Here is a 144,179-nt window from a genome sequence, read left to right as displayed (position 1 = left end):
AATTGCCAACATTAGGACACAGCCCATGCAAAACAATTCTTGAAATATGTTTCCTAGTGCGCCCGACGTCCAAATCAAGTTTGCAAGTGTGACTAGCATTATTGTGGAAGAGATATTCAACGTGATCAAACAAAATGTAGTCAGGGAAGTCTAAACTAGATAATGGGATTCCCATAAAAGATTACAAGATTAAAAAGCAGAGAGTATTTGAGGGTGCTGAACACGTGGGTGGCATTCGTTAAAAATACAACATTGCTATGATTTCATTAATTTCAAAACTGGGCAAAGACCCACTACATTGCAGACCAATATCATTGATTAACACAGATATGAAAATCCTGACAATAGTCCTGGTCACAAGTCTTTAAATTGTAATTTCAACACTGCTCTCAAGTGAAATTTGTCCGTAATAGCCACTCGCTGCATCGCCTCCATGACTAGTCAGAAATGATGCTGACAAAAAGATTGTAACTTCTCCAGATGCAGGGAAAGCCTTTGAATGTGTAGACTGTCCTCATTTTATAAGGACCCTGGGTTTGCATTAGCACAGGTGAGAAGCTGGTATGGATATACTCTGACTAGAAAGAACATTTAAACTGTGATTTTATTTGTCAGATTCAATAAAGATTAAGAGAGAATCTAGACAGGAGCACCCTCTAGCTACCTTGTTGCCTTGCTAGCATTGGAAGGATTGACTGAGGCTATTCATCAGTCAGAATAACTCCAGGAGTTATTCTTTTTGGACTGCAGAGACGACAGAAAGACCAGACCGCCAAATCATAAGAATACACAAGATTTCCAACCTTGAAAAAGCCCTAGGCCTGTGAGCCATCGAGCGAAACACGTGTCAGCTGTTTTTCTTTTTGAATTACTCTTCTGGATTAAGAATTAAAACGGCGCAACATGCCCTGAAAAGAAGTCTGGTTTTTTAGAATTATTTTCCGGAATATTATTGATCCTAAGCTTCAGCTCTCCTCAAATTTAGTGGCTCGTGGGTGTAGCCGTTTGGGAAGCATGTGGTAACCGCACAAATCGGGTCCTGACTCCTTGGTGTGAACTGTAGCACTGCTAAATCAACCTATTGTCTACATAGTCTGTACATCACAAAAGGCACCATAAATGTAGACTGGAATTTATAAGATTTTTTCCAAATGCAAATTCTCTGTAAGCACCCACACTTTCTCACCTAGAACACACCAAGTTGCTGGATGTGGTTATGATCAGTATAAAACTTAAATATCTGTTTAGATTTTTCCAAGGGTTCTAGTGCAGACGTCTGCTATCAAGTAACTTGGTTAAATGTTCTTACACAGAGTGAATTGATGATGACAGAGACTGATCCAAAGGAAATATGTGAGGATGAGTATGAAATAAAGGTGGCTTCCCAATTAACAAGTGTTTTGTGTTATTGTATGCCAACTTTGCCAACCACAATGTCTACCTTCAATCATGCTCTTGTTCTAAGGCTTGCTATCTTAGAAACACTTTTGTTCAGTTATTCAGTCTGTCACTAATTAACACCAGTGTAGAACCTTGCAAACATGCAATATGTTGTGAAGAAACTGAACTAATACTTTAGATGTGGTCAGAGCAGATAGAGATATAAAATGACTCATCTTAGTCAAATGGTCCACGACTACTGAAATCATTGTACTGTTTAACTCTTGGGAAATTCTACAATAAAAATGTGAATACCTTATGCAAACGTCTAGGTGGAACAGTCACAGGTGTCAACAACCCCACTGGTTTAAATGTAAATTGATACTTGTATTGCGCACTACTCACCCGCAAGGGTCTCAAGGCGCTTGTACGAATACCGCTGTGGAACCCATCCTGGCTTTCCCTGTGAGGCGTCCACTCCTGGGCACCACCAAGGTGGAGGCCAGGCATCCTTAGCGTTGTGGGGGCCGTTGTGGAGATTAAGCAAGCTATTGCCCAGAGTTGCAGAGTGGGACTCCATGATTGGGATAGGCACCGAGGCGAGAATGATCAGGTCTGTAGAATTTTGAGCCTAAGACCCGCCAAGGTGGGGAATTTAACCCTGGTCCCGGGCTAGACCTCTGCATCAGGGTCTGCCGCTCTAACCATTGAGCCACACTTCTCCTCACATCTCTTTATTTAGGCACCAGTTGAACATGTTGGGATACAGGTTTTAACATCAGGATATAGACCTGGCCCCTAAGAACTATCCTACTGGTGAAATGGGAATAGCATGATTCAGAGACTTTTGTTTTAATTGATCAGATGCTTCAACAGCTTTTTGATGATTCCTCAATCCATTATGTCTATGTCTAGTTACTTGTTTTTTAACCAAACTCCTTTATCTATGGATTGACTTTCTCTACACACCTTTGTGAAACCTGAATCTACATTGATTAATGCAACATCACGTTTGCTCAACCCTTTTGGAGATACAATTAATGGTGGATTGTCAGTTACTTGATTTTCAACCAGCAACCGATCTGAAATTAATAAAATGCCAGCCTTCCCATTCTTAGTACTTGCTACATAGTTTATCACAAAATGATGGAGAAAACACAAAGTCCATCTGTGTTGTCTAGGGGAAGTGCCCAAGCTGGGTTCAAAAAATGCAAATTTCTGTGATATGTATCTACTTCTGTAGTGTATCCCGCTCCTAATGGGTAGTATTTCCATTTTTCAAAAGATCTTGTAATGGATAAACGTCCCTGTCAGCAATTGTATAATATATCTCCACAAGTGCAAATTGATTTGAAAACTAAGCTACAGTAGGAACCTCGCCTGTGCTTGGATCTCTGTGAGATAAAAAAGTTTCCTATTAACCCCTCCCATGCCCATGACGGAGCCGCTCCGTCATGAGCATCGGCTGAGCTGTGCTCATGACGGAGCGTTTCCGTCATGGCCCTGGCGCCGCGCCTGCGCGGCGCGTTCTATTGAGCGGGCGGGGCCATGACGGAACCGCTCCGTCACGAGCACAGCTCAACAGCGGCTCGTGACGGAGCGGCTCCGTCACGAGCATGCGAGCGCCGCTCGGCCCCCCCGCCCCCCTAGCTCTGCGGTGGAATTGCTGCCGCAGCAAAGGGGTTAAATGATCATACGCACCTGTCTCAACAAGAAGGGGCATTCTAAATTAGGGAATACAAAACTGGAAAGCTAGAAAAACATTCTTTCGAAACCAGAATGCCTGTTCTACTTCAGTTAGCTAAACTAAAGCTACTCCTTTCCGCAGTAACTTAGTGAAGAGCCTTACAGTTTCATAACATTCACTGAGTAAACCTCATTCCAGACTGGTAAAGCCCTAAAAACTCTGAATTTTATAAACTCAAGTGGGTGTAGGCCATCATGCTATTGCTGCTACTTTCTTTTCATCCACCTTAATGTCCTCTGCTGTAATGATGTCCCCCTAAAACTCTGCTCTAATGGTTTTTAAAAAAAAGGCACTTATCCATTTTAGCAAAAAAGGTGATGTTCCTTTAAATGTAGCAACATTCTCGTAACATGCGTAATGGGAGTTTCCAATGTTTTAATGTAGATGAAAATATTATCTAGATAGACAATACAAAACACATCCAACAAGCCCTCAATACCTCATCAATAAAATACTGAAATGCTGCCGGAGCATTGTAGAATTCAAAAGACAAGATCCGATATTCTAACATTGCGAACTTAGTGCAAGCAGCCATCTGCCACTCATCACCCTCTAGGGCCCTGCCTAGATATTAGGGTCCTCTTAAATCCAACTTAGTAAATATTTTTTGATCCTATGTAACAGATATTGAAGTCAACATGTAAGGATTCTTCACAGATATTCTACTAGGAGCTCTGCAATTTATACATAGTAGCCTGAACTCTCCCCCTTTCCCAGATATATTAATGGTGAAAAAGATGGTAACTTTGAACACCTAATAAAACTTTTAGCAACATTTTTAACAAGATACTTTCCGAGATATTATTTTTCTGCCTCAGCATGCTATGCACTTGACTACAAGGAATTTGTACACCTGAATCTAAATTTGTCTTACAACCATCATTTTTGTGCGAATGTAAAATGTTTGCCTTTTTCTTGTCGAAACGTCACTAAATTCTTGGCAGTAAGGAAGTAAAGAAATGGTACGCCCCACAACTGGGTAAATGCCCACTCCTGCAAGGACCATGGAGGCACAATTCTCTTTTGATGGACTTTAACTCATACAGTTTATCGGACAATATTTTCAATTTAACTGCACTATCCTGGTAGCCCAGTTGTTACAAAATGATTATGTAGGGTTAACAAAGTCATACTCAGAATCACCCTAAAGTTGAACTAGTCTCATCTATAGGATCAAAATATTTTTTTCTTGAGCATTCCCAAAACAACCCATAAAAATCATACAAACATGAAACCTCATTAAACCTGAGGGTAATTTAAAAGTAACCAATGCCTTAATATCCTCAAGAATTTTTTTCTTTATGACTGGAATTTATAAAGAGTGAGCAAACCTAATCTCCATTAAGATCACAGATGCTGCAGAATCTAAACGTCCTTACATTACCTTTTGCTGACCTTCTGACAAAATCATCTTGATAAAAATTATTATGTGCGCCACATCTGACTGCAAAGTATTTACAACTCACCGTGGAACTTAGCTATGATCTGTATTCAAAAAGGCAGCTCTTTTCATTGTTGAGGATTCTAGTTTTTCACCTGCTTTTACTCTTAAAGCGGTAGCAACATCACATACATTTTGGATCTACTTATGAAGTTTTTACTCTCTTCTTTTGATGTAGATCATTTAATACCAACTAACGACATTGGCTCAGTAGTTTCCAATAGTATGGTCTCTTCTATTTTATGCCAAACTACCAGTACTTTTGCCTTTTCTGATTTATGTTCCAATAAATGATGACCCAACTGTACATCTAATGCTATTAGATCCAAAATTTCAGATGTTTCTCCAGACATGCAAGAGTTTTTGGCCTACTGTGAAACATAGTTCAATGCAGGTGCTCCGCCATGCACTGTGTGTGATCTTTGCGCACTTGCAGTCTGATCCCAGTCAGCCCCAACATTCTGTAATGACCACCATCCTTTCATTTTCTAAAAGGCAGTCAGTGTGGATGGCTTCAAGGTACTGTTTCCTCCCTCTCAGACCAGAATTAACATTAAGGTGCCCTACTTCCTGGCAGTTTTGACCTTATCAGGATATAAGGTGAACTGGGGGAAAGTTCAACTCTCCCCACAATCAAATATACAATGTTCTGCTGCTGTGGTGGTTACCCATTCACTGGGGTGAACATTAACCGCAAACCTTAAGTACATAGGGGTCTTGATTATTTTGGGACTGAATAACATGGTGAGAGATACCATCGAACCGCTCTTTGACAACACTATTTGCAATTTTGCACATTGGTCCAAGTTGATTCCCTCCTTGTGGGGAAATGTGCAAACTGTAAAGAATTCACTGCCTTTCGGAATGCTTTCTCTATTAGTTCACAGGATAATACTGCAACAGATAACTACTTTACACAAGAACTTTATCTGGAATAGTGAAAACTCAAGTTCTTAGCATCCAAACTACACATCTCATCTCATCTTGCGCCTTCCTCACAGGAAAATGTCCTACTCGGCCCACCGGATATCTTTTGTATACCTATGTACATGAGACTAAAGTCACACGAAATTGTTTGCAAATTGAGTAATTTATGCTGGCTACCCTACTTAACTGCATGCAGCGGGTCTGTTCCTCATCACAGTTATGAAAATGTCCTCACCAGAATTAAGGAATGTCCATATCCTCTGGTCTTGTTTGTGTCTTCAATTATTGTTGGAACAGATAACGGGCAAAATGTGGATCTCCTGTGGTTTTTTTGAGATGTCATCAGAGCTAGCACTACTGTATCATGCATCAAAGATTCTGAACATGCTTGAACACCAGAGGAGATGGTTCAGGACTGCCCTGGAGCTGGAAAAAAATATTAGCAAGTTGAGAAAATAGATCTCAAGACACCCTCTAACACATGACACTTTATCTGAAGGACTGCCTAGTTATGGCCTCCCATGAAAGTTTAAAACGCAGGTTGAACGACTAAATGCCTACCTCTATCCATATTGTGGACCATTTTGTTGTCGGAACCAAACTTGAGGAGTCCCAACTTGCAGTACCCCTGCCATTAGATTGCGTTTTCTTTATTTGTTATTGTCTCGTTGAAGACAACATCGGGCCCGATTCACAGAATGAACTTAAGACTCAATCCTAAACTTACTGCTGTTTTGGTATTCACAGATTGCACTTACTACTTTTGGTATTCACAGAATGAAATTACTACTTTTGGCATTCACAGAATGCACTTACTACTTTTGGTATACACAGAATGCACTTACTAATTTTGGTATTCACAGAATGAACTTACTCATTTCGGTATTCACAGAAGTTAGGACTCCTAACTTTAGGACTCCTAAATGCCTTCTGTGAATACCGAAAGTCTTGAAATTAGGATTTTTCTCAATTTAGTAGTAGTAAAGTCTAACTTTACTACTACTAAATTGAGAAAAATCCTAATTTTAAGACTTTTGGTATTCACAGAAGGCATTTAGGAGTCCTAAAGTTAGGAGTCCTAACTTCTGTGAATACCGAAATGAGTAAGTTCATTCTGTGAATACCAAAAGTAGTAAGTGCATTCTGTGAATGCCAAAAGTAGTAAATGCAATCTGTGAATACCAAAACAGTAGTAAGTTTAGGATTGAGTCTTAAGTTCATTCTGTGAATCGGGCCCATTGATCCTACTTAACTTGCACAATTCTTATTGTTTTTAGAAGTGATACAGCCTTATCAAAGCAAGGAACAAATGGTGCGGTGATTACCCTTCTCACAGACTAAACATTTGAAGCGATGGTAAAGCAGAGAATAAGTGACACCCAGATGCTGCATGTGATGGAGATTCCAGTTGAGACATGGCTAAGCAGGTAGGAAGACATGGCTATGCAGATAAAATCTAAGCTGGTAGGAAAATCAAAGGAAAAAATACCACCAAGAACAGTATGGCATTGTGGCATTTACTTGTGAAGTTTTAGGATGCTGGTATTGTGTATAAGGTGCTTTGGTCAGTGTCACTACCTGGGATATATACACTAACCTACTCTCTCCCGCACCCTTTACCTTGCCACATTGGAGTTCTACTTCTTAAAATCTATGAGATCTTTATTGACCACAAATTGAATAATACAGTTATAGGAAAGTTTGAAAGTATTCTGGTTAATATTTCCATGTTAGAATTTTGGAATATAATTTGGATTTAAATTCTGTTGGCTGAAGATCTTTGAGATTGAAGACATTATTGGAGGTTTTACTCCTTATTTTATATACTATAAAGATGCCATATGTACATAAATTTCCCCAGAAAAAAAAAATTAAGGAACCTAAACCCATTTCAAATAGTGGCAATTTAATTCCTGCTAGATACTGAGGAAAACTATTTGCAAAAAAACTGTTAATTACACTTGAAGCATGGGCTAATTAAATAATCTGGCAGAACTATCGTAAACAGGATTTAGAAGATGTGTTCCATAAATGACAATGTCATGTCTGTAGTAATATTTGTAAAAAACCAGATATAGTCACTGTTGGACCATTATCCAATTACTGTTCTACAGACGATGTATGAATGTGCAATGATTACCCCTTTTGGGATAATGTTGGGGAGGAAATCTCAAAAACGTTTGATCAGGCTACAGTAATATGCCCTGCCTGGTCATGTCTAGACACCTAAGTGGCAAGCCCACAACCTACATGTAAGAAACATCTACCTCTCTTGAACTTTCCATTGGTATTGGGTGTGAAATCCATTTTGTGTATTTGGAAGAATGTAGTGGATATCAACCACCTCTCCTGGTGGTTTTGGTTGCGTTATGCTAAAAATATGTGATGCGCTCTGGAAAAACACCCTCTCTTTAAGAACTTACATCACCTCAAATTATGATGGAGACTAGATTTATAACACCAATAAACAAAAGCATAAAATAAATATGGTATCAGTTCTCCCCAGGATTACTTCTCCAATGCTCCTTCAGGCTCCCCTCTTGTATGAAAGTCTTCTCCAGTGGGTGAAGTGCATAAGAAGAGTATGGGAACTGTGAATCTGAGTGCAAAGGAGGCAGGGTGGGTGAGTGCGAGGGTAGGGCTAAAGAGCTGCTAAACACAACAAAATAGTTTGCAGTTATTTGGTTGGCCTTTCACCTTCAGGTGAATACATATAATGCAGATACTCTAAATGAAAACGAAATGCAAGTTAAAGTAATCATAGGGAAATACACATATGTTATGAAAGCTTATTTGGTTTATGTGATCAATGCAGATGTCAGTATTTAACCAGAAAGTCTCAGAACTGATTCCTGATTGTCACAGTGGGGAACAGTAATGGGTACTTGTAGTGCTATGAGGTTCAAGCCTACGACTGAAAGCACTGTGAATATCCCAAACAAGTGCTTTCAAATATATATTTTTACTAATACGCTATCAGACTGTACCTAATGCAAGCCTTTTTAAAGTTTCCTTTAGAATGAAGCACACTAGATCTCAGCTGGTAACACCCTTACATTACCTCTCAAAAAGAACAAGTCTTTGTCAGCATGAAGCCTTGAATGACTCAATCACTTAAAACCATGTACTGGCTCCCACACATCCTTTAGATTTTTTTTTAATCAGTTGCATTTCTTTCAGGTAGCAGGCGCCCTGGCAAGAAGGCTTGTTTCTTCTTTCACTGCCTGCCTGCACCTTGGTTTCAAAACACAGTAGACCCCCTCATTTCCCTTCCAGAGAGAGGCACCTAAAGGTCGGTATTAACCATCCAGGAACAGGTGTTGTTTAACAAAAAGGGAGTGAAGTGCTTTTGATAAATTAACAGAGATCGGTACCATCCTTTCCAATAGATCCCAGCCTCTTTAACCCCGGTTCTTCTCATGCAATAAGTATTTCAGTTGCAAGGTGTAATTGTTCCTCTTCACTTCTTACACCTCTTCTCCTCTTGCTTCCTATTTTTCGTTACTCTCCTGTCGGTTTATAGGTTATGTATCAGAATGTTGGTACATACTTCTATGTAATCAGGCCTACGCTTGAGATGAGTACATGGTCCATGGATTTTATGTTCCTAGTGATGTTTTACTAACCTCTAAGTCTATGTCGTTATAGTGCGTTTGATACTTTTATCCTTAAGGCTGGATTTATGTTTTTTGTTTTGCATGAAATAAAACTGATTTGAACTAAAAAGAAATGCAGACATAGGAGGGGAAGGTCTAACTTCTACATCTGTTTCATCACTTACAGCTCCTTCTTCAAACATATTGGTTTGGAACGATTGTAGTCAAAGCTTCAGGTTTGAGGCATCGAGAAAGGTCTATTGATTCCTGCCATGGAATTGCACTAGGTTAAGGTAAATCTTTTTAACGGCCTGGCTTTGACTCCTAAAATACAAACTCAAAATGGATAGAAGCAAGGCTGTGTACTAGGCATATTGCTATTCAGTATATAGGGGGAGGAGCACCGAGTGCTGGAGAGTATTTGACACAGGTGGGAGCTTATGGGTGAAGGACATCGTTCAGTGTTGGGCGCTGAAGAAGGCTAACTGTGCCGAAATGCATTCGCCGCCACTGCAACAGATGAAATAAAGCGAGCTGCATTCCAGAAAACCCCTTTGGCCTCTGAGTCCTTCTTGTTTGGAGTGGCTGTTTTCCGCGATATATAGATATAGATATATATATATATATATAAAAGATATATATATATATATAGATAGATATATAGATATATAGATATATAATATATATATTGTATCTATATATCTATCTATCTATCTATCTATCTATCTATCTATCTATCTATCTATCTATCTATCTATCTATCTATCTATCTATCTATCTATATATATATATATATATATATATATATATTACCTACTGGCGGTCGCCAGTAGGTATATATAGTTAGGACCTAGTTACCATAGGAAATTCCGAACATTCTATTGGGAATAACTTTGGCGCCGATTGAGGGATCTGCCTGTAATTTTCCTTAAATTTGCCTCGCTGGGCTCCGCTCCTTCCCTGAAAGTTTCGGGAGGATTCGTCAAGCGGGGGCCGAGAAAAAAGGGGGGTCCCAAAACGTGTTTTCCCCATGTTAATTTCCATAGGGACATTCTGACAAGGCTACAGCTCGAATGGCTAAATGGAATTATACCAGATTTGGCAAAATGGTAGGGACTGGTATACAGCAGTGCCTTTTGTATGTTTGGTGTAAATCCCTCCAGTAGTTCTTGAGAAATTTGAATTTGAAATTTTTCAAATGGCATTTTCTATGGGACCTTTAGACACGGCTACAGCCCCAACGGCTGAAGGGAATTACACCAAACTTGGCAAAATGGTAGGGACAGGTATGCAGTAGTGTCTTTTCTATATTTGGTGAAAATCCCTCCAGTAGTTGTTGAGAAAATTAATTTGAGCAAATTATATATCTATATGCGCTGAACATTCTATTGGGAATAACTTTGGCGCCGATTGAGGAATCTGTGTGTAAGTTTCCAGAATTTTGTCCAGCTCTGCTCCGCTCCTTCCCTGAAAGCTTCGGGGGGATTCGTCAAGCGGGGGCCGAAATGGGGGGTCCCAAAATCTGTTTTCCCCATGTTAATTTCCATAGGGACCTTTAGACACGGCTACAGCCCGAACGGCTGAATGGAATTACACCAATCTTGGCAAAAGGGTAGGGCCTGGTATGCAGATGTGCCTTTCCTATGTTTGGTGAAAATCCCTCCAGTAGTTCTTGAGAAAATTGAATTTGAAATTTTTCAAATTGGCATTTCTATGGGACCTTTAGACACGGCTACAGCCCGAATGGCTGAACGGAATTACACTAAACTTGGCAAAATGGTAGGGACAGGTATGCAGTAGTGCTTTTTCTATAATTGGTAAAAATCCCTCCAGTAGTTGTTGAGAAAATTGAATTGGATCAAATTATATATCTATATGCGCTCACCGTACGCGTACGGAATGCGTACCGTACGCGTACGTGCGCGTACCCTTATGTGCGCGAGCGAGTTTCTGATTGGCTGGTAGTCGACTGTCAACATTCCAAACTGTCCAAACCAGGAAGTGTTGGTCACCATCTTGTTTTTCAGGAGAACTGAGGCACAAGAGAGCCCAAAACAAGAGTGGAAAACACGAAAAGGGGGCAGGGTAGAGACCCCTCAACCCTCTAGCCCTTCTCAGGGGGTCCCAAAAGGACCCCCAAGGGCAAAAAAAATATATATATATATCGCGGGGTACGCGCACTGTACACGTAGGGTACGCGTACCCGTGCGCATACCCCGCAATTTAAAAAAAAAAAAAAATCTTGCACTTGGTGGGCCTTCTGGGACCCCCTGAGAAGGGCTAGGGAGTCAGGGGGTCTCAACCCTGCCCCCTTTTCGCGTTTTCCACTCTTGTTTTGTGCTCTCTTGTGCCTCACTTCTCCTGAAAAACAAGATGGCTGCTCAGGTGGTCCCAGAAGGATAACAACATATATAAACGTTATCCGCTAATAGAATTAGCATTTACAAAACCTTTGAAATTTATTGAAAAAAAATATAGGTTTCACCCCTGATATAGTTAGGAATTAGCATTTAAAAAACCTTGCAAATTCACTGAAAAAACCATAGGTTTCAAGCCTTATATAGTTAGGAATTAGCATTTAAAAAACCTTGCAAATTCACTTAAAAAACCATAGGTTTCAGGACTTATATAGTTAGGAATTAGCATTTAAAAAACATTGCAAATTCACTTAAAAAACCATAGGTTTCAGGCCTCATATAGTTAGAAATTAGAATTTTAAAAGCCTTGCAAATTCACTTAAAAAACCATAGGTTTCAGGCCTGATATAGTTAGGAATTAGCATTTAAAAAACTATTGAAATTGCTCCTATATAGTTAGTTGTACTAACTATATTTCGCGCACCCGCAATCCACTGCTGATGATGTCACATATTTCATCATTCATGACATGGTCAGTGACATCACTGATGACATCTTAAATGACATCACTGATGACATCTCATTTGACATCACTGATCACATCACTGATGATATCATTCATGTGATAATATGATGCACCTCCTCACACTCTAATATAACCTTTGATACACCCAGTGTTAAATACAGACTACCATTCTTGAAACCATTGACACACCAATACCAGTTACTACATACGCACTCACTGATTCCTAGGTCTACACACACATTCACTCATTCACCCATAGAATCACTCATACATACAGTCACTCATCAATACAACACTATCATATGCACTCATACACCTATACAGACACTCACACACTGCCACTCATCCATGGAGTTACTCACACACCTAGTCAGTCATGCAAAGAATCAATCACACTTCCATTTCCTCAACTATACAGTTATACACACAACACCTTACTTATTCAAACATATACTAACACATACTTACTCTCTTATACAATCACTGAAACAAGTACACAATGATCCATATAGCCACTCGCACATTCACTGGCTCTCATGTATAGTCATTTATATATACCAACTCTCACATGCACTGTGTTTTACATATGTAATTACTTGCACATTGTGATCTCGCCCCGAGGGACCTCCGATCACGAGACGGCCCCTCACCTCTGTTGCCCATCGCACCGCACCATGTCCAAGTAGACGCGTAGAAACCCCAACAACAGCGTCCATGACGACCGGAGTCCCGCTCCTCTCTCCTTTGCAGGGTCCAATCAGAGGTTACGGAGGACCGGAAGGACTACCCAACGAACCCGGAAGTCCCGCCTCTCTACCGACGGCCGGAGACAGAAAAGCCGGAAGAGAAGAGACAGACGGTGTCGAAGGATTGTGGCAGGAGCTTTCGGCTAGATCGGTGACGGACGGAGAAGACGGGAACGGAGACAGTGAGGAGTGGTTCGAAGAGTGGTGGAGTCCCACGGAGGTGGCTGGAGAGCGGCCGTAACTCGGAGGAGAGTTACGGCGGAGCGCGTGAGTACCAGTTACTCTCTTGAGCACATTAGGTGCACTGTGTACATAGTTAGAAACCCCTCCCAGTGTAAATTGTTCCCGCTATCCTAGGCACGTCACCAGTAGGCACTAGGTAGATTGTAAATACGCACTAAGCACTGTATAAAGAGCACCCCTCTCCCCACCGCCCTGTACACTTTCTTTCCTTTCCCTTCCTTGACTCGTGTCCGTACCTTCCCCCACCCGTACCTCCCTCACTTCCTCTTCACTTCCTCACACTACCGGTTAACGGTGACGGGATCGGATTTCGAGTCCAAGCACAGCTAATGGCTCCCTCTTTCTCTTGTTTGCCCTCCGAGGTGTTCTCCGACCACATCGAGGCAGCTACACCCCAGACCTGAACGCCCCTTGGACCCTCGTCGGACCCGGACGAACAGAGAAGAAGACGTGTACCTTTCCCTGGTTGTTGGACCGGAACTCTCCTACTGTCCCCGTAAAACCTTGTATAAAGTCAAATAAATCACTATCGCTCACTATAGCCGGCCTCCTCGCCTGCTTTACCAGTCCGCCGACCGCCCACGATCACATCTGGTGTCAGAAGTGGGATTAACTGGAGGAATGGAGGCCGTGATGAAGAAGATGGCGGAATCCCAGGAGCAACTGGGAAAGCTAATGGAGCAGTTCCTAAAAACTGCTGAGGACGACCGTGGACAACTCCATGATGTATTAAAGGGACAGGGAACCTCCCATGACCAGGCTATGGGGAAACTGACCGATGTCCTGGGTCAACCGAGGCCGATGTCCTCTCTCCCTTCGGTGGTTCTGCAAAAATATGTGCCGGGGGAGGACCCTGATTTCTTTTTTACCAACTTTGAACGGCTAGCACAGGCTGCCACCTGGCCTTTGGACCGGTGGGCTCATTATCTAGGACCCCTGCTAACGGGGGACCTACAGGCAGCCTACCAGCAAGCGAACATTCAGGGCAACACTCCATATGCAGACGTAAAAAAATGCATCCTTGAAAGACTGGGCATTGATGAGGAAACCTACCGAGTGCGACTACGCCAAGTAAAAGAAGGACCCCAGGAAACCCCCAGGGCCCTCTCCTTCCGGATCAAAGACCTAGCCAATCGCTGGCTGAAACCCGACACCTCTACTAAAGAGAACATTCTAGAAAAAATCTACTTGGAACAATTCCTGTCGTCTTTGCTCCCAGGTACGCAAAGATGGGTGCGCCAACATGCCCACCTGACCCTGGACACGGCCATAGAAATTGCAAGCGCCTATAGCAGGGCCCAGGAAGCCCAGAGAGGAAAAGAGGATCACCCCCACAAACCTCACCCTCCAACAGGCCTACGACCTCAACGACCCCCTGTTCCAAGAAGACCACACCCTCCTCTTTTGTTCCCCAACCCGGTGATACAACGTCCTGTTAATCCCGGACCACAATGCTACAGCTTTGGCGGATTCGGTCACATCGCCCGAATATGTCCGCACAAAGACGAGCCGATGGAAGTGGGTCTGGCATGTAACTATGTGTGTTCCGTACCTGGGGCCCCCCCACCCCCTTTTCGATGTCCAGTGAATTTTGATGGACAAACCCTCATGGCCCTAACTGACACTGGGTGTCGACAGAGCGTCCTCAGACCTCAGGACTTATCGCACCCTGTGAAACCCTCGTCCGACATTGTCGCCATTCAGTGTGTTCATGGGGATACAAAGAGATACCCCACCACCCAAGTAATGGTCCAACATGCCAAGGACCCCGGAACCGCTCTCACTGTGGGACTGATCCCCGCCCTCCCGGAGCAGGCGATACTAGGGAGCGATTACCCCGGATTACCCGGATTGTTACGTGACACCACTGAATCCCTGACACACTGGTGGGAGGAAGCACCCTTCCCAAAAGGATTGTCCTCCCCCTTGCAGGCACGTAAACCACCCAAATCCAAAGCACAGAAGAAAAAGGAAAGAAGAGAATATACCAGCGCCTACCCAGTGATCCCGGATGAACACCCCTGGCAAACGGATCGTGAATTCAGGGCAGCACAACAGGAAGACCCTCTATTGCAGGAAGCCTGGGGAAGGGCCGTGGACCAAGAGGATCCCCTTACCGTAGGTCCATACTTCTTCAAGAAAAACGGCCTTTTGTATCGCAAGGGGGGGAACCAACAGAAGCCCCAACTCCTGGTCCCCGGTCCCTTTCAGGAGAAGGTGCTCTTCCTAGCCCATAGTCACCTTCTGGGAGGTCATTTTGTAGAAGAAAAGACCAGTCAAACAATCCTGGACAAGTTCTATTGGCCTGGGATTTACCAACACGTCAAAAAGTTTTGTAAAGAATGCCCGGTATGCCAAAGACATAGTAGATATCGACCCCCTAGGGCACCGCAGCAGCGGTGCGTCCATTGGGGCGTATGGGCGTAGCCCCCCCACTAAGCCTGGACGCACCTGCGGCTGCGACATCTGAGTCAGAGAGGGAGCATCTAAATGAAGCGCAGCACAGCGCTTCGGAATCGGGATAGACACGATCTTACCGGGAGTGCGCAGGGGGTGGGGCCGGCCTGGTAACCTGGGTAACACACAGTGAGTCATCAATCAACACATTCAAATTGCGCGCATGAGGCATCAGGGCGGAAACTTGCCCGCGCATGCGCATTACCGTCAGTTGGATTCACCAGCACAGAACGAAGGGGCCAGGGGGGGGGGGCTCGTCTAACCTGTTGATTGAGAAGGCGCCGCGCCAGGGCGAGGAATCTCTGTGACCCGCTAGCCAATCCTGGCGCATATGCAGCTCCAGGATTGGCTGGTTTACCGCGCTGAAGGACAGGCAATCCACTATTGGATGCCGCGCGTCGTGGGTGGTGGAGTGATTGGCCATGGACTGGAGACGGGGACGTGCGCGGTGCACGCCGTGACGTTTGCACTTTTCTGAATTGTACTTAAGTGCAAGTGTGGGGGCGGGGGCTCTCTCTGTTTCATCGCGATTCAGTGAGCAGCGAGCGACACGTAGATAGAGAGAGACCAACGGTCCGGAGAGAATCGTCATCATCGATCGAATCATCGTCATCACATCATTCTTCAATTATCAAGTAGGTGACGTGACTCTCTCTCTCGCGCCATGCAGACCGCTGTAGTATCCTTTGTGGGCTGTGGCACTTGACTTTAATTTACAAAACCTTTAAGAAGAGGGTTTATTTTGACCACCTCGACATTGCAGCACTTCCACAGGCCTTTGATTTGTTCATCTACTCTCGCAATCAAACTTTGAAACGGCCGGGCTTGTATTTGTAATAACCTGAATAAGCCCGAATGCTGCCTCGAATACCGCAAAACAAGTGAGCCAGCCAGCCCAGCTCTTGAAGGCCAACGCGGCCGCGTCCACGACTGACTGTCTGTCTGAATCCCACATACGCGACCCTCGTCGATTGCGGTGGTTAATAGCTTAGCTTCAGAAGCAAATTGCTTCTGAAGCTAAGCTATTAACCACCGCAATCGACGAGGGTCGCGTTCAAGCAAAGCACGGTGTGGTTCTTCAAAGAGCCCCCTCGTCACCCGAGAGGACATAAAGAGAGCAAAAGTTATTCACGAAATAAAAGTGCGTGTGCTGTAGATTTAGCAGCAAACTGTTAAATGCCAGTATGTTGTGCTGTGGCTTCCTTTTGCTCTTCACCTGTGCCTTAAATAAATGTGCTAATGAGCATTAGTCTAAGTGCTACATGCGCTGCGCGCGGAAGGGCAGGTTAGACCAAGGGTGGTTTTCATTATCATATTTACTTTTACCTCTGCTTGAACAGCTTACTACTTTTTGCAATAATTGTGTCCGATGGGAGATATCAGTGACGCCCCTCTTGGTTGGTGCACGTCGTTGGCTAATCTAGTGCACCTTCGTGACCTGCCACATCGCCGGGGTACAGCATCCCTTTCTGCTGCCCAATCAGATGAAGCTGCCTGATCAAAAGTCCCTTTAACTACATATTGTCAAACAATAGTATGACGAGACCGCTAAAGCTGTCTCAAAGAAAGCTCATACCCAAAGGCTACAGCTAAGCGATGCGGGACAGAACTGAGATGGAAGGGTACGGATGTAGGGCCTTTGTATGCGGGCGCTATGGTGACCGCAGGATGTACGGATCTGGCACTTGCACAGACCCCCTTGTTGCAGGCACTGGTTTCCCTGGAACGGTACAGAAGCACTGCCTGCAGCGACTGCCTGTGGCTGGGATGGCCACTTCCTGTGTGGGTGTGCTGTTGCTGCTCTGCTTGCATTGCATGAGAGCTGTTTACCTTTTATTGTATGAGGGGTCTGCCCATGTACTGTGTGAGGATTGTCACCCCTTAAGTGTGTAGATGGTTGTCTCACTGCCGTAACTGATCAAATATTCTCTCACTCCCTGGGGTTAGTGAGATCTGCCTTGGGGAGGGCTGGGTCGTTGGCTAATCTAGTGCACCTGCTGCGTGACCTGCCACATCGCCGGGGTACAGCACCCCTTTCTGCTGCCTGCCTCGTTCTCCCCCCCCCTCCGCCCCCCACACACACACACCGTCCTCCATTCTACCCGCCCACCCCGCGCGTTAGGGACACTGCTGCCAAGAAGACTGGTGGTTCAGGGTCGGGGACCAGCCACCCAAAACATGCATCGGGTGAACACGATATCCACCATGACAGAAAGTAATTGTCCCACGCGTGGCAGCCGCCTCATGACGTGGCAGCCTCCGCCATGCTGATTGTGCTCACTGACAACTTAAGGTCGCATTCCTGGGTTACTTATCTCTGCTTGAACCCAGGGATGCACGCCACACACAACCCATGGGAAGGTGTAAGTGGGGCAACTCTCCTCGTGTTCCCCTCGTGAATAAGGTGAGGCATCGCCATCAACACCGCATTAAAGGTGTACAATCCTGATAACTGATAAGGCAGCTGAGTTAAGCACTGGATGCGGAAATATGCGTGTAAAGTGCAGGAAGGACACAGCTCCAAAATCTTGTGAAGGCGACTCGCTCTTTCAACCTTCAGAGGGTAATAAAAAGAGTTCTTGTGTAATAAATTGAGGCGCTTGTTTTTTTTTGTTTTACAGTTCTGTGAAACGGTGGGACTACGCGCCTACAAGCAGTGTATGCATTTTTGTTGTTCATAATAGCGCGAGCTTGGCCCAAAGGCTTTTTACCAGCACCAAATTACATTACACAAAGTCAGATTTTACTGATATTATTTCAGGCACGGGGAGATTAAATGTTTGGCCAAGGAATCACAGCATGGGTTGAGTCGACGCCAGGAAAAAACTGTATGTAAAGCCTATGTAAATACTTAAAGTGAACAAGTTGCAATCTGTAATTAGCTGAGAACACACGTGATTGAGCGCAGCAATATTTCCATTGCCCATCGTACAACAAGGGGGAATCTAGATCGCAATCCCATGCTCTGTGGCGAGTGGTTCAGAACGTGATGCCAGACTGGCTTTTTTCTGAAAGTGGAAGTACTGAGCCTATATGACTTGTGTTGTGTGTGCGAGCTTTTGTGAGTATGCTGATGGATGAATGTTAGACTTGATTGTCGGGAAAGTGAATGAGTGTTTGAGTGCATAGATAGATGAATACATCTGTTAGTGAGTGCAGGGATAGATGGGTGCACAGATTGATGAATGAGCTCCTGATTGCGTGAAAAGTTACGTTGGTTAGTGAGAACACGAATGGATAGACAAACACAGCTTGTCCTATACACAAAACTCTGAGATGTCTTGCCATTAACAGTAAAATGTAAGGGGGGATCTGCTCCTCAAACCACAGTATTGCTTCAACGCGCCATCAACAGCTTTAATTGTAGGTTTTAGATAATGCATGCAAATAGATGGCCAAATATTGACACAGTGATGCCAGGACAAGCAATTTTTCCTAACGTTTAGTCCATCTCACCAGGGATGGCAAATCCAATTTTACCCTTTGGGTGAGCACCATCATGCCAGGAACGGCAAAATGTTGCCAGGAATGCACACTATAATGCAAGGGGAGCATTAAGCAAAAGGCTGGTATCACCATGACTTGGAGACTGACAGTATGCTTAGAATTGCCAGTATTACGTGGGTGCTATCATGAGTTCGGTATTCACAGTATATAAAGAGCCATCGCTGCTATATGAGGGTCAGTGTGATGGGATGGATGGGAATTATTGTGCCACTGGTGGCTTATCTCAATAAACATAATTGTTTAACAGACATCGCCATTATGCCTTAGGTGGCCTAACATAATCAAAGATGTACCCAGTATGGAGCAACTCAGCAACATATGCACTTGCTCATAATATCGGTTGTGGAGCACATAATGTTTTAAGGTGCTCAAGGAACAGAGTCAGGATTGTCAGCACCACAGGTACATTTAGTCTCCAAACCTCAACTAAAAGCCATATTTGTCCTTTGCAACCACCTCCTGCTAAAGAAGATATCTTTCCACCCCATAGGAATGTGCTAGCCAAAGCAACCTCATGTGAGCGACCCATGGATCAAACTTGCATCTCATTTATTTGTTTGGGTGGATTAAAGGGTGCACAATATGACTTCAGAGCGCAAAGCTTCGATGTGGGTGGTTTAACATATGGGATATTTGGTTTTAAGGGTGAATTGCTCTTTGATTCATGTTTCCAGGTCTCTTGCTGGAAGATGGATGTTCTGAGAGAGGGGTAGGAAATGCATATCCTTCTCCAATGTGCAAGGCACAAATACTACTCAGTTCTCCTTTAACAAATACTGACAGCGCTTAGGAATAGCCAATACAAGTATTAGGAACAATAAGAAACTAGACATTCTCTTAGATTGATCAGATAAACACATGTATCATGCCTTATTTTGCAGGTGAAAAAGAAACTCTACTAGGTCACACATACCCAGCTCCCATTCCTAGCCCCCAAAATCCAAGAACTGCCATGTGTTGTTGTGTAGAGTTTCACTCGAGGCAATGAGGAATGCTTCTAAATGTGCATGACATCTGTGTGTGCGCTTTTGGGGACAAAGCCAAGAGCCTTAGAACAGCATGTAGTTTGGAATACTGTTGGGAAATTAAGGGGAAGCCTGGGGCTATCTCAGCGCGGAGTTAAAATGTCATGATTGGTCTTTGCGCTATTCAACCTTCCTATATTTGTGAAAAATATGGTGTTGTATTGGAGTGAACGTACAAAGCAACAAAAAGAAAGCCAGTGCAATGGTGGTGTACAGAGCCTGGTTCATGGTGTGATGGGCAGGGTAGGGCCTTAGCAGTAGGATTTTTTAACAAGTAGGATGCTCTGGCAAGAGCGAAGCGGAGGAAAGTAACTTATACAATAGAATATTGTTGGTAAATGTGAAACGCATTTTGAGGATAACAGATACTTTAAGAGGATCGAGTATTAAAGGCCACAGCTCTTTGGAACTTATTATATACATTTTTTAAAGTTTTAGTGCAAAACAAGCGGTTTGCATACATACATGAGCTGAATACATTGACATTGTAAGCAGTACGATTGTATGATGTTTACACACGGCCCAGGTAGTACAAAGACTGGTATACATTTTGCAAAGAGCCCTAGAAGGTTTAATATCTACGTTGCTTACTCTCGTGGTGGGAAGGTAAAAGAGAATTAAACAAGCATTTACAATGCAATGGTCTCGGCAATATTATAGGTAGAGCTATTGGCATTGCTTATTATTTTTTATCCCTAAGTAAATGTTATTGTCATTTCTATTGTGAATAGCTTAAGTGTTTGCATATGTGTTGCATATTGCATTAGACATATTGCATTAGCAGAGAGAGAGTGAGGTAGCGAGATAGAGAGGTATTGAAATAGAGAGTGAGTGTAGTGAGAGAGTGAGGTAGATAGAGAGTGAGGTAGTGATGTTGTGAGGTAGTGAGATAGAGAAAGATTGATGTATTGTAAGAGAGAGTGAAGTAGTGAGTGTTAGTGATGTTGTGAGGTATTAAGATAGAAACAGAGTGATATAGTGAGATAGTGAGGTAGTGAAAGAGAGAGTGTAAGTGACTTAGTGTATTTGAGAGTGAGGTTGTGAGAGTGAATTAGTAATTTCATTCTATCCTGCTTTGTATCATCCACAGTTCCATGCCATACCGCCCTCTCTTTACCCAGGTAAGTACTTGCTTGTGCAGCTGAGCTGCCCCTATTCAAATCAAACACTCTATGCATCACTGACTCCATACTTTTTCAACCTACCCCTCCCTCAAACCTCACGCCCTACACCAACTTCTTCCCACATGGAACAAACTACAATAAACACTAACAACTATGCACCAGAAGGGTGCCTAAGAAACCCATGCAAGAAGAGATTGTCAGGTGCATTAAGGGCTGCAAAGATTCTGCATATAGCGTGGCTACTTAAGTGACAATCCAGAAAGCTCTTTGGGGTCTCACAAGGGACCAGATAGGACTATATAAATACCAATACAATACAAGCCTGTAAAGAGGTATCACCTGCGCAACACAGCACGACCTAGATAGCTGCTTTCAAATGAACAAGCAAATAAGTGTGTGATCAGAGGCAGAATTTTCTTGTATGCCCTGTTTGTAGGATGTAAGACTCAAGTAAAACTCTGATGGTTAATGTAATTGCTATGTACTAAACCTGGAGGTTATAGGTTTTAAACCACAGTACGCTTACTCAGTCTCCCTGGTCACGTGCGGTTCCCCTTGCCATGTCTCCGATTGGCCAGTGTACGACTGTATTTTAGCAGTCATTTTGTGGGAAGGGGAGCTGTTGGAGATGTATTTGTATTTGTACTGAAATTTCATATTATTGCACTGCACCTTATACGTTGTACTTTGATTATTGACAGGTTTATCAGCAGACAACAAGAGGACCCCAACCTCCTTTGCTGCTCTCTTACCTGACCCCGGCTACAACCCAGCAAACGCCAGTGACCAGTGTTAAAGGTAAGGAAACTGATGATGCTATATATTTTTTTTTACATGGGAGTTAGGGCTATGTATCTGGTCACTGTCCAGGCCCTGAAGCAGTGTCTCTTTCAGTGCCTCCAGCAACCACTATGGCACAGAGAGGCAGGAGCGAGTGCGGCTCTATTTTAGCAGTCATTTTGTGGGAAGGGGAGCTGTTGGAGATGTATTTGTAATTGTAGTGAAATTTCATATTATTGCACTCCACCTTATACGTTGTGCTTTGATTATTGACAGGTTTATCAGCAAAAAACAAGAGGACCCCAACTTCCTTTGCTGCTCTCTCACCTGACCCCAGCTACAACCCAGCAAACACCAGTGACCAGTGTTAAAGGTAAGGAAACTGATGCTAAATATTTTTTTTACATGGGAGTTAGGGCTATGTATCGGGTCACTCTCCAGGCCCTGAAGCAGTGTCCCTTTCAGTGCCTCCAGCAACCACTATGGCACAGAGAGGCAGGAGCGAGTACGGCTCTATTTTTAGCAGTCATTTGAGATGTATTAGGATAATCCACAAGATATATGTATAATGTATTTATACTGAAATTTGATATTATTGCACTGCACCTTATACGTTGTACTTTGATTATTGACAGGTTTCTTTAATATATATATTGGTAAGGCCAGCAACACACCATCATGAATACAGTACAAGAGCTGATTACAAAGTCATTCCAGTCACGGCCACTTGAACAAAAACTACAGATAAAACAATTAGGACCTCACCAGCCTGAAATAAACCTACAGCAAACTACCCAGGACAGAGGAAAAATGTCAAAACGTACATTCTCAAATGCCTGGTACAAAAAAGCTGATTGGCTTACAGGGTGCCCTATAAGAAATTCTCTGTTCTGCTTCCCCTGCTTGCTGTTTGGCAGTGACTTTTCTTGGACACGGCAAGGAATTGTCGACCTGAAGCACATCGCTGAAAAAATAAAGAAGCATGCGCTCACAGGAAATCATCTGGAAAACCTGACAAGACTGGGAATGTTGGGGGAAGACGCACCAATTGAGCAGCAGATAAATGATGCGTATCGCAAATCCATTCAAAAACACAATGCAGCTGTTGATAAGAACAGACAAAATCTATCCAGGATCATTGATTGCATTCGTTTCTGTGGTGCTTTCGAACTGGCATTGCGAGGCCATGACGAATCAGAAACTTCCTCAAAACCTGGGATCTTCCGAGGCCTAGTGGATTTAATGTCAACCATAGACCAGGATTTGGAAAGACATTTAGCACGTGCTACAGTCTTTAAGGGCACCTCTAATACAATACCAAATGAACTCCTTGACTGTATGCTCGAAGTTATAAGAAGCCATATTGTGCAAGAGTTGCAAAACACAGACTTTGTGGCTATTCAGGCTGATGACACCACTGATGTGTCCACTCAAACACAGTCCGTGTTAGTGTTTCGGTACCTTGACAGTGACAGAAACGTTGTGGAAAGATTTTATGGCTTCACACATTTAAGTGACTCTAGTGCAGCAACCATCACTAAAGCAATACTGGATCAACTGGACTTAATTTTCCCGGACCTGCCTCAAAAACAAAAACTTATCGCACAAAGCTATGATGGTGCGTCCGTAATGAGTGGAAGCCTTAGTGGAGTACAGAAACGAATTCGAGATGTGTACCCTAATGCTCATTTTGTGCACTGTTACGCCCACCAACTCAATCTTATTATGCAACAGGCGGTATCAAAGATCAGAGAAACACGAGTTTTTTTCCAGGATATCGGAGGCATAGCAGCATTCTTCACACGTTCCCCAAAAAGAACAGAAGCCCTTCATGAGATTGTGGACAAAAGCGTACCAAGGGGATCCTCAACTCGTTGGAACTTTCACACTCGTACAGTCAACTTAATCTTTGAACAGATGGAGGGCCTTCATAAATGTTTTGTCGCCATATCATCCAGAGCAGACTTTGATCACACAACTCAGGGTGAAGCCCATGGCTTTATTAGAACACTAGAAGACAAAGAGTTTCAGTTCTTACTGTTTTTATTTCATTACATAATGACTCCTGTTGAAGTGTTATACGATCAGTTGCAAAAAAAAGACCTGGATACTGTCTCTGTGAAAGCCAATACATCTGCATTTGTACAAGAGATTATGAAAGTGAGAGATGGGGTTGACGATTTAGAGAGCAAACTGCCGAAGGATTCTATTTTTGCAAACCGCAGACAAAACATCACCTCTATGGTTCGAATTGGAAAGGAGGTATGTGACATTGTAATTGTGCAGGCAAAAGAACGTTTTTCATTCACAAAACATTTGGTGAGTGCAACTTTATTGCAAAGTAAAGAGTTTGCACAATATGAGGAATCCTTCCCTGAGCGTGCTCTGAATCAGGCAGTGGAAGCATATCCTATGCTCATAAAAGAGCAGCTGAGAACTGAGCTATCTGTACTCTACAGAATGCCTGTGTACCGGAAGGCCAAAAGCGCCTTGACTTTGCTGAGTTTAATTCATAAACTGCATATGGAAAACTCACTTACAGAGATAGTGACTTTACTAAAAATTGTGATTACGACTCCAATGACAACAGTAGAAGCTGAACGATGTTTTTCAGCCTTAAAGCGCATAAAGACATTCCTCAGGAACACCATGCTAGAGGAAAGACTAAATGCTTTGGCGATGCTATCTGTAGAGAGCAAGCTAGTCCAAAAGATACCGGACTTCAACATGAAAGTAATTGACAAGTTTGCTACACTGAAAGAAAGACGTGCGGATTTCATTTACAAAAAGTGAATGAATTCTGATTGAGGTAAGAAATGCATTGTTATCTCTGTTTTTAAAAGTTTTGTAGTGTTTGTTCTATTTGGAGACTACACAGATTTGCTCACCTTTGTTCACTGGCCGGACCTGTCTCCCGCAGGGTGAAAGATTCGTTGCTTGTGTTGCCTATCAAAACTTTCCCCTTGGCAAATTACGAAAACCTTTATACCATTTATATTTGGGGTACTTGTGTGGACCTATGTGAAGTGTGTGTACAAAGCTCAGCTCAACCAGAATCACGGTAACAGCGCATTGCGCTGCCTCTTTTATATTCAGTATATTGTAAGACTGTTTTTCTTCCCCCGCCTTTCCTTGTTTTGTTTCCCTGTTTTCCCCTTGCTTGCCATTCGTTACTCTAGAGTCTAATTAGTATGTTGCAAGACTGTTTTTCTTCCCCGCCTTTCCTTGTTTTGTTTCCCTGTTTTCCCCTTGCGTGCCATTCGTTACTCTAGAGTCTAATAGAGTCGGAAGGCCGTAGGAGAAGACTGTGGACTTTTCTTCAAGTTCCTGACGCTCCTGCGGAACGAGCCTGGCAACCATTACACTGCTGTGCAACTTCTTCTACTCTTAGAGCTGAGATTTCCATGAAAGTCTTATAGTCTGAATCAGCACCTGAGCATAATAGGACAGAATGTATGAAGCTCTGTGGTAATACTGAAGAAGCAGCTACTTATGTTATGCCATCTATTAATGTAATAACTGCACTTTCACAATTGCTTTATTGACCTTCCTGCTTTATCAAATTTGCTTGAAAATGCACGATTTTTCTTCTTTTTTTTCAAAATTTTCTTGGGGGGGGTAATCCCCCCAAACACCTCTTTTGGGGTTCGGGCTCGCTCGCTCGCTACGGTGATGTATGCTAATTAGTTTGCGCCCCACCACTTCAAAATCTCACCCACCGCTACTGGGGCACCGCTGCAACCCCTTCCCATCATTGACGTCCCATTCAGCAGGGTGGGAATGGACATAATCGGACCCCTGTTGCCGTCCCGTAGCGGGTGTCGGTACGCCCTGGTTATTGTAGATTATGCCACCCGCTTCCCTGAAGCCCTACCTTTAAGACAGCCCACCACCCAGAACATTGCGAAGGCCCTCATTTCAGTATTCACTCGGGTGGGTTTTCCTAGAGAAATTTTAACAGATCAGGGTACTCCTTTTGTCTCCTCTCTGATGAAACAGGTATGCTCCCACCTGGGAATCAAACAGCTTCGGCCTTCGGCATACCACCCCCAGACCGACGGGTTGGTCGAGAGGTACAACGCCACCCTGAAACAGACCCTTAAGAAACTGCTAGGTTTGGAAGCCAAAAGGTGGGAGGATATGCTACCCCTTGCCTTGTTTGCCATCCGTTGCGCCACCCAGAGTAGCACCGGGTACTCGCCCTACGAGTTGTTATATGGGCGACCCCCTCGTCCCCTGCTAGATATGGCCCAAGAAGCCTGGGAAGCAGAACCAGACCGTACTCGACCCCTTCCCGAATACATGGAGAACCTGAAAACCCACCTAGCCATCATGAGAGATATAGTGAGTCAGAACCTCGAAAGTGCTCAGAATAGGCAAAAAGGACAGTATGATAAAGGCACCAAACCCCGAACTTTCTTAGCAGGTGATCTTGTGTTACTGATGTTACCCTCCTCCGATCAAAAACTCCTGGGACAGTGGCAGGGTCCTTATGTCATCCTACGGCAGGTGACCCTGGTCACGTACGAGCTAGACATGGACCCCACCGTGGAGTAACCCAAATCTACCATGTCAACCTTCTCAAAAAGTGGGAAGGCCCTCGTCCGGTTTTAACCGGATCGCTTAACCCGGGTCCCCTCTCTTTCACCCCCTGTATTGATCCAGATATCACGCTACAACAGAGACAGGAACTCGAGACAGTCCTTTTTCCATTGCGACCGGTCTTTTCCTCTTCCCCGGGACACACCACCATCACTGAGCACACGATACAGACCATTCCTGGGAAGGTAATACGACAAAGGCCATATAGAGTCCCCGAGGCCCGCAGGGAGGTAATACGGAACGAGACTGAACAAATGCTGAAGATGGGTATCATCGAACCCTCGGTAAGCAAGTGGAACTCCCCGATTGTACTCGTGCCCAAACCGGACGGGTCTGTCCGGTTCTGTATTGATTTCCGGGGGGTAAACAAAATATCCTCCTTTGACACATATCCCTTACCCCGCGTTGACGAAATGGTCGAACGCATAGGGAAGGCCCAGTATATTTCCACGCTAGACCTCTGTAAGGGGTATTGGCAAATCCCTCTCCGAGAAGAAGATCGAAAAAAGACGGCCTTCTCGACCCCTGATGGGTTATACCAATTCCTAGTCCTTCCTTTTGGGCTTCATGGCGCCCCAGCCACATTCCAGCGGGCCATGAATAAAGTCTTACAACCTCACTCACGATATGCTGGCGCGTATCTTGACGATATCGTCATTTATAGTGACGACTGGACACAGCATTTAGAACACCTACACCAGGTCATCACCTCCCTGGGGACTTACGGTTTTACCATAAATCCCTCCAAAACCACCCTAGCAGCACAGACCGTGAAATATCTAGGCTACCTCCTGGGGGAAGGCTTGATAAGACCTCAGGAAAGCAAAATCGAAGCCATACACTCCCTCCCTTTCCCTCAGAGCAAAAGAGACCTTTGTGCTTTCCTGGGCCTCTTGGGATACTACAGGCGGTTCGTACCTAACTTTTCCCAAAGAGCTGCCCCCCTCACAGACCTCTTAAAGAAATCTGTGAAAACAGACACCCTCCTTAGATCTCCCACGGCGGAGTTGGTGCAGGCGTTCTCCGACCTGAAGAACGCTCTGACCTCCCATCCCGTGTTAGTAAGTCCTGATTATGCTCGGCCCTTTATATTGCAGACAGACGCCTCGGAACAGGGACTCGGGGCAGTCCTATCCCAAAAAGACTCCCAGGGAGACGAGAAACCTATTCTCTTCCTTAGCAGGAAACTGTTCCCACGAGAAAAGAACTATGCCGTGGTAGAAAAGGAAGCCCTGGCCATCAAGTGGGCGGTGGAAAGTCTCCGTTACTATTTGGAGGGGAGACAATTCACCATCTACACCGACCATGCTCCCTTAGAGTGGATGGCTCGGAATAAAGGTCACAACGATCGAGTCCTCCGCTGGTTCCTGTCCCTCCAACCATACCACTTCACTACCATACACAGGAAAGGCTTAGATCAAGGTAACGCCGATTATCTATCTCGGTACCCTGTGTCCACACCGGGTACAAGAAAGACAGCTAGGGAAAGGGAATGTGATCACGCCCCGAGGGACCTCCGATCACGAGACGGCCCCTCACCTCTGTTGCCCCATCGCACCGCACCATGTCCAAGTAGACGCGTAGAAACCCCAACAACAGCGTCCATGACGACCGGAGTCCCGCCCCTCTCTCCTTTGCAGGGTCCAATCAGAGGTTACGGAGGACCGGAAGGACTACCCCACGAACCCGGAAGTCCCGCCTCTCTACCGACGGCCGGAGACAGAAAAGCCGGAAGAGAAGAGACAGACGGCGTCGAAGGATTGTGGCAGGAGCTTTCGGCTAGATCGGTGACGGACGGAGAAGACGGGAACGGAGACAGTGAGGAGTGGTCCAAAGAGTGGTGGAGTCCCACGGAGGTGGCTGGAGAGCGGCCGTAACTCGGAGGAGAGTTACGGCGGAGCGCGTGAGTACCAGTTACTCTCTTGAGCACATTAGGTGCACTGTGTACATAGTTAGAAACCCCTCCCAGTGTAAATTGTTCCCGCTATCCTAGGCACGTCACCAGTAGGCACTAGGTAGATTGTAAATACGCACTAAGCACTGTATAAAGAGCACCCCTCTCCCCAACGCCCTGTACACTTTCTTTCCTTTCCCTTCCTTGACTCGTGTCCGTACCTTCCCCCACCCGTACCTCCCTCACTTCCTCTTCACTTCCTCACACTACCGGTTAACGGTGACGGGATCGGATTTCGAGTCCAAGCACAGCTAACGGCTCCCTCTTTCTCTTGTTTGCCCTCCGAGGTGTTCTCCGACCACATCGAGGCAACTACACCCCAGACCTGGACGCCCCTTGGACCCTCGTCGGACCCGGTCGAACAGAGAAGAAGACGTGTACCTTTCCCTGGTTGTTGGACCGGAACTCTCCTACTGTCCCCGTAAAACCTTGTATAAAGTCAAATAAATCACTATCGCTCACTATATCCGGCCTCCTCGCCTGCTTTACCAGTCCGCCGACCGCCCACGATCACACACAGGTAGCAGTGAGATATCCATTCACTCACCAACACACCCATTCAAACAGTCAACCGCCCATATAGCTGTTTCCACATGCACTCTTGAACTCATATACCTAGTGAATCAACTGCACATACATCTATGCACAGAGTCACACACCTCCCAGCCACCCACACACACTCTCAGTCTCCCATTCAAATACTTGGGCAACCAATCAATAACCCATATAGCCACTCATATAGCTACTGATCAACACATGCAGCAGCTTACACAACAACAGACATACTGATGAACACATTCAGACAGTTTAGTCACTAACCCATGCATTTAGTAAGACACATTTAATCACTCACTCATACAGTCAGTCACGCACCTACTAAATCCTTCATCCAGACACTTATACATCCACTCATTCTTCAATATGTAAAACATATTTAAACTTTACAGAAACACACAGTCACTGGATGATGTCATCAGTGATGTCATCAGTGATGTCAAATGAGATGTCATCAGTGGTGTCATCAGTGATGTCATTTGAGATGTCATCAGTGATGTCATCAGTGATGTCACTGACCATGTCATGAATGATGTAATATGTGACATCATCAGCAGTGGATTGCGGGTGCGCGACATATAGTTAGTACAACTAACTATATAGGAGCAATTTCAATAGTTTTTTAAATGCTAATTCCTAACTATATAAGGCCTGAAACCTATGGTTTTTTAAGTGAATATATATATATGTATATATATATCAACTCTGAAAACGGAATTAGAATATATTGTGAATTGTCTATTAAAACAAGTTCATCTGTTTTCGAAAGATCTAGTTGTTGAACAGTCTTTTTGGGCTAAACAAAGGAAACATGAAATTCATATTTGAGTTCTACAGAAAAGGTAGAGAGAGAGAGAGATTGTTTCTAATTTAACTGCGGGAACTGAAAATAACTTTTTGGGGCTTTAATTGTTAAATCGTCCCACTATTCATTTCGAAAGAGCATGGTAGAGGAGGCTGGTTATCCTTAAAAGTGGTGGGCATAACACATGCCCTGAATTCCGCAGAGCACGTGAAGCAAGCGCACCTGAATTACTCTTTGGGTTTGGACGAGTAACTCCATCCCAGATAAAATCCTAAAATAAAGAGACCAAACAGGGCATTTTAAAGCACCATGTTCACACAAATTTGCTAAGAAATCATTGCTGTGTCAAGCCAATGAAGGCTGAGTCTTTGCCTGATGCAAGAAAATGTGTTACAACATGAGTAATTATAATTATCAATCAATCAATCTATCTATCAATCAATCAGGTAAAACTAGTCATGTCATAAAATTCTTGGGATTTTTAGGTACTGAACGAGCCACAGTAAATCAAGACAAGGTTTTTCAACTTAATAGGAGAGCACTACTCATATCATTTAGATGTTGGTGGGCGGAGGATTATCCGTCGGCATGGCAGATATTGTAAGACCACCAAGCCAAGGGTACTCCGCCCATTATGTCCATTGAGACAAAGGACATATCTAGCTTTTCCATGAATTGCTGTGCCAGCGGTTCCTGGAAATATCTTGAAAGTTTCATGGATGACTCCCTCAATATTCAGGAACTGAACATCATACTTTAAAGGTTTTTTTTATTTAAAAAAATGGGAGTTTGTTTTTGAAAATATAGCAGGATTTTGCTTTTGAAAATAAAAACGAAGCCTTTCTTTGCCATGGAAGTTATCTGTCATGGCAAGGGGAGAAGATTGAAGTTTTCACTGCCCCTTACTTTACTGCCAAAGTTTTCCTGGCGGTGACAGGCAGTGAAAACTGACCTCTATGTTTACCCATCTAATTAGGTGGGTGAACATACAGGTCAACCTCCAATGGCCGTCACTCCATCGAGCCGTCGGAGGTGTCTAACTACAAGGGAGGCAGTGTTGTTTCTGCCGTGGTTATACAAAAGGTCTGCCCACATTTAAATCTGGCGGGCAGACCATTATGTTGGTGGAAAGAGTACTTACTCTGTCACTGCTGTGGGTCAATGAGTTAAAAGTCTGACTGACAGCTGCGTCTCACATGATTTTGCCATCAAATTTTTAACAGAGAATGTTTCTTCAAAAAATAACCCAAAGAGGGATTTTGTTTTTGATAAAACAAAAACTAATGACGTCACACAATGTGAACTGTTTGCAATCAAATTCTCTGATAGGATGTGTACATGCTTACTACAATCCATGATGAAAGCACTTCCCGGTCACGATCGCGGGTCAGATGGTCGAAATTTATAAAACACACGTGTATACTTGATAACAAGTACATGGGCAGAGTTGATAAGAATGACCAGGAACTTCAGCCATTCAACACGAGTCGTAAAACTCGCATATGCTCTAAGAAGCTGTTTACCCACCTGATCTGGTTGGCAACATACAATATGTATGTTGTTTACCGTCAGACCACCACAGGAAGACCAGTGTCTTTCCTTGACTTTCAGGTGACCGCAGCTGAAAGTCTTAATGCCGAAGAAGCAGTATCCTCCACTTCATCTGCTGTGAAGCACGTGCAAAGACTGCAGGATCAGCACTTTGCCAACTGCATTCCTGCAACAGCAAGAAAAACTCCACCACGTTGTTTTAGAATCTGCTTTAAGTAAGGAAAAAGGCAGAAGACTTGTGTGTTACTACCCCATCTCATCCATGCCTATGCTTTCCAACTTGCTTTACGTTGTATCATACAAAACTGAAGAAAAGGGAAACTGACTGGGGTGAAGTTGTCCTATTATATACGTTTCAATGACTGTGCATGGATACATACCTTCCATGTTCCACTACTTAGCTAGATAGGTAGCCTTTGTTTCCGCTAGTTGGGAAAATATTTGACTTGCTTATGACCTGCTTGACATCTTTATCCACCGTTAGAATGAAGTAGATGTTCTGTTGTGGGTGTTTTCCTACCCACAATGCCCTGCAAACTTCAAACTTTGCTTAAAATCACACATTTTCCTTTCATTTCTGTGATAGAAAATCCTGAATCTGCAGGAATCCACAAACTTCCTACCATTCAGCACTGCTCCTAGTGCCTGTGACAGGAACAGATCAAGCTAAAGTCAATTGGAGTCCCCTGGGAGGATTTCTTGAGGTTTGCAAGGGCTTCTGGATAAGAGAACCTGGTGAGAGTCATGTAAGTCACACTACCCTGAACTCTCCCGGGTGTCTAGTTTCCAGAAAGGTGCAGGTATGGTATGTTTATCTAAGTGCAGGCTGAGCTAGGCCTCAAAATACACAGCTGACAAAATTGCAGAAAATTGGTTGGATTTCAGTGGAAAAGGTTGATGTGTCCATGTTTCGTTTGGAACTCTTTCCTGTTGCAGTGGGTAGGCCCAGCCACACAAGTGAGGTACCTTTTTGATCAGGAGACTTGGAGTGTAGAGTTTTCAGAAATGTGCAAGTTTGGTAGGTTTCCCATGTGCCAGGCGGAGGTAGGAACCAAAATCCACAGCTACCCAAATTGCAAAAAAAGGTGGCGTTTCAATGAAAAAAGGTGACTTGTCCATGTTGCGGTTTCAGCCCATTCCTATTGCGGGGGCTAGGCCTACTCACACCAGTAAGGAATCATTAGTATTGGGAGACTTTGGGGAATGCTGGGTGGTAGGAAATGTGCTGATCCCTGCAGTGTCCAGAACTTTTTGTCACAAATATGAGGACAATGTGTGTTTTTAGCTAAAGTTTGAGGTTTGAAAGGGCTTCTGGGTAAAATTACCTGGGGAAAGCCATGCAGGTCATGCCACCATCGAATTTCCCAGATGTCTAGTTTTCAGAAATGTGAGGGTTTGGTAGGTTTCCCTAGGTGTTTGCTGAGTTACTGCCTAAAATCCCAAATTGCAAAAAGGGGTCAGTTTTCAGTGGAAAAAGGTCACGTGTTCATGTTGCGTTTTGGGCCCTTTTCTGTTGCCGGGGCTAGCTCTACCCACACAAGTGTGGTGCCATTTTTATCGGGAGCCCTAGGATAACTCTGGGTGGTATAAAATATGTGACCCCCACAGATTCCAGAACTTTCTATCTCAGAAATATGAGAAAAAAAATATTTTTAGACACAGTTTGAGGTTTTCAATGGCTTCTGGGTAAAATGACCTGGTGAGAGCCATGCAAGTCATGCCACCCTGGACTCTCCTGGGTGTCTAGTTTTCAGAAATATCTGGGTTTGGTAGTTTTTCCTGAGCAGCGGCTGAGCTAGAGCCCAAAATCTCCAGCAACCCATGTTGTAAAAAAAAAGGATGCCAAAATATGATGTGTCCTGGCCACGTTTTAGGGTGTATTGTGTCACAGGTGCTAGGCCCAGCCATACAATTTGAGTACTATTTTTATCGGGAGACGTTTGCCACTATAGAATAGTAGAATATTTGTAATGATCCATACAATTTCTTTCCATTTGTGTCTTCTAAATAAATGCCAGTGTGTAAGAAAGAAGACATTTAGCAAAATGCCATCTGAATCACATGCTAGTACGGGTATCAACAAATTTAGTGATGTACAAATAACCACTGCTCCTCAAATCAGCATCTAGTATACATTTCAGAAATACATAGGTTTCCATCATACCCATTGTCACTCTTTATATTTTACCATGTGAATCGCTCTATTCTCGATACACAATGAAAAACCATTGTAAGGTACAGCTCATTTGTTGTCACAAACCCAAAATACTGGCGCACCCAGAAGCGTCTAGCGGATGTATCTGTGTATTGCTTTTTTTAATTGGCTATTGTGACAAGAAGTTACAGATCGAAACGTTATCACAAATAGCTTTTTTTCCTACCTCTTTTTTCCTATTTTTTTTTATTTAAAATTTACTTTCTTTGAGTAAACCTGAAGGGATTTACACAAATGATCCCTTACTGAATTCAGAATTGTATGTACTTTTCAAAAATGTATAGCTTTCATCGATTTACACCACAATTTGGAAGCAGATTGAAATGACAATTTTTTTTTAAAATTAGCTGCCTCTTACGAAAATGCAAAAACTGCAGTAAAATATTTTTTTCCATATAGCACGGAATGTTCCTAAAAGCTGGGAAGATGGTGATTGCCGCTGAGCAAACCTTTCATTGATGCAATTTTTAGGAAACAACCCAGACACTTTTTTCCCATCTTTTCCCAAAATACTGAAAATGTTGCTATTATTTTGGCTAGTTTCCTGGTCTCCTTCAGGGGAATACGGTCTTCAATTACGCAGACGATCTCCAGCTTGTATTCTCGCTGGAGTCTCCTAGTGCTGCGGCCGAATTCCAATCTACAATGTGCCACATCAAGCACTGGATGGATGCGAATCAATTGAAGCTCAAACCCGGTAAGACAGAGTTGGGGCTACCTGGGAAGAGTCCCACTCACTGGGGATCCCATTTCTGTCCGGCCGATTTAGATCCCTCCCCAGCTCTTTTGCCTTCAGCGAAGAGTCTTGGGGTAACTATAGACTCCGATCTCACTCTGAGAGGACAGGGTGGCAGCGTGGTCTCCACCAGCCTTTTTCAACTACGAAAAAACAGAAAAATGTCACCCTTATTATCCTATCCAGCCCTGGTCCAGGTGATCATTGCCCTGGTACTGCCACGCCTGGACTTTCCTAACTCACTGTACACTGGCCTCCCCCAGGGCCTGCTCAACCGCCTCCAAATGGTCCAAAACCAGGCAGCAAGACTGCTTTTCAAACAGCCGAAATGGCAATCGGCCAGGTCTCTACCGATCAAACTACATTGGTTGCCCATAGTACATCGTGCAACTTTTAAGACAGAATGTATAATCTTCAAAACACTGCACTGCACGAGTCCAACATTTTTGAAAAATCGGATTATCAAATATGCCCCCACACGTAACCTCCGATCTGCTCATCACCACCTCCTTACCATACCCACCATCAAATTAAAAAGGCAGGGTGGACGCAGGTTCTCCTACTTGGCACCCAGACTCTGGAATTCACTCCCACCCCCAATTAGGAACTGTAACAACTTGCTAAGCTTCAGAAAGGCCTTGAAGACATGGCTCTTTGTGCAACCTTACTAATCTGTGCCCGCCACTTCAACATTCATCTGATCAGCGCCATGAAACCTTTGGTGTCCGCGCGCTTTACAAATTCTTCCTAACATAACATAACATAACAATACACAAACCTTTAGAATCCCCATGTTATTTGGAAAAAAGGGGGCAAATTTAGCGTGAATACTTTATGTGTAAAAATTAAAGTGATGGCGGCCTACCTCAAACAAAACAAAAGTCAAAACAAAAGGGCTTAGCACTGAGGTGAAAAAGCGTCAGCAGTTAAGGGGTCAATGGCAGAGTCACTGGGCTTCTGGGCAGAGCTTCGGGCACCGGCACCTATTCTATTACAAATTAAGCACCAAATGTGCCCACTTGGCGTGGCAGCGTCCGAGATTAAAGTAAGGTGGTGCAGACACGCACCTTCGCCTGTTATCGAACCTTACAGGGGCCTGTGCCCATTGACATACGATGCTCTGTAGTGAACCGGATCTCTGCCTCCACCAACTCCAGCCACCTGCTCATCGGATAGCCCTTACCCCATGCTGAGCCCCTTCCGGTATTAATCCTGAGTGTGGATTCTCAGAAGCTGGTGAGGCAGAATGATAAATAGGTTTTTGTAAGTCATTTCTCTGTACGTGTGAAAACTGTCATTCTCGAGAAAGGCATCTGAAAATAGGACTGTCAGTGAGGTGAGGAAACTCGAACAAAAGTTAAAATATCACAGCCTGTTCCCTGCGTCAGAAGGCCTTCGTTTTTCGGAATGGCTGCTATATGATGCGGTCTTCGCAAAACAACTGCCAACTACTGAATGTCCCCTATTTCTAACAATACGTACAGCCTGTTAAAGAGCAGCGAAAGCCCTGTCCTGATCACGCCATTTCATTTCCTGTCTGCGCATCAATGCAATGTTGAAGACGTGTTGAAACTATAGAGGGCGCCATCTGCTGACGTGGCTGGAGTACTGAGCTCCCATGGGTGCCATTTTTGCCACCCACACTACATTCACCAGGAATCTTTCGAGCACTTGGCATGTGCCAATGGCGCGCACTTACCTGGGCGTTTAACTGATGAACCACAATGTTCTGCGACAGGTTCACTGCCAATGACGTTTCTGTTAATTAAACCGTGCTAAATGTCCCGCGCCTATCCTATTTTAGTACATATGATGAATGCATGAATAGTTTGTGGGTGAAGGCAATCTCCCTATAATATACCTGCCCTGGCGACCCCTGGGAACTCAGGCAGAGCCATAGAATGAGCTATGCACCCAAAGCATCTACAAATGCTAGAGTTAAACTCCTGCCATTTCATATCATACCCAGAACTTACCTCGCTGCCAAGAGCATTAGCAAAATTTGTCCACAGACAGTCACCTTGTCCCGGATGGTGGGCTACAGAGACTGATTTTAATTACTATCATTTAGTCTGGACACGTCTGGTAATAGTGCCATAGCGAGCAAAGCTCACGCATGACATTGTGAAGCTAATCATTCCCACTGGGCATGTGATCTGAAGTGGTTGGAAAGAGGATTCTGTGTGTAGGGTGCAATTATTGTCATCTGCCCTGGGGTAGTTGAAATGTGCCACAAACCTTTCCTTTGTTACCCTTCAGGGATCAGACTGCGCGTCTGCTGAGGTTGGCCAAGGCACTGGCCCAATCACACCAACTCTGTGGGGTCAATCTATTAGTGGAGAAGTGTGGCTCAATGGTTAGAGTGGCAGATTCTGATGCAGAAGTCTGGCCCGGGACCAGGGTTCAATTCCCGCCTTGGCGGCTCTTGGGCTCAATTTCCCCGGACCTGATAATTCTCGCCTCGGTGCCTATTCTAATCATGGGTCCCACTCTGCAACTCTGGACAATAGCTTGCTTAATCTCCAGAACGGCCCCCACAACACTAGGATGCCTGGCTTCACCTTTGGGTTGCCCAGGAGTGGGCACTTCACAGGGAAAGGCTAGGAAGGGTTTCTTTGCGGTATTCGTACAAGTGCCGAGATACCTCCGGGTAGCACTATACAAATACGTAACTATCATTATTACCCTTTCTTGACATGTTAGATTGGGCCTGCAGCCATCCTGGCTTTACCGGCTCATGCATCTGCACCTGTATTTCCCTACTTCACCAGTAAATGTAGGTGGCATTTTTTCTAAATATCTACCATTAGATGTGAGGGGCCGTAGCTGCTCTTCAACATTACCTTCTCAACTGCACAGACTTGCTGCTGGAATGCATTCTCCTATTGTAGCTTTATAACACGGGGAGTGGTCCTTCCTGCATAATGCATTGACTGAATCAGACAGAAAGTGGATTGCTGTCAAGCCACCTCCTTTTTCAGGTCTTGTATTTCAAGAACCTGGGCTTGTTGCTGGTGGAGTGAGGTTTCCCAACTGCAGAGGAGACTTCATCCATGGTCTCATCCTCAGGCACACATTCAAACAGTAGTGACTGAAAGTCTTGTTTACATGACACACAAAGCTGTTATTGCACCTTAAGAGCTTGATGTCATTCGTATTTACTCCCAAGCTTTCAGGTTTATGCAATCCAAAGATGTATTTTGGACTTTAAGTACCAGAATGCATAGCTCTGATGCCATTGCATGGTGGATCCAGAACCTGATTTAAGCCATGCATGCACTCATGTGTTCATGAAATGTACTATACAACCGAAAATAATTGGTCTCATATACATCCAAAGGTATATGTTTTCCTGACAATCATAGATGACTTACAGTTCCTTTTTCATGTGTTTCTTCGAAGACTTCCAAGGAGCTGAATGTAATTGCCCAGTTTTTGCTTCTTAAATCATTTCCTGACTCCAAACTATTTCAGTTTGGTTACTAATCTTTTGACTCTTGACTCCAGCCATAGCATATCTGAAAAGGTACCGGGTCAACTTCAAGAGTTGCTCAGAATCACACTGCATGTCTGTGTGCCAGGCATCTGAGATGGTTGTAAATTCTCTTCCCCTGTAACCAGCTAGGCACGTAATTTAAGATTTGTTCCAGCGAGGTTCCACAGCTGAAAACAAGGGTGAAAATGTAGTACTGCAATGTGCCTACAAAGTAAATAGAGTTCTCTGCTAATATGCAAACAACTTTCTTATTCTTGGTTCAATGCCTCATGAGCCTCCAAACGTTGGGGGTTACTATGGCCTAATTGCTCGAGTTAAAGCAGTAGGAATTTCCTTGCTCCCCCAAACGCGGCTCACTTTTGTAAATACACTTTTTACTTAGGAAAACATGAGTAAGGTGGGGTGTGGTGCACCCCGTCCTGAAGAAGGAGTTGATCTCCGAAACATGTTGATGCACCCAAGAGGTGATGTGCTTAATATCACATAATCACCTCAACCTGCACACTTTTAACAGTACCAGCCGGGGGCTCAAAAAAATGTATTTGACTTACCCCACAAGCCAGGCACTTTTTAACCATTCACTCACTTAAATTGCTCCACCACATACTCACACACAACCCTCACACACACCACGCATAGTTTTTGTGATCAGTGCTCCCGCGTAGTCGGTCGTAGCACGCCGCATCCCGTAGAGGGGTGCGAAGACCCCGATGATGAAGCATGACACCAAGGGTCCTTTTGGTGTGTGAGGGGTAAATTAAAAATACTATGTACTCCCCACCACAGTGTAATGTTGGAGTGCAGTCTAGTAGCTGGGTGTGGGCGGAGCTAGGGGGCTAGAGGAAGAGGAGGAGTGGACACAGGAAGAGGACAGTTAGAGTAGGTACCCTGACGAAGCAAGACGTGAATAATAAAGCACCACCATATATCATCTGTAGTGTCTGTCTGATTGATTGCCAGGACACTACAACTGGCGACGAGGGTGGGATTAGCAGCCTGCTATCTTGAAACCCAGAAAGGAACATTGTCTGGTCCTTGGGCGTCGCGTCGAAGAGGTCGCCGAAGCGACACGTGAGCCCCAGCATGATCAGAAGATCAGCGATCGAAATGTGTGCTCCGCGATCAGTGAATTGTGTGGAGTTCCCCTGGTGCAGCTGAGGTAATTGCTGCCAGGGTGTCGGAGCAAATTTTGAACCGAGCGCTGTTCGCGCCAAAAGAAACTGAAAGTGCCCGAGTGAGGTGAGGGCTGAAACGGACTGAGCGAGGGATAGGGAGCCCAACCCCGACGTGCTGCCTGAGTGTGAGGATGCAGAGCGGAGACTGTGAGAGCGCTGTGAGAGGAAGCGCTGCCCCGCCGAAAGAAATTGTGCTGCCCCGATGGAAAACCTCACCCCCGATGCGTGAGAAATGGCATGCCGGTAACGAAGAATAATCAGGAGTTTGCCCCGATCCTACCTGGATGTGCTGGAGGCCCAGGAGTGTGTAAGGCTCAAGAAGAGTTGCTGCCTAGAAGGGGACCGGCTGCCGGTGAGTGCCGGGGAGATTCCTGTGAGTGGCAGACTGAATGAAAGCAAGTCTCTTGAGGAGTGAGATTTCAGGTGAGCGGCCATCTTTGAGTCAGGCAGGTTTTAACCCCTTCGATGCTGATGACGAGCTCAGCTCGTCATCACCCACGGGTGGCGTGTGCTGATGACGAGCTGAGCTCGTCATGTATCGCGGTAATTTAAAAATTGCCGCACAGCGCGAAAATCGCCGCAGCAGCGATGCGGTTAAGGACATACCCTGTGTGATCCATGAGCGGCCATCTTGGAGTCAGGCTGTTAGAGACATCCCCTTGTGAGGTGGGAAGGCGGCCATCTCGAGGTCAGGCAACGTCAAGAAATCATCAAGCATTGGCAAAAGTGAACAAACAAGCACTAGCAAGAACAAAGGAACAAGCATTGGCAAAATAAAGTCAACAAGCATTGATAACTGTAAGGAAACAAACAAACAAGCATTGGAGAAGACCAAACAAACATTGGCAAAAGCAAGCAAGCATTGGTACATGCAAATAAACAAACATTGGTATATGCAAATGAACAAGCATTGGCGAAGACCAAACAAACATTGGCAAAGACAAGCAAGCAAGCATTGGTACATGCAAATAAACAAGCATTGGTGCATGCAAATAAACAAGCATTGGTGCAAGCAAGTCAACAAGCCTTGATATGTGCAAATAAACAAGCACTGGTAAATGCAAAGAAATAGGCATGGATAAGGCAAATAAATAAGCGTGGATAACGGCGCGTGAACAACAATGAACAAGTCTTGGCAACCAAAACAGAATAAGCACATGCAAACATGAGAGTGAATCAACTAACAAGCATGAGCAACCACAAGAGTGACTTAACAAACAAGCATTGACAAAAAAAAATGTCAGTACGGGTGGAAACGCGAACATTGCGAACAGTGAGAAACGCAAGCAAATGCGCAGTGGCGAATGTAATGAAGTAACACGTGTCTAGTAAAATAAAAGAAGCACAAGCGAACACAAGGACCAAGCAAAGACAACAGCACAATGGAACAAGCATAAGCAAATTCAAAAGACAGAAAAAGACGACGCTGAGCACAAACCAAAGAGCGCCGAAGGGAGAAGAGCTGCTAGGCAGAACCGCAGAAGTCCCAGAAGAGGGCAGTCCTACAGAGGACCCCGGAGAGAGTAGAACCATCCAAGTTCATTCACCGGTGCATACTGTGATGGTTACAAAGACTATCAATTTCCAAGCAAACGACCAGACCAAAGACCTTGACCAGAATCTCCCTCTCTCATGGCGGGAGGAAACGTAGCACAGCGGTTCACTCCATCCATTGAAGTAACACCCCCAGCGGTGCAGACTGATGATTGGATCTCAGATCTCAAATGACATTGGTGGCTGGAAGCATTGGAGGATTTCCTAAAAGCCAATGGTGAGCAAAGAGAAAGAAAATGTCTGGTGCTACTCCTACGTCTGGTGGGTCCTGGGGGCGATGCCCAATCAGAACATTTTCCAAAGAAGACGCGGAAATCTATGAAAGACTCCAAGAGGAGCTCTGTGCCCACCTCAATGCACAGGCAGATGTGGATCATGATCGCATGGTTTTCAACACAGCTCAGCAGGAACCAGGCGAACCGTTGCCAAATTTCATCACTCGGTTGCAAAGCCTGGTACTAGGCTGCCATTTCAACACTTTTACAAATGAGGATGCGGTTCGACTCCGGATAATTGAAGGCTGCGCAAACCCTGACACAAAGCGTAAGATCCTGCAAGGGCATTGGTCGTTAAAGGAGATCATCAAGAAGGCTGAAATTGGAATGCAAATCAAAGCAAGAGACAGATCGAAGGATGTGCACATGATAGCAAACCATCAAGACACCTGGGAAGCTAGAACTCTGAAAACAAACATAACTGAACGGAGAGAGAGGAAAGACAGACCAGCAAAAAGACAATGGGAAAGACACAGTTACAAGGAAAGTGACAAGGAGTACTCAGAGTCAGATTACTCAGCGTCCGACTACTCAGAATCAACCAAAGATCACCCAGAGTCAACCATCCAAAAAACAACTCCCAGGAGTTATTCATCCCCCAGGAGTCTCTCAAGGAGTCATTAAAAGTATGACACACGCTACTCTGACGAGGAGGGAGCGTCCAGTGGGACAGATTGCACTCCTGGACAAGATGGCATTCTGCACAACAAGTGGGGGAGAAAGACAAACCATAGAAGAAGGGGTCGCAATGGTCAACACCGGAAATCGACGCCGGAACATCAGTCGCCAAGGAGTGAAGACGAGTCCGAGGAAATATCTGGCAGGAGAACACACCACCCTCAGATCAGAGATATTAGAGCACCAAACAATCGGGAAGGAGAACCAGATCGCACAAGACGGACTGGTCCTCCACAACAACAACAAGCAAGAAAAGATCCATGCATCCATGGGCCCCGCGACAACGAAGAAACAGAGCGGAGATGGTTAACCTCAGGCGAGAAGGACGAAGAGGCAAAAGCTTGGGATCAAGCACAAGGAACAAGCATGGAATCATCAAACAACCTCCCAAATGAGACAACATTGAAGATGTTCCAACAAAGACACACGGAGAAGCATTTCAAAGACAATTCCGAAGTGAAAAGCAGCTCGTCACGGACTACCCGGTTCCGAAGACCACCTGTTAAGACATTCTCAAAGGAACACTCACAGAGGGAACTGACGGAGAACCCCTCTGATTCAGAAAGCACGTCGGTCCGATCCTTTGAGTTGGCAGAGTCGTGGTCCCGACAACGGCCACGCGCAACATTCTCAAAGGAACATTCTCAGAGGGAAGTGACAGAGAACCCCTCTGATTCAGATAGCATTTCGGTCCGATCCTTTGAGTCGACGGAGTCGTGGTCCCGACAACGGCCATGGTGCCAAGCACCCGAACACATCAGAGGACCAAGGGACACTCTTCCCGTCAAGAGCGACACGTCTCACACCAACGTCAATGCACACTCGATCACTCCACCAGACAACCTGTCATATCAATCACAGGTGCATCGCGACACAAATACTACACCGTTACCCCGGATAGGGGCAGCGAGGTTGACTCGAAGGTCCTATAAAAGGAAAACAGACATCGTGGCCTTTAGCACCCAAATAAAAACGGACCAACCAGTCGATCTGCAAAGGAAGCCGGACATGTCAGGAGAGACAAGTCATCATCGGATGAGAACGAAACACACAAATACCCAGCCGTTTCCAGGGCTTACCTGTTCTAGGCGCGAGCAGGAGTGGGAGAGACAACCAGAGACAGCAAATCAATCTCCAAGCCATACCAAGATGATCTCCACAGTTCATACCCCACCGGCTGGCATCCCAGACTCGAAACAGGAAGACAGTGTTGTTCTTGACCTGACAAGGCAAAAGGAAGTAAAAATACATGCAGACACTCGGAAGGGAACCAGAACAACATCCCCTCGGAAAAGAGGCCGAGCGTCACGTGAGCTAGAGTCACAAAGGAGGACAGACTGCCAATATCAAACTGAGCTCTCCCTAGGCACCTCAGACACTGAAGGTGAGTGGATCACTCAGAAGTTGAGAAACAAACATCATGAATCTGAACATATGCACATCACACGAGAAGTCGCGCAAGTGCAAAGATGTACTCTCGTAATAAAAGATGCTCTCGTCGAGGAGGCAGAAGGCCACACAACATAAACTGAGATACGTCCATATATCTCAAGCGAACAGCCCGCGGACTTGTATGGCTGACCCAGGAACTCTAAATATGTTAGACGCTAAGTTCATTTCGTTAACAAGGGGGGAGATGTAATGTTGGAGTGCAGTCTAGTAGCTGGGTGTGGGCGGAGCTAGGGGGCTAGAGGAAGAGGAGGAGTGGACACAGGAAGAGGACAGTTAGAGTAGGGACCCTGACGAAGCAAGACGTGAATAATAAAGCACCACCATATATCATCTGTAGTGTCTGTCTGATTGATTGCCAGGACACTACACACAGTAGGAAACACATCACCCTAACAGGTGGATTCTTGTTGTTTATTTAAAGCGTCAGGGAGAACGAATCCACTCTTTTTCTCTCTCTCCCCTCTTTGTTATTTACAGTTAATAGATGCCCACCTTTGCTTCCTGGCTTAGGACCACCTTAAGACTTCTGCAACTGATCTGTAATAGCGTTCCCTTACTTAAGACAGCCATAAGGCTGTCTTTAAAGATAATGTACAAAATATTTCTTAATCATGACCAAACCCTTTCATAAATCAGGTCTATATTCGGTCTGGGTCTTCCCATTGTAAATCAGCCCCAAAGTTATCAGACTCTGTATATGTGATGAGTGTGAGACTGATTCCTTTCCTTCATGTGTCCTGGGAGTCAGTGTTTCGTCACGCCACTGCTGAGAGTCACTCTATATAAATGCCCGTATAATTTTACAATCCCATTAGGTTTCAGAAGTTCAGGCTTTTGGTAGAGAACATCTACCTGCCCCTATTCCCCTTTCTATTTCAAGCAAGATAAGCCGCTCCATTCTGTTCTTAACAACATTAGGTGTGTGTTGGTCACCTAAACTCTGTAGGTATTCTGTTTTGCACAAGGGCAGGCGGCACAGGGGGGCTTACCTCATAGTCTTCAGTGCCATCGATGTCCCCCTGCTGCTGAAATAATGTATTTTCTGTCAAGTCGCATGCAGGTGCTCTGCACTCAACCAAAGCCTCCTTGTGGGTGAAAATTGACTCTTTGAAGATGAATTTGAATCAGACGGAGTTTGTGATTATTGGGTCCAAGATCAGGCTGGTTCGATACACTGATGCCCTTTCAAATGTGGCTGAAATCTACCTTAGGACTCTGTATGGGATGCTGAGAGTGGCCTATTCAGTCACAATTATACGAATGCCTACACAAGCCTCTGGTGTGTGAGTGAATCCCTAATTCAGTGATAAGGCCAACGAAAGCGGTAAAAAAGACATTAAGGGTAGAAATTGTTCACTGCTCATCATTTTGGGGATTAGAAGGATATGTTGCTTTTAGCCTTATTGCTAAATTGCTGTCGGGCATTAACAACCATTAATTGCCATGCTTAGGCCCTTCTTTGCAAGGCAGGCAATTAGGCATCAACATGTTATAGTCCTCACCTGAGGGCAACCACTCTTAAGTAACAGTATGCAAAAATGGAGCTAAGGAATAGGAAAAATGTATCACTAGTTTATTTTAGTAGAAAACACAACCCTTTATTCGTTGAGTGGCACAGTTGCTTGAGCACAGTCGTAGTTTTTCATTGAGTGTCTTTCTTAAAATATTAACTATTACCCTTCCTTTGTTTTGGACAATGAATTCATGCAGTGAAACAACAGCTCAATTGCCTCTGAACTCGAGGGGGACTCAGTGATTGTATTGTAGTTGTTGCATATATACAGCACTTGCTATGGCTGACAAGGTGCTAGAGTACTTTACAGCAAGTAGCACACTGCACCGGGACCCAAGGTAAGTGGTTATTGTTGGTTATTGGAATTAGTCATATGCTATCAAGATAGAAACATCCCTTGCTTTAAATATGCCCTTACAGCTCTTGGAAATTGATATAAATGAAAATATTCCAGCTATTCAAGTTTTCCTTGACAAGGCAACAAATCATCCTTTGAAATTGCTGGAAAAGTTCAAATGAGGGCATATTGTCCCTGATTGATAAATAATGTCATGGTTTGGAGATACCTGAGAATGAGCTGTCTCAGTAGAAAATAATAGAACTGTATTTCACGTTCATTTGCATGGAATGTAGAACAGTTTAGGAGAAAAGGATGAAAAAATTGTAATAATATCATCAATTATATTTAAACAAGAGCAGACTTAGATACTTAGGGCATCATTAGGACTGCCCGCCATCCTTTCATAGAAAGGGACCACCGGCCATTGGTGCGGGGGTCCCGTGGGTGACATTAGGATGTGCCCGCCACACTGGCGGGTGAATCCTGCATTCTTGACATGTTGTGCAGTTCCATGCAGAACGTGGCAGGCACCGCGCTGTGCCTGCCATGTTGTGCATGGAACTGCAGGGGGGTACCATATGTACCCCCCATGTGCACCCCCCACGCGCAAGAACACCCTGGGGTCCACAACGGGCCTCCAGAGACAAAACCGCATGCCTTTCCAAGGCGGAGTCACCGCCGTGGAAAGGCATTCCACCGCCATGATGCTAATATGGATGGTTGTGCCTGCAAGACACCGCCACCATATTCCTGGCCTTTTCCGCCCAGTAGGCAATCAGGAGGATAGCCTACCGGCGGAAAACCGGCAGAAAACCGGCGGACGGTGTTCCCGTGTGCCGGGGTCCCCCGCCATCGTAATGTGGCAGGGGGGAAAAGTCATGCGGGCGGAGCATTTTGGTAGTGGCGATCCGCCCGCTATCATAATGACCCACTAAATAAGGAGAGCTGAAATCCACGAGCTATCCTTCTACACTGCAGTCTTACACAAATTAATTTTCAAGATTCGCAATTTCAGCCTAGTTTCCTGAGGAATTTCCAGCACTCTAAAGAAACTCCACACACCACGCCCAGGAAAGGATGAAACCCGATGCAGCAGGAAGCGGAAGTGTGTCCTTTCTCACAGGAAGAGAGAGGCAGCTGAAGTGATTCCCAACGATCTGAGGAAAGTCCGAAGTCTGATAAGCAAGACCACAGCTTAACACTGCACTGGGAAGAGGATGTTCTCTCATTTACTACCCTGAGCTGTTGCAGCTGCGGTTGAGCCGCCTCGGAAATCAGAATAAATCAACATAGGGGCATTCCTCAATGTGCGCACAAATAGAATTCAGAAGAAAGAAAGTATAATTATCTATGTGTTTTTAGCTGCATTTTTTTGGCAGTTTCATTCAATTCTGCTCTGAGTCAGAAGTGCTGGGTGTTTCCCTGCAGAGGGGATTGGCAATTTTCCCAAAATCATGTTAGCATTAAAAGTGAAAACAAGAAGGGCTGGATTATTTCTCCATGTATCTGTAGGTCCAGGAATTGCAAGAGGGCTAACAAGTGAGCTAAAATGATGCCAGTGAAACCTTTCACACTGAAGGTCTGTTTGGGGGGGGGGGGGGGGGGCGGGGGGGGGGGGGGGCAGGTAGGTTTTTGGTATTAATCACATCTGATAAAAGCCAACTGCCTGTAGTTCAAAATGTATCAGGTGTGAGACATAGTACATATTCAGAGTTGTTCCTCATAATGGGGAACACATACAGATGTTGATGCTTTCTGCACCAAAATATGCATGTTCTGATAATTACTGGGCTTGTACCTTCTCTTTTAATTCCTCCCAGTTGTTCTGCTTGTATTGAAACGGACCGGCTGCACATTTTTACTTCGTAAATCTGAGGACATCAACCAGACATGCGGAAAAAGCTTGCATCTTGTGTCCTGGAGCAAAGGGGTTGTTATGTTATAGTATGTTATGCCTATTTGAATATTGCACCAATCACCTGTAAGGGTATCCAAACGCTTAGCAGGAGGGTAGGAGGACTCCCTGGAGGTTATTCAAAAAGCCCGGTCTTCAGCTTCTTGCGTCAGTCATTAAGTGAGGAGGAGGCTCTGATGTCCTGTGGGAGGTGTTTCTGTGCTTTGGAGGAGATGCAAGAAATGGCTCAAACTGCTGATCTGCTAGTGTGTATGCTAGGTACATGTGCAAGTAAGAGTCCGGCCGAGCGGATTCATCTGGAGGGTTGGTGGAAATGTATGCAGCTGTTGAGGTATGCGGGCCTACGTTGTGTGCATTAGAAGTTTGAATTGGTTGCATTTGGATATGGGGAGCCAGTGGAGTTCTCTGAGGTGAGGTGAGGTGAGAGCTGGGAGTGGCGAGGTAGGTTGAGGATGAGTTTTGCTCCTGCATTCTGAATGGTTTGGAGTCTGTTCAGGAGCTGTTTGGTGATTACAGCATAGAGTTTGTTTCCATAGCCAAGTCTGCAGATTATGAGTCCCTCTGTCACTGTTTTCCTGGTGTTCTCTGGGAGCCACCTGAAGATTTTTCGCAGCATCAGTAGGATGTTGAAGCAGGTGGAGATCACTGAGTTGACATGGGCAGTCATATCAAGTTTGATGTCTAAGATGATTCTTATGTTTCTGTCATGGGCGGTGGTGGTGGGTGGGAGTTCGAGGTCTGCTGGCCACCAGCAGAAATCTAATGTAGGGTTTTGTTTGTGAAAATCACAATTTAAGTATTCTTAGAGTTGAGCATGTGGCAGTTGGATGTCATCCAGGTGGCTACTTAGTTAATGCAGGTGGCGAAGCTGATTCTTGTCATTGGTGTCTTGTCCATAAAGCAGAGTATTAGTAGTGTGTTGCCTGCATAGGCGAGAATGTTGGTGCCATGCGACCTGACGATATTGGCTAGTGGAGTCAGGTAGGTGATGAATAGGGCAGGGCTGGGAGATATTCCTTGGGGGGGCTCCATATATGAGGTTCCTGTCTTTAGAAGTGTAGGGTGGCATAATGACTTTCTGCGTTCTTCCACTGAGAAAGGAGCATATCCAGTTGAGAGCAGGTCCTTGGAGGTCTGACTTGTGAAGCCTTCTGATTAGGGTGGAGTGGGAGACCGCGTCAAAGGCCACTGAGCGGTCGAGCAGGACGATGGCCGCTGTTTCTCCTAGGTCGAGGACCATCCCGATGTTGTTGGTTGCTGTGATGAGGCCTATCTTGGTGCTGTGCTTGGGTCTAAAACCTGATTGAGTGGTGTCCAGAACCTGGTGTTGGTTGAGGTGGTCTGTGAGTTCCTTTTTGATTGCTTTTTCCATGTCTTTGGCTGGATGTGGTGGTAGGGAGATAGGTGGTAGTTTGTTAGCTGGGTGGGGTCTGTCAAATGTTTCTTTAGTAGTGCGTTGACTGCTGCCTGTTTCTAGGCTTCCAGGAAGGTGGTGTCGGTGATTGGGGTGTTTAGGATGCGGCTGAGTGCTTCGCTGATAGGGGAGGCCCCCAACTTGTGAATGTGGTAGGGGCAAGGGTCCACCAAGGGTTTCGGAGTGGATGGGTCTCATGATGTTAATTGTTTCTTCAGCTGTGATTGATTTAAATTCATTTATGGAATTTCCTGAGCTTTTTGTGGGTGTGCGGGAGGCCAGCCTGCTGGGGTTCACTTGTGGGTTGAAGTTGTTGTAGATAGTTGTGATTTTGTTGCTGAAGAATTCCGATAGGTTGTTACAAATGACTTGAGCGGGGGTGATGCTGTTGGTGGTGTATGCTTGTGTAGTGAAGTCCTTGTCGATTGCAAAGATCTCTTTGCTGCTGTTATAGCTTCGGTCTATGAGCGATCTTGTCGGTTGGACTTTTGACTGGTTCTTCATTTCCGTTTCAATTCTTCACAGAAGCTCTTTGTTGATTGGAGTTTGTTTGTGTACCAGATGACCTGATTTCGGTTTTTTTTCTGGTGGGTCTATTTGTGGGGTGCCAGGAATTCAGCGCAGTCTGTGATCTGCTTGTTGAATTGGATGATGTCACTGGTCAAGTTTCTGGTGTGGTTGGGCCATTTCTAGCATAGAATGCGGGACCTATTTGACTCTTTGATGCTGTTCTAGCTGCGACTGGACAGACCTGTAGTGGTGTTTTTTGTGGCAAGGAATGTTGATCTGGAAGTGGACTATGGTGTGTTTGATACAGGTGAAAGGCGTGGTTGTGGTGACCATGATACCGGTGACCAATACGGGATTGAAGGTGCGCCCTGCGGTGTGAGTGGATCCGGTGATGTGTTGTGTCAGTTTGAAGTTTCCTAGGCTTTTGAGTAGTGTGGCTGAGTTGGGGTTGGTCCAGTCTTCCAGGTGGAAATTGAGGTACCCTAGGAGGATGTATGCTTTGGAGTCGATGAAATCTGGGGGGTTGATGAAATCTGTGATGTTGTTGGTGAAGGTCGCTTGAGTTCTGGGTGGTACATTGATTAGGGTTCAGTTTAGGATGAAATCTGCCGAGATTCGTAGCATGAAGCGCAGGTACTCCATCAAGGTGGCCATGTTCTTTGTGGTTGTGGCTTCAAGGAAACTGATGGTTTCTTTGAAGACTAAAGATTCCTCCTACGGGTTTGTGTTGGCAGTCTTGTCATCTGATCTTGTGTCCTGCTGGGAGAGCTATGGCAATGTCAGGTGCTGTTGAGGGTCAGTCATTTCTCCATTAGGAAGTAGAAGTCATGGGTGTCATTTTCCAGTAGGTCCCACATTTCCGTGGCTTGCTGCTGAACAAGCAGGTATTGAGCGGCATGCATAATAACTTGTCTTGGGGTGTGTGTATGCTGGTGGGAGTGGGTGGTGCAGTAGGTGTATGTGGTGCTTGTGTAGTGGGTGAATTATTGCACGCGAAACAGCAGTGGGTGCAGGAGAATGTTCCTTCTATGTTGTTCTGCACGCCGGCAGTCTGGAGATTAGTGTCTTTCATTAAGAGACCAGAGGAACTCTGCTGACTACCACTGGGAAGAGGTTGGACCAGGGTCAGTGCTGCTGGGTGGAGTACAGCAACAGACTGATGAAGAGAGCCTTGCCTTTGGCGCGCATTTGGCTGCCATTTACTTGGTCCAGGAAAGTAGAAGCGCAGTGGGATGTGGGCAAGGCTTAGTAGAAAGAAGCAGTTGAGGACGGGGAAGGAGGGAGTGGGACGCAGGAGGTATGAAAGGGGTGCAGAAAGGGCACATGAAGAAAAAGAGGATAGAGGCACACAAACTAACCAAGACTGCACAAAAGGTAACAAGAGGCGAAACAGGAAAGAGGCACAAAGAGATGGCACAAGAGGACACAAGGGGCAGTAAAAGGCACTGACGGTGCAAAGTGTGACAGAGTGATGCCCCTAGATGTGCGAGAAAGGGGCAGTAAAGGTTCATTTGGCACAAATAAAGCTGAAGAGAAGGCATAAAAAGGAAAACAAGAGGCAGCAAGTGGCGCTAAACGTGCAAGTGCTGAGAGAGAGATGGCACTGGAGGTGCAAGAAAGAGGCAGAACGAGATACACAGGAACAGAGCTGGAGTGTGAGCAAGAAAGTGGGGGAGCGAGTGAGAGATGGAGCAAGAGCAAGAGGACGAAGCAGATGCCTCGAGGCACAGGAGCCGCAAGGGCCTTGACTGGTCAGAGGACTGGTCCCAAGTAAATCCAGGGGGACTGGGCCTCGGCACCTGCTCCATGGCTGGTCGGCGCTATGTCCACCATTATGGGTGGGGGTGGGGCGGTAGGAGTGCAGGCGGCTGTGGAGGGGCTTAGCGGAAGTGCAGAAGTATCAGGTACAGAGCAGGGGTGGAGGGTGGTGGTGCAGAAGGTGCAGGAGAAGGGAAAGGAATGCAGGATGAGCATAAGCAGGAAAAGAGGAAAGAGGCCCGAAGAGATGCACAAAAACTAACCAAGATGGTACAAAAGGTAACAAGAGGAAAAACAGGAAAGAAGCACAAAGATATGGCACAATTGGAAACTGGAGGCAGTAAGAGGTTCTAACAGTGCGAGGAGTGACAGTGAGTTGGCACTAGAGGTACAAGAAGGAGGCAGTAAAGGTACAGATGGCAAAAATAATCCTGACAAAAGTGTACAAAAAGGGAAACAAGAGGCAGTTTGAGGCACTAACGGGGAGAGAGCAGAAGAGTGAGAGAGAGAGGGTGAGAGAGTGAGAGGTCAAGTGAGAGAAGGAGACAGGTGTGCTAGAGCACTGGACCGGCCTTACCATTTATCCTGCGATTAATCTTTTGTAGTTGCCTGAGAGGAAAAGGGTATTTTTTTTTATTTTTCAAAAAGCTTTATTAAACAAAAAGGCACATGGTACAATACAGCTTGACATCACAGCATTGATGCAGTAATTTCTACATTTCCAGTTGTGTCACATGTTGCAGAGAAATGAAGGCAAAAAAATACACAGCTACAATCCATCAGCAAATGAATAGTAATCCATGCACAGCAGAAGAGGCACAATCCATCCGGCCAGGGGGGGAGAGAGATGGGATCATCATCCTCAAACTGGGCAGTTCACGCGGCAGCATTGGGGGAGGTTGTTGCTGGGCTGCCGGGGCGGCCAAGCATTTGAGATAGGAAACGAGAGGGGCCCAAATAACTCGGGGTCTGATGGGCTCAGGCATCAAATCCCAAAACTCGCCACGGAGTGTTTGGCAGTGGGTTGGGTCATCTAGTGTACGACCCCAGTGCATGGCCACCCTTCTCTTAGCAAGCACCAACAGCATTGCGATCAGCTTGCAGCTGATAGGAGACACATGCTTAACGTAACCCAGGAGCCACAGCAGCGGGTCTGGGGTGATACGCTCAAGTGTGATGTCGCAAATAGCAGTGCACACCCCCTGCCTGAACAGTGCCACCCTTGGACACACTCAAGCCAGGTGTGCGAAATCCGCTCCTGGAGCCGCGCAGCGCACACATCTGTCATTTTCAATGAAGCCCATTTTGTGTAAGGATACAAGGGTGCGGTGGAGCTTATGCAAATACTTAAAATGAATGCAGCAATAAAGCCACTGCTCAGGAGAAAGGTCCCTTCTCAAGTCCTCACTCCATGCAGTGAGGGCGTGCTCGGTGTTGATGGAGGAGGCGGCCAAGGTGAGAGTGTATAATCTAGTGACCAACTTCTGCAGGGAGCTGGATGAGTCTACAAACTCAAGGGCGGCATTATCTTAGAGGACCTGCGGGGTCGCGGGATAGCTTCCCTACACGTCGCCCTAATCTGATAGGACAGCAGCTTGTTGAGGGGGGTCGCGCTGTCAGGTAGAGAGAAGAATGTGATATCTGGATAAATGTCTGCTGCAGTGTTGAGGCCCAGTTGAGCAGCACGGCGAGCCATGCCTGCTGTCTGCAATGGGGAAACGCACGATTGCCAGCGAGTCTCAGGGAAGGTGCGTGCAATATGACGGCACCGGTGTATTTGAACAGCCCGACCCCGGCCCATATTAAGCATTCAACCGTATCTATCTCATCTCAGGGGGATTTGGGAGGAAGCAATAGTGCAGTTTGAAGTGGCCATGGGGCAGCAAGGTCAGTCTCGACTGCAGTGTGAGGCTGAAATGGTGTGGGTTGCAGCCAGAAGTGGAGAAAGCTGGCTAACGCAGAGCGCTTAAAATCTGGAGCTCCCATATCGCCACGGCTAAGGGTAGAGTAAGTATATCATAAGCAATTCTGCGTTGATGTCCAGCCCATATCAGAGCAATAATGCTGGAACGGAGCTTGCGAAAAAAGTGCGATGTGAGGGAGATAGGGATATTTAAAAAGAGATATACAAATTTTGGAAGTACTAGAATCTTAGCAATGGCAATGCGCCCCGCTAACGATAGAGGGAGCTTTTGCCACATGCAGATCTTAGTCTCTAGCCAGTCCATTGCCCGACCAAAATTAGACCTCCAGAGTTCATTCACATCCCTGCTTAACCAGACTCCGAGGTACCTAGTAGGACCAGACACCCAGACTGAGGGAGAATCAGGAGTGAATGGTTTGTAGCATCTGTTGGGGGGAAAAGTACAAATTTGCTCTAGTTGACCTGGATTCCAGAGAGGCAACCAAACTGCATAACCTCCCTAGTCATGGGAGCGAGGTTTTCTTGAGGATCATGGACGTACAAAGTGACATAATCCGCGTACATGGATGCGAGAGGGCTCGCGCAGAGAACCCAATGCCCTGTTGAGTGTGATGCCGGCCAGACGTGCCACGATGAGCTCCATCGCAATGGCAAAGAGCATAGGGGATAGGGGACACTCTTGTCTGGTACCTCTCAAGATGCCCATTCACCCTGATGCGAGCTGTGGGGAGTGAGTATAGTAACTGTATTTTGCGCATACATTCTGGACTGAATCCCAGACGAGGGAGGAGGTAGAAGAGAAAGAGCCACTCCAAGGTATCAAAGGCCTTGGTGGCATCCAATAAAGCTTACACCCTTAGCAGTGGTGAACAACAGATTTAATCAACACAGCAAATGTAATGTTTCAGAAACGAAATCAAATTTGTAAGAACAATTATAAGGTTACACACAGGACGAAAATCTACTTGTGATGGCAGTTAGTCAGGTCTGACGGTCTAACTGCCATCACAGAAACGTTGACTACGGCATCTCTTTCGTAATACATTTGTTGTTTTAAATTTTTGGAAAGATGTCAACATAGTTTGTGTACAGGTTCATTCACGTCACCTTGCAAATTATGTTTGGTTTTACCTAATCCTTTTATTCCCTGATTGATTTAGTGACCATATATTAAATATATGTATATTTTGAAGTAGATTTTCGTCCTGTGTGTTACCTTATAATTGTTCTTACACATTTGATTTCGTTTCTGAAACATTACATTTGCTGTGTTGATTAAATCTGTTGTTCACCACTGCTAAGGGTGTAACCTTGAGAAATACCTGTGAGATAATATCTCTAGAAATATTTGACTAACAAAATCTCTTGTAGGAAAATCCCCACTTTTTAGGGCTCGGGCCTACGTCAAACTGCGTAGCAGTGTGGGCGGAGCCCAAGAGTCCTGTGGTTAGCGTCTCCGAAAAGCTACCTAAAAAATTCCTGGCTGCTTGTGATTTTTAGGGCTTCTTTTTGCCAGCTGCATGGCAATTGGGCCTCGCATGCGTGTTTTTTTAGAAGAGAGCACGCAATAGGCCATAGGCGGTAGAGTAGCTCCGCCTATTGCATATTGTGTGCGGTCACGCGCACGAGAACGGCATATTTCTCATTTACCAGCTGTCAGGGGCTGCGGTAATTGAAGACAGATGCTGGGCGCACGTTTTTTTTTTTGTAATCCATTTCACGGAGCTCTCCCTGTCAGCGCCTCTTCTCTGTGTGTATGCTTTCTGTGTCTCTCTTCCATTGGCCTCTAGCCTTCTGTTCTTTTGAGGTCACTCCGGCTCCCTTCGGCTTCTACCTCACTGTTTCTCTCGGCGCGTGTCTGTGCATCTCTCCACCCCTCGTTTCCCCTTCACCTCCTCTTTTCCCTCGCTGGCTCCCATACTTTTCCCCGACTTTCCCTCTGTATTTGTAGCTCTCTTGTCTTCGCGCGCTCTTCCCGTGAACTTAGTTCGCTCCGTGTGTCTCGCCATAAATGACCTCACGATCTGTGGCTCTCTCTGGGTACCGCGCGTCGTGCTCCACAACTTTCCCCTTTCTCAATCTCTTCCCGTGTTCTCTCCATGTTTCCCCTGCCCTCTCAGAGCCCAGTATCTTTCGCGTCTTCTTCTCAGTCTTTGATCTCATTCACCCCGTCACACCCCCTCTCTCACTACATAGCCTTCCCCTTCTCTCTCCCTGCTCCCTCGGTATTTCTCCACGGTGTCACCTTTTCTCCTCTTTCTTCCTCTCTCGGTTCCCCTACTCTTCTCTCACTTATCCTCGCTGCGCAGTCTTTTTCTGTCTCCCACACTTCTCCGTGCCCTTCCCTCACACCTGGCTCCTCTCACTTTCCAGTACTCCCCCTATCTGTAGATTACTTTCTCTCTCTCCCTCTCTGCCCCCTCTCCTCTTTCATCACTCTCTTTTTTTAAGACATGCCACTATTTCTTCTCGGTATCTGATGATCACTGCGACCTCTCTCTACATCTCTCTGCCCCCTTTCTCTCTCGCACACACCATCTCTACCCCGTGTCCTGTGTTCTTTCCCCTCCACCTCCCCTAACGCCCCTCTGTCCCTATTTCCCTGTCTTTACCTCACTGTCTCTCCCACTTGCTTCTCTGTTGACCTCTTCTTCTATCTCACTCTCTTACTAACTCTCCCTCGTTCTTCTGTTGGTGTCTTTCCTCTCTGTCCATCTTCTCTTTCGCGCACCCCCTTTCGAGCTGTTACTTAAGTGACAGTCTTCTGCCCTCCCTGTCGCTCCTGTCTCAACCCCACGCACGTGACTCACTCTATCTACAATGGCAGTCTCTTCTCCCCCTGTCACTTGTAGTCAGCCTCTATATCCAGTCAATTCCTCCATCTGTCTCTTTCGCTTTCTCCGCTCCTATCTCTGTTGTTGTTCCTCACACCGTCTCTTCCCCTTCCTTCTATGAGCCTCTCTCCCTACCCTTCACTCTGTCTGCCTCTTTTTTGCGCCCTCTCCCTTCTATGATTTCTTCTCTCCTGTATCTTCCTTGCTGTCTCTCGCACCACCGTCAGTCTTGTGTCCCTCTGCCCCTGTCGCTGTCCCTTTCGCTTTCCTCCTGTCAGCCTCCTGCCCTGGGCCGTCGTCCCTCGCTCCGACTGCCTCTTCTTATTATGAAAAGAACACAAACCGCGGAGGGGCTTAAACGGAGCCGCGTCTGGCGAGCACAGCTTGGCGGGCACCGGCCCCGGGCGCTGGTGTCCGCGCCCCATCACAGCGCCACAAAGGCCCTCGGTTCAGCGCTTTCAATCTAGCGCTTAAAACGGTTTTCGGTGTTGATTGGTCTATTTATAGATTAAGCAATCGTCGTAAATTTCGATCTATTCACCCCCCCCTCCATTTAACCACCGGTACCCAGCGACGTCTTTCAATGGAGCTATCGTTCAAATCTTTTACCAAAACATGTCAGTCTTGCAACGGGTCAACCTACTGAGTGTTGTATGTCAGTTAATCTATCCGGTTAGCAAAATCAAAAAGATGTTGTTTGTGTTCATCCACACAAAGTTTCACCAAACTCATCCACCCACCAACCCCAACAATCAATCCATCCATCCATCCACCCACCCATCCACCAGCCCCAACAATCAATCCATCCATCCATCCACCAGCTCCAACAATCAATCCATCCATCCATCCACCACCTCCAACAATCAATCCATCCATCCACCAGCCCCAAAAATGAATCCATCCATCCACCCACCCATCCACCAGCCCCAACAATCAATCCATCCACCCATCCATCCATCCACCAGCTCCAACAATCAATCCATCCATCCATCCACACATCCACCAGCCCCAACAATCAATCCATCCATCCACCAGCTCCAACAATCAATCCATCCATCCACCCACCCATCCACCAACCCCAACAATCCATCCATCCATCCATCCACCCATCCACCAGCCCCAACAATCAATCCATCCATCCATCCACCAGCTCCAACAATCAATCCATCCATCCATCCACCCATCCACCAGCACCAACAATCAATCCATCCATCCATCCATCCACTAGCAAAACGTCTGGCGTTGGCAGGCCAGCGTTTCTTTTTTCACATTTTTGGGGGAATAAATATATGCAACAGACATAGCAATAGACATTAAAAGTGCAAAGGAGTTTAATCTCTATCGCATCAAATCAATTAGGAAAAAGAGAAGAGGGTACAAAATTTGGCAGACTTTAATAGATTATTTGGATCAGCAGTGATTATTGTTTGTTATTAAATAACATAAAGATATTGCCTAGATTGTATATATTTGATGTTAAAACCACTTCGTGATTCTTTATCTCTATGTATGTTGAATATTTGTGTTTTTTTTTTGTTTGTATACATGACTTTGAACTGAATTAATAAAAAAAAAAAAAAAAAGTGCAAAGGTAATAAGTAAAGCCGTTGTTGCCTAAAGGGCATGCATGTACGTTTTCACAAGTGCAGAGTGCAGAGTGAGTGCAGAGTGAAAGTGAGTGCTGCAGAGTGTGAGTGAGTGCTGCAGAGTGTGAGTGAGTGCAGAGTGTGTGCAGAGTGAGAGTGAGTGCTGCAGAGTGTGAGTGAGTGCTGCAGAGTGTGAGTGAGTGCTGCAGAGTGTGAGTGAGTGCAGAGTGAGTGCAGAGTGAGAGTGAGTGTAGAGTGCAGAGTGAGTGCAGAATGAGTGCAAAGTGAGAGTGAGTGCAGAGTGAGAGTGAGTGCAGAGTGAGAGTGAGTGCAGAGTGAGTGCAGGTGCAGAGTGAGTGCAGGTGCAGAGTGAGTGCAGAGTGAGTGCAGAGTGAGTGTGAGTGCAGAATGAGTGTAGAGTGAGTGCAGCTGCCGAGTGAGTGCAGAGTGAGTGCAGGTGCCGAGTGAGTGCAGAGTGAGTGCGAGTGCAGAGCGACTGCAGAGTGAGTGTGACTGCAGAGTGACTGCAGAGTGAGTGTGAGTGGAGAGTGACTGCAGAGTGAGTGTGACTGCAGAGTGACTGCAGGCAGAGTGAGTTTGACTGCAGAGTGACTGCAGAGTGATAGTGACTGCGGAGTGACAGTGACTGCAGTGTGTGAGTGTGCAGGGTCAACAGTGTGTGAGTGTGCAGGGTGAACAGTGTGTGAGTGTGCAGGGTGAACAGTGTGTGAGTGTGCAGGGTGAACAGTGTGAGTGTGCAAGGTGAGCAGTGTGTGAGTGTGTAGGGCCAGTGTGTGAGTGTGCAGGATACGAAACTTGAACTAAGTCAACCACACACTCATACATAAGACCACACACATAAGACCACACACACCACACACCAGTCTCTCACCACCACACACTCACCACCACACACTAAGTGCAAACTTACACACACTCACCACCACACACTCACCGCCACACACACAACCACCACACACACAACCACCACACACACAACCACACATACAACCAGCCATCAGTGCACGCTTTCACCAGGCACAAACACCACCAGTCATCAGTGCACGCTTTCACCGCACCAAGCACACACAACACCAGCCGTCAGTGCATGCTTTTCCCAGGCGCACTCACCACCAGCCGTCAGTGCACGCTTTTACCAGGCACACTCTCCACCAGCCATCTGTGCACGCTTTTACCAAGCACACACACCACCAGCCATCAGTGCACGCTTCGACCAGGCACACACACCTCCAGTCGGCAGTGCACGCTTCCACCAAGCACACACACCACCAGCCATCAGTGAACAATTTCTACAGGCACACACACCAACAGCCATCAGTGCACACATCAATTGTTATCGCACCCACAATAAACTATTGTACCAATTGCAGTATGGTGCACTTTACTTTTAAATATATTCATCTAAAGCGCAGCATGCCACCATTGATACTATTCCAATGCAACCCACATATTTCTACTACACACCACATGCATACACTCCATAAGACATGGATAAAACACATTGCCATTTACAATGCCATTACCTCTAACTCAAATAAATCCGAGACCTCCCAGAGGGTGAAGGGCGACTTCAACATTGAGTTCAAAGTAGGTGATTATCGCACTGCGGATCTCCTCGCAGAAAGCAGCACCCTGAAGGGCATTGGGAGCAGACGCCAGGCAAACATGTGACGCAGTGTGAGAAAGAGCTGCAGGCGCAAGCGCACAGGGGCATGATCGGAGAGGATGTGGGCCATGTGGTCCACCGAAGTGGTCCAGAAGGATATGTCGCGCGTGGTATTCCACAGATCTAGGCGAGCCCATGAGCCCTGCGAGCCCGAGACACAGGTGCACTCACGCATGTCAGATGTAATGGAATGGAGCAGGGATGTGGCATGAGGGTGCTGGGTGAGGCCACCTGAGTGGGCTAGCACCGGCAATGGAGCTATATTAAAGTCGCCTCCCCAGTTCAAGGAGTGAGGTGCCAAATGTGTATGAAAAAGTCAGGATTGTCAGAATTGGGGCCATATATTGCTGCTAAAATCAGTGACTGGTTATACAGGGTGCCAGCGAGGAGCACATATCTTTCCTCGGTGTCAGTGAGAGATTTGGTAGTTTGCCAGGGGAGACCTCTAAGGAAGAGAATAGAGACGCTACAGGAATAGATAGAAGGAGGAATAAGATTTGCCCCAGTGCCGAGACAGCAGCCTAGAGGCGGTGGCCGGAAGGAGGTGTGTCTCCTGGAGGAAACAGACATCCACCTGATGTCTAATGAGCTGCGCATGCATGAGGGGTGCCTTGCGATGGTCACTGAGGCCTCTAATGTTCGATGTACAAAATGTGGTGTCTGTCATGAGGAATTGCAGAGGGAGTCAATAACGAAAGCCTCTGCAATACAGTGACACGGACCGCAAAGGGTGCTGCGATGAACAATGTGTTGCATGATGCATGACATCATTATGTGCCAGAAATGACATAAAACAGAGAAAACAGCAGACCTCTTGTAAGAGGTACCAACTCCTTAGGGGAGAACCCAACCCGCCCACCACCCACTCCAACCCACCAATTAGGCTGAGGAACAGACCCCACCCACCCAGGGAACTCAAACTTGGAGAAAGAAATATGCATACAGGAACAGGAATTATCCCAAGGGGGCATGGTTCCGCCCGACATACACCCCTGCTGAAGAGACAGGGTGGCCAAGCCACAGCACTGTACGGACCTTGATCATGCAAATAACATTCACACATAGAGGTGACCCTCCCCGGAAGAAGCATTAGCATTAGTCCCAATCGTTAATCCCACAGTGGTTACCATGTACCTGGCAAATCTTCAAGAGGAACCAGGGACAGTGCCCGCACCCCAGATGGACAATGTCACCCCGAAAGCAGAACCTAGTAGAAAGCCAGAAACATAGGGACACATGATATGCGTCAACCAGGACGAAGCCTGGCAAAACAATGAATGGAACCCAGCATTCCAAATTAGTCAATTTTCAATTCAAGAATCTTTATTCGGTGATTAGAAAACACCATAAAAGCACATATATATATACACAGATAAAAAGACATTAAATATTGATCAAGATCCTTGTACAGAGTTAATACAATAAAAATACCAACATACAGGGCCATAAATTTAAAATAGAGAATCCCAAGTCTTTCATTCCTCTCCCCTCGTCATCCTTAATCGGACCGCAACCTTGATAAAATTCATAATACAGCACAAGGTTAGTGGGTCAGAGGCTTTTTGCAAAAAGACTAGTGCATCCCTGGCGTGTTCCTGTTGGGCTTTTTTTAAGATATTTACAAGGAATCTGCGCCTGGGCATAGAGAAATAGGGACAAAGCAAGACAAAGTGAAGGGAATCCTGCGGAGACCGATTGTAGCAGCCGCAGGGTCCCTTCTGCTCAATTGACGTGGTGAAACCTGCTGGTGAAGCCAACATAAAAGGAAGTAAAGTCTAAAGTCTAAAACGGCACATGAGGAATCTATCCTGTGTATTGTGCACAAGATACAGATAAGGCTCCATACCCTCCACACTCTTCACCAGATTATGAGCCCTCACAGTCTTTTTCACTCCTTCAGCCTCAGCTCGGCATTGGGTTTTCCGCTCTAGGAAAATTTCCCCTACTTGTTTCTTGTGCTGTGCTGAGATGGTTGTGGGGTTAGTGAAGAGGTTTCCAAACCCTAGATCCTCAAGGGTATTTCTCACATATTTAAGCCAGGGGATGCGCATACAATGGGTCCTACCTAAGCAGTCCAATAGAATTTCTCTGCTTAGATGCGCAACTGGGATAACCCATATTTTTAGCCAGGCCACAATTGGCCTAAGTTTTAACAGATCGTCCAAGTATGGCCTCCCTAGCTCCCTGTGAGCTATAAATCCAGCGGTACTAGGTGGTGCCCTCAGGATAGATTTCAGATATGTGTTTTCTTCCTGTTGGATTCTAGTAGTGTTCACGAAGCACCAAACTTCTGCCCCATAGATTACTTTGGAGCATGTTATGGAGCCGTACAAGTTCATCACCTGTTCCGGGCTCCATCTACCCAGCCTCCTGCCATATCCAGCTATTGCCCCATTAGAGGCAATCATTTTACTACAACGTTCCGCCACCAAGGAGTTAAATTGCAGAGCACCGTCAAAGGTTACTCCAAGATAGGAGAACGTTTTAACCTCCTCTAAACTATGGGTGCCTATTGTGTAAGTAAATTTAGAGGAAGGTTTTTTGCCGGCCAGGAGCACATATGATTTACCTAGGTTGACAGATAGGTCCAGGTTACTCATGAACTTAACGAACCCGTCTATCAGAATTTGTAGGCTTCGAGGTGTGCGTGCAAGCAAGACCGCGTCATCTGCGTAAAGCAGGACAGGAATATGCCGCAGCCCGACCCTTGGGGAATCTGCCTTTAAACCCAAAAGAAACTGCTCCAGGTTGTTGATGTAAAGGGAGAACAAAAAAGGGCAAGAATACAACCTTGTCTGACTCCACTCTTACATGGAAAAGAGTCAGACAATCCTCCCTCCCTGTTAAATCTGACCTTGGCCGTAGTGTCGCTATGCAATTCCCTCAATATGGTGATTAGACCACTCTCAATCCCCATACCTGACATCATATCCCACAACTTCCCTCTGTTGACGTGATCGAATGCTGCTGCCAGATCCATGAATCCCATATAAATGGGTTCGTCACTGGCCAGGGTATATTTGGCAGTCAGCATATATAGGTTCAGGCATTGGTCACTAGTGGACCTCCCTGTCCTAAACCCATATTGAGTGTCCGAGAAGGTGTTATTCTCTTCGGTCCACTCGGACAGTCTGTTCAGAATCGCCCTACCCAGAAGTTTAGCCGATACGTCAATCAGGGAAATAGGCCGATAGCACTTAGGGTCATCTGTGTTGCCCTTTTTGAAGATTGGCACAATGATCGCTTTAGACCAGGATGGTGGGAGACCGCAGGTGATAGCAGTGTTTATGACCCTAGTCATCAGAGGGGCCCATAGTTCTATATTACTAAGAAACAGGTCAGGGGGAATTCCATCCGGACCCGGGGCTTTATTTTTAGTTAGACCCTCCATCCCTGCCGTGATCTCCTTAAGAGTAAATGCTACCGGGGGAACCTGACTTGGGGTTACTGGTGACTCTACATGGGTGCCAGGCTCATGATTATATAAACCCCTAAAGTGAGTGACCCACTGCTCCGGGAGGATGTTAGCCCCTATCTCCGGAGAATCATTTTCTTGAAAGGTCGGTTTATTAATGATTCTCCAAAACCCCGCTAGGTCCTTTCTTTCCCCTGCCTCTCTTAGATCTGCCCATGCTTCTGCCTGCAGGGCAAGTTTCCTCCTTTTGGTCTCTTTTTTATATTTTTCTCTACACACCCTAATTTTTTGAGGGTCCCTTGGTTTTATCTTAAGGGAGCATTTCAATTCCCTCAGAGCCTTAGAACAGTCTTTATCAAACCACCGGGGATTTACCAGGTTACGTGTGGGCGCACTGGACCTTAGTAGTCCATCGATCAGGTTAGCAATATGGTCAAACGCTTCCAGTAACCTTGGTCCCTGGACTTCCAAATCTAAACAATCGTTAATGGCCAGTAGGCCCTTGTCACCCAAAGTTTTATAAAACTTTACCCCGTCTATTTTGGACCATTTCAGTCTCCTGCCTTGATCTGTGACCCTCTCCTCAGTTGAGCGATGGACTTTGGTTCCAGTACCCGCCCTGTACGAGAGCGTTAAAACAAGCGGATTATGGTCACTGAAGCTGCTCCAGTCTATCCCTACACTGATTATTTTATTAATCAGGGATCTCGAAGCCAGGATATAATCTATAATAGATGAACAGCCCCTGCCCTTGAAAGTTGGTGGAAGTGTGCCATCCGACTGTGGGTCTATCATATTGATGGTGTGCTCTAGGTCGTGCTTAAGCCGAAGCAACCTAAGAGCCAACCCAGTAGGCGTGTGAGAAAAATGCGGCCCCTTCTCAATTGGGCATTGTGCCCAGTCTGTATTTACCTTGACCAGTGGCGGACAGAGGTGACAATTAAAGTCTCCCACCAAAAGCAGCCCGTGAGACGACCCCTTATTCTGGGATGTAGTTTCTTGTCCTAGCCTATGGTCAAGTTCAGCTAGTAGCGGGATATGGTTATTTACTATCTCAGTGTTATAGATGTTAAAAACAGAGAATCTTAACCCCTTTCCGAGGAACCGAACTACCTGGATCCCATGTGAGGTCCAGTCTGGGGTGGACCAGGTGCCTGGGAGGTCTAAATCTACATAGATGGACAAACCGCCCATTGCTCTCCCTGAGCTGGATTTTCGGGCGGGAACAAAAAAGCACTTGTACCCCTGAAGGTGGTAATTATTCACCACAGCCCATGTCTCCTGTACACATATAACATGGAATTTTCTAATAAAATCAACCCATTCCTTGTTGTTAAATTTGCCCGCTATGCCTGCTACGTTCCAGGAGATGAGTCTCACACCCTCTCCACTCCGTTCTACACCCCCCTGGAGCCTTGGTCTTGTCTCCTGTGTTGACCCTTGCATAGCCAGCCCATATCCCCCTCCTGTGCTATCTATGGCTATGGCCTTAGGTTCAGCAAACATGGGTTCCCCCACACCAGTTGTTAGGGTTTGCTGAGCCTTAGAACTTTGCTCCTCCATCACCTCTACCAGAGCGCCCTTTTCTGTGTAACCCTGGGGGGCATTATCTGTTTGTCAATCCACCCCCTCTAAACCGTTCAGGCAATTAAACCGGTTATAGGTATGAAAGGGTGGTTCTGGTCGACCAAATAACGGCCTAGGGTTAAAGGCCTGGTGTCTCCCCCTCCTACCAACCCTCTCCCAGCTGTCATGAATTTGGGGTGGCTGAGATGGGACTGGGGTAATGGGAAAAAAGAAAGACACACGAAGGGTTTGGATAGTGGATTCCCTAGATCTATTCTTCCCTTGGCATATGTAGGACACCGTTCCTGTGTCCCTAAAACTCACCAATATGCAGTCCCCTATAATGGTTTTGTGTGTTCTTCCCACCCATGGTACCCTTCTTACCATTATGATTTCGTTATTAAAGTGTGTCGGGAGGGGTCTATTTATGTTTAACCACTTAATTACCCTACTTTTCAGGGCACAAAAATCCTCAGTTTCACCTTCCTCGAGTGGGGGGACACCCGCCATGACAACAGTGAAATCATTAGTCTCTGGGGGTAGGTTGGGTCTGCGTGGTCTCGGGGGGATGTCTAATGAGCTGCGCATGCATGAGGGGTGCCTTGCGATGGTCACTGAGGCCTCTAATGTTCGATGTACAAAATGTGGTGTCTGTCATGAGGCATTGCAGAGGGAGTCAATAACGAAAGCCTGTGCAATACAGTGACACGGACCGCAAAGGGTGCTGCGATGAACAATGTGTTGCATGATGCATGACATCATTATGTGCCAGAAATGACATAAAACAGAGAAAACAGCAGACCTCTTGTAAGAGGTACCAACTCCTTAGGGGAGAACCCAACCCGCCCACCACCCACTCCAACCCACCAATTAGGCTGAGGAACAGACCCCACCCACCCAGGGAACTCAAACTTGGAGAAAGAAATATGCATACAGGAACAGGAATTATCCCAAGGGGGCATGGTTCCGCCCGACATACACCCCTGCTGAAGAGACAGGGTGGCCAAGCCACAGCACTGTACGGACCTTGATCATGCAAATAACATTCACACATAGAGGTGACCCTCCCCGGAAGAAGCATTAGCATTAGTCCCAATCGTTAATCCCACAGTGGTTACCATGTACCTGGCAAATCTTCAAGAGGAACCAAGGGACAGTGCCCGCACCCCAGACGGACAATGTCACCCCGAAAGCAGAACCTAGTAGAAAGCCAGAAACATAGGGACACATGATATGCGTCAACCAGGACGAAGCCTGGCAAAACAATGAATGGAACCCAGCATTCCAAATTAGTCATTGTCACTTAAGTGTCCAAGTTCAGCGTTTACCAGGCTTTTGGCTGCAGTGCACTTTTGCGATTCTAATGTTTGGCAAAAGATAGCACAGCTTTTGGGTCTCCGAAAAACTGCGCCCGGGCACCGCTCTGGACCTTGAGCTTGGCAGGGTAGGCCAAGGCATATTGAACGTCATGTTTTCAAAAGATTTGTTTAGCAGGGAGAAATTCTCGACGGGCGGTCTGTACTGTCAGAATGAAATCTGGATAGAATGATGGGAGATTCCCTTGATGCCGCACTTTGCCCATCTCCCACGCCGCTCACAGAACAGCATCGGCGGTCGCAGTAGTTCAACAACTTGGCTACAATTGGGTGAGGTGGAGCCCCAGGAGGGGGACGTGGCCCAAGGGACCTATGGGCCTGTTCCACAATAAAGACACAGAAAAGTACATTACCAAAGAGGTATGCCACCAACGTCCAATTTTCTATAAATTTTTTGTTAGTGATGAAAATGCCAGGCTCGTTGGTGACCTGCAAACCTTTGGGAATTATACCGTTTTTGCAATACTCAACCAGAAAGTCTGCATGTAACTCTGCTCTTACTACTTTCTTTTTTAAATTCCAGAGTGCACGCCATTGCTCTTCATCGGTTTTATCGAGTCTGACTGCGGTAGTATTTTTAGATGACTTATGAATGAGATTATGCTATGTGGGGGAAACATCTAGAGAGATACGGGTGTGCCTTAATGAACATAAATCAGCCATTAGAAATAACGAGAAGGGCGCCCCCCTAACCGACCATTGGCGGTCAGCAAACCACAAAGTAGAAGATCTCAGATGGTGTGGCCTTGAAATTGTAACTCTGAATACCAGAGGGGGCAATACAACTGCCAAAAGAAAAAAGAGAGAACAGTTTTTTATGTCAAGATTCAACAGCGTAAGATGTGGCTTAAACAGCAGAGAAGACTGGGAAAAAATTGTGAATTAAAATCTAACTCGGTCCAACCTGTAATAGTCCCTTAAAAAGAAGGCAGTAGTCTGTGCCAATCTTGCGTCTTAATAAATCACCTAGAAGAATGAGTATAAGCAATGCTATCACAGATAAAGACGCGTTCATACTGTCTAGACATGACCACTCTTATTTAACCAAGAATAACCCTATCGAGACTGGGAATACTCGTATAGGAGTTAAATTCCCTCTAGGAAACAAGAGGATTAGACAAATTATACTATTAACGATTAAAAATTGCTTGATCTCCAGGCATGACTACTCTTATTTCATCCAGAGTAACCCTATTGAGACTAGGAATACTCGTATAGGAGGTAAATTCCCTCTAGGAAACAAGAGGATTAGACATAATATACCATGAAAAATCGTTAATTTATTATTCCCATTATGCAAATCGAATATGTCCCCCAACCTCCAGAATACTCTGACCAAGAGGCAGGCTCATCTAATATAGAATTTGTGCCCCCCTTTTTTTTTAAAAACAGTATTAACAGGCAGGCTCAATAAAGGGTCAGCCCTAAGATCGGCGCTGCCAAATATCCCCTAGTAGAATAACAACACAATATAAATATTGGAAAATAAGGAACACGAATTGATAGGCAACATACATTCCGACATCCGACACAGCATGCTCAAAATTACTAAACATAAAGCCCACCAATTTTGCAATACACTACTTCACACTGATATAAATAAACACAATAGATCAAATGAAATACAGGCTTGGATATTAGAGCATTTCACTGATGCAGTCGCAATCGATTAAAACTAGAAGGAGAGAATTATCGCGTCTAGTTACCGTAACAACGGTAACCCTATTGGCTAACCGCAGACTAATCAAATGCATGGAAACACACAGAATAGCGCAGAATGAAAAGCGCAATAGAACAATAGTATATGAGATATTCCTATGGTTACGATACTGTCATTAGGGATAAATAACCCGATGCAGCCTAGATACGGTGAATGCTTTGACAGGACACAATAATATCTCACGAACTGGCCGTAACCCCGCCGCTATGGAGGAGTGGAATAGAGAAACACCAACACGAAAATCTCGCGTTCGGTTACTAGGGTAACGACCTGTACATTTGTTAATTTCCAGCCAATCAAAACGAAGGCAGCAGACAGAACAGCGCTGAAACCAGAGCAAAACATGCTCTGTTGTATGAGAAAATTATCGCGTCTAGTTACCGTAACAACGGTAACCCTATTTGCCAGCCGCAGACCAATCAAATGCAGGGAAGCAGAAAGAACAGCGCAGAATGGAACACGCAACAGGAAAAGAGTATAGGTGATATCTCTTTGGTCACAACACTATCACTATAAATAAACAACCCGATGCCTTGATAGGACACAACAATATTTCAAGAACGGGATGTAACCCCATCGCCACAGAGGAGAGAGATTAACATCAACATGAAAATCTCGCGTTCGGTTACCAGGGGAACGACCTATACATTGGTCAATTTCGAGCCTATCAAAACGAAGGCAGCACACAGAACAGCGCGGGAACAAAGAAAAACATGAGAGCAGAGTGCGTTCTATCTCCAAGACGACCAAGTTGGGATAGGTTACATGTTGCCCTATCAGTGACCCCATAAGCATCAACCAATTAAGACCTTCCTTATAAAAACGTGGGCTCAAAGCAAGTAATACACCACAATCGTTTTCTCACACGAAGAGGAGAACGGGCGACGCTGTGACGAGGAGCAGGGAGGCCGTATCAATTAAAAACGGTATGTCCTAAGATCGAATGGCTTGTTGAGCTAATAGAATAATAAGGCTTACAGCAATAGCTATCACTATTTAGAAGCAATAACTGAGTTAGGGAACAATCAGATAACCCTATGTAATAAGCAGGAAGCCTCTAAAACTCATGTTAACTAGTAGTGACTCCTGTACTCACAGCTACATGGGAATTGATGCAATCTGATCTTAATTCTCTCTCTATATTTCTCTGTAATTGAATTACTTGGGAAATTTAAGAGCCACAATAGTTTATAACCAATGAGCATAGTATAATTACAACAGATAGACGCACAGAAGGTAATAAACATATGCCTATAAAAACTTTTCCCTAGAGTACGGTGGGATAAGAAAACTGTAACAGGAGGACAATCCTCAGAACTTCCTGGACATACCCCCAAAAAGGTGCAGCCTACTGCAGCGGTTTGCAACCATAACAATTGGTGAGTGTCTACTTTGGGTAATTGCAGAGTGTAACGCCATTGTTGGTAGAGAAACTTCTCAAACATTTGATTAATTGACCAAATATTTTGCTTGAAAGGTATTTCCATACCAAAGAACATAACGGTGGCTCCCTCGCACAGTGTGGAAGGCCTGTCATTTAAAGGAAAAAGGTATATTAAATCACCTTGTTATATGAATTAGCATAAATTGGACCCATAAGGGAAAAGAAAGAATAAATATCTTGTATCCCCTCAATAGATAATCTATCTCAGAATGTATTGACTCGATGCCAACAGATCGTACAAGACTGGGGCTAAATTCTTCCACTGACATTGATAAAAGTGGAGCATAACGGAAAGAAATGAGTCCTAAGGTAAGGAGACAAGTTTAGGTCGGTTAAATCACTATATCCTTCCCAAGACTCTAGCCTTGATTGGTAAAAAGGATCAATAGGGTCTTTTTCAGCACTAGTTCTATTTCCTGATTTTCAATTAGGAACATAATCAACATAGACTTCCCTTTGAAAGCGTACAAATGTGAGGGGCACTAATGTGGATTTGGATTAACAACTAGTAACATCATACAGGATAGCAGATCGTTTGTGATGGGTACAATCTGTATCAATATGGATCCCAATACTGTAATCTTAAAAAACTGTACAATCTGTATCAATATTGATCCCAATACTGTAATCTTAAAAAACTTGTTACTGACTTATATAAAATCATGTCTTCCAGTTAATACTATACAACTGTATAAGTCTAGGGTGACATATAGCTAATGTGTAGAAAAAGAAAACTTTTCTAATTGTTGGATAAAGTATAAATCAATAAACAGTGGGTAATTGTATGTTTTTAAATAACCTTTTTAGAATCGGTCCTGAAGAAGGTGTCTCATAAAGAAAACCGAAACGCCGCGTCGACTTAAATCTTCGATTCTTGATGTTATGTACCCTAATGGTTTTTATGTATATTAGTGTGTTTATTTAAACTCATGATTGTTTTTACTGCTGTTTTTAATTTCATGACATGTTTTAATTTATACCAAAAGAACACATTTGTATCTTTTTCTACCAGAACCCAATTTGTATGTGCATTAGTCTATATTAGTGTCACCCCTTATAAGATATATTTTATGTTCTCTATGTTTTTCAATGGTTTCTGATTGTCCATGCACAAATAGCATATCAAATACCAGCTGTATTTTGATGCCAAATCCGCACTAGACTGCCGGAGACTCACACACACGCAGAATTGTCCTATTGGACAACAGGTCCTGTGGATCTACAAAAGTGGGATATCCTATATTTCTCATTACCAAAGAGGGCCTGCAAGAGTGTCTCAAAGTAGTCCTCCATCCTCGCAATATTTGTGGACTCGGGCAGACCAGTAATACGGATGTTGCCCCTCCTGGAGCACCCCTCCAATTCCTCATTTTTAGCCTTGATCAGGTCCAACAGGTCCAACACCTTGTCAGCTGCTGCCGAGTCTTCCACCTCCGACACTCGTGCCTCCAGCTACATTATCTGAGCACTGTTTGTCCACTCCGGCTATCACCTGGTCTTGGCGTGCAGTTAGGTGATCAAGCTTAGATTCAATCATGCCAAGGCTGGATTTGAGGTCCATCACTCAGCGGTTTCAGTTTGAGTGAATTGGTCCTCCGCATCATGCGCAGACTTATCCTGTCTAGTCTGGCGCTTATTTTCAAAAGAGATCTTGGACTGTTTTGGGTCTGCCTTGCCCATGCTGCTGACCAAGTGGGACTGGTACTGGTGCAGGGGTAAACAATGCCCAAAGCTTTAGAGTCAGTGGAGCCCGGCCAGTGCACCCCAATGGCAAAGCACGAGCCCCGAGGGGTTGCAATACCAGCAAAGGCTTCCAAGGGCAGACGGCTCTTTTCCAATGGCTAGTGGGCCCACAGGTGGAGCGGGCCGTGGGTTCAAAATTAAGCCTTGCAGAACAAAGTCAGGGAGTATATAATGCCCAGAGGGCGCAGCTTTGTGATGGCAGCCGATAGAGTGTGGCAGGCGTTGGCACAGCCCTCCAGCAGATGTTGCCCAGACATTCCTAGGAGCAAAGATCACAGGCTACAGGGTGGCCCAGACCCGCGAAGCCACTGTACAGTCCACCAGGCAGTCCGAGCTGGAGGCACAATGGAGGGAAATCAACTCTGCAGGCGCCGGACAGGCCCTGGGGTTTTTGAGCCAGGCGACGGGGCCCCTGCAGCAGTCAGCACGGGGAAGAGACAGACCCAAATGGGCACCAGACTCCACAGCGGGGCGTACCACAAGCGGGAAAACCAGGGAGGCGCGGTGCCCCTGTCGCAGGGCCCGCAAACATGAAAGCACTCTGAAGGACTGCTCCCTCCCCACACCGAGCCGCGTCTGTTAAGTGCCCGCGGTACGGTGCCCGCACCTCCGTCCTGCCCATAGCTCCCCCTGCCACAACAGATTGCACCTTTCACTTGGGCCCAGCGATATCTGGGAAAGTCAGCCATATCCCTGCACGTCCTCGGGCAGCCGCTCTCAAGTGTCACCACAGCTGCAGTGGAGGCGCGTCCCGCTGGAACACCTCCTGTTAGTAGAAGCAGTTGTGCGGCCGCTTGCAGTGTCCACGCCGCAAGGCCGCCCGACCCTCTGCTTTCCCCTAGACAGCAGGCCGCCATGTTGGATATTCGTTCTCGCCGCCTCTGACGGTGATAACTCTGCTACTGTGCAATGGCGGGCGGAACAGGGCCACAGCTTGGCTCTCCGGGGTGCAGGCAATTTCACGCTGTGATGGAGGGGGTCAAAACCACCCACTGGTCCGCAGGATTATGGCAGATTTTCAACTTGGTTGGCAGAGCCCACTTAAGGTGCGGCCATTTTGCAGCCGGCTAAGCCACGTCCCCTACGAAAAGGGAAATTAATAGATCAATTAAACAATTCAGTTCATAGGGTAGACCCTTTGGCCACACATCAAGGACAAGGAATAAGTAAGTAAGGTTAAGTAGGCTTTATTACAAATGAAGGGCTAAACTGATGTATATAAATCTCAAAAACAGATTGCAAAGATACAAAATCACCACAGGTATGCCAAAGCATCGAATTAAATTAAGTCTTAGTAGCATAAAGCATACACGACATTCAGTTGTTGTGGTGGCAATGCAGAAGATCAGAGATAAGATTTGGTGATTCGTGTACTAAAGTTGGGAAGATTGGGGAAAACGAGTTAAATCAGGGATAACAGGAAGGTGTCAACATAGTGGAAACTTCAGTAAAAGCTCTCCCAATCTAGGCAATTTATAACATAAAGCCGCACAAAGCGAATAATAGCAGAGAAGCCTGTACCCCTCAAAGTCCAAGAAAATACAGAGCTTTGTGGTGGATTCACAAAAATGATGCAATGCACTACGTTTGGGTGTACTTAATTATCTTACTACCACAGTGAAGGGTTGGTTCCCCAAATCACAAAAAAATGGAAGGATTCCTAATGTAGATTACATATAGGTAGATGTGCAGGCATTGGTGCATACCATGCAAATCTAGCAGAGGCGCAGTAGAGCGCTGTGCATATGAACGGGGTGTGCTTAAGAAATATGCTTGGGAGAGTGTGGGAAATGGTTTGAAAAAGAGTGTAATAGTGGGGCAGGGTGAGTGTATATAAAGTGCTCGTTAAAGAATTATTTTTCCTTAGCAGATGTAATGCTTCAGGTCTGCTGTGGGTATTACGTTGCTACAGATTCTTGCTGCTTATAAAAGAGAGGCTTGATATCTCTTTTTTCTTTTGGCAATGTTTGCCTGTGATCCTAGCAATGTCTTGATTCCTTGAACTATTTTTGCCACCTCAGTAGGTTATTGTTTTGGTAACTTACCCTGGTGTGCCAGTTCTGACTGTTTTAGAGGGAATGAAGCAGGTTTTGAAGATGGTGTGGGCTTTAATGAGAGACCCGAAAGGTTCTTCAGGGATGGGCTGATGTGGTTGTGTTTCTTTAGTTCTTTGCTGCACAGGAGGAGGCACGTAGGACACAATTGAGTGAATTCTTTGCAGAGAGACTGATACCAGTGAACCTGTTCATTAGTATATGCAAAGTACATCAGAACCACAATACTTCACCAAAATGTTTTTTTCAACACACGTTTTTAAAACGCATGTGATTTTGTGACAAAAGCTATGGAGAGGGTTATGGTATTCAGTTTTTTTTTTAAAAAAAAGCTAAGGACCAAAACAGGTGAAGGAAGGTTTGTTATCATCTGTTACAGTCCACATATGAGGGTCGCTGTGGTTCAAACATTGCAAGGGGCCATATCAGATACTTGTCGCAGGTTCTCCTTCTTGACTAGTTCAGAGATGAACTGCTATGTGCGAATACAATCAAAGATGAGAAGTCAGAGGAGAACTAGTGCAGACTGATGGGAATTTACACTTTCTGAGTAATATTTTCATGCAACGGAGGGTGCCGTTTAAGGCCCAAATATCAAGAACATCAAGAGGCAGAACTGTGCTTGCAGGAAGAGCGGATGCTGCTCCATCCAGAAGACTGCTCCCATCCTGTAGTTATATACATTGTTGTGAGTAGCTGTATGCACTGTACACAACGGGAGCAGAAAAAGGTTTCTTAGAAATTGAACGTAAGCATGGCGCGGACTTGCTGATAGATCTGAGGGTGGACTGATGGGTTGGTTTGCCTGCTAACGGCCATTGATGATCATTGCATATACCGCGATAAAGGGTCTAAATGAGTGATCACATTGGGACATGGTGCCTATTCATACAACCTCCAATAACTGGTAAGTTAGTAGATGTCCAGGCTCTGAATAATACACATATATATTTTTTGGGTTGATGTCTTTTGATGCCTTATGTCTCCCCTGAAGACTATTTTACTATCCATATTTCCATGAAGATTATGAGTGTCCTAGGCCTATCAGCTGATAGGTTTCCTTTGGAACTGATATTGATTTAAGGCCACTTCAATCCTAAGTGATCAGATGATGAACTTTGGTATGACAAGCTACAAAATAGTAAAATTAAATATCCTGCCTGGTTAGGGGACGCTTCAAAGTATGCACCTAAGCATATTCTAAGAACCAGTGCTCTCCCTCTCTTTGAGGTCACTGAAACTAAACATATAACATTGGGTATCAGACCTTTTAGGAGTTCCGGGAACCCTTGCTTGCAACTCCCACCCGTTGGACATTGGTTTGAAATGAAATCACTTAAAATTCGGGGAGAAATTTTAAATATTGATATTCACACAGCAACAAGGCTGTCTCCTGAAAACACAATATGGTGGTCTATGACTTCTTTCCTCTTATTTGGTGTCATTGGTGGTGTCGATATAGTCCTTCATGTGTCTTGGGGGTACTATGCCGTCTACATACGGGGAAAGTTCCAAAAACCTTGCTTTTAACCAACAGTTAATTTCAATTCTAGGTCCAGCTAGGAAGCTCTTTGAGAAAGGGTTGCTCCTACAAAACAATTAGGCCCCTGCACTTATCATTTTTTACCAATTAAGAACTGTCTACAATTTAGAATGTTATGAGTGCAACAATGAAGGCAAAAAAGGTATTAAAAACTGCACTATTATATTCTACTTTTATTGACTTCTCCACCGACTTCGATGAAGCAGACTCTACTTTACTGCTGAGTAGAATTGGGTCATACAAGATACTGACCTCTCTAAATTGTGCAGATGGGGTGATGTACTTAAACCGATGGTCACAAGTTCATAAGCCATCGGTGTAAGGTTTCCTCTGGTGGAACCAGCGGGGACACTGCCTCTAGAAACACGTTGGTCTGGACGACTCCAAATAGAGTGGGTGGAGTGGCAGTTTTGCGGAGAGGGTACTCTACCCACTTTATGGTGGGTTCCCTGTCTGCTAAATTCTAAATAACCTCACAAGTTTTATGGCTCATTAAAAATGGCGGGTCATTAGACCTTTATTATTGCTGTGGCGTATATGATTTTTGAATGGTGTCCTGCTAAACTAAAGACAGTTCCCATCTATGGAATCTTTTAAATGAGGTATAAAGAAATTGTTGGGTGGCGTTAACAAATGAGGTCCATGTTGATATCTGGACAAAAAAACCACAGCACTGGTTGCTTTCCACTTTCTGTTTTGAGGCTATTTTGCCAGCTTTTTAAGCATGTATGATTGTGGTGATTTATTTTGTGTACCGTTTGACAGTTCAGCAGGATAGGTGGGTAAAAACTGTGTGTGTCTGTGTATATATATATATATATATATATATAGAGAGAGAGAGAGAGAGTTTAAAAGTAAAAAAAATGCAATTATTTTAACATTATTTACAATGGGGCATTTTTAATATTATCTGTCTTCATTTTGAGGTCTAACCAAGGCAGCATGCATGTGTTGTCTGCAAGACCTGCTGTATTCAATTCAATTCAATTCATAAAGCTTTATTCGGAACATTAAAAAACATGTCCATAAAAGCACATACAGTTACAGATACAAACATTTCATTAAACATTTCATTAAAAGAAAACACATAATACATATATTATCCAGAGGGGGATGGAATAAATATTTAAAATAATTAAAAACACATACTTTTCCTGGCGCTAATTGCTTTAAGCAAAAATGTAGCAGTAAAAAAGCAAATGTCCGGATGGTGCAAATTAAAAAGCAGTTTCATAGAGTCCGTGATTGTTCTCACTCCAAATCTTTTCAATATCGGCTTTAGGAAGAATTTCCGTAGTTCACTATACAATTCGCATGATAATAAAAAGTGCTTAGTGCTCTGTTCCGTTTTGTTATCACATGCACAAGTCCTGCTGTATTCAATGAAACAACTTTGTCCTCATCTGCTGCTTACCATAGGTTCACTGCAGTTTTGCTCTTCTTTGCTGCCTCCAAACTCGTTTGCGTACCCTATCCCTCACTTCCGTTCAAGACTGAGGAGCACAGGCCAATTGCAGTTCCCTTACACTTGTATTCTTTATCTGCTGTTTGGGAGAACTCTTTGCTTGAATTGTTGCTTTCCACCTATCGCTGCTTTTTTTTTTGCTTCCCCCTTCTGCTTTGTATTATGAGCCCTCCCCCCTCCATCTGAGCACAAACACAGCATTTCCCTTAATCAGACGGCAATGCATTAAGACCATGATTCCAACCAGTACCATAGACACCGCATTCTATGATAAACTCGCTGTGTTTTGAGATGCACTAGAATGGGTTAATATGAGCACAGCGGCATGAGAGTTGTAGTCCAGTCTGCGCAGGCATCACAGGAGTTGGAGTAGTCACTCAACGTGATGTCTATCTGAGGGCTGCCTCTTGTAAGGTAATGTGCACAACTTCCAGGTTGGCATTTTAATACTGTTCTTGTGATTATTGATTGTATGATTATTTGGAAGTAATGTCAGCATTGAACACGGACAAGGCTTGGTTGGGAATAGCTTTCACACGAGCTGGAGGAGGCTTGGGATGTGATTGTAATTGATGTATATACTCTTATCATGCTTTTGCATAACAATTATTTATATTAGCTTGCTTACCGTTGCACTTTTTGTCTACTAGCTGTCTGACACACAGCATGCTCTTGGAATTTTTAAAACACTTATTTTACAGAAAATATAGAATTACATTTTGTCTGTACAAGTTTAGTACTGGAACATTTTTATTTACAGTGTCTTAGTTACTATCTTATCTCATTATGATGTACATTACTGTAAAGTAGATGCGAAGCCTTTGGCCAACTCTGCCGTTTTGTATTTTTCTATTCTACCTTGTTTGAGCACGTGTCAAAGTCGGTGTCATCATCTGCTCCTTCAGAGCACATGCAGCCATAGGGCTCTGTGAATTGAGCTCTCTCGGGAATTGGTGCAGCGTTGGAAGAAAAGCGTCCTTCAGAGCCAAGCCCTGCCGCATGTTCCACAGCAAATTCGAATGAGATGGTTATGTTGTCACCAACATCTGGTTTGAAATGACATTGCCCCTTTCTGTACAGCAGCACCGACTCCATCCTTGCATCGAGGAAGCCGAAGCGCAGCCTGCAGCCTCACCATGACCATTTGAAATGTTTGAAATGGAGCCTTGAAAATCCAAAAGTTTCCCTCTGGATGCCAAGACTCCTGTTTAAAGCCCCTCTTCCTCTGACTGCTGGTCTGTGTTGAAAGGGCTTCAACGATTCCTATTCGGTCATAGTTGAAGGGTTTTTAAATCCTCAATCGGCCGTCGCACTTCGGTGCACATCCTTTAGTTGTGTGTAGTTTTTGACTCAATTCCGTGTCCTAGCCTAACCACCAAATATGCCATTTAAATGTATAAGTAGTAAGCAGAGCCGCCAACTCTTTATTTTACAGTTCTGACATTGTCTAGACCTTGCTTCGTAATCCATAAATTCTTTGCAAAGCATGACTGCTTTATTGGCATGATCTACAACCCTAGGTAAAGTAGTTCATCAGTATGGAATTTGTTTTGCATCGAGGTCTGTGTACTTCTGATGACGTTGCAAGCTGCCTGTTCGGGGATTTCCTCTAGCAAAATGCAAATCTTATGATGACCTTTAAGATTTGTAAAGTCTGTGATCCTGTGGGTGAACTGTTCACAGCAGCTTTTGTGTTTCCTTGTGTCTATAGGCAAATAGATCTCGCAAAGTTCAAAAGCGTATTACCATAAACTTTGGTTCTGTTAAAATCAAATATAGATCAGTTTGTTTTTATGTAATAAACTAGTGCATTTTATTAATAACACATACCTTGTAATTGTATTACACATGCCCAGCCCTAGAGGCATCTGTGAACACAAAAACAGGTGCTTATTGTTACGGACATACCTTAAGGGTTTTTATTAAACTGACCTTCGAAGGATGAAAAGCTAAGATGACCCTGTAGGATGATTCAAGCCTCGGAGTGATCTTTTGACTGGGTGTGAGTATTTGATTGATTCAGCTGCTCCGTCCATCACCACCCCCTTTTGTACCGGAGTGAGGCCAAGCACATATTTTTGTAGTGGCTGCATAATTCCACTAAGTCACCAGACCCAGAGTTTTATGGGTAATGTTATTTATTTGATTTTTATTTTTTTAATGTCTATATCCTTCTCCTCAAATACTATTTCACCTCGCCCTGGAACGTTGCATATTATTAAATGGCTACTTTATTAAATGTTATTAAATGTATACCACTCTCTCATAATGGTTTTACAACTATAAAGTCATTTAATTCATAAAACGTGGGTTTGAGCTTTTACAAATATTTACTCACACATACATGCTTCTACAACTGTCTGATTGTGGTTTTACCAAGAGCATAAGGGGGCTTGCAGCCAGCCCACTGCTTGCCATTGGTTGGCTTTACAGTCACTCTAATTTTCATGCTTCATATTTTATGGCTTACCTTGTCCATTTGTGTCTGTCCCTCCCCTGGAGCATTCCAAATTTACTCGTGTTATTATATTGCTTACTTTTAGGGAAATTCATTTTTCTTGTGTGAAGCCCTCCACTCACGTGCATATATTTTCTCACTACTACATAAATACACCCCACATAAAACCAATCTATACCACATAGAAACAATCCACATAAATACACTCCACACCATGCCACATAATTCCAATCAGCATAATTTCATTGAACACCACATACTTCCACATCACACTGTCCAGTGTAAGCAAAAGCGCAGAGATATCCCTTCGGGAATTGAATCAGGTGCTTTATAAGCACATAATAAATAAATAAATAAATAACAAACTTCAACAGCACACCGCACCATTAAACTCCACTACATAATAATCTACAAATCAAAATACAATTCCACATAATTGCTCTCCATAACACACAATCCAACTTCACATAATTCCTATACCACATAATTCCTCTCCACATAATTCTACTGCATGCCATTCCAATACACACCACATGCATCCACTCCTCTCCAAAACACAAAAGTAAAAAACATTTACATTTACAACGCCAATTACTCAAACACTTGCAAATGCGAGACATATTGCATTGCAAATGCTTGTTTCTATGGGAGTGTGGTGCAGCACATGTGAGTATCCATGTGTGCTGCTTAATTTACTTTAAGGCTGTGCTAGGGTATATTTACACTGGCTTAGTGCCCTTTAGGAATGTAATTACTTTAGAAATGTACTTTGAGAATAGCAATGGTCTTAATATTTTGTGGGTGTGTGTTTGTATTAGCTTGCCTCCTCCCTAAGCCATTCCTTAATTTTTCTTACCCGCTCCTATTTAGGAGGCTATATTCACCATTTTCCTACCACTACCCCTGGTCCCACAAACATTCACAACTAAATTATATACTTATGTCTATGGAGGTGTCCTATACGTTGGGGGAGATCTCTGCTTAGAAATGTTAGGAGAGGCGGATGACGTCACCCGTAGGTTACTGAAAGACATTTGGTAGCACTACGGTACAACTTCATGTGGTATTACTTTACGTACTACAAAGTGCAGTTGCGAATAAGCCCCAATATGTCCTCTAGCATTTCAGATATGTGAGGAAACCTAATATGCTACAATAGTAGTATTGTGGGACACAAATCTCTATCATCTGTGTCCTCACCTACCCATGGCCAATATCGAGGGTTTGCTCACTGTAAAAGCGGTAGACTGGCTTCTTCACATGCTAGAAGTCAAGACTTAGCTTGAAAAAGGTGATGTGAGGCTGTGAGAGGGTGCAAAACACTGAGTAATCACAATTGCAATACAGATGTGAATGCCCAGTAGGGTTGTGAGATCTGATACGAACACAACTCTTTATCAATAGCTCAAAAGGTGCAACTCCATATACTGTAAAGCAAGAAGGCAAATTGAAAAGAAGCACAGAATTAGCATACAGAGTAAACAGATCTCACAGTGGAAATATAAGGGTAGAACAAGGGCCTGCAGCACCAGAGTCTACCACTCACAATAACTAAGGGGCATATTACCAACAACTAGCGATAATTTTTGTCTCTAACTTGTTTAGAGACAAAAATTAGCGCCGCACATCGGCGATTTTTATCGCAAATAAACCTTGCTATTAGCAAGGTTTATCGCAAATGCGATAAAAAACGGCCGCAATGCATGAATGTCGCTGAAAAGTCAGCGATATTCATGCATTATCGAGCAAATGCTCTTAGCCATGTTATCCACCTCCCATTGGATAACATGGCTAAGAACTGCTCAGGGCAGGTGTTAGCTTTTGGAGATATTCGTGCTTAGCGCGAATATCTCCAAAAGTTGGTAATAGGAGATAGCGATGTTAGCAACTGTTTCCAGTCGCTAACATCTTGGCACGCCCACTTTGCATGTCATTAGTGATAAATATCACTGACATGCAAAGTGGGGCCCAAGATGGTCGCTATCTCCTTTTAGCTGTCACTAACTGGTGTTAGCGACAGCTTGGTAATAGGGAGATAATTTTATCTCCGCTTTCTTGGCTTTTAAAGCCAAAAAAGCGGAGATAAACCCCCTTGATAATATGCCCCTAAATGCGTGTGAACACCAGGATACTTCTGAAAGAGGTGCATGTGTAACACAGTGCTGTCATTGTTTCAAAACAGGCAGATGGTTCAGCACAACAGGTTTACTCTTCGCAAACATATAGCATTTGTTGTCACAAACCTATCACAAACTCCCAACTGGAAAATGGAGGTTTGAATTTGTCTTGGTTGTTTATATCATAGGCAGCGGAGAAGCCAAGGAAGCCACGGATGTGCTTGTGACCCAAGAAGATGAGGAATTTGTCTCTTTTGTTTACTAGTGATGATTCAGTGCCTTGAATCAAATTTGTGATACTTCAGGACTAGGCTGTGCTCTGTGTATTCTTGTAGCTGTTTGGTGACTATCGGCTCACAATTCTGCTTGGATATGGACGTTTTGGAATTCCATTGCAGTTATACAGTAAACTAAGGTCTAATGTATATTTGTTTATGAAAGATCACATGTTTAAACTGAGACCCTAAGAAAAGAAGCATTAATATTGTTCGTGAAATTGACCCCAAGCCATGGAAGAATTCTCTTCAAAAATAAAACTGGGATAGAATCCACTGGGAGGTTAAACAATGAGGGGCAGATTTATGTTGGTAATGCACCACGTTTGCGTCACGCAACTGCGGTGTAAACGTGGCGCATCCCTACGACCCATTTACAACGTGACGCATCTAGGGAGATGCGTCACGTTGTAAAGCCCTGCGCCGGAACGCCCACAAGTGGCGCAGGGCGTGGGCGTTCCGGGGCAGGTGCGCCTCGCAAAAGTGGCTGAGTGAAATCTATAAGATTTCACTCAGTCACTTTCAGGCCAATGCTGCGTCAAAACCCTGCGCCTGCTTGAAGCAGGCGTAAGGCTTGACGCAGCATTGGACAGATAGGGCACCCCCGAGCCTTGCTGGAGCTGCGTCGCGCTTGCGACGCAACTCCAGCAATGCGCCACCTTTACAGCACAGATGCGTCATGCATCTGTGCCGTTTTTGCCCCATGATGCGCCGCATTGTAAATATGGCGCACCATGGGTGGCGGAGCAGCGGCGCAAAATAACTGGCGCATCCCTGGGGATGCGCCAGTTATCATAAATCTGCCCCTTAGGGCATATTTAAAAAGAAGTGACGGTGTGCGGCGTTAGTCTTCCTGGCTTAATGCTGCACTCCACCAGTTAAGAAATGCAGGGCTGCACCATATTTACAACAATATGGTGCAGCCCTTAGTTTCCCCCTGCGGTGGATCTAAACTTAGCAGCCTAGTGCCAATGCAGGCACCCTTGCACCATAGTGCAAGTGTGTCTGCGTTGAGAGGAAGATTGTTTATGAGCAGGAAGGTTTCCCTTCCTGCACATAAACAATCTTCAAATGGTGTTTTGTGACTTGTATGTGTGCTCCTTAATGCACACACACATGCAAGTTGCAAAACGTCATTTTTTAAAAATTGTTTATGTGCAGGAAGGGTCACCTTCAATCTAAACAATCAATGGCAATTTGTTGTTTCTACGTGTGCTGCATAACGCACCACACATGTAAACGGCAAACATTAGGAGAAATAAAGCATTTCTCCTCATTTTGCTTGTTTAAGACCAGGTTTTCCCTGTTCCTAATTTTTGCGCTGCCTCCTATTTATGCCACCTTGGGGGCATACTTACAAGCCCCTATTGCCAACACAACATCACTTTTAGTGATGTTGTGGTGTAGATAGGGGTTTTGCCTTATTTACAAGGTAGCGATACGCCACTTAACGAGGCTTAACGCTGCCTTGTAAATAAGGCACCCTTTCACGCTGCACTAAGCATGAATGGGGAGGGAAATGGGTGTTGCGGTGGGCATTCAACCACAACACCCATTGCTTTCGACGCGGCCCCCTATTTACAAGGGTGGCGTAAATAGGAGGCAGTGCCAAAATTAAGACCAGGGAAAACCTGGTCTTAAACAGGCAAAACGAGGAGAAACTGAGTGGGGCAGGAACCATAATAGAAATCACTTTGCATAGCAACAGCTATTCCTGCTGCCGCTACTTAAACTCACCTTAAACACACCTGGAAGTCCCAACCCCAACCTGTGACCTGGGAGAGTGCTTCTGATTGTTCCTTCTTCTCTGCTAGTCTTTTCTTCTCAGATCTAGTCCACTGGACCATCATCCACCTTCTTCACACTTGCCATATTCCGTGTCCCCTCTGTATTTGAATCCCTTTATGCACCTTTTTAACAATTCCTAGCAGTAGCTCCCTGATTCCTGACAGTAGTAGGCAAGGATTCCAGGTATGAGTGTGTAGGAAGTTTTACAACTGCTTCTTTATAAAGATTATTGCATCTTCTACCCTTTGGGTATGAGTTTGTCACCAGACTGGCTTGAGGGCACAGCTGATACCTCTTGTGAGTAGGATGGTGAATAAAAAAAGGACTGACCATTACTGTGGTTGCACAAAAGATTTAGATTTAATGTTTTCAGTGGCCCGAAGGCCGATGCTTAAGTAGGACATGCACCACTTACCAAACCCTAAGGAGCACATGCTGTCAATCTGTTCTAATGCTGTTTTTACGCGCTCTCTCTGTTCACAGATCACAATACCCAAAGAGAGTGTCCTTCTGAGTGATTGATTGAATAGCTTCGGAAAAATTGAGAAAGTTGTCTAGGAGTAAATGTTTGTACCACTGATGTCAGTAGATGGCATACAGGGTAAAGGAAAACTCTTTGGATTGACAGTACAGCCTGTAGTAAGCACTCAAAAGAAGAGAAGCTTGACAGAAAACCCATTGAGATAGTCAGTGCATACAGCATCTGGGAGTATGGATCGACCATAAAGGAAGACAGACCACTCATATCACAGCAATGAAAGGAGTGGCACAATTGTTAGAGGGGGCTTTTCGAAGAGTAAGGAAATCCATGAGCACACCGGACCAAACCTAATTCGAGCAATGGGAGCAAAAGTATTACCGTAAGTGGGCTATGGTTCAATAGCCTTTAAAGACAAAAGGTGATCAAGGCTGGATAGAGCTCAGTCAGCTTGCTTCCACAGAGTATTCTTCCTACCAACTTAAACCTCCCACATGCAAATCTGTGCAGAATTTAAATTGGCATCTCAAAAGTGGCTATTATAAGCTAGGTTCATAGCCTACTGCCTGAAAGCCAAACAAGCCCAGGACCACACACTAAAGAAGCCAGTTTGTTTAATGATAAGCCACCCAGGAACGAATTTTTAAAGCACTACATAGAAGCATTGGAAGCCCGTGCAATATGGTCCACCCCCATACCTACTACTGCAGCACCTAAACTATGATTTATTTATTTATTTATTTATTTATTTAAGACGCTTGACCCGAGGGTATCGGAGCGCTTTAAAACAGATACATTGCAGAGAATCACAAAAACCATTAACAGTGCAGGTGATGGTGGGGAGATCTGAACTATTAACCAAACAAGCAAAGTTAGTGTCAGCCGACAGCGACGCGCTTGCCCTGAAAGAGATGAATCATGGTAGCTGGGAGTCAAAACTTTATAGCAGTGGAGACCTGCCTCACCACTTGCCATACTACCTTTCCTCTTCCTTAAAACCAATAATTAAGCACCAGCTAATGAGACCACGGTTTGGTCTAATTCCACTACTGGCACACAAATATGGCGGAGGGTACAAGGAAGTTTCAGACACTCGGTGCCGACTGTGCGGGGGAAAAGAGGAAACCCTAGTCAATATACTGTCTATTTGTGAGAAACTGCGCCCATTGAGAACTTATTGGCTTCGCCCTATTTGTCACATTTTAAACATGCAGACATGCCAAGAAGCCCTGGTAGAGTGCTTGAAAGGTGACTCGGTGCAATTAGCTGCACACTTTATGAAATATATGACAGCTGCAAAAGCCATGCTGTACTTGGAGAACTCCACAGAACTATAATGGACAAAGCAGCCCTTCCCTCTCCATTTTTAGTTGATTATTTGGCGCACTCATTTTTAATTGAAGAATAACAGAACCATAAATTGGCTCATGCTTTTATATAATGTCAGAAACCGTGCACTTTATATTTGATGTTAACTTAACATGATTGCAATGATTTCAAGTAATTGTGCAATAAACATTATCTTATCTTATCTCAGTGCAATTTCTGCGTCCTCACTGACGCACAAACAAAGTATCCGGTCACAGAGGGTGCTCAAACCACAGCATTCAAGCATGTCCAGAAAATGATTGGCACATATGGAGATAGGGATAGCCCACCCAAAGATCCCACCACACTGGCCCAGGCCAACGGGTATGTCAAGAGGCTCGTTTAAAACACTAAAGACATGTGTAAAGCAGAATGACAACATCAAATGGGCCATTCATGCTTTTCTTAGGAATGTGTTCCACTACCCTGCATTACACCGCAAGGAGCGCACCGCCAAATTTACTATTTGAAAGAGCCCACAAATGCACCACGGGCAAAGGTAACACAATGGACTCTGCAGACTCTGAACTCTCAACGGAGCCAGCAAAGACACGCCCAAAACAATGACTACTCAAGCAGCCCGCGAGGGGCGAAGCCCAGTTGCATTCAAGTAGGGGACATGGTGCTACAATGAGGGTCATATCCCACAAACAAATGTGGAACCCCTTTTCAATGCAACCCATGGATCATCACCACCGCGCATGTTACAATGGACAAAGAGAAGTTGAGGGTTGTAACAGTAACCCAGAACATTTCTTGGTTCAAGCAGCAAAACAAACCATCTTGTTGCCAAAGTCTGGATGATCCTCAAAATGAGTACAAAGAATACCTCCAGTGGCCAACCGGCAGCCCCACTCCAGATCAAGGTTCCGCGATGCACGCTCCGACGGACAGTAGTGCCTGCCCATCAAGTTGTGGCACTGAGCTGACTACTAGATCACAAGAAGCAATCTGTTGGAACTGTAAATACTGTTTACGGCAGACCCACGGCCGTCTCAGAGACTACTTCTGCTAGATGATACAACCATGCCTGATTCTGTTGGACTGCTGGTTGGTTTCTAGTTTGAGTTGGTGAGGGTTGCAATGTGCCACTGGACACCTAAAGGACTGATGAATGTGTTTGCAGACGCTCTGATGACAGACACCCAGAGGAGCCAATAAAAGGGAGCTAGAGCTCCTGTGTGTCAGACCCAGGAGTACCACAGTGTCCTGTGTGCATGCCTCACAATACATAGTGGAAGAGGTGTGGCGCAGCGGCCAGGGTGCATGACTCTGGACCGCAGGGTTCACGGTTTGATCCCCGGCAGCAGGTCAGCCCAGCACCTTGTGACTCTGGGCAATAGCTCTCTTAATCTTCCCGAGGGCCCCCAGCGCCAGGAAACCACTTCGGAGGTAGCTGTGTGCTTTACAAATTCAAGGTTATTATTATTTTAGCCTTTGGTGCCAGTCCGACCCCCACCACTCCAAAGCTACACACTACAATCCCAGACCCATTTTTTAAATTCCTTTTCTCCGTTACTGTTTATCCATGATGTATTTACTAATTCTTATAGTTCCTAATGTTTTAATAAATGTAAGAAATTTTTTGAACCCTGAGGAGGTCTTGTGTTTTTTCATATCTCTTCTTAACAAAATTGATGTTTTCTATAAAGGAGTATCTCGATTTTGGGTTTGTAAGCAGGTGTTACTGCTTACCCGATGGAGTCCACCAGTTTGTATACGTCACAGCTGCTAGGGAGCCTGTGTTTCCATAAAACTGAAGAGGTCCAATCACTGAGCCACAGGAAGGATCAAATCCAGGAAGTGGGACTTTCCTTTTGAATACAGTTCATTCTGCAGTCCGGCCACATGTGGCTGAGAGAAACACTGAGCTCTGTTGAAATGGAACAGAAAGTAGCATATGAAGTTTAAATGTATTGGAGCTTGGCAGATCTTTGTCCCAAGTTCCTCTTTTTTGACCAACTCACACTCTTGTCGGGAAGTAGGTTTTTCGCTGTAGTTTGAAATAATTTGCAAGATACTTCTCTGTGCGATTATGCAAATCAGTTATTGTGGTAATTCAAGGGAAGAATTATTTGAATAGTTATCGGTTCCTGGAAATCGAATGTAAATCAACTATACTTCTTCAGGAACTGGTGTTAATCTATACTACTATTATAAAGAGAGAACTGTGTCCTTTGAGCCAGGTAAACTCGATAAGTACACCACCAATCCAAACACCCAATACATGTTTGAAAACGTCAGGGCAAGCAGAAGGACATAGGCTATATAAATTAAAAAAATAAACGTTATTTAGAAAATTTATATTTAAAAAAAAAGTAGTCCCTCCAAAGTAGTGAAGGCCGCGACGTGCGTGCTCACGTCAGGAACAGAGGGAGGAGCGGCGTCCGAGGAGCGGCGGACATGGCGTGGGGGAGGAGCGGTGACTTAAGGAGCAGCGGACAGGCCAGCGGCGGTTCGAGCAGCGGAGAGGCGGACATGGCGCGGGGGAGGAGCGGCGGCGGACAGGCGGTGAGGAGCAGAGAGGCGAGAAGCGGTAAACTGAGGAGCGGCGGATCAGGTAAGCCTCCGGGGACAATGTTGGGACAGGCGGGTGTCGGGCCGCGGTGAGGAGCAGAGAGGCGAGGAGCGGTAAACTGAGGAGCGGCGGATCAGGTAAGCCTCCGGGGACAATGTCTGGGCAGGCGGGTGTTGGGCCAGGCGGGGGACGGGGATCGGCTGAGGAAAGTTCACAAGATGCACAGATACTCCTGCTACCATTTGGGGTTACTGCAACATGCTGTAGTATGTCGGGCCAGGCGGGGGACGAGATGTTGGGATGCACAGATACTCCTGCTACCATTTTGGGTGACTGCAACACGCTTTAATAATGAATAGATGCATGTGTGTCTTTATGGAGCACAGAGGCGAAAGTCAGAGTCTCGGGGGCATAACAATCACCACCTCATCTGTCTTCCCATTCACTGTCAGAATCTACTTGGTAGTAGACCCCACCACGAAGACAGGTGAACGCACCTTACACTGGGGCAGCCGGGGGTCGGGGCAGGCGGGGGATGGGGCGGGCGGGTACACGGGCTGCTGGGCAATGTCGGGGCAGGCGGGGGTAGGGGAAGCCTGAATGCTCCCGGACAAGGTCGGGACGGGCTGCTAATGTTACATATTTGTATAAAGTGCTTTAAGTAGAACTCTGTTAATATACACTCAAAGGAGCTTATTTAGAAGCCCATTGTGCTGCTGGTGCTTCACTTTTTTGATGCACCAGCAGCGCAATGGCTTCCCCATATTTACAAGGTCTTGTAAAGTCACCCTGCGTGACTTTTCATGGCCTTGTAAATGTGTTTCCCTTTGATGCATAGCTCTGCATGAAAGGGGCGTTCCGTGGGTGTTGCTGTGGGTGTTCCCATTTAACATCCATCTTACTTGGCGTATTCAAAGATTTACAATATTTTGTAATCCTGGGAATGCGTCAGAATCCTACGCCTCGAGACGCAAGGAGGTACAACAAGAAGAAATAAAAGTATTTCTCCTCGTTTTTTCCTCTCTCTATGCGTGCTGTATTCTGCAGGATACATAGAAAGAAGGAAATGCCTTCAAAGAATGTTTTTGTGCAGGAAGGTGTCCCTCAGTGCAGGCACCCTTGCAAGATGAAGCAAGGGTGTCTGCGCTGGCTCACGGCTGCTGTTTGTGCGCCGGCGCAGGGGAGAAGGACAAGAATACGCGCGTATATTGTAGATAAAGCACATTATTAACCTTTTATTTTGACACACGGCAAATGTTGCAAATAAGGCCCTTAGGGCCACAGCAACACCAATGGAATGCCCCTTTCACACAGAGTTATGTGTGGAAGGGAAACATTTACAAGTCATTGAAAAGTCATGCATGGTGACTTTACATGGCATTGTAAATACGGGGAAGCCTATTGCGCTGCCGGTGCATCAATAAAAGTGATGCACCGGAGGATGCATGGGCTTGTAATTAAACCCCTAAATTTGTAAGTATCTCACTAGGAAGGGTTCTAGGTTCTTAACCTATGTCAGCGCCACATGCTTTTCTGATTACTAAAATAAACTAGACAACATTTAATGTTTGTGAACGTTGTTGAAAGTCCCCAAAATGTCCTTTTGTTTGGATACAATATTGGTGAATTTTATTTCTGGTGTTGCAAACTTTCCTTTTAAAATAAAATGAAAAACGCAGATTCAGAGACACATTTCCGAATTTCCCCGCCCTACCCACTTAATCCATGGCTACATAAAAAAAGACCAAAAAGGAATTGAATTAAATGAAAGCTTTAAAATCTATGGCAATTATTTCCTTGTATGGAGCAGTAGAAAGAACTTCAAATGGAACACTGTCAACCAAACAAGGCCTCTCTCAAAGATATAGAAACCAAAAGATTCATGGCGCCCCGTTTGGGATTCCTCGTTTTCGTGGCGCTAGTCTTCTTTGGGAGTACTGAAGCTGGGAGGTGACTAGTTACAAAGAAATGCATGCAATGTCGAAAAAAACAAGCAAGAAAAAATGAAACATTGTAACGTAACGCAAAAAGATAAACTCTTCTTTGTTATTCACACGCTACTCACTGGCACATATCCTCCCTCGGGCCATTATGAGGGCTTTTCTCTGACGAACCGAGTCATAAACAGAAGGTGCGTGCATTTTCACTATGCAGCCTTCGGCAGCGCGAGCCCTTCCCCGGTGAGCCATCCCTTTAGTATGTTTCCCTCTGTTAGAAGGCTGAGCTGCCCTCCCAGGTACATTTTCTACTGCCTGGTGCTGGGTACCTGCACGTCTTTCGTTTGAAAGGGAGAGCACTTGCACTTCTTAGCACTGCTTCAGTACATTTAGTAGGAGACGACAGGAGCAGACAGGAACTCCAAATAGTGAGTGCCTCCCCTTCTACAGTCCCAAGTAAAGCCTTGTTTTCTAGCCTGTCCTGTGCTTTCTCCAAAGTGAACCTTCCCACCTGTGAGGCCTCTGGAAGTGATCCCTCTTTGAACTGTGCTGTTCATCAGCAGGTCATCACCCAAAGTTTACTCAAATCTGATTGGCTACTGGCCCCTCATGCAAGGACACACTATGACTGGTGGGAAATGCAACAGTGTATGCAGACCCACCACCACACCTTTCCCCATTGCAACTCCTGGGGGTAATTTAGAGTTTAGGGGAGTGGTAGCCCCTGTCCCCCCATACTCATGGTTTCCCAACCCATTTAAAAGAGGGGTAACCCCTTTAAAAGCTAGGTTTCTGTCCGTAGACCCTCAACTGAATCCACAGGCAGAAAATCTTGACCTCAAGGTCCATACGGCACTGGGACACCAGGTCACAGTCATGGTCACACTGCCTTATTTAGGGCAGGATGACCGGCAACCGCCACTGTCTTTACTGTTCCTGGGCCAGCACAAGAGGCAGAGGGGTCACAGGAAGACTGATGTTCATATGTACCTGGCGTGTGCAGAAAAGTCTACTTGCCCATCAGGTACATTTCTCTTTCGCTTTGCAGCAACAAAGCCATGACGTGGGTGATTGTGTAGCGCAGCCAATCGAATGGTGAGCGAGACTCTTAAGCAGAGTGGTCAGCTGGACATTCAACAGTATGGAAAGTGCATCCAACATACAACTGGATGCACTTTGATTAGAGGTACCCTCCAGGAAAGGTGGAGCTCTCTAGATATAGTGGGTGGTCTCCACACAGGAAAAGGACGCCAGACACCCCTGACATTGTGGAATGTCAGGGTACCTGCCAGAGCCTGCCTCCCTGCCCCCACTGGGACCAATTTCAGCCTTAATTGGAGTGTGACTAAACATGAGCTGTGTCCTATGTGGACACCAGCCCCTTGAGCCAGAGTTACCATTGACTTAGACACTAATGGGTACATTAACATTTGGACATATCACAATCAGGTCACGTTGATGGTCGCTGTGCCCTATATATGGTGAAGTGACTGTCAGCAGCAGCCTCAGAGTCCCAGGCAGGAAAAATAATAAAGAGCCCCCGCACTCAGGAACAAAACATCCTGCAAGAAAGGGCCACTGTTTTCTTGTTTTTAAAGAGTTTCGTATTTAAAAATGAAAAATATTGCTGTGCAGGAGAAAAACAAGGAGCCAGCCTGACACAATTACCTGACTGCAGTGCAATCAGTGCACTGGTGGCTAAAGAAAAGAGTTTGGAGATTCTCACAAGGAAGGCAGGGGTCTCTAAATTTGGCAGGCTTCCCCCGCAGCAGTGGGGGCAACACCTCTGCTGAGCTTGCAAGCCGACGGGTCATCCCCTCAATGTTAAACAACCCCTGAGACACTTCACACTCTGAAAACACTCTAGTTGACTTTATTTGGCAATGGCTCTTGTTTTTAGGGTGTTCATTTTTTGGGAGCAAGGATTATGTTATGTTTTAAACTGGAAGCCGAGAGCCTGTGGAAACCACTGCAATTGAACGATGAGTGTTGCTAATTTAGGACTTTCAGCCTGGCTTTCAGGTTAAGTTTTATCTATTTAATACTTGCATAGCACATGGTGACTAGAGAGGTTTTGTGGCACTGAGAAAAGGGTGAAACCCAACTATGAGTGAACGACACTAAAAAAGGGAAATAACAAACCCCAGAAAAAGCAAGAACCCGAGAGCACGGTGCTCAAGGGCTGAAATGGCTAAAGGACAACTAAAGATATGAAATGAGAGTAAAAAGCAGAGGGAAACTTTGCAGGAGTCATAACTCCTAGTCACCCATTAAGAGTCGCCTAGAGCAGAATCCCCAGGGGGTTTGGCGGTTCTTAGATACCCTGTGTCTCCAGGCCAATTGTTGGGTCGACAAACTCTGGGTCCAATTATTCTGCCTGGACTCTAGTGTAGAGTTGTGAGGGGTGCGGGAAACTGACGTGAAAGTCCCTGCCCACTCTGTAAAGGCAAGAGAAGAGGAGCAGTGGACAATCTCCCACATCTGTTCAGCCCTCCTGCTACCCCTTCTACCACAGTACCTGCACGACAGGCCTGCACACAGCCCCACACATCCTTATCACTCAGGTGTCTGCAGCAGGTGGCGAATATGCGGAGAGCTCAGCCTCTTTTATTCCGTAGAAAATGGACAGACATGCGGAAATGACAATAGTGTTCCCAGGTCAATGTGTTATTCCTCATTTTGCAGTGAATAAATAATCTCCGGATTTAGGTGCAAGGATGCAGAGATGCTCATGGTCCTGTATCCCCACGCCTACGTCTAGGGAACTGGTATTGTGGCTCATCTTGATACAAAGACATTCACAGCTCATCAACCTTTAGTGCTCGCGAGCGTCCTCATTGAGACTTCACTTCTCCTTTCCGACAGGGCTTCGGCTTGTTTGTTAAATTGTTGTTCATAAGCCTATGTCTCGAAGCAAAAAAACTGTCTATTTATTGTAAAGTGTTCAGTGAATTTCAATCAACCTTGTTGGGGAAACATGCAGGCGTAACACTGGCGAGCAATGAGCCAACACAATCCACAAAGGCAGAGGCGTTTTTATGCACAGATGCTTGCCCTTCCCTCCCAACCTCAGGTGGGTGTATAGACTTATGCATAGAGATAGTCACACATGCTCACATATGCAGTCACTCATGCAGACATAAAGGGGCCTAGTCACAACCTGCATTTGGTAGTATGTTCAGGAGTACTACAATACCTCCTGTCCTATATATTCTGCAAGGAAATCTCCGCCCCGACAGCAGAGATCTCTGCACATGTGCACCTATGTTTTAGTAGTAAATGCAGGAGGAACATGAGAGAGGGCTGGGAAATGGGAATACTTACTACAAAATGGGAGCTGTTCTGGGAGGAGTAAGGGGGAGTTAACAACGGGGTTGAGGGAGGACCATGCACCACCAACAAAAGGGTAAGCCCATTATTATTCACAAACTTTGCTTTTGAAATTACTACAGCCATAAAGAACCCAAAGCAGTAGTAAATGTAATTTAGCTTATATTTGGAGTAGGTTTAGCACCTTATATGGCCAGCCACTCGTACTTCTAAAACCCTCCATTAGAAAATAATGGCGACAGGGACTTAATAACACCCAATTAGAAATAATGTTAAAATACAGTAATTTAAATAGACTTTCAAAAAATATGTATAAATGTAACTATAAGATAATAAAAGAATATATATATATATATATATATATATATATATATATATATATATATATATATATATATATATATATATATATATATATATATATATATATATATATATATATATATATATATATATATATAATTGTATTATAAAATATTTTAATAAGATTTTTTAAATTTAAAACTAAATGAAACCGTATTGTTAAAAAAATGACATTCATTAAATACACTCTATATATAACTTTTATTAATTTTTAATACATACAAAAATAACATATTACTTTAGATATCAATTTTTGTAAATGCATCTTAACAAACAATTTTAATTAAATGTAATATATAAAATGAATCACATATTTTATTCAAAATTAAGTCATTAGTTCTGTAGCATTTATTTATTTTGGTCTACATTGAAAACAAAACTGTAACAAAAAACATTTATCATACAACTATTCTTCTAGCTTTTCAAAGTTTAATAAACTGGTTTACATTTCTCTGCACTTTAAGAATAGGGAGATCTCCACCTGGTGGCAGAGTTCTCCACCTACATGTGAAAAGTTACTAGTAGCAACTTTAGGCTCATAATCTAGGTTCCACCCCCTAAATTAAGGAAGTGGAGACATGTAATTCTACACTTTGCAGTACATTTACACTCATAATTGGTGACTAACCAAACATAGCAAAGTTACTACAGAGTAGAAGAGTAAATATGCACTTTAGATTTGCTCCAGTGCACATAAATATTTGCAAATAACCCACTGTGTCCCACATAACGTTGCGCACAAAAGTTCATGCATAGATGCAAGAACTTGACATTGTTATGTACACTTTCTCAAACTCACTTAAATAGTCACACCTTCTTTACATTGTATGCGTATGCACATTTCTGCTCACAGACACTGATTCGCCCTCACGCTTGTGTGTGCACACATATACTTGTGCACAAATATACATAAGAACACACCCACACAAATACAGTCACCCACACATAAACACTCGTATATGCACACAAAGTAATGCATTGTCATGGGATCACCTTAGCACTTTGAAGTCAACCCTATTGTCTTTTTCCAAGGCACTTACATGAGAATGCCAACACTTACTTCAAAAAAGTGAAATACATTGATTTTGCTGTTTGTTTTAAATATTTTTTCACCGAGAGCAGGTAATTAGCGATACGCACATATATACTGTTGTTTTCCATTAATCATTGTTTTATTTTTTATTTTACAGAAGCTCCTAACCATCCATCGTCCCAGGTGTAGTGTCCGGAGACACGGGGGCATGGGATGCCTAGGCCGCAGAGTGGGGCCTAACTATGACCATCAAATAAGCATGCAACACTGTCTGATAGTTAGGGCCAAAGACCACGAGCGGTCTTCCGGCCGTTTATTTATACCCAGGGGCTACCCCGCCCCTGAGGCGTATGTGTGTGTGTGTGCGTACGTGTGCGGGCCGGGTGGCTCCGTTACTACATCCCTCCAAACTTACAGATCAATAGTCCCGGCCATGAATTGTCTCTAATCAGTTCATAGTCCATGCATAGTCCTTTAGCTTTTGGCTGGGGGTTGGATTAGGTCGCAGGTGATATCTTTGGCTTCGGCGACCTTCCAAACCCTCCAGCTCCGCTGGTTGCTCAGGACGATGTTGAACTTCACTCGAGGTGTTTCCGTGACTGAATGTGTGGTCCGGCTCGAGTCTCGGTGGAGTCGGTCTTTCCTCTTCTCGTGGGGCTGTGGGTGACTCCTCCTGCACCGGCTCCAGGTCTCCGTCCTCAGCACCCTCAGATGCAGAGTCGGCTCTTCCGCTTTCACGGGAGACACGTTTGAACCACGACACGTTCTTGGTCACGGCTCGTGTGCCTCTGGATGCGGACACCATGGTGCCGTGTACGTTCACAATCTCTCACACTTCCGGTTCAAAGGCTGGGTCGTATTTTGAGTGTCGGTGTCTGTTCTTGAGGACCACTTTATCGCCAACTACCAATGACCTGGTTTGGGCCCTTCTGGCCCGACTGGCTTTGTCGTTCGTGCGCTTTCGTCGTTCTTGGGTGGCTTCCTGGTTCATCTTTGGAGGACACCAGGCAGGGGTAGCTGGCACGCAGTCTCTTGGTACCTTTTTGAACACCAGGTGCGCCGGAGCGCAGCGTGTGGTCGAGTGGGGCGTTTGTCGGTATGCGCTGAGGAACTGTGACAGGCTCTCTTCTGCGTCCTCGTTTCTTTCCACTCCAATTTGCAGTGCGCGGTTTAGGGTCCTCATAAACCTCTCGACTTCCCTGTTTGCCTGGGGCCATTGCGGAGTGATCTTTCTGTGGTGAATGCCCCGGGCAGCTAGGTATGCCTGGAATTCTCTTCCCAGAAAAGGAGGGCCGTTGTCTGATCTCATTTCTTCTGGCAGGCCCACCATGGCGAATACTTTCTCCAGGGCTTTCTTCACGTGAGTGAACGCTGTGGAGGGTACGACCTCTACGATGGGAAAACGAGAGTAGGAGTCGATTAGGACGAGGGTGTGCCGCCCATCCGGGAAAGATCCGAAGTCCACACTAACTTTTGACCATGGCTCTTGGCAGGGGTCCTCGGTGATCACAGGGTGGAGAGCTGGTTCTCGGCCTGTGATGGCGCACGAGTGGCAGCTGCCAACTTCTTTCTCTACCGCTGCGTCCATGCCAGGGAACCATACTTTGCTGCTCAGGCGTCCTTTGGTCTTTGACACGCCTTGGTGTCCCTGGTGTGCGAGGCGCACGACCTCCTCCTGTAGCCTTGCAGGTATCACGATCGCCGTCCCTCGGAGGATCACACCATGGGGTCCAACACTCAGTTCACTCTGAGCCCTCCAAAGTTGTTGTCTTGCCAGCTGTTCCTGAGGCGTAAGGGCACTGACCCCATCCAGGAAGTGCTTCCAGCTCCTATTTGACAGTGTGGCTTTTACTTTGAGGAGACACTCGTCCTCATCTGTGGCCTTTCCGATGTCTTCCAGTGTCAGGGCTACTGGGCAGGCTTCACGAGAGATCATTTGCACGTACTCCTCGACGTCTTCCACGTCGCCCGTTGCCAGAGCTGCATCGGCGGTGCCGGGGTGCCTTGAGAGAAAGTCTGCGGGATTGTCGGCTCCGGGCCGGTAGATGACTTCGAAACGGTATGTTTGAAGTTGGACGGCCCATCTCTCGATCCTGGGTGGGGCAAGCCTGGCTGTTCCAGCGAATAGAGGCACAAGGGGTTTGTGGTCGGATACTACTTTAAACTCATGTCCATATAGGTAAAGGTGAAAATGCTGGCAAGCCCATTTGATGTATACAGATCAACAAGAGAGAGAGGACTAGATAAGCTAGCCTGTATCCCCAGTTTATATATGTAAATCAATAAAGGCTAGCTAGTTTAAGGGGAGTATTAAGGAGACTCTGGTACGTCAGCAGTGACAATATGTGGGAAAAACACTGTTTTCCTTTGAAAGCCCTCACCCACCGACCTAGTCGGTGGCATGCTTCATCATCGGGCCCACCACAGTGGCACCGAATGTGCCCCGGGTGTGCTTCAACGCCAGGTGACTGCGGAGCTGGTATGTTGCTGAGTGTGCAGTGAAGGGGTGTGAAGGTGAGTAATTAAAATGCTATACAGGAGGTCCCAGCACCCGAGGGTATTAGCAATATTTAATGAACTGGGCCTCTGTTAGCAGACAATAGGACGTTTTAAGGGAGAGTTACAATGACCTCCAGCGTCCAGTGTGGTCTACATGTTTCAGCCAGTGCCTTTGTTATAAGCTGGCTTTCCTCAGGACCAAAAAAGGGTGAAAAGTGCAAATAATAAAAAACTATATTAAGTGAGTGTTGTTGTTTTCTCTATGTGTCGCGCACGCTAAGGCGCTATAACTGTTAGAGGGGGATTCCCTCAAGCTTTTTCTGTTATTTCAGTGTAAAAAGCCTCATGGGTCGCCTGGCAGAGAAAGAGACCGAGTAGTTCGGTCTGGTTCCTCCTAGGACCTATTCATCCATCCGCGGCGCCCGAAGTGCATTTCAGCCTTAGCGTGCGCGACACATAGAGAAAACAACAACACTCACTTAATATAGTTTTTTATTATTTGCACTTTTCACCCTTTTTTGGTCCTGAGGAAAGCCAGCTTATAACAAAGGCACTGGCTGAAACATGTAGACCACACTGGACGCTGGAGGTCATTGTAACTCTCCCTTAAAACGTCCTATTGTCTGCTAACAGAGGCCCAGTTCATTAAATATTGCTAATACCCTCGGGTGCTGGGACCTCCTGTATAGCATTTTAATTACTCACCTTCACACCCCTTCACTGCACACTCAGCAACATACCAGCTCCGCAGTCACCTGGCGTTGAAGCACACCCGGGGCACATTCGGTGCCACTGTGGTGGGCCCGATGATGAAGCATGCCACCGACTAGGTCGGTGGGTGAGGGCTTTCAAAGGAAAACAGTGTTTTTCCCACATATTGTCACTGCTGACGTACCAGAGTCTCCTTAATACTCCCCTTAAACTAGCTAGCCTTTATTGATTTACACAAGCCCATTTGATGGCCAGTGCTTCGCGTTCAATTTGGGCATACCGCATCTCCGTCGCAGTCAGTGCTCTGCTAGCATAGGCTGCCGGTACCCATTCGTGTGCTTCAGTCTCTTGCATGAGGACAGCCCCCAGGCCAACGGGGCTTGCGTCCACGACTACTTCCGTGCGCCGGTGTGGTCTGAAGTAGGCCATGACCTTGTCGTCGATTAGAGCAGCTTTGATTGCTAGGAAGGCTTTGTCTTCCTTGGCGGTCCACGCCCACGGTTGGCCCGACTTGGTGAGGGTACGTAGTGGTTCAGAGAGGGATGCCAATCCAGGGATGAAGCGGCCACAGTAAGTGGCCATCCCCAGGAAACTCCTGACCTCAGTGGCTGACGTGGGCTTGGGAGCCGTGCGGATGGCTTCCGCTTTCTTCGGGTCGACCTGAAGTCCCTCCCTGGAAAAGATATAGCCGAAGAAATCCACGGATTCCTTGTAGAAGGAGCATTTTTCCCTATGAAGGGTGAGGCCGTGATCGGCGAGGCGTTGCAGTGTGGCTCGGAGGTGGACGTGGTGTTCTTCCAAGGTTTTGGAGAAGACAAGGATATCATCGCTCAGGTTTATGACCCCTGTTAAACCTGAGAGCGTCTCCCTGATGGCGTTTTGGAAGACTTCGGCAGCTGACGACACCCCGAAGCTCAGCCTTTTGTACCTCCGGAGCCCGACATGGGTGGAGAATGTCGTGATGTTGCGACTGTCCGGGTGAAGCTCAAGCTGGTGATATCCGGCGTTGAGGTCCAGTTTGGAGAACCAGCGAGCGCCGTTGAGGTCTGCCACGATGTCGTCCATAGTTGGCGTCAGGTGCCTTTCCCTTTTCACTGCTTTATTCGGGAGCCGCATGTCTACACACAGGCGTATAGCGCCTGGCTGTTTCGGTTTTGGGGCGATCACTAGCGGCGACACCCACGGTGTCGGGCCCGACACCTTTTCGATTACCCCTAGCTCCTCGAGTTTGCGCAGTTCCTCCTCCACTTGCGGCCGCAGGTGAAATGGTACTCGCCTGTGTCTGAGGGCAGTGGGTCTGATTGTTGGGTCTACATGTAGCTTGAACGTTTTTCCTTTTAGGCAGCCGAGTCCTCTGAACAGGGTCGGAAAGTCTCGCAGAATGGCTTCCGCGTGTAGTTCATGCACTTGTCGCGCGAAGAATACTAGTTGCAAGTCTTCAGCCGTGTGGCAGCTCAGAAGCGTGCCACGCCTGCCTCCGGTAACATGGAACTTGGTCTTGACTTGTTGATCATTGCAAGAGGCTGTTACCTCGATCACTCCTCTCAGGGGAAGCGGGTCGTCGCTATCGTAGGTGTAGATTTTGGCGTTTGAAGGTGACAGTGGTGGGCGGGGCGACAGTAGTTCGTATTGTGTGTTGTCCATCACATTCACTGACGCCCCAGTGTCAATGAGTGCCTGCACGGGTGAGCCGGCGATGGAGATTTCGCACATCGGGGGTGGTCTTCTTCTGGAGCCTTCTCTCCCCACGAAGGAGACGAAGAACACGTCATTGTCTTCGTCATCAATGCGGAATGCCGATCTAGAGGCATCACTACATGGGCCTGGATCATCCAGAGAGAGTTGCCGCACCGCCTGTGCAGGGCTTTTCCCGCTCGAACTGGGGCGGCGGTTGCCGCTACTTCGGCACACTTTAGCGAAGTGGTTCATTTTTCCGCAGTTGGAGCAGACTTTCCCTCTCGCAAAACATTTCCCTCCAGCGGGATGGTCCATACCGCAGTTCCCACATGAAGTCCGGGAAGAAGCTTGTGAGGCCCCCCTCTGGGTTAGTGGCCGGCGCCTGATGGCGTCCACGTGTTCCTCCTTGATGTGAGGGATCTTCACGGGCGCGCCGGGTCGGTCGAGAGCAGCCTGCATCTCATCAGCTCTGGCGTTAGAGAGTTCATGCGAGCGTGCAAGGATGAGGATTTCATCCAGGGAGATCCGCGGTTGCCTGAGGATGAGGCGTCTGAGTTGTACCGACCGGCACCCTTGGATCAGTTGCGCACGAATCTCTAGGCGCTGGTCCGGGAGTTCGCAGGCTATAGCTAGCTTCCATAGTCGGGCATAGAAAGAGTCAATGGGCTCCGTCTCACCCTGCCTGGCCTGGCGTAGCTTAAACCACTCGTAATCGGGGTTCACCCTGGGGTCGAAGTAGAGGTTCAGCGCTCTTACCGCGGCGTCGTAGTCCTGTTCGCCACCCCGATCTGGCAGCGTCTCGAAGAGTTCATACAGCTCATCACCGCCATAACACATGAGCAAGGAGCGTTTGACTTTGCTATCAGTCTCACGGACGCCGACAAAGTAGTGCTCCAACCTTCCAATCCCCAGGCGCCATCTTGCCGCAGCCGTGGGGGGTCCGCAAGTTCGCTGAACGGGGGAAGCGGTGCCGCAAGGCCATGCCCCGGGGGGGTCGGCGCAGCGGCCGATGCAGCACCAGGAGTGGGACCAGCACCTGGGGGCGGCACCGTGGCCGGAGGACCAGTTGGAGCAGGGGCCTGGTTCTGAGCAGGAGTCGCGGACGTGGCACCACCATCAGCCTGTTGCAAGCTCATTGTCGCCGAGGCGGGAGTACGTGGAAGAGTACGCAGAGCGAGGCCAGGACAGGCCTGGTTAAGCAGGCACGGTGGGAAGCAGGTCCCACGTGGCAGAAGAGGCAGCACTGGGTGAAGTGAGCAGGAGCAGGCTCCACAAGATCAGGATGGCCAGGGGCGTGGTTCCAGTAGCTGAGGCAGCAGATGTGGCCTTAGACGTGCAGGGATCGCAGCCGGGCTGAGGGCCGAACACACCCCCCGAGTGAACAATGACGTCCGCCCGATGCGTGAGTATACGCAGGGCTCTTCACGGATCACTGAAATAATATCGACTGACAAAATATCGACTTGCCAAAATATCGTGGACAAAATATCGACAGTCAAAATATCGAGTTTGTATCTACAAACAGGTAAGTACAAAAATATCGAGTTAAAAATATCGTTAACAAAAATATAGATGTAAAAAATATCGACTTTATTAAAAACAGTGTTAAATTAAATTAATATTAAATTTTAATTACTAAAATATACTTAAAATGACTTAAATTAAATTATAATAATTAAATAATAAATGAAAATAATAAAAATAATTTTTTAAATCTTATTTGTTGACCCTGAACCCTAAAAATACCCCTTTACCCAAAAACCCAAAACTGACCCTGAACCCTAAAAATACCCCTTTACCCAAAAACTAAAAACTGACCCTGAACCCTAAAAATACCCCTTTACCCAAAAACTAAAAACTGACCCTAAAAATACCCCTTTACCCAAAAACTGAAAACTGACCCTGAACCCTAAAAATACCCCTTTACCCATGAACTGAAAACTGACCCTGAACCCTAAAAATACCCCTTTACCCATGAACTGAAAACTGACCCTGAACCCTAAAAATACCCCTTTACCCAAAAACTAAAAACTGACCCTGAACCCTAAAAATACCCCTTTACCCAAAAACTGAAAACTGACCCTGAACCCTAAAAATACCCCTTTACCCAAAAACTGAAAACTGACCCTGAACCCTAAAAATACCCCTTTACCCAAAAACTGAAAACTGACCCTGAACCCTAAAAATACCCCTTTACCCAAAAACTAAAAACTGACCCTGAACCCTAAAAATACCCCTTTAATTTAACATAATTAACAATTAATCTATTAAATTAAATGAATTACCAATTACATTTTAATTAAATACCATATATTATTTAATTACCAATTAATTAATTATTACTACCAATTAATAAATTTACATATTTAATTAATTATAATTAAATTACTTCCCACCCTATTGCCCTATAAACCCACAACCCGCTACAGAAAAGACATTATTTTAATTTACATAATTAGAAATTAATCAATTAAATTAAATTAATTACCAATTAAATTTTAAATAATTAACATATATTATTTAATTACCAACTAATTAATTATTACTACCAATTAATGAATTTACATATTTAATTAATTATAATTAAATTACTTCCCACCCTATTCCCCTATAAACCCACAACCCGCTACATAATAAAATGACACAATAATTAAAAAAATCATTAATTAAAAATAATTATAAAATAAAATGACACTTTTCACACATATTATTACATAAAAACACTATAAATAATTAAATATTATTTTAAAAACTATATTTTTTACTATCTAGATTATATACTTGGATATTTTCACTGTCTATATTATTTACAGTCGATATTACTTCACTTACCTTAAAAACGATATTTTGGCTGTCGATATTCTGTCTAGTCGATATTTTGTCCAAACGATATTTAAAACTCGATATTCTGTCCAAACGATATTTTGGAGTCGATATTATGTCTGTGCACCGCTCTTCACACCGGTCGGCCGCCTGATGCGTGAGCTGAGTCAGGGCTTACGCGAACCGGCGCGGTGTGCGCATGCGCGAGCCTGAAGCTACCAGCGCGGCCTCTGAGGGCTGGGCGCGAGGGCCGAAGGTTACCCCCCGAAGCGCCGGCGGCAGACGGAGGAGCGCACACCAGGGCAGCAGGTGACTGCACGCCGTGCAGGAAGGTGGGCGCAGGCGTGAGCGCTGGCGGGCCGCTGGAAAGCGGGCAGGGTAGCGGGCCGTAGGCCGCGGCCTCGGAGAGGCGCGAGCTCACCTGTTGCACCACGGCCTGGTGCAGGTCACACGCGGCGGTGCCAACGCCGGGGCTCGTCTGAGCAGGGCCCAGGCGAACACGTGTGTGCAGGATGACCGGCACCGCTGCGTGGCGAGGCGCGGGTGACAGAGACCGCCTCGTCGCCAGTGTAGTGTCCGGAGACACGGGGGCATGGGATGCCTAGGCCGCAGAGTGGGGCCTAACTATGACCATCAAATAAGCACGCAACACTGTCTGATAGTTAGGGCCAAAGACCACGAGCGGTCTTCCGGCCGTTTATTTATACCCAGGGGCTACCCCGCCCCTGAGGCGTATGCGTGCGTGTGTGCGTACGTGTGCGGGCCGGGTGGCTCCGTTACTACACCAGGTATGGCATCTTATTTTCTATGTATTTATGACAAGTTCACCTTTAGTCCTACATGTTCTTGCCTGGTAAGCCTACATCTTTCTAAGACCTTATTATGTCTTGTCTGCTTGCCTTCCACTTCCCTGGGTTACACATCCGACATTGCTTGTACAGTAGTGTTTGCACTCCAGAGCAGACATGTGTGCCTATTACATCATGCCCCGCGTTGCATTCACGTTTTCTATTTACATCTCGTGGTGGTCAATAATCCAATGATGACATATTTATGCTGGCAATGCATCTTGACACAATCCTGCTGAGGCACTGGCATCAGAGTAAATGAGTATTCGGTACACCTTCATCACATGCAAGATGACATCTCCTGTAATTATGCTGATTTGGGGAGATTAGGTGTAAGTGGACTCCTTCTGAGGAGTTTTAGATGTGTTAGAGAACTGTTTAAGCCTTTGATTTATGTTGATGTAATATTAGTAATGCTATGTTTATTGTGAGCACGGTTAACAAGTGCCTGCGATGGCACTTTCTAGTGATGTCACTGTTTGCAAACTAGTAGCTCCCTGCTGAATGAGGCTCCATCTTTAAGCGTCGAGGAGCTCGAGGCCTCTGAGCCCCACCTGAGCAGAGCTGTCTGACTCTTGCTCTCTTAACCATGAAAGGAGTTTGCACCGATGAGAGGCTGAAGCGGGATTAAATGATGATTTAAGGGTTCTTGTCGGGGACCTGTTGTTCTCTGTACTGTAGGACAGAATCATAGGCATGCTCCAGCAGCCTATGTGTTAAATGTTTGTTTACGATGGCCCACCAAAGAGCCCGCATGTGCTTACAGTCACAGACCTTCTGTCATATGCAAGGCGCCAGTGGGCCTGGCACATGGTCGAACTCGCCCAGGTGTGGTGCTGTTGTATCTGCCGTCACCAATCCATAGCCATCGTCATTATAGCAGCAAATCACCTCCCACTGTGAAATCCTCAAGAAACGTCGCAAGGCAGCTGCACAGATGACGCCAAAGCAGTCCCTGGGCTCTCCTCGTTCCACATAAGACATTGTTTAGCAGTCTTTCTTCTCTGTCCTTCTCTGCCACTCCCAGGTTGATCTGACTATAAGCAATGCCTGTTGCTCTGGACCAACCTTCGTAAAATGAACCAGAAAGCCTCTGGCAGCAATGAATTCTGGTTCCTAGGTCTTCCACCTCGCCAAACCACTCGTGATGCAGGATTCCCACGTGTTCCTCATGCAAAGAACTCAACGCACTGTATAAAATCCACAAGTAAATACTTGTGTTCCCTGTCATCCTTCTAATCCTGCTGCCTTTCACCAGAGCAGGTGGCGGCCTCTTCTACGACCCGCAAAGCGCGGGAACTTCTTACGCCACCTTCTCTGTGGCTCAGGCACGGGCGGGTGACCTCAGTTCGGGAGTTGAGAGTTTCATAAAATAATGGTGCCTTCAGGGGAGTTTTTAGAACACGGAGTCCCTCCCCAGGATATGACTAAGTGGGCAGGTGCACCTCACCCATCGACTACAAATCTGGAAGAAAAAAAAAAGGCATGGGGCCAGTTTGGACATGAAATTTGGAAAAGAGATGACAACACCTGGCCTTCCAACCCACCACAGTAGCAAACAACATTAACAATGCACAGCAACACAATAATTACTGATCCTGCTGAATAAAATACTTTTAGTAGTGAAATGTAAACAAGAAGTATGTTTTTGTAAATCTAGGCGCAGAATTACTAATATTTGACGCAAGGCAGTGCAGCAACCAAAGGTGCTGAGCTACCTTGCACCAAAGGGAGAGAGAAAAGTTACGTCATAGCTATTAAGAGATGGTGCATTTATTCTCTCTGGTGCACTTTTGGCTGACATTCACCAATGCACGCACCCTTGCGCCATAGTGCAAGGGTGTGTACGTTCTCTGTAGCATAGATATTCTCTAGGAAGTGGACCCTTCCAGTACAGAAAATACGCTAATACCTTTCCCACTTTGTGTGCGTGTTACACAATTCAGCACATGTACGAAATTGAAAAAATAAGGAGATTTTTTTTTTCCTTTTTATGTGTGCCACAAGGAGGCATACGATGTTGGTGCTTATCCTTGCCTATGCATGTTATTAGACAAGGATTTTCATCAAAACCCATAGATGGTTGCATTGGAATGCCCATGTAACACCCACGAAACACCTCCTTGACGCAAGGTAGCTCAAAGTGGTGCATAGCTCAACTTTGCATTACTTTAGAAAACTATCCAAAGCAAATCCAGATTTGCATTGAATAGTAAATCCCACCGCAACCCTCTGCGCCAGGTTTGCATCACAAACGTGATATAAACTTGGCACAAAGAGTTAGTAAATCTGAGCCCTAGAATACGAAATGCCAAGGTTTGGAAGATATGTACCCAGTCCTAAATTCCCTGTAAGTTAGGAGAGTTGTAGAGAACTTTATCCAATGTGAAATGTTTTTGGAAGTTGTCCCACTTGCCGCCCACGGAGTGCATTCCAAATGCAACGATGTGTTCAGGCTTGTAGTCTCATTTGGTGAGAGAGCAAGGCGAGAATGATGACACGCGCAAGGGATACTAAAAGATGGAGAGCGTTGCACCAAACCAGGAGGACAATGACACAAAGTGGGTCTCCTGTTAAGAAGAGGAGCAGGGGCACCACCTTTCTAGAGGATTCCTCTCGATTGGCTGAAATAAACAGATCTGAGCCAGGCTGACACCCTTTTTCAATGTTCATGGAAAATCCAAGGTTATACACGGTTTCTATATGGTTAAACTTGTTTTTGATCGTGCATACGATTGTGGTGAAATTGAAGACAGTTTATTTAGTAAAATGGTAAAAATTAAAATGTTCTTCGAGGTTCCTCAATACGCAGCAGGGCAATGGGTTGCAGCTTAACACATGCTCTGGGCTGTCGATCTGCTCAAAATCAGCAGTTTTGTCCCATGGATATTCAATCATCAAAGATTTCTGAAATGGAACAAAACATTAATGCTGGACCTCCCTTGGTGAATGACGAATCCCATGGTGGGTGACCTAGATCATGGACCCTCCCTATGACTGGGCCTTACAAATCAGGGCGGAGAAACTCATAAACACACTTACAGTTCTTTAATTAGCAGTTGTGAGCAGAATTCTGATAACTGGATTAGCAGGCGCCCTAGGCGCTGTAGATGAGGGCCGGATGAAGAGGCACTCTATCTCTGGCCCCATACATAAAGCTGAAGTCCAGACCAGGCAAGCAGCAAGGGCAGGCAGGCATTGCCTAACGAAACTTGAGGCCCCCCTGCAAAGTACATGGATCCTCTCCCCCCTCCCCCCTACCCGCTCAGGAGCTCTCAGGCCAGAGTACTGTCTTGAGGGGGGCCCTGAAGCTCGCCCCCCCACACTGCAGGGGTCGTGGGGGCCTTTGTTACGCCATTGCAGGCAGGAAATGTCGTGTCCGTCTTCTTATACCCTTCCTTAAAAAGCAGCAGGCCGAGAGAAACACTTGGCTGCAGACATGAGTTCAGAAGTGCTTTCCTTTTCATCCGCCGTTTTCACAGAATGAGCTGCCTCAGCGCTCATGTATCCCAAGCCTTCATATGGATGACTGTCAGTCTGTACAGCCATTCTTTGAAGAGGGCAGGAAACACACGCCAATTTGTGTCATGCGCACCTCATGGAGCACTCACCCTCTTCCTGAAGCATTAATGTGATGTCAGACAAATCACCTGATCAACCGATCCAATGAGGGCCTAGCTCTCCTTCTCAAGACCCTCTCCCCTCTGTACCTTCAATACCAAGCTCGCACTCTGCTAACCAGTAGCGGCTCGCTTTCTTAACAAGTAGTGCGGCGGGGGAAGGGTGTGAGGTGTGAGGGTAGGGCGAATATGATAAATACATTAAGAAACACTTACCTGCTGCTGCGCTGCTGTCCGCCATCTTGGAATTCTTCTCAGTGTCCCTTCACACTGCACAGGCTCCTAGACGCCAATCGAGATGCTGCTCTCATGAGAGCAGCGCCGTGATTGGGCTTGCTGAATGCTCGCTCAGGGTTTAGGAGCCTGTGCCTCTACTCCACCCAGCTGTACAACGCAGCTCAGGTAGAGAGATCAAAGTGCGCATGACGGTTTGGACAGCATTAGACAGACAGCCAAACAGGCATGCCCACTTTACAGTGTGCACTCCTCCCCATGAACTCCTCATGGCGCCACCTAGACATGGCTGCCTGCAGCAGAAAGAAAAATAAAATGATAATAAAATGCTTTTATTATCATTTTATTTTTCCACTTTCTGTCTGCTGACTGGCACTCAAGCGAGGAGGCGGCACTCCTCCGCCTTATCAGAGGAGCCGCCGCTGCTGCTAACTCAAGCTAGCATGGGGTAAATTAATATGGCAGCTCATTCAGGGCTCAAGTCTGACAGAATTTCGAGTTTCTGATCTGTAAGTAGTATTCAACACTTGGTGGAATCAATCCCTGATCATGCCTCCGTAGAATCGGCTTCATAGATCTAATCACAAATGAGCAGCTCCACTAACAGCTCACAGTGGTTCCCGCCAACAGCCAAGTGGATAAACCAAACCTCAACCTCCGAGCAATGTTCAATGACTGTAAAAGAGGGGTGATAACTCCCTGCTCATGGTCAGTCCAGAGTTAAGGGTCACTCATCAAGCCTCCTAGGGGTATATTTACTCAAGTTCGCACCAACCCAGCTCAGCGGACAAAAAAAGCAGTGCTGCGTTGAGTGAAAAGAAGAGAGCAGGAGAGCGCCATATTTACAGCAATATGGCACTCTCCTCCCCTCGTCCTAGATCTGGAGCCTCAATTAGCTGCTGTGCACCACGCACACACCTCTGCACCATATTGCAAGGGTGTCTGCGTGCGTCCAGCATAGATTTTTTACTGGAAGGATAGTCTTCCAGTACACTATGCTCTGACTAACTTTAAACAATGTCCCACTTTGTATGTGTGCTGTATAATGCAGCACCCATACAAAGTCAGAGAAGGAAGGAGAGATGAAAGCATTTCTCCTTCATAGCCCTTTTTAGGTCTCGCGACCTATCAATGCGCGCAAGCGCATTGAGCGGAGCGAGAATTCATGTCCTCAAAATGCTCGTGAAACCAAGGGTTTCGTTTGTGCGGTTTTCTTTAAGTTCACGTGAATCACATGACCAAACAAGCACGCGCATCAGCCTCCCTCCCTCCCTCCTAATTGCAGTTTGTCACGGCCGCACAGCACATCAAAGGGCTTCTCCCAGCGTGTGCTGTGCGGCTTCTCCACCCCTATGCCTGTTTATCTGCACTTCTCCTCCCCTTTCTTCGCTTCATGCTGTCATATCCCTCCCCGTCCGCCTCATCCTCTCTACCCCTCTCCTAGCGTCTTTCTACATTCTTCTCTGCCGGCCGTACTTTCAGTTTCCAGGCCGATTGTCCCTCGCACCATTATTTTCATGACTGCGTCTTTCTACATTCTTCTCTGCCAGCCGTACTTTCAGTTTCCAGGCCGATTGTCCCTCGCACCATTATTTTCATGACTACGTCTTTCTACATTCTTCTCTGCCGGCCGTACTTTCAGTTTCCAGGCCGATTGTCCCTCGCACCATTATTTTCATGACTGCATTTTTCTACATTCTTCTCTGCCGGCCGTACTTTCAGTTTCCAGGCCGATTGTCCCTCGCACCATTATTTTCATGACTGCGTCTTTCTACATTCTTCTCTGCCAGCCGTACTTTCAGTTTCCAGTCCGATTGTCCCTCGCACCATTATTTTCATGATTGAATACACGAAACGGCAACACCCCATCTAGCTTGATGGGAACTTTGCCTTGATCTTATCCTCACCCCCTGGTCCCCTTTAGATTGCCTCTTTCGCCCGGTCCCCCTTCCCTCTGTAATCTGTCTGTAATATCGGTCTTCTCCTTCCTTCCTCTGTTTCACTGCCTGTTTATCTGCACTTCTCCTCCCCTTTCTTCGCTTCCTGCTGTCATTTCCCTCACCGTCCGCCTCATCCTCTCTACCCCTCTCCTAGCGTCTTTCTACATTCTTCTCTGCAAAGTGACCCTTTTCTTTCACCCGCAGCCTCCTCTCGCCCCCTGCAACGCTCCTGCCTCCCCCCTCATCCACTGTCTTCCTACTCCTCCCTCTTAACTTTCAGTCATGTCCCTCCCTCTGCCTCAACCCTCTTCTCTCCACCTATCTCTCACACTCTCCCACTCTACAGCCCTCCCCCCTCCCCTGTGCTGTCCTCTCCTCAGTGTCTACCAGCCTCTCGTTTTCAGTCTCTCCCTCTCCCCCACTGTCTTTCCCCTCCCTCTGCCCGTCTCTCGGTTGGCAGTTCTGACCGTTAAGCCACATCACGTCCCCCAGCTGTGCCACTCCCTCTACACTAGTCACGCCTGGCTATTAGTAATTATCAACACTTGCCCTACATCCCCATTCTTCATTTCCAGAGGCATCCCCTACTCCTCCCTCTTACATCACCCATCCTTACTAGAAGCTTCATCCCCAATCCCTCCCCCCACACATGAGAACACGAGCCTCATTGTTACGTACTGCAGCACTCCCTACACACTGTCTCCTCGACATCACATCCTTACTTACAGCTGCACCGCTCCCCTGGTACATCTCCTATCTCATCGCCCCCCTGGGCCCACTCCCTTACAGCTGTTGAGTCGTCACTACTCATCTTCTCTCCAAGTCACCACACATGCGCATAACTCACAGTTTGCCAGTGTGCCTTTTACTAACTGTGCCAGGATTTACACCTCCTAGCATCTCCTAATGCAATCATCCTTAAAGACATTATTGCAGTCTGCATTTACTCACATCGTGTACACTACAAACACAACCGTCTAAATTAATCCCCCAAATTAAGAACAGATAGATTTGCACTCTCCTTACAATTCAATTTTTCAATTCATTACATAAGCCATCTGCTTCAAAAGACATATCGACCCGCACCCTAATAATACTGGCCCCCTGAGGCTCCTCTTGCAAGAACTTAAAAGCACCCCCACCTTCGTCCACCGAAGAGAATAGCTCATGTACGTGTGCAAAAGGAACACGGAGATGTGAACTACAAGGAGTTCACTTTCTCGTAAGATTTCGTTAACTAACATTATTTAAAGGAAAGATGGACCCCCGGTGTAATTGCATGTTTACATAAATGTCCATAGCGCAATAACACTGATTAAACAAAATATATACAGTTAAAACATGTAAAAGCAGCAATCAAACTCTCTCAAGCCCAAAAAAACCATACTCGCACATATACATATTTATTGTTACACACTGTCACCACATCATCACTCAGGGACACCACCACACTACTCAGGGACACCACCACACCACTCAGGGACACCACCACAACACTCAGGGACACCACCACACCACTCAGGGACACCACCACACCACTCTGGGACACCACCACATCACTCATGGACACCACCACATCACTCTGGGACACCACCACATCACTCTGGGACACCACCACACCACTCAGGGACACCACCACACCACCCAGGGACACCACCACAGCCCTCAGGGACACCACCACAGCCCTCAAGGACACCAGCACGGCACTCAGGGACACCACCACAGCCCTTAGGGACACCAACACAGCACTCAGGGACACCACCACATCACTGATGTACACCACAAAATTAATCAGGGACACCACCACATCACTCAGGGACACCACCACACCACTCAGGGACACCACCACACCACTCTGGGACACCACCACATCACTCACGGTCACCACCACATCACTCTGGGACACCACCACATCACTCTGGGTCTCCACCACATCACTCTAATACACCACCACATCACTCAGCACCATAACAGCATCACTCAGCACCACAACAGCACTGTCCTTGCTGGCTAACACCAAGCATTCCCATAGCCAATAGGACTCGCATTAGGAAAGTGCAAGCTATTGGCTTTGTAAATGACAATGCTATTAATTTATATATTTTCAGTGCCAACACATATTAAAAAAATAATTGTCATTTACAATACCAATAGCCCACACTTTCCTAATGCGAGATCTATTGGCAACGCCAGTGCTTGTTGTAATGGGCGCTATTTTTTCATGCTAAACCCTGTCAACTTTTTAAACTAAGGGGCATATTATCAAGGGGGTTTATCTCCGCTTTTTTGGCTTTAAAAGCCAAGAAAGCGGAGATAAAATTATCTCCCTATTACCTAGCTGTCGCTAACACCAGTTAGCGGCAGCTAGTAGGAGCTAGCGACCATCTTGGGCCCCGCTTTGCATGTCAGCGATACTTATCGCTAATGACATGCAAAGTGGGCGTGCCAAGATGTTAGCGACTGGAAACAGTTGCTAACATCGCTATCTCCTATTACCAACTTTTGGAGATATTCGCGCTAAGCGCGAATATCTCCAAAAGCTAACACCTGCCCTGAGCAGTTCTTAGCCATGTTATCCAATGGGAGGTGGATAACATGGCTAAGAGCATTAGCTCGCTAATGCATGAATATCGCTGACTTTTCAGCGATATTCATGCTTTGCAGACGATTTTTATCGCATTTGCGATAAACCTTGGTAATACCAAGGTTTATCTGCGATAAAAATCGCCGCAGCTCGGCGATAATTTTTTCACACTAACCAAGCAATAGAGCTCTTGCTTGGTAATATGCCCCTAAATACCTTTTAGCATCAGAAACCGTGGGTGGTTGCATGGTACACCTCCTTGGTGCTAAGTAATGCAAAGCAGCGCTATGCATTAATTTGCGCTACTTTCACGTGTTTTCCACTGCTAAACAAGTTTAGAGCTGGAAAGTAAATTGGTAAAAGGAGATTTAGTGCCATTTTGCATCACTTTTGTGATTCAAACCAGCGTTAACTCTTAGTAAATAGACTCTCTAGTCTTACTCTTTGGGACCGGGCAGCACAAATATTCCTGTGGTGAACCTCCTCTCCTGTCACTCCCATGAATACACATTGAAGGTCTACTTTGTGGTAGTAGCTGCGAGGTCCTGACAGCTCCTACGTTCCACATGAGATTCGCCTTCAATTTTAATTTACATTTCAATTTCAATTTATTTTTTCAATTTTATTTTCAGTGTTTGCCCATTAGCAGTGAGATGCTTATTTGAGACTGTCCCTCCTCTCTAACCCATTGGCCTTTTTAACCAATGACTGACCACAAGAAAAAAGGCTGAAAGTTAGGAAACACATTTTATTTTGCATTTCACAAAGCAGCCAGTTGGCACTATGCCATATGATACCATCAGCCTTTCTTAGCTTTTCAGCTAACAACATGTTGCATTGTGGGGCTTGTAGTTATGCATTTTTTATGTCCTCAAATCCCCAGCATGCCAAGAGCTGGTGTAAAAAATGCCAGAATTGGCCAATCATGCTATACAGGACATGGGGCTACCTGTCAGTCATGTTAAAATTTCCAAAGTAGACTAGTCAATTTCACAAAAAGGCTTGCTTCACGTGTAAAATCAAAAGTAAACTGATCATAAATTTTGTGAGGATTAACTCTCTTTCACATTATACTTAGTAACTAGCATTGCAACACAAATCATTTTATTTTTCATGTTGTGCGAAGTTTTATATGGAGTTTCACAACACAATAAAGGTGCATTAAGGACAATAGCCGAGCAACCTTTCGTATAGGTAAAGGCTAGCTAGCAGTAGCAGAAGGAATATCACCCAATCCTCTCGCACCTACAGAACAAGTACAACACAGATACTTAATACACTAAAAGCAGCAACTTTCTCATTGCAAACAGTGGAGACTGCCTGCAACCACCCACATTGAGAAAATCTTGCTGGGTGCCAATCTAGCACCCGCAAATTATGCTAGGGGACACCAATTCTCACTCACCAACTCAACATCGGTGATCCGTGTGTTAGAAAAAACTCCACCACACTGCAAGTGGAGGAGATTTACCAGAACTCCATGTTACACGCATAGCGCAGAGTGGGCAAAACTCCGCAAACACCGCTGGTGGAGCGGAATTTATTGCTCACCCCTAGTGTATGTATGCCTGAGAGGAATATATTGCATGAGAGATGTAGTGCTATGCAGTACTTGTGCAGAGGAAGCGTGTGCTGGGTGTATGTGTTCTTGCATGAAGTACAATACATGAAGGGTGAAGAGTTGTGCACCGGGCACATAGTGAGTGTGTGTGCTGGCAGCACGTGTATTAGTGCTGAACAGAAAGTGCACAATGAATGCACACTGAGGGAGTGTGCCTGTAATGGCACATTGTATGGAGAAACTTGAGATCTATTTTGAAAAGCCCAGGCCTGCCTGGTAAAGACAGGAGAAGGAAAGCAATCCCCATGGACAGCTTTGTGTGTTGTTCCATTCCTGGGAGCTGGGTGGAGACACACTGGAGGGAAGGAAGAGACTGCCTTTACATCATAAATGACTGCTCTTCGATTCAGTTATAGATTACATAGAAGGGACCCGGACACATCTTAGGAAGGGAGAGGAGGCTGATAAGAGAATCACAGAGAGTAGGGCTGGGGGTCTCAGATTAACTCTATGTTGCACATATCACTGTGGCTGACATCCAGTTATAATCTCTAGTTCCTCCCATGAATTATGTTGTGGACAATCAGCCATGCCTGCTTTAACAGACAAACATTTATGAAGGGAGGTGAAAAGAATTGTTCCCTACAAAAGAAGCAGAACCCCCACAAAAACTTTAAAGACCCACATCCTAAATTTAATGTGGTATCTTGTTATGTTATATTATGTTATGTTAAAACGTATTTATAAAGCGTGCAGCTACTCGAAAGAGTGTCCCCGCGCTAGCAAAAACACAGCGATTTATTGGAAAAGAAATAGGTCGGCTCATAGAGGGAGAGAAAGTTACTGCTGAAACAACCACATTTTAAGTTGTTTCCTAAAAAGCCAGATGTCAGATAATTTCCTCAGTGTGGTAGAAAGTTTGTTCCACAGGTGAGCAACCTGAACTTGAAAAGGACGACCACCTCTGCGAGAGCGTGCACATTTAGGCACACTCATCATATGTAGATGGGATGATCTTAGGACTCTGCCGGGTGAGTAGAAACTAACTCTTCTCCTGATGTAATGAGCACCAGAGCCTTGCAGAGCTTTAAAAGCCAGTGTCAGGGCCTTAAACTGAATTCTACTGCGAATGGAAAGCCAAAGTAGGCTCTTAAGGTGGGGGGAAATGTGGGCACGAGGGCAGAGCATAAGAATGGCTCTAGCTGCAGCATTCTGCACCACCTGGAATTTACTTAATAGATATTCCGGAAGACCCAGATAGAGGACATAGGCGTAGTCCAGCTGTGAGGTAATAAGAGCTTGGACTACCATCCTTTTATGGGAGAGTGACAGAAGAGGTAAGAATTTACGGAGTGTTTTCAAAGTTCCGTTACAGGTTCCTGCCACTGATTGAACTTGCATTTTCATGTCCAAGAAATCATCAATTTTTACCCCAAGATTTCTGGCTACCCCCACGGAGGTCTGTGGGGGGGGACATATCAGATGGCCACCACTGCTTCCAAACATCTGGATCAAAAGCTCCGAAGAGAATCACTTCTGACTTTGCAGAATTACACTGAAGCTGGTTAAAACTAAACCAGGAGAAGACCTTTCTCAAACAGTTATTGATTTTCTCACCATCAAAAACTTCTCTTCTTTTTTACAGGTGAACAATAACTGAGTGTCATCGGCGTAGGATATAATTATGACTCCTGCCTCTTCCACCAAAGGGGCGAGGGGGAGAACCATTTCAACACCATGCCCCCCACTCCGCCAGACTCAATCTCTGTAGGAGTCTATCATGGGGCCCGGTGTCAAAAGTGGCTGACAGATCTAACAATATTAAAGCCGCTCTTCTGCCTGAATTGAGTCTCTTTGATGGATTCCGAGATCTCAAGGAGAGCCGTTTCCATGCTAAAGTTAGCACGGAAACCAGATTGGCTTGTGTGAAGGAGGTTGTTCAATTCGATGTATTCAGTAGTGACATAGTTCATATTCTTTTCAATTGTTTTAGCAAAAAAAGGCAGAAGTGAGATAGGTCTATAGTTAGAGGCTGATAGGGGATCCGCCGTAGGCTTTTTCTGCAGCGGTAGGATTTTAGCCTGTTTCCAATTAGATGGAACCTGGCCGCTGCTTAGAGACAGATTCAGCACTCCATTGACATCAGTATTGATAATGTCTGCCACCTTCGCCAGGGTTTTAGCAGGGCAAGGATCTGATGGGGAGCCAGATTTTTAAACTCTTCATAATCGAGAGAGATTGTTCCAAAGTGATTGGGGGAACTGAAGAAAAGAGGCATTACATAATGGATTTGCACCAGAAGGTTGAGGATTGATCAGTGTACTGGGGGAGGAGTTCAAGAAAATTTGAATATCAGCTATTTTTTTGTGAAAATTAGAAGCTAACTGGTATGTCCAGTCTTCAGATGCTTCACTTTTGGAGGTGATTGCTGTGGGTGACGTAAAGTGTTTTACAATTTTAAAGATTTCTTTACTCTTATTGACCAATTCTTCAATCTGTGCTGCAAAGAACAATTTCTTTTCCTCCAGAATTTTATGATGATATAGTTTTAATTCTTTTTTGTATGATGTTTTGGTATCACAACTAAAGTTTCTCCTCCACGCCCTTTCCAACCATTTTCTGGCACTTTTACATTTGTGCAAGTTTTCATTGAACCAGGGGGCAGAACGATTTATTCGTTGCTTCTGGAGAGGGGGTGCGCTGACAGCACAGTGTTCAATGCCTCAGAGAATATTTTGTGGAAAGGTCTTAATTTAAGAGGGGGTGCTATAAAAAAATGAGTTCTACCTTCCTGATTTTGGCAATTCTCAAACCTATCAAAAAATGATCGGTCCAAACAAGAGGGATTGGCTCCTCCGTTTGGGCAGGAATGTTCGCAAAGACTTGGTCCAGTGTGTTTTGAAAAGGACTATAAGAAGGGGAGGTTGAGTTACCAAACATTAGTCAACTGTCAAGCAGCCTGACGTGCTGTATGAGAAGTGAAAGCTCTGCAATATTTCTGCCTGTGACCAGGACTGGGGAAAAAGGCCTGCTTGTCTACCTGCTGGGTGAGGGGACATCATCCAGGACACCAAGATCACCTGCTTTATAGCCTAGAGCACCATCATCTGCCTGCTTGCTAAGACCAGTGTGCCCTGTGAGGGAAAGGAGAGCGTTGGAGGGAGGGAGGTCCAATGGGGAGCCCTTCACAAGGATTCCCTGAGTGAGGTTTAAGGCTATCCACCCATCGGGCCATAGCCCTGTGTAGTGTCAGCTCTGTAACTCTTATATGCCAGGAGAGTATAGCACTGTTCTGAGCCTTATCGGAAGCACTAAGCAGGAAGAACCAATGTGCGCCACAGTGACCCCGTATGCTAGAGGGGGTCACCGGTGAACTGAGTTTGGGCCAGGTGCGCAGGACCTGTGACTGCCGAGATCGGTGACCCCATAGACCTAGAGGGGTCGCTGTAGTGATACAACTCTGTACCTGGATCATGATTACTGCACCAACTTCCGTATGCCAGGAGGTGCTGCTGGTATCACTTTGGCCTAGAGTTTGGATTGTCACCCAGACCGAGGGAGAACTGCTGTGACCAGCAGGCCGAGCCCATATGCCGTAACCTGTGCCTGATGACATCCCCGAGGTTCGGTGAGGACTCCACACCCTTGTTAGAGCTCCAATGGGGAGCCGGAGGATCACACCAGCAGTCCTCCTAACTCCCTGCTAGTGTGTCCACCGAGCAGGAGCAGCTCCGATCACTGGAAACCGACCGGCAGCACTGCTCGACTCAAAGAGCTTGCGCCACCAGGTGCTGCAAAGCTCATTGCGAACGCCCCAACTCATGGCACAGGATCCAGACTTGGGAGCACCCAAGAAGAGGGCAATCACTGCATTGCTGAACACTGCTATACCTCTGGAGTGGGTCAGACTGTTAATGGGCCTTTGAGGCCCCTGGGAACTTGCTGCTAACAGTGCTGAGGTACCTACCATAGACACTTTTGACTAAGTTTCTAAAAGGTCAGAAGGTGCAACTCCTGAGTTTGGCCTAATAGTTTGCATTCCCTGATGGGGGCACCCGTGTATAGAAAATAACCCTGAACACATTACAAAAGGAGGGTGGGGTAGAGATTCACCTGACAACTACATGAGCTTCGGCCTCTAGAGGGATTGTCTTATTGCATTTGAATCTCACATCTCTTTGCATGTGTAGAATTAAAAATAAATACTACTTTTTCTTATAAAAGCAAGTATTTGGCTGGCCATTGATTTATTGTTGGTAATGTTTGTATTTTGAGTTATGAGTCATGTTTACTGACCTGTATCTACATTCCCCTACGAGGGAGCCCTGACTACTTAACCACAGCTACCACTGAGAGTCAAGTGCACAAAGAGTACTTTGCCCATTTTAGAGGGATCCATAGTAGATCGGGTTTCTGGGGCATCAAGAGTAAAAGACCTCAACCACCACCGTTGGAACAAGTAGCCCCTGTGTGCCCTGTGGTCCTCTAAAAGGGGGCTCTAACAGCATGTTATTCAAGTGCACTCATTATACCCTTTGTTTTCGCATAAAATGGAGCTGTTGCTCCATCATAGAAATTATTGCCCCCTCACCTTGGAATCCAGACATTAGCTCTCCCTTGGCAACCTCAACTTCTAACTTGAAGACCCCTCAGACACCAACGCGGCTACCCTGCTAGACTCCATGGACAAAATCAGCCTCAAACAGATCATCACCAACCCCTCACACACTACCAGCCACACCCTTGATCCTATCTTTAGGTCCAGTGACAAAATCCAGTTCAGCCTCCCAACTTAGCTCACCTGCACAGAGCACAGCATCATCCATTTCACAATCGTTGTCAAACGACAGGCCACCGTCACCCGTCCCGCACCGCCCACCGCAACAGGAACACCATTACCAAATCCCAATGGATGACCACCATCAACATCACTACCCTCCACACATCCGATAGCATCAATCAAGCCACCACCCACCTATCAGAATGGATCACCACTAGTGCAGATTCCATCTCTGCCATCAAAACCCTTAGCAACAAAAGAACCAACAAGCACGCCACCTGGTTCACCCCCGAACTCAAAGCAGAAAACCACAAATGCAAACCTCTGGAGAGACGCTGGTGAACTGGCAAAGACCAGAGGATTGCACAGCATTCAAGACGGTCCTCAAATCCAAATCAACCCACCATCAGTGAAGCAAAGAAAGCCACACTCCCTATCCACCTCCAGTCCACCAACTCCACCAAATAACTATTCCACATCATCAGAAAATTCTCCTCCACAGATGTCATCAAAAACACCATCCAGCCCTCCCAGTCCCTCTGCAACTCACTCACACCAAGATTGCCAACATCTACAAGAACTTTCAACTAACCCTGGGCGTAGTTCGCGGAGTCGGACTCCGCGGAGCTACGCGAAGACGTAGTTGCACTCCGCGAACTACGCGTAGCTCCGCAGCCATGCGGAGTTGCTTGCTGGGCCCGTTCGCGCGCCGTTTTTCGTCTTCGGGAGCGCAGTGCGCGTGTTCGGGGCGTTGCCTGCATGCTCGGGATGGCTAGCGCACTAAATTACCCCAGATGTTTGTCCCGCCTGCTTGCGTTCCCTTATTTCCTGTTCCGGGTCACAATTAACGTGGTCGCGTTGTGCAAGACATGTTCGGGAACTCATCTTCTCGTTCGCACTACAAAAGTGCGTGATCGCGCTAAATATCGCGCGAACCTACCCATGCGGTCGCGATGGGTGCAGCCATCTTGGATCACACACTCTGGCTATGGTTTTGGGCCTACTTTTGCATCTTGTTAAAATCTCTTTAATCCTTGTCTTTTTACCCACTTTTTCAAACTTTCTTTAGTTATTACCTATTTCTCTCTGTGCCTAGGTTTATATTTTTCATTTTATTTCTACTTTTACAACTTTTCTATTGCTTTATTTTACTTCCTTCTTTTACCTTGCTTCTTCTTTCCCCTACCTTTTTGTCTTGAACTTTTCTTCTCCCCTCCACCCAGAACCATGGTCAAGGGCGCCAGCAGCAGCGGCGGCTCAAAGGGCAAGGCGCCTGTGCCCCAAAAAACCCGGCTGCCTTGCGGCAGAATGCGCCCCCCAGGGGTGAAGCCCCGCCAACTTTTTGGGGAGGAGGAGGTGGCTGCCCTGGTGTTTTTTATCCAGCGCTACCTCCCCTTGATGTTGGCAGCAGGTGGCAGGCCCGGCTCCGGCTACCACCATATTAAGGAGCGTCTCCGGCAGTGGGTGAAGATGCGCCGGGCAGTCTTCCGCTGCTCCGGTATCCGGCGTACCCACCATCAGCTGACCCACCATTGGCCAGACATTTTGGACCGGGAGCAGGACCTGTTGTACCTGCTTGGCTTCGAGGTCGTGGGTCTTGGTGAGTGGCTACCCCAAAAAAAAGTGTGTGTATAATATATATCTCTATAGTAGTATAAGTATTGTTATTGTATCTTTGTAAATCCTGGCTGAATAAGTAACGCGATGACTGGTGCTCCTAGTTACATTTCCGATGTATTCCGTTATTATATCTACTGTAATTGTATGACACTGGTCTGTGCTGCGCTTCTTCATCTTCACTGACTCTTGCGTGTTCAATTTGGCGCTAGCTTTTGCTGTTTATTGGTGTGAGATTTTCTTTATTGTAGAGAACTGAAGTTAGTTAATGCTATTAATAGAGTCTTGTCCTTCCTTTGTCCGTCAGTGAAATAGCCGTTGATGGATAATTGTACGTGTTTGCATATTGTATCATTTTTTTTTCACGGCCTTCTCTTCTGCATGAATCCTCCTCTGGCAATGAATGCAAAAGTTACTTTGTTCTTCTTACCTCAGCCAGGGCCGGATTTAGGCATGTTCAAGCTGTGCAACTGCACAGGGCCACCAAACGCCAGGGGCCACCCCACCAATATATATCCTTAATTTAATAATCCTCAGAGGATGGATACATATTTGCGTGGCGGCCCCTGGCAGGGATTTGGTGCCTCCGGCTCTGTTCCACTTCCAAACACCCTGACTCCCTCCTCTTCACTGGCCTCCGTGCTCCGCCTCGACCTCCTCTTCCGGGCCCCCCACCTACGCTCCCTGGCCAGGAGTCCAGGACCACCATGAGCCTAGAGCCGCCCCTGCCTCAGCCCTCCATAGAACTGATGTAGTTTGTTTATTGAGTGGGTAGGGCAGCAGTAGCATTCAGTCAGTAGCAAAACAAAATATGATGCAATGAACGTACATTTTCGTGTTAGTATGCACAAAGTTAAGCATGTCTCCTCCTTGTGATCTATGCATTTTGCTGGCAAAAAATGAAAAAGAAATGGCTACTTACAGATAATTGATTGATTACCACATTCTTGAATCGGTGGTGTTGTTCAGGTCTTACTGCCTCTGTGTTACTTAGTAATCTGCAATCAGAATGTTTATGGAACATTTGATTTGTTTTCTCCAAGTATATATACACTAGTCAGTGAATCATGCAAGGCAGTAGTCATTTGGTAGACCAATGTTTGTTTCTTTTAATGTTGTAGCAGTGGTTTTTGAAATGCTGTCTATGTTTCACAGCACTCAATGTTTTCCTCTTTCTTTATTATTATTTCTTACATGAACAACAGAACCCAGGGGCAAGCAGAAGACTGGGACCGAGTCGGCGGGTGAACGCGAAGAACCACAGGCACAGAGCTCCTCTACTGAGGATCCTGCTGCTGTCCCCAGTAAGTCCAACAGTGTTTTCTTTTGGAACAATGATATTTCCCTAACTTTCTAACGGAGCTTTTTTTCCAACCGATTAATGACATTTCACCTAACTAAATTTTGACAAATGCTTGTTTGGTTTTGATTATGTTTTCAAAATTTTGGGTATTACTATCTGTCCCTGCCTTTCTGTTCCTTCAAAGAGCCTCTCCTATGACTCTCTGTGCTACTACTAGACTGTCTGTAGGTAAGCTTGCCCTGTTGCACACTCTTTAGTTAAGGTATTAATCTTTTCAAAAAATCTGTGATAGAATAGCCGAAGGCACAGGGTCCACTCCTGTCTTATGCTTTTTCCTCTGTAATGTCTCTTCTTTGCCAATTGACACCAACCAAGTATGCATCCAGATGTTGGTCTACTATTTTGTAAGCGTTAGTAATGAATACCACTACTACTCTTGCGGGTATTCTTCTATGCAGTCACATACATAACTATGTATGCACCACAAAATTGGATGTTGTTGGTGATAGGCAGGTTGGACCTTACTTACTTACAGTCTTACACCTCAGTCACAGAACTCAGAGGAACCCACAATTCAATGAACGACATCCTATATGGGCTCAGTCATTGGTCAATTATTCAATTACCCCTTTCCTGAACCCCAATATAAAGATGCCAAATGCTTTTATTACACAATCCATAACCTAAGTAACCCCCTTTTGCTCACTCTCTCGTGTAAGTCTACAAGACAACAGACACTGAAAATATACTTCCGAGTCAATGTGGTACTTCAAAACCTTTATTTTGTTAGAAGTAACTAAGTAAGTAACATCAATGTTTTTAAGTTGTTCCGTGAAATACGTCAAGGCCAGGGCCACCAGAAAAAATCCAGAGTTAAAAAAGGCTGAATAAAAAGTAATCTACATTTGTACAGCTACCAGTGCACGATAGGGAAATGTGGGAAATGTTGGAGACCCCTCACCATTGAACGTATACTGGTTGCATATGCCTCTTTTTGGTAAGCTCTGGAAATCTTTGCTTCGTAGAAGGAAATCTTCTCATCTGCCGAAAGATAATGACAAAAGTGGTGCACGTTAGACAGTATGAAAACATTACATACATTTATTCAACTTTTTAGCTGTCATGCTAAAAAAAAGGTGTAACCTGAGGCTGTAAGCAAACTCGATTCCACAATCCACATTCAAAAAGTAAATACGGGCCTTTCTATTTTCCAAACTCTTCAGGTGTATGCTTTGAACAATCATGTGGCCTCAAAGGCGTCTTCTCGTACTGCGCAACAAGCTGTGAGGTAGCATGCGCGAAACTGTAGACATGTCATTGATGTACAAACTGGTTAGGTTACATGGTTCAGTCTAACTTTCCAAGGACTAGAGTAGCAGTATAGATGAGATGAGCTTGGGTACCATACCATACCAAATAAATGCTAATATGTGTAGTGTGTTACTTACTCTGCTGTACTAGGCAATGTGGACTACTACTGATTACGTTGTACTTAACTGTTTTGCAGAACTCCATTCTTGGTGAACAAGTACAATGGGGGCTGTGCATCCATCTAAAAAGGTGTACTTATTTTTATTTGTGCAGAACCGGTACCATCCACCAGTGCCGACGGGGGCAGCGGCGCTGTGACGGCGTCAGCAGAGGCGATCCCGGAGGGGAATGGAGGACCAGAGGCACCTACAGCAGCACCGGCAGCAGCGGGGGAGGAGCCAACACCGGTGGGCGATGGTAAGTTACATTCAATAGTGATCCGCATTACTTGGTGGGTGGGGAAAACTTCCTCACTGTACTCTGATATTTATAATGAACTTGAAGTTCTACTGGACAATATATGACGCCACCTTTGTCATTACCAAGCTTAGCAATAGCATTACCACCGGCGAGAATTGATAAAATAAGTTATACAGGCCTCTTCTATGTGACTACAACTCAGCTGTGAAAGGTTGGTGGCAGACTAAAAAAGTCTTATCCACAACATTACATGACCGCGATGGATTAACAGGAGATTTATTTTAAGTATGATGAAAGGAGCAAGGGAAAAGCGCCAATCATATAATATAGAAGGATACTTTGGAATCAGAAATGCAGGTGTTTGAGAGCAGTTGGATGCGTGGGTTGTTGTGGAAGCATAGAAAGGGGAAAACACAGCTGCCTGCGTGGGTGGGAGACACATCCAATATCGGTGGTTAGTGGATAGTGGATACTAGTGTCGGCAGCGGTGTTTTGGTTAAACCCAAAGGCAAGGGAAGGAGGGGACGACTGGATGCATTCCGGGTCGTTGCTGGCGAAACACAAACCACCTAACGTTTGTTGCGCGATATAAAGAATGATAGTCTCTAGAGTAGACATTTACTAGTACTAGCTGGCCCCTGTTAATTAATGTTAGTTTGAGACTGTCACTTTTCCCGGAAGCACAGAGTATATGATATAAAAAAACGAGATATGAAAAAGACAGGTGTTCGTATGTGACCGTTGAAGTACACCCATGCTATGTTACTAGGGCAGGCATAATGCCGTGCCAAAAAGTCAGACAAATTAAGTATATAAGGCGTAGAATGTTCAAGATAGATAAAACAACATTTTTGGTACTCAGCTTGCTTGCTATTGCTACTGTACTGTGCCGCCCACTATGTGTTGGATACATTTTGTGTTCTTGATTTGCTGGGATTTTGGATTACAACAATTCTGTCCCTTTCTTTATAGTTACTCCTTTAAAACCAACGAGGAAGGAGTTGGCAGTCAGGGAACGTCAGCGGAAACTGCAGGCCATCGTTGAGGCCTACCGCCGGCTGGTGGCTCAGGCCGAGGAGGAGGAGGAGGAGGCGGCGGCAGCAGCTGCTGCCTCTTCCAATGCCCCGGCCCCCAAGCCTGCAGGAGTACGTCGGCGTGGTCAGGCAGCCGCCCGCCGCCAGATTTTCCCAGCATCGTCCACCCCCCCACAACAACATGGCTGCCAATGTAGGTGCCGCCAGTTCCAGAGAAAGATTCTCCTCCGGGTAGCCAGGCTGGAGGCTCAAAGTAGTCAGACAAAAAGACAAATAGAGGAGCGTGTAAAGATCCTGGTGGATCAACACTTAAAAGCCCGCCGGCTTTGAGATGGACCCTGTTTGCCCCTTTTTCAATCCTTTTGTTGGTGGGTGGGAATTGGGTGTTGGTTTTTTTTTTACATTACATTGAACGTGGGAATTTGGTTGGGGTTAGGGGAGGCGGGTAGGGACAGCTGTGGTGTAAGATTTATATATATTTTATTTTTGTATCATCTTTAGTTATATATTATATTATGTTAAAAATAAACGAGACACAAAGTTATGTTCAAAAGAAAACATTTGAAGTTCATTTGCGTTTCTTGGGGGGTTGGAGGGGGGAGTGTTTCACCAAATAATGTACGTTGTGCAACCTCGCAAGGTTTAATTTGGCCATGCAGGTCGGCGGACAGTGCTTTTTAATAAAAAAATATATTGCCCACATCTTTAACATGCAAACAGATAGATGCGGTAAACCCTCACTGAGTTATATTTGTAGTATTAGAAGAACGACCAGTCTGTCTTGCGTTATACCTCACTGCAAACTTATCTTACCTGTGATTGCTGATGAGATGATGATGATTTATGATGAAGTGTGGCACTGCAAGGGCTGCATTTGATTTCCAAGACAATGGCGAAGAATCTGTGGTTCAGAATCAGAACGTCTGTGATAGTAGTAGACAGACCCTGCCAGTAGCATTTAGAGACAAAAAGAAAGAGGCAGTCATTTGCGTGACAGACAATGTGGGGGTAGTATAAGTAAGTACAGTACATTTCATGGGTGACCCAATATTGCAACTGCTAAACTGAAACAAAACAATGGTTTTGGGGACTGGAAACTAAGTGCAAGAGAAGATAAGAAGTTCAACTGTACTTGTAGTACTCACGGCAACGTCAAACTTTTCTAAATCATAATGCTTTAAACTTAAACCCAAAAAATTACGCCAATTCATTAGATGCATTCGTTGTTTGATGTTAATGGTAAATTATTTGGCGTTATACACAGAGCTTGAGTTGGGAAGCCTCAGAAGATCCTGGCCATGCCTTGTTGACATTTCACTATTGTTGCTTTCACCACATCTGCCCCAGCAAGCGTGTGTTCAAATTGTTGGTGTATATTTAAAGTAAGAAACATCACACCTCAATGTAACCACGCAGCCCGGGGGAAGAGGGTTAGGGTTTGTTGAATGGATGGATACGGGGGTTTTGGGAAAGGTTTGAGAAAGAAAAACAGTACGCATGGAGATTGGAGACAACAAAAGCAAAACAATGAAGACGATGATTTATGATGTTGATCCGCTAGCCAATGAATGTAAGCAAAGAACGTAAGAAAAGGACACGCTGAATATCATTCTTGGTTTCCCGCAATCCAATTTCTTGATGATGAGGATTTGTGGTAAGGGTGAGAGTTGATGCTCATACTATAAAGCAGTGGGTGAAAAACGTCCAGCCTGAAAAAGAAAAGGCAAATACCAAAGAATGTGAATGACCTAAGCAAATTGTAATACATTGAAGATAAAAAAAATAATACAAGAGGAGTAGTCGTATGAGAGGACTTTCAGACTGAGGCGGCTTGGATACAATTTGTATAAGTCTACTAGTTGCATATCATTATTAATCTAGAAGTACAAAAAAAGACAGGAGCCAGCACACAACAACAGGCCCACGACGACACAGGTTCGCCCGTTATACAAACTGCATTTCCCTAAAAATTTCACAGAGCCACAGAAAGGTGAATGAAATTGAAAAAGCAGCCTAGCATTTACAAAATTAATCAACAAAATCAATGCGTCATTCTCAGTCATCAATCATACCACTATTGTACTCTACCACAGCACAGTGCACAAACATGTAGTAGCATGGGTCTACTGTGCTGTGCCTCTTATTTGTATTTATTTATTACCTTGTATTCCACTCCAAGAAACATCGTGCATCAATCAGCTCAGATCCAACTGCCTGACAGCAAAGATATGGTGGTCACCATCATTATCAGCAACTCAGTCTGTAGTGAGGGACTACGATAAATTAAGTCCTGACTGCATCTGTAGTAGTAGCGACACAAGTGCGTAAATAATTTCTATTATTAGTAAATAACATGGAAAAATTGGCTATCACGTGAGTCCGAACTGAAGTTACTAGTATACTTCAACTCCATGCACATTTGCTCAGAGTCAGCAAAAAAATACATCCAATGCAATGCATGGCATCATTCATTTTTTAAAATACCTGTTTTGCTATTCTCTTTCACTGTCAGATGATTGATCACAGATGCTGCCGAGCCTTTGTAATGCGAGTCACAACAAGTTGACTTCAGTTGTGGATGCCTGCTCAAGTTTCTTTTGACACAGAAGAGTCGTCTATGAATGCCTGCAGACAGAGGTGGTAGCCTTAAGAGTAAGACTCAGCAAGGCAGTTATTATGAGTTGCAGATTTCAAATGAAATAGAGGATGGCTGTAGTCATGTACGGTTCACTTGTTATGGAGGGACTGTTAGAGGCTACATTATTGTTATTGTACTATACTCCATCTACAACATCAAATGTATGGCTGCCAAGATGGAATTGTATTGACTTGAGTGGGAGTCAAGAAGATGGAGCAAGACTCTGAGGAGTGCAGTCAACATGGAACATAAATGCACAGGCGTGCAACTCCAGGAGGTAAATAAAAAAGATACAGCGAAAATAAATGCACAGGTGTGCAACTCCAGTAGGTACATTAAAAGAATGAGTGGTGGGGATGGATTTGGTTGAGCTTTTTATTTTAAGATTAGCAGTTTTGCACCAGAAAGTCATTTTTAATAAGAAAATAAATAACACAAATAAAAGAAGGAAGAAAGTAACAATTTAAAAGCCTATTGGTCAGGGAAGAGGTGCTCGTCCTCAAACTCTGTGGGTCCGGACAGCAGTAGGTCATGTAACCCAGCAGTGATGATTTCTTCGGGCTCGCTTTCTTCATCCTGCTCTGATTCACGTACAGTATAGTCTGGTGGTATGAAGTGTTGATTCATTTTTATCATTGTCAGCCTCTCGACGCTTTTGGGGGAGAGACTGGTCCTTTTCGATGTCACAATGGCACCAGCAGCACTGAAAACCCGCTCAGAGGCGACACTGGCTACAGGACAAGCCAAATACTTTATCGCCAGCCTTCTCAGCACTGGCCACTGTCTCCTTCTTTCATACCAATAGACCAATGGACTTTGCTCCATGAACACCTCTGTTGTGTCATCCAGATAGGCCTGAACCATCCGCTCAGTGTTCATTGGTGCTCGGCTTTGCTGCTCCTCTTTCCCCTTTGCAACAGCAACGGACTTACCCATCCCCTTCTGTAGAAAAAAAGCAGTTATGCTTTTGGTTGTGTCTGCTGAATCAGATCGTGTAGGTGCTGCTTTTGGTACTGTTGGTGCCTGCTGGGAAGCGGACGCACTGCTCTCATGCTCTGATGAACTTGCCTCAGGAGGATGGCCTGGAGTACTTTGACTGTCCTGGGCTGGCACTGGCAGGCCTTTAAGTATCAGCCGTTCAGTTTCTAAATCATTAGCTTCCACAACTATGGAACTTTTGTAATTGGCAACATCCCCATCTGAAAAAGGAATGACTGCGCTACTGCTGACAAACAATTTGTACCGTGGATCCAAGATTGTTGCAGTTATGTAATTTGGATCTGACACAATCATTTGAAACCTTGCATTTCCAGATAAGCGGTTGGCTAAGGCCTTGGCCAAGGTATATGCATCAACTTTTTCTTCGTCACCTTCGTATGTTTCACAGACCTCCTTCAGCTGTTGCTCGAGCATGTACAACAATGGGATGGCTTGGCCCATAGTACAGTCCTCCCTGCTTACTGCACGTGTGAAGACCTCAAAAGGTTGTAGCATCTCTGTCAAGCATTTAATGATGTCCCACTGCCACATCACAACGGTCAGGGTTTTAAGATTAACAGTAGGATCCACTAATCTTCTTGACATTACATAAGCATTCAGTGGTATGTACTGCTCAAAGAGACGCTCAAGCATGAAATAAGTAGAGTTCCAACGTGTTGGGACCTCCTGGATCAGTGCTTTGACTGGCAAATTATGCTCCCGCTGAATGACCCGTAGCAGCTTCCGCGCTTTAAAAGAATGGTTAAAATGCGTGCATATTCTTCTGCAGATGGTCAGTATGTTGCTGACTTTGGCTTCAGATTTCAGAAAGTCTTGCACGACTAAGTTAATGCAGTGTGCCAAACAGGGTACCCTGAAATACTGTCCATCTCTCATTGCCTTCACTACATTACTGCCATTGTCGGTGGCAACAAAACCAATCTTAAGGCCTCTTGGTTTCAGCCATTCAAAGACCTTGCTGTTAAAGTCAGACAAAATGTTGTCAGCAGTATGATTTTTATCCATACCAAACATGGCTACAGTTGCATGTTTGCGAGTATCATTGAAAATCCCAGCAACGTCACGAAGGCCTGAAGTTAACTTGTCTTTCACACCTGCAAAAGAGATCCAGTGTGCGGTGATGCACATGTAATCTGCTGTGGCTTCGCGACTGCTCCACATGTCTGTTGTCAGGTGGATACAATGGACAACACTCTGTTGTAAGGCTTTCCCAATCAATTCCAGCACGTCGTGGTGTAGTGCTGGAATAGCAACTCTTGCAAAATAGTAGCAACTGGGAACGTCCCATTTTGGGGCGAGTGTTGCCACTAATTCCCGAAATCCCACTGCCTCAACAAATGAAAATGGGAGAAGGTCGAGTGCCAACATTTTTGCAAGTTTCGCATTGTACAAACGTGCTATTGGGTGGTTCCGCTCGTACTTTCCCTCCTGCCTAAACATGCCAGTAATGGTAAGCTGCTTGGTAATTCTTTCTGTTCTGCTAGACGGACCACCTTTCAACGCAGACTTTGCACTCCTTGGTGTCTCCGGCTGACTCTGGTGCCACTGAGAAGTTGCTGATGCTGAGGATTTGGACTGCACCACTCCAGTGCTGGCGACAGGGCTCATTTGTGTACCACTCCCAGATAGAAGATCATCGTCTCCCTCTTCTTCCATGAGTGGACCTTGTAGTACTGTATCCTCCCCACCAACACCAGTGCTTAAATTTTTTAAGCTTGCAAGGTGGTTCTCCCATTGAATTGCGTGTGTTTTTTTCATATGGGTCGTTGGACCTCCAGTACCATAGTTTGTACCAATCTTACCACGACTAACATTGGTATGACAAATGGTGCATATAGCAATGTTCTCCTGATGTGGGTGAACCGTAAAAAAAATCCCAGACTGGGGAGCTAAACTTTTGTTTCCTGCCATAGGAAGAGGAGGACCCACTTCCAATGCCGGATGAACTGGAGGCTTTTTGTTGAATTTCCCTATGTGACAGTTCAGTACTAGTACTGCCACTACCTCCTTCTGTTGAGGTGGCGCTTGCGCTGGATGTCGCACGCTGCCGGGCCTTCGCTGATGCAAAAATGGGAGCTGGTGTTACTTTGGGTGCTGAGTGTGTAGGAGTTACACGTGCTACCTGCTCATCACTAATCGCAGCCCTTCTGGATAGGGTGAAAATGCTGGTCTCTACATCCTCTGCACCAGGAATAACGCTCGTGATGATGACATTGTCAGTGTCAGACCCGTCTTTATCACCATCAGTATCCTGCTCACCTACATCGAACTCCAGAAGTTCAAGCCTTGACGGATCCTTCCTTTTTCCCAGCCTGGTCTTAGGATGTCTCTCCTTTGAATGCTCAGTTACTCGTGGTGGATGCCATTCCTTATCAAGGTCATCTGAAGGGATGCTATGCGAAGAAATCGATGCACTGCCACTAACCCTCCTTTCCTTTCGTAAATTTAAAGACAGTAGATCACCTCCAGAAGTGGCTTCCTCTTCTTCTTGCTCGGAATGAGGCTCTACTTCCTGAACTGTCGCTACATCGGGAGGAACAACTTCTACTATTGCGTGCGGAGACGGTGGTTGTTGTTCTTGAGGAAGTACTATAGCGTGCTGTGGTTCTTCAACAACTACTATTGTGGGATTTGGTTGTTGTTGTTGAACAACTATTGCGGGAAGTGGTTGTGGTTGTTGAACATCTACTGCTGGCGTCGGTTGTTGAGCACTTTCATCTTGCGTGGATTGTGTGCTACTTTGAGACAGCGATAGGTTAAGTTCAGGCTCAGTATCACTGCTTTGTAACACTAGGCTGGCTACCTCTTCGACCCTCATGTGCTTGGCCCTGGGTTGGTGGCTTGCCCCCGCTAATGCGGATGTGCTGGCCCCAGCTTGCACCACGGACACCGCTGCTGCAGGCGTACGTTTTGGGGGCCCAAAAAAGGTTTGGGGGTCCATACCAGCCTTAAGTGACACTTCCTTCTTCTGTACCTTCTTCTCAGCAACTTTCTTGGTGGTGGAGGACCTGGTACCTGCTCTCTTAGGGCCCATCTTCTTCTGATGTCAGCACACAGCAGCACTCAGTAGCACAAATTGCAGAGATGTGTGGTCAGATGAGTCACACACCACACGTGGCGTACAACTGAAGGACGTCCGTCTGGCAGTTGAACGGGCGATGGATGAAAACAACCAGCACCTCCTCAGTCTTTTTCTGTGCACCTACAAGCAAAGAAGACAGAACATGTCAGTCAAACAAGTAGTAAGCCAACACATGAACAATTGAAAGACACACAGGCCAATGTATAAAACACAAAAAAGAAGACTAATACTACCAGCACCACAGCTCCCAGCCACATGAAGTCCAGAAAGAACCAATAATAAAGTCAAGCAGGCCTATCATATACCAATATGGACAGAAAAAGGAGGATGCCTGCTACACATGAGTCATGACAGGTTAATGCAAGGAAAATCAAAATACCCCATGGCTAAGAGTTTGGAAAACTTCACTGCAAAAACACATACAAGGCATAAAATTATTACACACACAAAAAAGTTACCTACCCCCCTGCCCAGACAACAAACTTGGAAATGCAATGGCATACACACATGCCCTAATGATGGTAATTAAATAGACCAAATAGAAACAGCTACATAAAGCAGCCCCGCTAACTACCACCTCTGGGACTCTGGCCTACTATCAGATCAGACCAAAAGCAGGGAGGCCAATGATAAATGCACAAAGGAAGTACCTACAAAATGGCCGCCACCACATGGCCTGTCCACCAACAACAACATAGCAGAATCATCACAAAGGAAGTAAGTACACACAAAATGGCCCCCACCACTACATGAAAAGAAAGAGAAGACAGACAATAAATGCCTATGCCAAAGGGACAATGCTTAGCTTCACAAAATGGACACACCACCGCCCAAATTGGTCACCCCAACCATAAACAAGAAATCATTACATAGAGGACAGAAAGGAACTGGAAGTGGTCCATGCGTCAGGAAGACAAAACTACAACCAAATAACACATAAATGAGGACTTTTTGTAGCACAAGGAACACATTAAACATTTTCGAGGAACTTTTATGCAACTCGGGACATATTGTTCGTGAGATTGCAAAATCGGCGTGTTCGGCAGCGCGAATCGAATGAAACGTCGTTATCGCGTTCCCGAGCCAGTACATTGAGCGCGTGAACAAGACAAAAAAGGTAAGGTCGCGTTCTCACACAGTGCGACGTTACTAAAAGTACGCGAGCAGTATTCCTAGGGTTATCTACTGGCAGGGAGTGCCATATTAGTTACACACAAGCAACCAAAAGCTGAAAGTACCACCATAAAAAAATGTGAAGCAATCCAAAGCCATACACAGTGTAATTAAAGATACACCACATAAATAGTTGATTAACTTGAATGCACCTATGGCTGTGAGTAGTAGTACCTACAAAAGCCTTGGATGGCTATGGCAAAAGAAGAGAACCAGGGAAGGACACAGAAAATGGCCGCCTCCATAGGGCCAGGACAGGGACACCAAAAAACAACATGGAAAAAGGATGCACCCAAAATGGCCTCCACCACATGGCATGGCCACCAACAACATGGCAAAATCAGTCACAAAGGAAGCATACACAAAATGGCCGCCACCACATGGCCTGTCCACCAACAACAACATAGCAGAATCATCACAAAGGAAGTAAGTACACATAAAATGGCCCCCACCACTACATGAAAAGAAAGAGAAGACAGACAATAAATGCCTATGCCAAAGGGACAATGCTTAGCTTCACAAAATGGACACACCACCGCCCAAATTGGTCACCCCAACCATAAACAAGAAATCATTACATAGAGGACAGAAAGGAACTGGAAGTGGTCCATGCTCCAGGAAGACAAAACTACAACCAAATAACACATAAATGAGGACTTTTTGTAGCACAAGGAACACATTAAACATTTTCGAGGAACTTTTATGCAACTCGGGACATATTGTTCGCGAGATTGCAAAATCGGCGTGTTCGGCAGCGTGAATCGAATGAAACATCGTTATCGCGTTCCCGAGCCAGTACATTGAGCGCGCGAACAAGACAAAAAAGTTAAGGTCGCGTTCTCACACAGTGCGACGTTACCAAAAGTACGCGAGCAGTATTCCTAGGGTTACCTACTGGCAGGGAGTGCCATATTAGTTACACACAAGCAACCAAAAGCTGAAAGTACCACCATAAAAAAAATGTGAAGCAATCCAAAGCCATACACGGTGTAATTAAAGATACACCACAAAAATAGTTGATTAACTTGAATGCACCTATGGCTGTGATTAGTAGTACCTACAAAAGCCTTGGATGGCTATGGCAAAAGAAGAGAACCAGGGAAGGACACAGAAAATGGCCGCCTCCATAGGGCCAGGACAGGGGCACCAAAAAACAACATGGAAAAAGGATGCACCCAAAATGGCCTCCACCACATGGCATGGCCACCAACAACACGGCAAAATCAGTCACAAAGGAAGCATACACAAAATGGCCGCCACCACATGGCCAGTCCACCAACAACAACATAGCAGAATCATCACAAAGGAAGTAAGTACACACAAAATGGCCCCCACCACTACATGAAAAGAAAGAGAAGACAGACAATAAATGCCTATGCCAAAGGGACAATGCTTAGCTTCACAAAATGGACACACCACCGCCCAAATTGGTCACCCCAACCATAAACAAGAAATCATTACATAGAGGACAGAAAGGAACTGGAAGTGGTCCATGCTCCAGGAAGACAAAACTACAACCAAATAACACATAAAGGAGGACTTTTTGTAGCACAAGGAACACATTAAACATTTTCGAGGAACTTTTATGCAACTCGGGACATATTGTTCGCGAGATTGCAAAATCGGCGTGTTCGGCAGCGCGAATCGAATGAAACGTCGTTATCGTGTTCCCGAGCCAGTACATTGAGCGCGCGAACAAGACAAAAAAGGTACGGTCGCGTTCTCACACAGTGCGACGTTACCAAAACTACCCGAGCTGTATTCCTAGGGTTACCTAATGGCAGAAATTGACAGACACCCAAAACCTGACATACCCCACACATAAACATAAGATTTTCTAAATCAAACCAGTCCATCCATGGTTTTCTAATTAGAGGTACACCAGAAAAACAGTTGATTAACTTTCATGACCCTATGACTAGTACCTCTGGCCTACTGGCAGAGTAGGCCACAAGTTTGGAGGCCTATGGCAAGAGCAAAGTGGCTGGGAAACATAAAATGGCCGCCAACAACACATGGCCAGGCCAACCACAGAAAGTTATTACAATGAACTCAAACATGCCTACACACTAACTACATGGAGTACTAGGGTCAGCTATTGGCTTAAAAAAAATAAAAAACATTTAAATTACACAAACAGAAATTCCACAGCAGACATTGCTATTGCATAGTGATGACCATAATCCAATGCCAGCCATGATGTTTGTTTACAAACTTGAATAAAAATTTAAACACAGAATTATGATTTTACCCATGGGTACCTCTCTATGTAGCCTGGATGAAATTTAAAAAGAAATACAAGTTGGGACCTCATAAAAGTACAGGCACCCATCAATAATTTAAATCAAGGAATGAATACTGTAGTTAAAAAATTTAAAATCAAACTAACACAAGTCTACAACATCATACTCACTCATACATTACTGAAACTTACTTGAAAAAGAGAATTCAAAATCCAAAAGTCCTCAGTAAAATCCAAAAAAAAGCAGTAATGCAGCCAACACACACAGAAAGTGATCCTGCCAGCTCAAAATCCAAATGAAAGTGACCACCTCATGGACAAAGCACTGGGAGGAGCCTGGTGGACAGGAACAGGAAGTTGTAAACTCCAGAGCCCTTCCTCCTTAATATTCAAAAATAGAGTAGAAACAGAAAGAGGACTCCTTCCCCCCAAAGAATACAGCCAAAGGTACAACTTTGAGGGGTTTCTCACTTTTTTGCTAACCAAAATGGTAATTTAATATTATGGTTTAACTTTTAACATGCTCGCGAGTTATGCTGTGCAAGATTGCAGGTTCTGCGTGTTCGGCAACTCGATCTTACCAACAAACATCCTCGCGCGTCCTTATGGCTTTATCGCGCATCTAATGACGTTATCGCGTTCGCACAGTCGCACGGGAGGGTTTACAAACATGATGGCAGACGCGACCGGGAAAAAGCGAACGCAGAACCAAGGTAAGCCATTGCCGCGCACGCGATAATGTTATTCAGCACGCGACAACTACGCTACGCACCGGATAGCGGAGTAATCGACAGCTACGCGTACTCCGCGGAACGCGGAGTTGCCAAAACTCCGCAAACTCCGCGAACGGAGCGTAGTTCTTCGCCCAGGGTTACTTTCAACCCCACCCACCACAGCTGGACCTCCCCTCTCCTCCCACAATCCTGCCGCATTACCGCCTGAATGACTGGACACTTCTCTGCACCGAAACCACATTGGTTTCCACTGCCCCAACCGACCCCATGCCCACACCATGCCTTCAACCTCAGATACGTTCAGATCCGCCACCTTTCTGAAATCCTGGAAGCACGCCAAAGTCAAACCACTTCTGAAAAAGCCCACAGCGGACCCAAAGGACCTACAAAACTACTGCCCCATCTCGCGCCTCCCCTTCCCACTGAGGTTCCGTGATTCTGAACCCGTTCAATAAAGGTCGTCGTATCAAGACGATTTTGGTATCAGCTTACCGCAAATAACGAGTGCGGTATGTATGAGTGTTTTCGTCATGTTCGATTGATGGATACACTGCATATTAAGGGATTTGGTTCGAATCTCCGGGTTCCATTTTGTGCTCGGCAGCCATTTTGTGGTTGCCCTCACATAGGCCGATGACTACGGCCGAACGAGTCTTTGGGACACGTACACCTTTAGTTGACTTCTGTGTGACCTGAACGAACTGACTCCCTTGCCCGAGGCTGACCTCGTTAAGCCAGTTCCTTGTTAGGCAGCTAGTCAGATAGAGATCAAAGAGCAGGACATTGCTGAGTTTATGGTACATGCACACACCCTTCTATTAAGCATGGGCGAATTTTGCGGATCTCGCATTCGCGGATTTTGCGGATTTGCGAACTCGCAATCCGCAAAATCCGCGAATTCTCGCGAATTTGCGGATTTTTTTTTTTTATGTTCGCACGGGTTTCTGCAAGTTCGCGAGGGTTTTGTACAATTTCGCAAATTGCGAAATTGTACAAAACGCGTGCGAACTTGCAGCAAACCGTGCGAACACAATAATATGAAGAGAAAGAAGCTCCTGGTCACAGGAACAGCACGGGGATTGCGCTCATGAAAGTCAAGGATGCAAAGGCCTCTACCCAGCATCACAGCTGACTTTCCACGGTAGATTTGGGAAGAGGCACACCTGTCCAGCCTCGAAGACGCTCATGATTGTTTTTGGGCTAATGAATGAGTCACTGATTTTGAGCATCAACTAGTTTGAGCGACCATGCAAAGGCCGCCCTCTACCCAGCATCACAGCTGATTTTCCACGGTAGATTTGGGAAGAGGCACACCTGTCCAGCCTCGAAGACGCTCATGATTGTTTTTGGGCTAATGAATGAGTCACTGAATTTGAGCATCAACTAGTTCGAGCGCCCATGTGTGTGTTACTATGCAATCGCCCCGAAGGACGCAGGGGTCCCTTAAATGAGCTGTCCATCATAGTGGGTGAATGGCGGGAAGACGGTGCAAACCGCGAGTGTGTGCCAAACGTGCGGGGCTTCCATGCGAGTTCACATGCCTCTTGTATGCATAAAAGGTCAGAGAAAGATCAGTTCAGCCTGGCCTGTTGTAACTATTTTAGGATGGCGCCGGCAAGCTGCCAGCGCCATCCTAAAATAGTTACTAAGTTAGCTTCAACAGGAAGCTCTAATAGATAAAATCGAGCACCTGCTTTATTTTATCTATTAGAGCTTCCTGTTGAAGCTAACTTAGTAACTATTTTAGGATGGCGCTGGCAGCTTGCCGGCGCCATCCTAAAATAGTTACAACAGGCCAGGCTGCAAGTTTTGAACTTTTGCCCCCGGAAAAATCCGCCGCTCGCGGATTTGCGGATTTTCGGTAAATTCGCGGGAGTTCGCGGATTGCGAATTTACCGAAAATCCGCAAAATCCGCGAGCGGAACGGATTTTCCGCCCATGCTTACCTTCTATCTTGTTTCTCATCTGTTTCTGTTCCTTCTTTTATGGCCTATTTATGGTTTGAGTTGAGGTCCTTTTATTATGGGTTTTGTCCGGCCTGTCCAAGCAAGAATGTTGGATTTTGCCTTTTCATTTATGGTGGGCTGGACAACTGAAAGTGGGCTTGTCGTTATGGGATATCTTTTGAAATGTCACTGTGTGATTGGACAGTTAGTAAATAATTGATGCTAGTCAGGAATGTGATTTTTGGCATAAAAGACGATGTCTCGCAATACTACAATTGTACGGTCTCTGACGAACCACCCGTGTTGTGCTTCGTAGACCTCTGTTCCTGGTTGCAGCCAATAAATTTGGTCTTTGACGTCACCGAGAAGTATCCTGTGTCTCTGTATTCTAAGACAGGTGAACCCGAAGACATTGGGCGTGCCCCTGGCGCCGCTGGGTTCTAAAACCCGGTTCTTCAGTTGGCGCCCAACATCGGGCGACTTCAGTGGTACCGGTACAAGCCTGAAGATCGTGAGGAGCTTCGTGTGAAAATTCTGGAGGAAGGCCTGCCACTTCATCGACCCCTGTATGTCGTCGTGGTCCGAAAGTCTTTGCTGCGAGGTTCCCTGCTTTCCGACGGCTACGAAGGACTGGTGCCCTGACTGTCGCCCTGTCTTGGAGCCTTTTGATGATTTGTAGAGTGAGACAATAGACAGGTCTTTTGGCGACGTCATCGATATTTCAGTTAAGTATGAGTGGAGAGTCTCCCAGTCCTTAGTTTTGTTTTGGGTATCCCCTTGGGATCTTTGATTTGGGACTTGCAAGCTCCAAAGCAGAGGGACTTGTGTATTCACGAGGCTATCGTATTCGATATTCCCTTGAAGTTTGAAGCTAGACTAGAGAGCGAAGATGCCTGGTCTTAGCAGATTTCGAAAGATATTTTGTTGTGGTTGTAATAGGGATTCCCGATTGGAGGACTCGTGTCCGGTGCCTCCGATTGGAACTCCGACCTATGAGCTCTATTTAAAACATGGCGTGGGCCCTATCACGTATAATGAAGTTAGGATTAGATATTCTAGGAAGGATGGTGTCCTAAAGTGGCCCCAATATGGTAGTTATGACACGGAGATTTTAGATAATTTAGAAGTTAAACTTTTCAAGAAGAAAGCCCGGCCGGCGATGTTTGACTCTTTCCGCCTATGGCGAAAGGAAGCCAAACAGAAAGAAATTAAGTTAGCGAAGAGAAATAAAAGAGAGAAAGGTATTTCGATAATGCAAGCTGCTATACAGTTTAAAGATAATGAAGAAGAACAAGCGAATGAGCAGTTGCACAGGCAACGTAAAATGGCGATTGATAAGTGTTATCCAGCTTTGCCACCTCAACAGCAAGGTGCAACGAAGGACCTTGAGAAAGATCTTTTGATGTCACATTTGTTGAGTTCGCCACCCCCTTATGTGCAGAGTGCTACAGCACCTCCGCAACCTTTAGTTGCGCAACCTCCGGTTGCTTTGCTTCCTGCTATTGTACAACCGCCAGCTCCTCTTCAGTTGGCTCCTATTTCTTTGGTGCAGCCTTCTCCAGGGCTGCCGACTTTGCTACCTGCTACGTTTCCAACTCCTACGACTTTGTCTCCTGTACTTGCTACTACGTCTGCTATTGTTCCTACGTTGGTTTCCTCTCAGTCTGCTTTGTCTCCTGTTCTTATGTCAACTTCTCCATCTGTTCGACAGAGAATGACTGATACTGTTACTGGTATCTTTTCTCCACTCTTTGGGTCATTGGGTATGACCCCTGTTTCGGCGCGTACACAGTTGTGTAGCCAACTGCCTGGTCCCGATGAGCTGGAAGTATTGGATCATTTAGCGTGTAAATGGGTGATTCATTCTTTAAGATATAATTTAGAGCCTGTTATGGATGTCTTCCGTCAATGGGAAGCATCGAAGAAGAGATATGTTTTCGAGAAGATGTGTACTTTCCTTCGTGAAGAATGGGAAGATGGTGATTTGGGACAGACTCCGTCTGAGTTGTTCCGCGTGCAGTCCGAGTTTGCGAAGGGAACTATAGTGGGTCTCGACGTTGAAAGGGCAGTTGCAACATTGTTGTCGTTTAGGAGTGAGTCTCCTTCTCAGCCGTTGTTTGAGCCTGATTCTTCTGTTAGGAGGACAGTGCGTCAATATCCGATGAGAGAGGTTCCCCCAGTTTGGAGAGCGGGAGATGTAGCCGCTAATCCACCTGTTCTGCCACATTTTCAGCATGTTTGGGTACATGTTCCATGGAAGCGAGTTGAAGTTTTGGCCCTTAAGCAGACTTTGCCTGATCCACGTAAAAATCCTGCAGGGTACTATAAGGAATTATCACAGACTGCAGACTCATGTGTTATGAATTTAGCCGACATAGACATGTTGTTTGGGAATGTAGTTCCACAGCCTTTATGGGGACTGATTCATCATACGGATCATGCGCAGGAATTAGGTGATACATGGGCTAATATTGGTGCTGCAGATGGCCGACAAGTTGGTGGTGCTAAACGTGAGCCTTTAGTTGCAGAACTCCCTGGTAGGATTAATAATTACATGAAGACCTTGATGCCTGCTATGCGTGTCAATTGGGACAAATTGTCTGCATGTAAGCAGAAGAAAGACGAAAGTGTGTCTGACTTTTTCACTAGGTTTGAAGAGACGTTTGTCGACCATAGTGGTCAGGACATGAGTACGGAAGGTGGTCAACGGTTGTTCGTTGACAAATTCGTGCATAATTTGCTTCCAGAGTTGTGCAATAAGTTGAAGGATTCTGAGAGTGCTTGGGCTGTGTCATCATCAGCACAGATTTTGGCTACTGCACAGTACTACGAGAATAGAGATAAGGACGCGAAAGATAGAGCCGATAAGAAGACTAAAGAGTTAAAGACGAAGGTTCTTTTACAGCAAGCGTATCCACCTCGTGATAATCAGCGTGATTATCAGCAACATCAGCAGTATCAGAGAAACTCGCAAAGGTTCTAGTCTTCTCAGCCGCGTTTTCCTCTAGGCCCTAATCAGTGTGCATATTGTAAAGAAGAGGGTCATTTCAAGAATAGTTGTCCGGTTCTGTTACAGCGCACAAATGGTGCTTCTGGTGTGAGAGGTCGAGGTGTTCACCAAGCTCCTAAAGGTAGAGGACGTGGTGTGTTTCCTCAGAATGCGCGTCCCTTGCCTCCACAGAATTCTATGAATAGTTTTGATCAGCAGAATGGTGCGTCTGGTAGGACGGCTCAGTACTATACGGACGACTATTATGTCGAAGGTGAGAATATGGACGGTAATGATTGCTAGGACAGCCATAGACAAAGAGAGGGAGTTGTTTCAGTTCCAGTAGATCAGAGTGGACCTTATGTTGATGTGATCACATCAGGTGTGTCAGAGCCTTTTCTGTTGGATACTGGTGCTGCGAAGAGTTCTATTATGCACTCTAAACTCCCTGGCGCACCTTTGTCAGGCTTGACGAATGTTTCAGGAGGTTTTTCTGGTGCCCCAGTTAGTAATCCGATTTCTAGGCCTTTGTCCCTTTCTGTTGGACCTTGTGAATTCGAAGGACCCCTTATTCTGACGACAGGTTGTGAAGAGAACTTGTTGGGATAAGACTTGTTGAAAAGATTGTATGCAATGCTACATTGCTCTCCTTTAGGAGTACAGCTTACATTGGGTAAGAGAGTGGTCTCTCCGATGTATTTGTCTAAAGATCGACTTTCAGTTGAATTGTCTTCTCTTCCTGATTCTCTTTGGGCTACTGGTCCTAATGATGCGGGTCTTTTGGAGATTCCACCATATGTTGTAACGTTGAAAGCGAATGCTAGATTGCCACGTATTCCCCAATATCGGATTTCCAGTGATGGTAAGAGAGCACTTTTAGCAATCATCTATGATCTGATCGAGACAGGTGTGATTGAAGAAACGAGAGGTAATGTGTGCAACAGTCCGGTTTTGCCTGTTTTGAAACGTGCAGATTCTTCACAACCGCCTGTCTATAGGTTTGTGATCGATCTTCGCGAGGTGAATAAAATTGTAGTTCCGCAATTTCCAGTTGTTCCAGATATCACTGCTTTATTGACTTTGATTCCGGCTTCAGCTACCTGGTTTTCGGTGATTGACTTGAAGAATGCTTTCTTTAGCATCCCGATTGCCGAGGAGAGTAGGGATATATTTGGCTTCTCTTTAGGAGGCCGAAGTTTCCGGTTCAAGTGCGCTCCTCAAGGCTATTGTGAGAGTCCATCGATCTATAGTCAGGCTTTGAAAACACAGCTTGATTTGATTGTTTTACCTGATGGGGCTGCCCTTATTCAGTATGTCGACGATTTGTTAGTTGCCGCTGATAATGAAGAGATTTGTAGAGAGGCTACTTTGTCGTTGTTGCGCCATTTGTCTGATTTCCATCACAAGGTGTCTCTTTCGAAGTTGCAATATTGTCGACAAGAAGTAAGCTACTTAGGTCACCTCCTATCGAAGGAGGGAAGAAGATTGACCCCAGAACGAATTCAAGCGATTGCAAAAAGGATTGTGCCAACGACACAGAGAGAAGTGCGTGCTTTCTGGGTATCACATCGTACTGTAGACGGTGAATCCCTAATTTTTCTTTGCTTGCGAAACCTTTGATAGCTCTTACTGTTAAGGATACTCCAAATCCTATTCCTTGGACTGACGAATGTCAGAAGAGTTTTTCAAAATTACGTGATACGATGTGTTCGGCTCCTGTCTTAGGTACTCCCGACTACAGTAAGCCGTTTACACTTTATGTCCATGAGAGAAAGAGATGTGCATTGTCAGTTTTGACACAACAGTTCGGCGATAAGCAACGTCCATGTGCGTATTTTTTGTCGAGTTTCGATCCGGTAGCTAGAGCGTTGCCGAGTTGTCTGAGAGCTACAGCGGCAGCGGCTGTCTCTATTCAACAGTCTGCTGGTTTGGTGATGGATAATACATTGATTGTGATGGTTCCACATGCAGTGGATACCTTGTTGAACAGGACCAAGATACAGCACTTAACTAGTGCTCGGTTGTCAGGTTACGACTTGACACTCTTAGCGAGTCATGTGCACATAAAGAGATGCAACACGTTGAATCCAGCTACGTTGTTGCCGATTTTAGTTGAGACAGATGTTACTGAACAGCATGATTGCTTCCTTAGGACAGAGGAAGAAACGAAAGGTAGAATAGACCTTAGGGACACTCCTCTTGCAGAGTGTGATAGTACCTTATTTATTTTTATTTTTTATTTTGGAATTTTATAAAGCGCATGGCATTACGCACCCGGCGTGTCCCCGCGCTAAAAACGCAAGAGTGAGCATACACAACGGGGAGGCTAGACCAAACCTGAACGGAAAAGATGTGTTTCCAGAGCTCTACGGAATTTTACTTCGGAGGGTTCAAGACGCAGCTCCGTCGGAAGCATGTTCCAGCTCCTCGCCGCCAGTAATCTAAAGGATCTGCCTCCCATTCGGGTCCTATGTATTTTGGGGATTACAAGTAGCCCGGTACCTGAAGATCTAAGCCTGTGTCCTGGGCTGTAGGGAGTGATAAGTGACCCTAAGGGATTAGGTGCCTTGCCATTTAGGATGCGGTGACATACGCATAGAGCTTTAAAAGTTATCCTCTCCCTTACCGGGAGCCAATGGCGTGTTTTTAACGCGGCTCTAGTGGCAGATCTTCTATGAAGTCTTAGCACCAGCCGAGCTGTGGCATTTTGCAGTACCTGGAGTCGATTTAGGCTTTTTGCTGTTATTCCCAGGTAAAGAAGATTGGAGTAATCCAATCTAGATGTCACCAGGGCGTGCACAAGAGTCTGTCTTGCTCCAACCGGGAGTAAGTCTAGAATCTTTCGTAGACTTTTAAGAATGCCAAAGCACATCCCAGCTACTCGATCGACCTGGGGAGCAAAAGTGAGACCGGAGTCAAACATTACCCCCAGATTTTTTGCTTGTTGGCAAGGCATAGGGGTAGAGCCCAAACAGGCAGGCCACCATGGCGATGACCACACACTCGGACCATTCCCCACCACGAGCACCTCAGTTTTGGACCCATTCAGCTTCAGGCAGTTGTCAGACATCCAGGAGGCAAGCTCCTGCATGCAGGCACTGAAGCTGACCGCCGCAACATCCGGCGCCCGTGATAGTGAAATGGTCAGTTGTGTGTCATCGGCATATGACACCAGCTGGATTCCATAGCCCTCAACAATGGTGGCCACCGGGGAAACATACAGGTTAAACAGGGTGGGACTCAAGGATGAACCCTGAAGTACCCCCTGATCAAGATCGAATGACCGAGAGTAGTGTTCACCCTGTCTGACCTGAAAGCCCCGGTCAGTGAGGAAAGACTGAATCCATCTCAGCGCTGGCCCTGTGACACCCCCATTGTTTAAACACTGTACCAAGGTGTAATGTGCTATAGTGTCAAACGCTGCACTAAGGTCTAGTAGAATGAGGGCCATAGTTTGACCCTCATCTACCCCTTGCCTGATGGTCTCCGTGGCCAACAGCAGCGCCGATTCCGTGGAATGGCGGGACCGAAAGCCAAATTGAGTAGGGTGGAGTAAATTGGCTTGCTCAACAAATGCCATAAGCTGAAGGTTCACTACCTTTTCTGCCACCTTGGCCACATAGGGAAGGAGTGAGATGGACGTAGGTTGTCCATCCGCTCCCAACTGAGATTGGGTTTTTTTTTAAGGGGGAGGACTACCGCCTGCTTCCACTTCTTAGGTACAGTGTTGGATTTAAAAGATGTCGAGAACCTCCCTAATATAGGGTTCAAGAGTGTCAATGCTTTCTGCAAGAAGTTTAGGTGATGCTGGATCAAGAGGAGATCCTGACTTAATGATGCGGCATATCTGCTGAAGCTTGTCGGGGGATGGAGTATAGAAGTGGTCAAGCCTACTAACACCGTCCTCTTCCAGTGTATTTTCTCTAAACTCAATGCCCCTTTTCATCCCTCCCGTAAAGGTGGAGTAGATAGTAGCCACTTTGTCTAGTTGATGGTTCGTGCTTAAAGCTTCCGAATGGTGATACGAATGCGGCATATGCTGTTACGACTTTGCAAACGATTGTTGAATCTGCTCCTATCCCACATAATTCAGCACAAGCAGCGGAGTTGATTGCATTGACGAGAGCGTGTGTGTTGTCGAAAGGGAAACGAGTGACTGTGTACACTGATAGCCAGTATGCGTTTGGTGTGGCTCATAGTTTTGGACGTTTGTGGAAAGAGCGTGGGTTCCTGACTTCGCATGGAACCAAGATTCAGCATGGTCAGTTGGTGAATGAACTTCTTGAATCGCTTACTTTGCCGTTGCAAGTTGCGAATATGAAATGCAGTGCACATAAGAAAATTAATGAAGATATTGGTCGTGGTAATGCGTTTGCAGATGAAGTTGCAAAAGAAACGGCGAGAGATGTGATGAGTCGAATGTATGTTGCAGGTCCGGCGAGATGGGTTCCAGATAGAAGTATGTGTGAACATACGATAGAGAGCGTGAAGTCCATTCAAGCTGAAGCTACAGAGGAAGAGTTGAATGAATGGAGAGAAAGTGCGGGTACATTGGATTCGAATGGTTGTTGGGTTGAGTTGTCAGAGCATCAGCGATGGTTGTTACCCGATGCGTATGTGCTTCCAGTGGTTACGATGGCGCACGGAATGGCTCTATCAGTGTGAAAGGGATTTGTAAGCTGTTAGCTCCAGTATGGCAAAATGCTGGGATTCCTAAGTGTGCAGAGAATTTGGTTAAGAATTGTATGGTTTGTCTGATGTACAATCCTGGTAAGGGAACTCCAACTCCAGATGGTCATTTTGCACCTCCAACGTATCTGTTCGAGGCTTTGCAGCTAGATTTCATCCACATGGAGAGGTGCAACAACTTAAAATGTGTGCTCGTGGTTGTTTGTGCCTTTTTGAGATGGGTAGAAGCATACCCTTTGAAAGATAACACTGCCTTGTCCACAGCTAAAACCCTTGTCAAGGAATTCTTCCCTAGGTTTGGATTGCCGAGAATGGTCTGGAGTGACAATGGGAGTGAATTTGTGGGTCAAGTGATGAAGAGAGTGTGTGATGGTTTAGGAATTCTCCAAAAGTTCCATGCTGCAAATCACCCCCAATCAGCTGGTTTGGTAGAATGCTATAATGGCACCCTTAAGCTAAAACTAGCCAAGATTCAGGCGAGCTCCAGTCTACAATGGCCTGATGCCTTGCCGTTAGCACTTCTGTCAACAAGAATGACTGTACATTCGCGAATGGGACTTAGTCCCTATGAAGTTGTTTTTGGTCGCCCGGCAAATATATGGGGAGTGCCGCGGCCGACCAAAATTCAGCGAGATAGAGCACCCTGTATTGCTTGATTACCTTTACAAATTGACGGCTAAATTGCGTGTTTTGCACCAACAGGTTCATGATACACTGCCACAAGCATCTGAAGATCCAGGACATGCTATTGAACCTGGCACTTGGATCTTCGTGAAAAATTTCCAGCGGACCAAGAACAATCAGCCCCGCTGGATTGGACCCTACTTGGTGCTACTGTCCACGCGATCAGCAGTGCGAGTGCGCGGTAAAAAGAACTGGATCCACGGCGTACATTGTAAGAGGGCCAATTTGCCTCTGCCGTATGACCAGTGGGTCCAGAATGGTATTCCTGACTCTGAGACTGAAACCGTGCCTCGTTTTCTGCCTTTTAGCGATGCACGTTTGGTTGGAACAAACACTGAACGAGAAAGCGACGATCTTCTGCAAGAAGCTGGGCCTCCGTCGAATCGTTTGGACACTTATGAACCTGAGCTTTTGTTTCAAGAACAGACATTGCCTGGCAAAGGCCGTTATAATTTGCGACCAAGAGTCGTTGGACTAATAAAAAAATTAATTCTTTCTTTGCTATTTTCAAGGTAAAGCTCTCCTCTGAGGAACAGTTTTGACCGATTTTTGTTTTTCGAACCGCCATCCGGGTTCAGCTGTAAGGTGGCGGTGTAGAGTCGTTGGAGTGCAAGCCGAAGACGTTAGGTCGACGGTTCTGGTTGGTCTTTGGGCGTTCCCTGGACTGACAGACGCATTCCATAGCACGGAACACCCAACCGCCGCGAACAGCACGGTTAGAGGATGGAGTTTTTCGAGATGGAGAGACCTGTTGAAAGAATGAGCGTCAAGAGCAAAATATGTACAGTGATGAGCAGAAAACGTTTTTTAATATTATGTTTGTTGATGCTGTTTAGTTTAATGATGTTTCTGATGGGATATATAATATTCTCTTTCAAAGTGACGATTGCACCCACTACACAACCTATGCCTCCTCCTACTGTTTCTTCGTATTCTTTTCACCCTCTGCCCGAACATGAATCTATTAGAAGATTGGAATTCGTCAATAATTCCTTTGTTCAGCTTCTGCACCAACACCAGCTAGTAGTGAACACGACTAATTGTTGGGTGTGTGGTCTTATGCCTCATACTACTGATAAAGGTATTCCTTACCTGGTTCTGCCTTTTAGCTACAATGGTTCTGTGTGGGCATACAGAACGATGTTCATCTATGCTCGTGAAGTTTACCCCCTACGTTCTGTGAAGAATAGTCCAAAGAATAGTGCTCTAGTTAAGGGTATAGTCGATATGATTAGAGGAATTAGTTCCTATGAGACTATCCCGAGAGATGAGGCACTAGCGTATATTGGATGGAACGTGACTGGATTTGGAGTTAGTCTGAGTGAGAACCAGCGAGCGAAAAGATCCTCTCCGATTTGGATTGTACCCCATCAGGGTCGTTATTGTCTGCAAGGTAATGGCAAGAATCCAAGAGCTCAGTTATGGAAGAGTGTTTGCACTGAGACGTATGCTTTTGTGTCCCAGACTTCCCCATCGTTTCTAGCAGCTAAGGGTACCTATTTTGTTTGCTATGATAGAGCGTACGCATGGTTGCCCCCTGATTTCTCTGGCACATGTTTTGTTTCGTTCCTGTTGCCTCCTACGTATACAGCTGCGGCAGATTACCACAAGACGAGAGTTGTTAGAGGTGTCTTCAGAAAGGAAGATACTGCAGGACAAGAATTA

The sequence above is a fragment of the Lissotriton vulgaris genome, chromosome 5, assembly GCF_964263255.1.
Source record: "Lissotriton vulgaris chromosome 5, aLisVul1.2, whole genome shotgun sequence".
In the NCBI taxonomy this organism is placed as follows: domain Eukaryota; kingdom Metazoa; phylum Chordata; class Amphibia; order Caudata; family Salamandridae; genus Lissotriton; species Lissotriton vulgaris.
The sequence above is the reverse complement of the archived record's forward strand: the minus strand, read 5'-3'. Positions refer to the sequence as shown.